Source organism: Phyllobates terribilis, unplaced genomic scaffold, assembly GCF_046119375.1.
Source record: "Phyllobates terribilis strain yellow unplaced genomic scaffold, ASM4611937v1 Scaffold_15__1_contigs__length_34870131, whole genome shotgun sequence".
In the NCBI taxonomy this organism is placed as follows: Eukaryota; Metazoa; Chordata; class Amphibia; order Anura; family Dendrobatidae; genus Phyllobates; species Phyllobates terribilis.
In genome coordinates, this window is record NW_027362775.1 from 24,861,399 (window position 1) to 25,005,577 (window position 144,179).

Genomic DNA, 144,179 nt, shown 5'->3' on the forward strand with positions numbered 1-144,179 from the left:
TGAGTTGGACAGAAAAGTGAAGATAAGGCAACCAACAAGTGTTCAGCACCTCTGAGAACTCCTTCAAGACTATTGGAAGCCGTTCCATGTGAATGCCTAAAGAAGGTCTTGAGAGAATGCCAAGGATGTGTATAGTGGCCATTAAAGTAAGGCCAGGGACAGACGAATGTATCAAAAATCCAGAAAACTTGGGCGATTTTTTTGTGTGTTCAAACTTTTGACCCAGTACTGTAGATAGCTGCTACCGGTAGAAGTAGACTTCATAGCATTGTACGAGCCAGAATTATGTAAACTGGACACACGCCTACCATCATTAATATCTAGCATTGCTATTACTTTAGGTGGTGTTAGCCAGTGTTATGGAAACTGGACTGACAACTTCTATCAATACCCTTTTGCCACTCATTGGCTCACACCTACACCATAGCAGTAATTGCCTATTTCTCTGTTCCTTTGGTTTGGTGGAAACTTTGCACTTAATGTATTAAGAAAAAAGAGGTCAAAAGAAGTTGGAAGTGAAAACAAATTTATTTTAAAAACTATATACTAAATAGCAGAAAGTACATCATTTCCTGTGAACACGAGCAGCAGATAAAACAAAGCAGCATCTCATGGTTCTCCCTGATTGCAAATGTAAAGCCTAGAAAAAGTTAAAATCACATCTGCAACATCAAAAACTCACCAAAAACTCATTGTGGGAACGTAGACTTAAAAGGAAAAGCATATAAAAGCATGGGTTCTTGCATGGAACACAGCCATCGATTTTTAGCTAGCAAAACCTGGTAAGAATTCATATGTTTCATCGGTCCAGTCACCTGTCTGTCCTTCCAACACAGGTTTATCAGCTATATAAGAATGGACATGCTAAAAAGAAAACAGACTGCTTGAGGGAGAATAAGAAGGCAGCATTTAACAATGCAAGTAATGCACTTTAAAGAGTTTGTCCAAGAATGCACTAATATGTCCCTTGTCACATAATTCAAACGGCAGTTCGTCTTAGTCACGCGTCAAAATGGGCTGCAGTCTGAAGAAGAAACACTGTTCCAAAGACCTGTGTCTCAATGTCAGAGGAGCTGTATCGTAAGCACATGTACCTCTGTGAGCCGAGGAGAAGTATGTGAGAGAATTGCACGGCGAATAAGCCTCCTTACCTTGCCGTGCCAGAGCTGGTGTGTCACTCTCCATAAGGAGAAACGTTACCCCTTAGACCTCAGTCCAGAGCCTCTCACCTAGCCAAATCAGAACTCATACTTTGCACTGATGAGGGCCAACAGCCCGAAACACCGTGTCTGCAAATTGAGATTCTGATTTGGCTTTTATCCTAAGTCATATTGCACAACTCGTTAAAGGGTTGATTATGACTTGTAGGATTGCTGCTTCCAACAGGTGGCGCTATAGAGTACAAGTCCTCTTTTATTCTGAAGAGGCAATTTGCATATGAGAGAATAAATCAATTTTCTTGGCTGACTGGGCACGAGGGACTAAGGGTGGAGACTGTGCTCAGTCAGCCCAGAAGATTGATTTCTTCTTGTCACACCCTTTTCCTTGGATCACAGAGGTATTGTGTGCTTACAATATTGCTCCTGTCTGTTGGGACACAGGTCTCAGAAGTAGTGTTTCTTCAGAATGAAGCCCGTCCTGACACGTGTCTAGGACGGGCTGCGTTTGAATTATGTGATGGGGACAATTTTATTATATGCCTGGAGAACTCCTTTTAAGTGCAATTCTTCACGCACAGTATTTATTCATTACTAAAATCAGCAACTAACAGGACCTTCAAATGTCATCATCTCGGTCTACATATAACAGTACCCATGAAGCTTCACCTGCCATGGAAGGGTTTTCCTATGCAGGCTTTCCTTTGCTATTTTAAGAGTTTTCCACACATATTTATCAACTGCATGTGGCTTTTACTCTGGTTAGTTATGTACTCACACTACACCTTCCCCATCTCCATTTAGAGTCTTGCCAAACTAATTAAAGGGATAGTCTGCAATTTAGGGTATTTTTTGTTTTACTTAGATGCATGTATTTGAGGCTAAAAATCATTTTTGCAATTATGTTTACTAAAAAAATTGTACCATTTGCTTCTGAGTTGCACTGTCTGCTGCTGGCTGCAGAATGAGTTAACTGAGAATCATCAGTAAGCCCTTTCTAAAAGTCTTAATGGGAGAGTTTATAGAGCTTTATTAATCGGTCTTTTTCTGAACTCCTGTCAGCTCATTTATGACCACAGACCACATCAAAGTTGAATGTGCAGGGAAACAAACAGCCTGTAAAAGCCAAACGGTGAACAATGAAACCCAAAAATTATTTGTAATCTCAAATACACTGCATTTTAATAAAAAAAAATACTATGTATAGTATGTACCAAATTTTGTTATCTCCTTTGGTGTTATGTAGCTATATTGCATAAAGCAGCCGGGAAATAGCATTTGATAGACCAGAGTTAAATAATGAATGGCCCCAGTATGTTACAAAACTAGTAGCATTACTTTGTGTCATGGTAAAAGGGAACTGAGAAAAGTGACATATCCATAACATATGACATAAATATCTGGTTGTGCCTCTGTCAAGACATCCAGAAATTGGAAAAACATGGGATCCCATGTTACTGCTCTAACCTGGGGAATAAAGAAGCAGAGGTTATGATGTCACTTCAATGAAGTCTGGGTCTAATAGAGTCATTGGTCTGCTCCTCTATTTTTTTGCTGCAGGTTTATAGTGTACCTAGACTTGTGTGCTCCCTCATGTATGACCTTCTGATATGGAATAGGACCCATGCCCAAGTGTCTCCTGCCGTGGTACAGTAGCCACTAGAACTTGACCACCGAGCATACCGGAGTGTTGTATCACACCAAAAGATGAGACTGTGTGTGAGGACTAAAGAGTAAGTACGCATTATGGTTGTAGAAGAGCACAAAGGACCTTCTTCTGGCTGGTGGAAGCTGACCCAAACATTTATGATTTAGCCACTTAATAATAGTACTTATCAAAATGTTATTTTAAGCAATTAAAAAAATATATGTTGAAATTGCCCAACGAATCGTGTTACGGTGGAACCATGAGACTTGTACAGTAAGATAAACCTTCCAATGGCAATCCTAAGGAATAAATGAAAAAAGAGGAGCAGCTTGTTACATTAGGCTATTCGGAGTAATTGTCAAATTTTCACATGCTTTTCCCAAAAACCTCTGAAACATGTCCATCAACTCAGACATGGACTTGCTTTCTTGTAATTTCCTTCTGTGTTATTTTCCTAATAGGATTTAGCAGGTGGCGCCCAAACTACAAGTGAAGAACATAGGAAAAGTTAGAAACAGATATACATTCATATATACACTGGGAAAATCGTGAAGGATCAGTCAACGATTCAATTAGTTAAAACACTTCTACCCAATAAAGGTCTAGATTTTAGAGTATATGGGTTGCCTTAAAAGGGTTATATAGCATCTATAAGAACTATGTTTTTTTTACTATGTTGTTTCAACAGTGTAAAAACTTGGTTTCGATGACAAATGCTTCAGCAAAGGCACATGCTTGACAGCTGCTCCATTCATTCCCTAGGTGGCTGCTCGGCTTTTTTCGGTAGACTCCCAGCGGTCATGCATCTGACCTGCGGCACATATTTTGTAATAGGGATAAAAGTTCACCATTGGGGATAAAAAATTCCCCATTCTGCCAATTGGTGCATGTTACACCTATGTGGACTTAAAGATATATTTTGTGCATTTTGGTTTCATTAAATATATTGCACCATTTGGCTTTTAGAGACTATTTGTTTCCCTGCACATTCAACTTTGATGTGGTCAGTGGTCTTAAACCAGCTGAGATGAGGTCAGAAAAAGACATAAAAAAAGTTACTCTCCTTCTCTTGTTATAACAGTTCTCTCCTATTGAACTGTTATAATAAGCTCACTGATGGATTCTTAGACAGTGCAAGATAGAGACTACAAAAGGCAAACGGTGCAAAATTTTTAATCAAATCCAATTACAAAAAATTATTTTTAGCTAAAAATGCATGTATTTAAGTAATAAAAAAAAATTGTCTTTATTGATGGACAACCCCTATAGAGCAATTAGGGTCTATACCTGTAGCTAGTGCCCCCAACATTAGAAACCATATTTCAAATAAAAAAGTATAAAAGCACGGACAACCCCATTTATCACTGGTCAGTAATAGATCATGGTATACAGTCAAGGACCATGTTATACAGTCAAGGACCATGTTATACAGTAATAGACCATGTTATACAGTCAAGGACCATGTTATACAGTAATAGACCATATTATACAGTCAAGGACCATGTTATACAGTAATAGATCATATTATACAGTAATAGACCATGTTATACAGTAATAGACCATGTTATACAGTCAAGGACCATGTTATACAGTAATAGACCTTGTTATACAGTAATAGACCAGGTTACTCAGTTTACTTAGTCTTATGACCACGTCACACAATAGATAATTGCTGGCAAGTATATAATGTTAAAAGGGGTTATCTAGGACTATTTTTTTTTTTTTACTATTGACCTAAGAACTAACAGGTAGATAGTTGCTAACTGCCTGCCTGTTGTGCCTGGCACCAATCTCTGCTGACACAGAGCGGTCACAGCGATTCAGCGGCTTCTGCTGATATCATGTCTACAGAGCAGCGGCTTCTCTTCCGCTCTGGTCTCTTGATGGATCGTGACTGCCGATGTGGCACCCTGCTGCGCACAGGTACCACAGGATCCAGGGTGCATGGACGGACTTCTCCACAAGAGGCCCTCATTACATACAAACACCTCCACCCTTCCACCTCACACCACCAGAGGAAGCCTGTTAGGGATATATCTATGGAGGGTGGAGCCAGGCAGTTCAGTTAGTAAGGAGTCAGACTGAGACAGAGTCTGAGAGCGTGCTGACGCTGAGAGCAGCGAAGACGCAGCGTGTCTGCTGCAGAGTTCTGAGGGCCCCGAGTGTGGCCGAAGGCAAGAGGAGAATGGAGAGAGGAGTTGAGGGGGCAGAGGAGCATCATAAGACTCACCCCGAAGATACAAACCGGACACCGGGTCCGCGCCTACAGATACCCAGATTACATAGAATACTGATTAGAATAATGGTCAAAATTCACACTAGTGGTCACCACTGATTCAAATAGCTAATATAAATTGGAAAGGGTATGAAGAAAGGAAAGATGTGTGAATAAAATTTAGCTTTTATTAGTATAATTAAAAACTCTTGTTTAATAAAAAGTTATTTGTAAATGAATTATCATACATCTAAGGATGTATATAGGGCTACTACTATATAATTTTATGCAGTTATAGCCCAAAAGTTCCTATTTTAAATGTGAGGACACAGAGATAAATTGTCCACAGCCAATGTCCCTATAATTGTTGGCTGGGTATTATAAGTTGTATATCCCAAATATCCCAACCCTCTCTGTCAGATAATTTTGTTATTATTGATTCCATATACGGGATACCGTTGAAATGTGAGGAGTGATCATTTATTCTCCACTAGTGAGCCTCTTGTGGCTTCTTACATTCTCTAAGCTGTAAGTAAATTAGTAAGAGTATTGCATAGGGAGATATAAATGTTATGCTTGTTCAATCTCACTGCTACAGGTGGCATTAAAGCAACAGCTATTATGGCTGAGCTTACATCTAAGAGCCAAGCATTAATCTCATATGGGTAATGTAAGCGGTTAATACCGCTGGTCTACTAAATCATGCCCCTAGGGATAATAGTGCTCTGTCTCTCCCGCAGCGTGTTCGTTCTGGCTGTGTGCGGATGGTCTGCTTACAATCACTGTTGTTAATTACAGAGATTAAGGATGTGGTCAACCGCCAGTTTGTATCATTAGCTTAAGCACATGGAGGTCAGAGCACCCTATCTCCCCCACAGCATTCTCACTCAGGTGGCGTGCAGGTTATCTGCACGTGGTCAATGCCACTTTATATATTAAGCCGGCAGAGTGGAAATTGGAGTGAGATAGCGACGGCACACAGCATGACAGAGAGTGGTATATGGGCCCTTAGAAAAAGCCGGTAACCCCGGCAAAACGCGCGTCAGGGACGTTTATCTTAATACTTTAAATGTGGTGACATATTACAATACCCATATACCACTCTACAAGCCCCAGCATCACCACCCACCAAACTCCACACTGCCCCGGGGGTCTGCTCCACCTGTGGGGAGCAGAAACACCTCAGCTACCATCCCATCACCCCCCCGGAGGTCTGCAGCAGCGCTGGTAATCATTACCAGCTACCACAGGTGGCATCACGAACTATTTACTTTATTTTTATTTTTCCTATCCAAGTTACTATCCCCTTTTTGGTTGACCGCCCTGGGCCACGGACCGGGCCAGCCACTGTGACATATCCCCCACCAGCATCCATAGGCCCGGCTGCCGAGTACCCCATTGCCCCAGGGGCGCGTCACCGACGTCATGCTGATTGGCAGCCGACTCACAAGTTGCCTAACATCGGCAGTAATGCCCCGTCGACAGAGCAGCCTGGAAGAAGAAGAGCTGCTCTGTTGACTTGGAGCAGCTGAATCGCTGGTGACAGTGGTCGGTGACCTCTCCGAGCAGGCGCCGGATACAACAGGCAGGTAGTTGCCTCTGTTAGTAACAACCTGCCTGTCAGTTTTTAGGCTTATAGTAAAAAGATAAAATAGTCCTGGATAAACCCTTTAAAGATCCAGCAACAAACCTCCCATTCATGATCTTTCATAAGCCTGATTTTTGGTTGGTCAGTCATGTAAGATTTACAAACAGTACCATTGGGGCTGGAGAACGAAGACTCGTCATGAGATCTATTTTCTTTATTGACAGCGTCATCACCATTTCTGTGCGCAAACTTATGCTTCCAGGCTTTGGCTATAATGGCTGCAGGGTCTGTGGGATCATTAAGTGAACGTTTCTTCTTGTCTTTCCTGGTTGAGGGTTTCCCACCAGGGGATCTAAAGTGAAAAAGCGGTGAACATAAACATCACTGCCATTCTGTAACAGACGGGCTGACAGGCTATAACTTAGCTCTTCATACAAACCACTTTTCATTCATTGCTGCTATGTCTAATAAGATTTTTTTTACAGATTTTTTCTACAAAAATGCATCAATCACCTGCTATCCATTTTCGGAAAAGACTTGTCTAAGATCCTATTAGTGGGGCTAATACAGCATATTTATAATTAGGAACAGACTACTCTGAAATGTTAAATCTAACATCATTATTGAAATCATGCTTGCATTAGTTAATTTTAACTTTGCAAGTTATCACCTATCCACGGGTCACAGGAGGTCCGCATGGAAGACCCCCACCATGAATGGGGCTTGGAAGAGACACATTATTTTTGAGCCTTCTCAAGCATTCACACCATTGCTACATTATTATATGTGGGACTTCCAGAGAAGGGTACAGCCCTTTCGTTTTTTCTCCCCTTATTCCCAGAGCCATACGTTTTTTATTTTTTGTCAATGTACCTTTCTTTTTTGTGGGACGAGTTGTTCTTTTGATTAACACCATTTATTTTAGCATATCGTGTAGTGGAAAACGGGAAAAAAATTCCAAGTGTGGTGAAATTGCAAAAAAAGTGCAATTCCACAATTGTATTTTGTTTTTGTTCTTTTTATTTACCATGCTCACTAAATGCTAAAACCGACCGGCCATTATGATTCTCCAGGTCAGTACGAGTTCATAGATACCAAACATGTATAGGTTCTTTTATATTTGAATGGTGAAAAAAAATCAGAAGTTTGTAAGAAAAAAGAAAAAAAAAATCGCTTATTTTGCCATTTTCCGAGACCCGAAGTGTCTCCATTTTTCGGGATCTGGGGCCAGGTTAGGACTTATTTTTTGCGCCCTGAGCTGACGTTTTTAGTTATATAATTTTGAGGTAGATACAATGTTTTGATCGCCTGTTATTTTATTTTATTGCAAAGCTGCAGAGGCAAAAAAAACGCACATAATTCTGGAGTTTAGATTTTTTTTCTCATTTCGGCGTTTACCGATCTGATTAATTTACTTTATATTTTGATAGATAGGACATTTCTGAACGCAGCAATACCAAATATGTGTATATTTTTTAATGATTTTATTTTCAATAGGGCAAAAGGGCGTGATTTAAACCTTTATTTTTTTTTTTACTTTTTTTATTTTACTTTTTACTGACTGCAATAGCCCCCTTAGGAGACTTGAAGCTGCAATAATCTTTTCACCTAAGCTACACATAGCAGGGCTTCAGCACTGCTATGTATAGCAGAAATCACAATTTCCTATGAATGCCGGCCACAGGGGATCTACAATGACAGCCACGGGGGTCTTCTGCAGACCCCCTGCTGTCATGACAACACGTTGGCACCCCGCAATCACATGACAGGGGCGCCTATGGGTGTGTCTTGTGACGAGCCTCTGGCAGGTGTGTGTTAAATGCCACTGCCAGTGATCGACTGTGATATTTAACTGGTTATCTCGGATCCGCCCACGGTTGTTAGGGGCACATGACAGCTCATGAGATTGTGGCGCCCTGCTATGCATTGGTGACAAAGATCCTAGAAGGGTGCATGGACGGATTCCTCCACAAGAGGCCCTCATAGCATTCACACACCTCCACCTTCCACCTCAGACTACCAGAGGGAGCTCGTTAGGGATATAAATAGGGAAGGTGGAGCTAGGCAGTTAGTCTAAGGCTGGAGTCCACAGAGAGTGAAGCCTGTGAGAAAGTCAGTCCAGCACAGACTCAGTGAGCTCAGGTTAGTGAGCCTACGACGTGCCGACGCCATAAGAGCGGTGAAGAGTAGCGAGGCCTACTGCCAGTGTGAAGCCTAGTGAGGGCCCCAAGCGCGGCCGAAAGCAAGTGGAGTAAGTGAGCAACATAGGGGGCAGAGGAGCTTAGCCAGCTCACCCCAAAACCATTTACTGGACACCGGGTCCGTGTCTGCAAGGATCTCTAGGACCAGCAGAAACAACCAGAACCCCTGGCCAACTATATGTCCCAGGAACACCAGAAGCTGACCGTTAGCCCAGGGTCAGGAATCACAGAGGCCCAAGAGACCAGGGAGTGTGATCTCTTTCAGAAGGACCTACCACCAGGTGAGGAGGTGCGAGACAGAGACCAAGTTAGTCCTAGCTTCAGGCAGGTCATAAACTTATCAGGAAAAGGCAAGAAACAGGAGGCCCCACACCCGCTCACTGGGGAGAGTCCTGAAATGCACCCTTCACCCTATAGAGCCCTGGATCGTGCCTGAAACACCACCAGTAAAGGTACTGAAGTGAACTGTTGTAAGTGTGCCTATTCTTCTCCTGACCCGGCTGGGTCCCCTCTGTCCTGCATCCCCTCTCCTACGCTGCCCTGAGGCCCTGCTCCACCTGTGGGGAGCCGCACCAACTAAGCTGCCTGATCACCGGCCTCAGAGGACTGTAGCAGCGCTGGTGATTCCCACCAGACACCATGGGTGGCGTCACGAACTTTCCCTTATCCCATATACCTTTTCCCCCATTCCTTTGCTTTTAAGAGTGACCCCAGGGTACGGGCTCGGGAGCCGGCCACCGCGACATCCCCCAAATCTAACAGCAAGGCCCGGGCGCCGAGTCGTCCCCCAACACCCTGGGCGCGTCATCTCTTCCTGGCATCACGAACAGGATCCCGTGCCCACTGCAACAACGGAGTGTTGTGCACGTTGCCACCGGGTACTGTGCGCCTTTAATAAAAACTGTGTATTTAACTGTGGTGAAAGATTGCCGCCATTGTTGTGCCGCCGAGCGGGAAGAAGGGCGTAACCGCGGGAAACTGAGAGGCGTACCTGCTGAAGCGCGCGAAGCCCTGGACACGCCCCACGCCTCGAAGTCATACCAGGAAGCGCCAGGTCCTGGAAGGAGCCTCAGTGAGCGCTCTGACGTAGGACGCAAGCGACGCAAGAGATGAATATCCCAGAGGATGGGGATGACTCGGCGCCCGGGCCTAGTTGTTCTGGTTTATGGGGGGATGTCGCGGTAGTCGGCTCCCGGGGCCGTACCCTGGGCCTCTCTTTTAAAAGGGGTTTATAATTATATAAAAGTTCGTGACGCCACCTGTGGTATCTGGTGAGAAGCACCAGCGCTGCGGCAGCCCACTGAGGCCGGTGATAAGGCAGCTTGATGGAACAGCTCCCCACAGGTGGAGCTAGGCCTCAGGGCAGCGTATGAAGGGGGAATGCAGGACATCGAGGCCCAGCCGGGCCTATGGAAAGACAGGCAAACATACAGTTCTCTTCAGTACCTTTTACTGATGGGAAATCAGGCACGTCTCGGAGCACTGTAGGGTGAAGGGTGCATTTCAGGATCCTCCCAAGAGAGCGGATATAGGGCCTCCTGTTTCTTGCCTTTGCGTAGTAGTTTCTGACCTGCCTGGAGCTAGGCCTAACTTTGTCTCTGTCCTGCACCGGCTGACTTTGTGGTAGGGCCTTCTCTTGAAGTACACGCTCCCAGCTTGCGGGGTCTATGCGTTTCCTGGCTCTGTTACGTATCAGCTCTTTGGTGTTCCTGGGACCTGTAGTTCTCCAGGGATTCCGGTTGTGCTTTACTGGGTCATAGAGATCCCTGTAAGCTCGGACCCGGTGTCCGGTATATGCTTCGGGGTCAGCTGCTTAAGCTCCTCTGCCCTCTATGTTACTCACTCTCCACTCGCCTTCGACCTCGCTCGAGGCCCTCACTAGGCTACACACACTAACGGCAGCTTGCCGCGCTTCACCGCTCTTATGGCGTCGGCACGCCTTGGGCTCACTAACCTGAGCTAGGCGAGTCTGGACTGCGCTGCACTGCAGGCTAACACCTGCAAGAGCTGGAACTGGCTCTGTCCCCTGAGGTAACTCTTCTCAGACAGCACTGAACTTCAGCTTCTCACAGGCTCGACTCCAGACCAGACTGCACTGCCTAGCTCCACCTTCCCTATTTATATCCCTGACGGGCTCCCTCTGGTGGTCTGAGGTGGAAGGTGGAGGTGTGTGTATGCTGTGCGGGCCCCTTGTGGAGGAATCCTTTCATGCACCCTTCTAGGATCTGTGGCACTCATGCATAGCAGGGCGCCACACAAGGTCCTGAAGAAGACCATCACCTGCGGAGCTGCGGCCTACCGGAAGAAAAGAAAAGAAGGTAGGCCACGGTTCGCTAGGGGGGCGCCAGAATGTCCGAAGAACAGCACAACGCCGGAGTACCGGTTAATTGGCCCTGATGTCCAACCCGTGCTCGGCGCCGAGCAGGCCGAAGCAGCCGCTCCACCAGCAGGGCCTGTAACCCCTGTCATACCGTACATCCCTGGAGCGAAGTGGCTCCCCCAGTACAGCGGCAAACCAGATACCCTGTCTGGATTCAAAAGGAAAATATGCGGTATACTGGACATGTACTCTATGACAGGCAAGCAAAGAGCTGATGTTGTATTGGGACAATTGACCGATGCTGCGGAGCGAGAAGTAGAAAGCTGGTCGGCCGCAGACCAGGAGTCAGTGTCCGCAATCTCTAAAAAGTTACAGACTGTCTTTGAGAATTGTACTGAGACAGACCTCCGGATGAGGTTCTACAACTGCTCTCAGCAACCGGAGGACAGTGTTCGGGACTATGCCTGGCATTTACAAGGGGCTCTGAAACAGGTTAGTCCAACCAGCTTCAATGATGAAAATAAAATGCTGAAGGAACAGTTTATCCAGGGACTGAGGTCCCAAGAGGAGAGCAGGACTGTGCGTTGGTGGTCCCTGGATCATCCAGATGGCACCTTTGACACCCTTAAGGAAATGGCTATAAAAGGACTGCAGCCCCTGGAAACAACTGCTATCCAATGTTACCAGGGTGGGGCCACCCCAGTGCCTGCAGCATCCACCTTTTCCCCGGTGGCTGCTGAAGCCAAGGTTCCAGCAACGTCCCCTAGTGAGCTGGACAGCCTGCGCTCTGAAGTGTGCCAGCTGAGCAAAACCCTGACCACTGTACTGAGTGTCCTGCAGCTGAGGACGGAGCCCGAGGCAGAAGGAAGGATCCTGCTAGCCGACAGCCCTGAGGATGTCCCCTGGATGAGAAGGATGAGGAGGACAATGCCACCCCCTGGGAGGACCAGCGACCAACGCCGCCCGCCGAGGGACCCTGTCTGCCACCGCTGTCACAAGACAGGTCACGCCATTCAGAGCTTTCCTTTAAACGAGAAAACCCTGGGGCCGAGGTTCCGACACCCAGGAGTAGACCCCGCAGGCCCATCAAACTGGTACCACAGGTTCGTGGGAGGAAGACCTTTCCTGTCCATCGTGCTGGACGGCATCGCGACACCCGCTCTGCTGGACACAGGATCTCAGGTAACCATCACGCCTGATGTCCTCTACAAAAGGTTCTGGTCTATAGACGAACTTCACCCACCAGATCCAAATCTTTCCGTCTATGCCTCAAACAGCCTCCCCCTTAACCTAGTCGGGGTTAAGGATGTGGCAGTAAAGGTGGGAAGAGTGGAACTGAAGGACCAGGGACTAATTGTAGTAGAGACTAATCCTGATGATACAAACTTGTATATGGTACTTGGTACTAATATTGTTAGTAACTGTTTGGGGGAAGTGTTGTTCTTGCTCCAACAGATAGCTGACACTGCCAGACCAGGGCACAGAAGGGCACTGCAGAAAGAAATCTGAGCCTTTATGTACCAGCAACAGGTAAAGCTAACAGGCGGTGAAATTGGTAACGTACGGGTGACAGACCCGGTACTCATTGTGATCCCCCCGATGAGTGAAATGCTGATTTGGTGTAGAGCAGCAAAAGGTCTCAAAGTACGGAGCTACCAGGCGGTAGTAGAGCCCCTTAGCTCGGAACATAGACCTACACTCTTGACTGCCAGAGGGGTAGTGAATGTACGCAATGGGAGGGTGCCCGTATGCCTCCTAAACTATGGGGAGGACGAGATTAGATTACCACACTACGCCACTGTTGCCAAACTGTACACAGTAAATAACAACTCCTTACACACGGCGGAGTCCTTAACCTCACCAGACGAAGTGGAGGATAATGACCCTGGAACCCAGGTGGAGGATTGGTGTCAACAGCTCCATGTTGGGACAGACACCACTCCTGCCCATCAGAAGCAGGGTGTACACCGGGTGGTTCAGGAATACGAGCAGGTATTCAGTAAGCACCCACTTGACTTTGGGAGGATTAAGGGGGTTCAACACCATATCCCCACAGGTGACCATCCACCCATCAAAGAATGTTACAGGCCTATACCACCAGCACACTACCAGAAGGAGATGTTGCACAACATGAAGAAGGCAGGGGTAGTAAGGGATAGATGTAGTCCCTGGGCAGCTCCCCTAGTTCTAGTCAGGAAAATGGACGGAAGCATGAGAATGTGTGTAGATTACAGACAAGTAAATCGCATTACACATAAAGATGCATACCCTTTACCTCATATAGAGGAATCCCTGGCTGCCTTAAAGTCTGCAAATTACTTCTCCACCCTTGACCTCACTAGTGGGTACTGGCAAGTAGCTGTTGCTGAGGAGGATCAGGAGAAGATGGCCTTCACAACCCCGATGGGACTCTGCAAGTTCAATAGTATGCCGTTTGGACTCTGCAATGCCCCCGGAACATTCCAGAGATTGATGGAGTGCTGCTTGGGACACCGCAACTTCGAGACTGTACTACTATACCTGGACGACGTGATAGTGTACTCCAAAACGTATGAGGACCACTTGAAGCACCTGGCGGAGGTATTTGAGTCGCTGTCCCGGTATGGGATGAAGCTGAAGCCCTCAAAGTGCTACCTGCTCAAGAGGAAGGTACAGTACCTGGGGCACATCGTTAGTCCAGAGGGAGTAGCACCAGACCCGGAGAAGGTCACTGCCATCCAGAAATGGCCGGAGCCGAAGAGCCTCAAGGAGGTACGTCAGTTCCTGGGACTAATCGGGTATTACCGGAGGTTTGTGAAGGACTATACCAAGAAAGCGGCACCTTTGCAAGATCTCCTGGTAGGACAGTCCGAGAGAGGCAGAAACCCCCCGTTCCAGTGGGGAAAGGAGCAAGTTGAATCCTTTGAGGTGATGAAGGAGATCCTGACCGGTGAAGAGATCCTAGCTTACCCTGACTAAAGCCAACCATTCCTGCTATACACTGATGCCAGCAATGAAGGATTAGGAGCTGTACTGAGTGAGAAGCAGAATGGCTGAGAGAAGGTGATCGCCTATGCAAGCAGGAAGCTCCGCCCGACCGTGAGGAACCCAGAGAACTATAGCAGCTTCAAGTTGGAATTCCTGGCCCTGGTCTGGGCCATCACCGAGCGGTTCAAGCACTACCTAGCCTCCAATAAGTTCACTGCCTTCACTGATAATAACCCCTTGACTCATCTAGAAACAGCCAAGCTAGGAGCCATGGAACAACGATGGATGGCTAGGCTGTCAAACTACCAATTCACTATTAAGTACCGGGCAGGCTGCAAGAACGCCAACGCCGATGCCCTGTCCAGGATGCCTCACCAGTCGGATACTGAAGAAGAAGTGGATGACCTGGAGGAGATTGAACTACCTGCCTTTCATCAGAACGGAGTGGTCCACGAGCAACAAGCTTCCAGGAGGCAACGTGGTAAGACATTAAACCCCCTGCATCACCACAGCTGGAAGGAGACCCAGGATAGCGACCCGGTTGTCAGCCGTATCAAAGAACTGATAACCAAGGAAGGTTCCTCCCTGGAGAAGGAAGCGTCTCTCCAAGCCAAGCAGCTGTGGAATGAGAAGAGCCGGCTGTTCATCTATAGGGTGAAGCTGTGCCGGAGGTACGTCAACCCCAAAACCCATGAGATGGTATGGCAGATAGTGATGCCCAAGACAGACATCCAGATGGTGTTGGAAGCCTACCACGATCAGGCGGGGCACTTTGGCTGGAAGAAGCTAGAAACCCTTCTGAAGTGTCGGTTTTATTGAGTAGGAATGCGCAGTTCCATTGAGAGGTGGTGCCGGAATTGTGGACCCTGTAGCCTCAGAAGAAAAGACTACAGCAGCCAGAAGGCACCCCTGCAACCCATGAAGATGACTCGTCCCTTAGAGATCGTAGCCCTGGATCATGTCAAGCTGTCACCCAGCAGGTCAGGATATTCCTATGCCCTGACCATGGTGGATCACTACTCCTGGTTCCTGGTGGTCGCCCCCGTCAAGGATCTGACGGCCGAAACCACGGCGAAGACGTTTCAGGCGTACTTCTGCAGGCCCCACGGACACCCGAAGCAGGTGCTGACAGATCAAGGCTCAGCCTTTGAGGCCGAATTGTTTAAAGAGTTCTGCCATCTGTACGGGTGTAAAAAGATCAGGACAACACCGTACCACCCCCAAACCAACGGTCTCTGTGAAAAGATGAATAACATCGTCATTGACCTGCTGAAGACCTTACCACTAGAGGAGAGAAATCAGTGGCCAGACCTACTACCTGACCTGGTAGATCTGTACAACCACATACCTGTGAGTTCCACCAATTGTACTCCAGCATATCTCATGCGAGCAAGACCCGGGAAGTTGCCCATGGACCTGGAGCTTGGTGTAGTAGAACCGGAAGCAGATAGGTCCACTGAGGACTGGGACACGACCAGACAGGAGCAGTACAGAAGAGTACAGGCCTGTGTCGAAGACAGTCTCACTCGGGTAAGAGACAAGCAGGAAGCCCACTACAATAAAAGTGCGCCCGCAGAACCCTTCACACCAGGAGAAGTGGTGTTAAAGAGGAAAAGGAGAAACCACAAACTTGATGACCAGTGGGAGAGAGAACCCTACACTGTGTTAAATTCAAGATTTGATAACAAGAAGACCTGCCTAATTAGTAGAGTCGGAGGAATGACGACTGCAACGGTATCTAGAGATCATCTGAAGTTGTGTCCAGACCTGCTAAAGCCGCAAGAAGAAGTGCCTCTCACCGTACCGGAGGAGCCTAAAGAAGCAGTACTCCATACTGACAGGAGATTTACCGGCAGATTGGCCTCAACTAGGAGGAGCAGTAATAATCCCTGTGATCCACTTCTTTCAACAGCCAGAAGACCCTCCACAGCAAGTAGAGCCCGTAAGTGCTTCAGAAGAGCCTGCTCAAGAAGAATCCCCGGAAGAAGGATCCCCGATTGGAGCAGAGCAAGAAGGCCCAGCCAATGGTATACTTGCCAGTCCTGTAGACAGGTTAAGGCAACCCTGCAGTTCCCCAACACTTAGAGCTGACAGAATGGGAGGTAGTGCAAATACTAGTGCCTCACGCATCCCAGTACCACGTAGGTTGACACGTAGCACACGAGGTCAGACCCCTGTCAGATACAGAGAGTAAAGAAGGAAACTCTGAATGTTAGAACTCTCCTGTTAGGTTTTTTCTATCTTGCTGGTCACATGACCTTTTTTGCCTATTTAGTCCTGCTCCGCCCTCCTAGCCTTGCTGGACTTCATTGTAATTTCTACTCTTGAACTAGCTTGGTGCTCTTTTGCCTTTCTCAGTCAGTTTTGCTGGGTCTTCGGACCTCTATGTTCTATGTTGTTTATGTGTCTTATTTCTGCTACAATTTCTGCTAGGAGGTGTCCATCTTTCTCCCAGTCCCTAGTTCTTATAGGGATCCCGCCCTCACATCTATAGGTCTTCGTTCAGACTAGCCCAGGACTTTAGCGGGTCTGATCGCAGGATCAGGTTCCCCGTTACATCGAAGGGATCCAGCTTAGTTATATTGTAGGGACAGATCTCCTGTCTTTCCTTAGTGCTTGTAGCAGATCATAACAGTAAGTCCAGCCCAAAAAATTTCTCTAAGGAAAGACCTCCAGTTTCCATCATGGTCTCGGTTCAGGATTTGGCTCAACGCTTGCAGGGACTCTCTCTGGAGGTGGCCAAGCTCCAACAACACGTGAGTAGCTGTTCTGGAGCACATTTTGTAGAGCCAAAGGTACGTTTGCCTGATTTATTTTTTGGTGAACAACAAGATTTTTTTTCCTTTAAAAATGCTTGTTTATTGTATTTTCGTTTAAGACCCAGATCCTCTGGTGATGAATCACAGCGCATAGGGTTCATAATGTCACTTTTGCGCAAGGAACCTCAGGGATGGGCCTTTTCTCTCCAACCTAGTGATCCGTGCTTTAGATCAGTGGATAGTTTTTTTTCTGCTTTGGGGTTGTTTTATGATGATCCTGATCGTGTCTCATCTGCTGAGTCTGAATTAAGACGTTTGAGGCAGGGATCAGGTAATGTGGAAAATTATTGTACTCACTTCCGTCGGTGGTCTGCACAGGTGGAGTGGAACGATTCAGCTTTGAAAAGTTTGTTTCTTGCGGGGCTAGGGGAAAGGGTTAAGGATCTGCTGATTGCTTATCCTTCACCTGGAAACTTGCAGGAGGCAATGCAATTAGCTATACGGGGGGACAGGAGACTGCGTGCAAGGGTTAATGAGAGTAAAACCTCTGCCATGTCAGCTCCGAGTCTTGAGAGGGTCTGTACTGACATTGGAGAGCCGATGGAGATTGGGGCGATGTCACTCCGCTCTCAGGAAAAAGACCGCAGATTTTCTGAAGGTTTGTGCTTTTATTGAGGTGGGTCTGACCATTTCATTAGGAACTGTGTGCTTTGTGTGAACAAAGAAAAAAAAAGGTCAGTTACGCCCGTATAGCCTGTTTAAATACTAAGGGTGTACTTCTTTCTCCTACTACCACTGCTCAGGAAGAATTAATTGAATTTCGGGTATTTGTGGATTGTGGTTGTACTCTGAATGTGATTGATGGGGGATTCTTGGAAAAACTTAAATTAAAACCCAAACCTTTGTCATCCCCTATTGCCGTGGTTTCTGTCGATGGCTCTCCTTTAAAGAGTGTTACTCACAAGGTCTGTGAATTTCCCCTCACTATTAATGGTATTCACCAAGAGAATTTGGATTTGGTAGTATTAAATAATTTGCCTTCTCCTGTAGTGTTGGGGTTACCCTGGTTAAAATTGCACAATCCTGTACTGGATTGGTCTACCAATGAAATTAAGTCTTGGAGCCCTAAGTGTTATGACAAGTGTTGTAACGGGTGCATTGCTGCAGTGGATAAAGGGGAATTACCTGTACCTATTCAGGATTTTTGGAAAGTTTTTTCTGAGAAAGAATCGCAAATTTTGCCTCCCCATAGAGACTATGATTGTACCATTGAATTTGTCCCTGGAGCGACTCTTCCTAAAAGTCGTTTATTTAATCTTACTATTCCTGAGAGAAAAGCTTTGGAGGAATACATACAGACAAGCTTGGCCGCCGGTCACATTAGGCCTTCCAAGTCTCCTGTGGCTGTTGGATTTTTTTTGTTAAAAAAAAGGACGGCGGTTTACGTCCTTGTCTGGACTTTCGTGAGATTAATAAAATTACTATACGCATTCCTTACCCACTGCCATTGATTCATGATTTGTTTAACCAGTTAGTGGGGGCCAAGTGGTTCTCTAAAATTGATCTCCGGAGGGCATACAATTTGTTGCGCATGAAGGAGGGTGATGAATGGAAGACTGCTTTTAACACTCATGTGGGTCATTTTGAGAATCTGGTTATGCCTTTTGGTCTTACCAATGCTCCAGCATTTTTTCAGAATCTTATTAATGACATCCTTAGACCTTTGATCGGCAAAAATGTGGTTGTGTATTTGGATGACATTTTGATTTATTCGCCGGATCTGGAGTCTCATTGGCGGAGCGTACGTGAGGTTTTACAGTTATTAATGGACAATTCGCTTTTTGCTAAGCTAGAGAAATGTGAGTTCGCTGTACAGAGAATTAGTTTTTAGGGTTACATTATCTCCAGTGAAGGTTTTGAGATGGATCCGGTTAAAGTTCAAGCTGTGCAGGAATGGCCTAGGCCTATTGGTTTGAAATCAATACAGAGGTTTTTGGGTTTCGCCAATTATTACAGAAAATTCATAAAAAAAAATTCTATTATTGTCAAACCACTGACCGATCTTACCAGGAAAGGTGCTAATGCAGTTCAGTGGACTTCTGAGGCCATTGAAGCTTTTGTGTTTCTAAAGGAGAGGTTCACCTCTGCTCCCATCCTTATGCAGCCTGATGTGACTAAGCCGTTTTTGGTTGAGGTTGATGCTTCTTCTGTGGGGGTCGGTGCGGTGTTGTCTCAGGAAAACTAGGATGGAGTACATCCCTGTGCCTTTTTTTCAAAAAAATTTTCTGAGACTGAACTTAATTACGATATTGGTAATCGGGAATTGCTGGCTATTAAACTCGCATTTGAACACTGGCGTCATCTCTTGGAAGGTGTTGAATTTCCCATTCAGGTTTTCACTGATCATAAAAATCTGATCTATCTTGATGCTGCCAAGCGCTTGAATGCCCGTCAGGCTAGGTGGGCACTTTTTTTCTCGCGGTTTAATTTTTCCGTTACTTACATCCCGGGTACCAAGAATGTTAAAGCTGATGCGTTGTCTCGCAGCTTTTCTCCCATGGTCGGTGCTGAGGAGGAGGAGGAGAGCATTTTACAAGAAGGTGTTGTTTTTGATGCTTTGGACTCCATTTTGGAGGATGAGATTCTTAAAGCTCAGGAGAATGCCCCATCTAACACTCCCCATGGGAGGTTGTTTGTGCCTAGGACCTTTAGGAGAGATTTGTTTGTTGAGTGTCATGAGTCTTGGTTGGCAGGTCATCCAGGAATTTCTGAGACCAACAGACTTGTGGGTCGCAGTTTTTGGTGGCCTGGATGGCAGAAGGAAGTCATTAAGTGGGTGCGTCAATGTACTGTGTGTGCTAGATCTAAGTCTTCGCATGCTCCTGCTGCGGGGTTGCTTTGCTCTCTAGAGGTTCCTAGTGCACCTTGGATACATCTGGCTATGGACTTTTTTACTGACCTTCCCCCCCTCTGAGGGTTTCACGGTCATCTGGGTGGTCGTGGACCATTTTAGCAAGATGTGTCACTTGGTTCCCTTCATCAAACTGCCTTGCGCTAAGACACTCGCTAAGGCTTTTGACAAGGAAATTGTCAGACTACATGGCGTTCCTACTGACATTGTTTCTGATAGGGGACCTCAGTTTGTGGCTCGTTTTTGGCGTGCCTTTTGTGACAGGTTGGGAGTTCATTTGTCGTTTTCATCCGGATATCATCCTGAGTCTAATGGCCAGACAGAAAGAAAGAACCAGGATGTTGAGCAGTTCTTGCGTTGCTTTGTGGCAGAGAATCAAGAGGGGTGGTCTGAGTTTTTGCCACTTGCTGAGTTTGCTCTTAACAACCATACATCCTCTTCTGCTGGGTGTTCGCCTTTTTTTTGTTGTTCTGAGAGACATCCGTCTTTTGGGTCATTCTCCAAATTGGTATCGACTGTGCCTGAGGAGGAGAGTTTTTCCGGTGATTTGGAGAGAGTTTGGACGGATGTGCGTGCTGATCTTCAGGAGGCTAACATAAAATCTAAGAGTTACTTTGATAGGAAACGGCAAGAGGTTTCGTTTGCTATTGGTGACATGGCTTGGGTCCCAAGTTTGTAGGGCCCTTTAAGGTGCTTCAGATAGTTAACCAATCTGCTGTTAAGTTGGAGGTTCCTACCTCCTGGAAGATTAATCCGGTGTTTCATGTTTCTCTGTTGAAAAGAGCTGATGTGTCGGATGGTGACGCTTCTGCCACTGTTCCTCCGGTGGTGGAGGACGGGGAATATGAAATTTCCCGCATCCTAAATTCTAGACGGTATAGGGGGAGTTTGCAGTATCTCGTCGCTTGGAAGGGTTTCGGACCCGAGGATAACTCATGGGTGAGGGCGGATGATGTTTCTGCTTCCAGACTTGTCAGAGCGTTTCACAGGAGGTTTCCTGATAAGCCTGGGCCTAGGGGATCCGGAGGATCCTCTTAGAAGAGGGGGTACTGTTAGAACTCTCCTGTTAGGTTTTTTCTATCTTGCTGGTCACATGACCTTTTTTGCCTATTTAGTCCTGCTCCGCCCTCCTAGCCTTGCTGGACTTCATTGTAATTTCTACTCTTGAACTAGCTTGGTGCTCTTTTGCCTTTCTCAGTTGGTTTTGCTGGGTCTTCGGACCTCTATGTTCTATGTTGTTTGTGTGTCTTATTTCTGCTACAATTTCTGCTAGGAGGTGTCCATCTTTCTCCCAGTCCCTAGTTCTTATAGGGATCCCTCCCTCACATCTATAGGACTTCGTTCAGACTAGCCGAGGACTTTAGCGGGTCTAATCGCAGGATCAGGTTCCCCGTTACATCGTAGGGATCCAGCTTAGTTCTATTGTAGGGACAGATCTCCTGTCTTTCCTTAGTGCTTGTAGCAGATCATAAAACTGACAGTGTAGATAGTTGCCCTTGGGGTATTATATTGTGTATTTTCATGTATATGTATCTATTCACTTGTGTTTTGCCTTTTAATGGACAATCTAAGTGAAATGGACACTTTTCTTGTTTGCCTCTAACTACCCGCCAGGGTACATAAAGAACTTTGTGGCTGAGGACTATGTACAGCCCAAAAACTGTTGCAGTAAATAATTGCACTCCCTGGAGTGCCCCTTTAGGTGACCTCAGAAGAAAAACCTGTCTGGGTGGCACAAGCGGAGGTCGAACTCAGGATCGCCATGCCCTGCAGCCACCCCAGGGCCTACGTGGAGGGTTTGCTTTGGACAGGTCCCTCAAGCTACCAAGTACTCTACCCTGTGAGATGGACATCCTGTCGGGGAACCTCACAGGAAGAGACTTGAATTTTGAGGTTGCTTATTGAATTGTACGTACCTATTTATTATTTATAATGTTTTATATGTAACGTTCAAGCAAAGTGCCTCCCATAAAGGGAAGAGTTATTGTTATTGTTGTTATAAAAAGTACTTCAGTCCGGGAGTACTGAGCTTTGCTAGGGGAGAATGTGGCGCCCTGCTGTGCATTGGTGCCACAGATCCTAGAGGTGTGCATGGACGGATTCCTCCACAAGAGGCCCTCATAGCATTCACACACCTCCACCTTCCACCTCAGACCACCAGAGGGAGCCCTTTAGGGATATAAATAGGGAAGGTGGAGCTAGGCAGTTAGTCTAATTCTGGAGTCCACAGAGAGTGAAGCCTGTGAGAAAGTCAGTCCAGCACAGACTCAGTGAGCTCAGGTTAGTGAGCCTACGGCGTGCCGACGCCATAAGAGCGGTGAAGAGTAGCGAGGCCTACTGCCAGTGTGAAGCCTAGTGAAGGCCCCGAGCGCGGCCGAAGGCAAGTGGAGTATGCGAGCTACATAGGGGGCAGAGGAGCTTAGCCAGCTCACCCCAAAACCATTTACCGGACACCGGGTCCGTGTCTGCAAGGATCTCTAAAACCAGCAGAAACAACCGGAACCCCTGGCGAACTACATGTCCCAGGAACACCAGAAGCTGACCGTTATCCCAGGGTCAGGAATCACAGAGGCCCAAGAGACCAGGGAGTGTGATCTCTATCAGAAGGCCCTACCACCAGGTCAGGAGGTGTGAGACAGAGACCAAGTTAGTCCTAGCTTCAGGCAGGTCATAAACTTATCAGGAAAAGGCAAGAAACAGGAGGCCCCACACTCGCTCACTGGGGAGAGTCCTGAAATGCACCCTTCACCCTATAGTGCCCTGGATCGTGCCTGAAACACCACCAGTAAAGGTACTGAAGTGAACTGTTGTGAGTGTGCCTATTCTTCTCCTGACCCGGCTGGGTCCCCTCTGTCCTGCATCCCTTCTCCTATGCTGCCCTGAGGCCCCACTCCACCTGTGGGGAGCCGCACCCAACTAAGCTGACTGATCACTGGCCTCAGAGGACTGTAGCAGCGCTGGTGATTCCCACCAGACCCAACGGGTGGCGTCACAAACTTTCCCTTATCCCATACACCTTTTCCCCCATTCCTTTGCTTTTAAGAGTGACCCCAGGGTACGGGCTCGGGAACTGGCCACCGCGACATCCCTCAAATCTAACAGCAAGGCCCGGGCGCCGAATCGTCCCCCAACACCATGGGCGCATCAAGATCAGCAGTCATGTGCGGGGAAAGATGCGGGCTCAGAGCCAGATTTTTTTTTTATATACAGTTTTCTCCTTCATTCTATTTCACGCATGTCTGTAATAAAAAATATATACTGTATTTAAAGAAAATCTATAAAATGATCTTACCTTTCGACCGCCCGAAGCTTGATGGAATTCATGCCTTTTAACACATCCATCATACTGGGGAGCTGATCCACACTGCCTTTCTCTGAAGCCTCGCTTTCCGTCGGGCTGCATTTGTGAAACCCTTTACATTCTCTTATAAGATCAAGTGCAGATTTTAGTTGAGTAGATGGGACTGGGGGTGGTGGAGGAGGAGGAGGAGGAGGAGGAAGGGGCAGCGGAGCTACTGGGGTTGTACATTGTAAGAACTGTGCGGAAAGTGGTGTAGAAGCTGAAGATGGGGGTGGGAGGGCATTACCTGGGCTGCCAAATGAGTACAGTGATTCTGTATCTGAGAAAAAAAGACAAGATCAAATCATACCAAATACATAGCAAAAGCTTGACCTGTTTAACCCATTAAGTGATTAATAAGGATTACAAAAACAATGGCTTACGAGACTGTGCGGCTTGTGACTGTTGTAGGGCAACAATGGCAGCAATCTGTGCTCTCAGCTGCAGCAGCTCATCTTCCAAAGCTGCGATTTTCTGAAAGGCATGATCGTCTGCAGGAAGGAGACTCTTTTCACACACTCTCTTGGCCGACATCATAGTCAGAAATCCTGAGTCTGAATTATTCGGGTCCATGGACTTGTTGGATTGAAGATCGTGTCTGATGAAAAAGGTCACTGTCACTAAAGAACCATTAAAAAGTAGTAGTTACTAAAGGGAATCTGTCACCAGGTTTATGCTACCTCATCTGAGAGCAGCATGATGTGAGGGCCGAGACCCCGAATCCAGTGATGTTACTGGGCTCTTTGCTGTAGTTTTGATAAATAATTGTGTTATCTTCTTCAGCTCTGCTAGTCCTCTCAATGATCAGCTCCTGCTATGCAGTCCTTAATATTCATGAGCTCCGGCTAACCATGTCCCTCTCCGCTGTCAGCGTTGTCTATGCACAGTGTAGACAGAAAGCTGTAAATCAATGGTGCAGGCAGGGCTGTGGAGTCGGTAAGCCAAAATTCCGACTCCTCAATTTCCATGACTCCGACTCCCTCATACACGACTCATGTTTAAGTGATAAATTTACTGTAGCACAGATTCATCTCAGCTAAAAGTCTAGACCCTTAGATCAGGAATAGGACAGACATTTATAGGACATTTCATAACTTTCCCAAATTCTTATGAAACAATATTCCCCACAAACTGCATTGAACTACTGTACCCAATTTATTATATATTTTAGGTTAGGAGTCGCAGTCGGTACATTTTATACAGATTCCGACTCCACGAAAATGGACTCCACAGCTCTGGGTGCAGGTTGGGTTAGACTGAGCTCATACAATATGGGAGAAGACAATCAGAGCTCACCAGAAGTAAGAAGTATCTTGGTATATTTATTTGTCTTATTAGTCACACCAAATGAAGCGCACAATAACAGGAAATGGTCGGCACCAGCGTGCACCCGCGCTCTCCTGTAACAGGTCAGCTGCTATTTTTTAGCCAATAAAGATACCAAGACCCTTATGGGGAGTGTCATCTTTCTTCTCCCATATTGTATTACTGGGCCATTTACTATCGTCACTGAGCATCATCTATGTAATTACCTAACAGAGGCCATAACGATAATTGATCAATGTCATATATATTCAAGCCGTTACAGTAGCAGCCTAACCAGTGTCTACACACACATATATGTATATATACAGTACAGACCAAAAGTTTGGACAACCTTCGTATTTAAAGATTTTTCTGTATTTTCATGACTATGAAAATTGTACATACACACTGAAGGTATCAAAACTATGAATTAACACATGTAGAATTATATACTTATCAAAAAAGTGTGAAACAACAGAAAATATGTCTTATATTCTAGGTTCTTCAAAGTAGCCACCTTTTGCTTTGATGACTGCTTTGCATACTCTTGGCATTCTCTTGATGAGCTTCAAGAGGTAGTCACCGGAAATGGTCTTCCAACAATCTTGAAGGAGTTCCCAGAGATGCTTAACACTTGTTGGCCCTTTTGCCTTCACTCTGTGGTCCAGCTCACCCCAAACCATCTCGATTGGGTTCAGGTCTGGTGACTGTGGAGGCCAGGTCATCTGGCATAGCACCCCATCACTCTCCTTCTTGGTCAAATAGCCCTTACACAGCCTGGAGGTGTGTTTGGGGTCATTGCCCTGTTGAAAAATAAATGATGGTGCAACTAAATGCAAAACGGATGGAATAGCATGCCGCTGCAAGATGCTGTGGTAGCCATGCTGGTTCAGTATGCCTTAAATTTTGAACAAAACCCCAACAGTGTCAGCAGCAAAGCACCCCCACACCATCACACCTCCTCCTCCATGCTTCACGGTGGGAACCAGGCATGTAGAGTCCATCCGTTCACCTTTTCTGCGTCACACAAAGACACGGTGGTTGGAACCAAATATCTCAAATTTCGACTCATCAGACCAAAGCACAGATTTCCACTCGTCTAATGTCCATTCCTTGTGTTCTTTAGCCCAAACAAGTCTCTTCTGCTTGTTGCCTGTCCTTAGCAGTGGTTTCCTAGCAGCTATTTTACCATGAAGGCCTGCTGCACAAAGTCTCCTCTTAACAGTTGTTGTAGAAATGTGTCTGCTTCTAGAACTCTGTGTGGCATTGACCTGGTCTCTAATCTGAGCTGCTGTTAACCTGCGATTTCTGAGGCTGGTAACTCGGATAAACTTATCCTCAGAAGCAGAGGTGACTATTGGTCTTCCTTTCCTGGGGCGGTCCTCATGTGAGCCAGTTTTTTTGTAGCGCTTGATGGTTTTTACAACTGCACTTGGGGACACTTTCAAAGTTTGCCCAATTTTTCACACTGACTGACCTTCATTTCTTAAAGTAATGATGGCCACTCGTTTTTCTTTACTTAGCTGCTTTTTTCTTGCCATAATACAAATTCTAACAGTCTAGTCAGTAGGACTATCAGCTGTGTATCTACCTGATTTCTGCACAACACAACTGATGGTCCCAACCCCATTTATAAGGCAAGAAATCCCACTTAATAGACCTGACAGGGCACGCCTGTGAAGTGAAAACCATTTCCGGTGACTACCTCTTGAAGCTCATCAAGAGAATGCCAAGAGTGTGTAAAGCAGTCATCAAAGCAAAAGGTGGCTACTTTGAAGAACCTAGAGTTTAAGACATATTTTCAGTTGTTTCACACTTTTTTTTAAGTATATAATTCCACATGTGTTAATTCATAGTTTTGATGCCTTCAGTGTGAATGTACAATTTTCATAGTCATGAAAATACAGAAAAATCTTTAAATGAGAAGGTGTGTCCAAACTTTTGGTCTGTACTGTACATATATTATATAGACACATACACATACATATGTGTGTGTGTATATATATATATATATATATATATATATATATATATATACAGTACAGACCAAAAGTTTGGACACACCTTTTCATTTAAAGATTTTTCTGTATTTTCATGACCATGAAAATTGTACATTCTCACTGAAGGCATCAAAACTATGAATTAACACATGTTGAATTATATACTTAACAAAAAAGTGTGAAACAACTGAAAATATGTCTTAAATTCTAGGTTTTTCAAAGTAGCCACCTTTTGCTTTGATGACAGCTTTGCACACTCTTGGCATTCTCTTGATGAGCTTCAAGAGGTACTCACCAGAAATGGTTTTCACTTCACAGGTGTGCCCTGTCAGGTTTAATAAGTGGGATTTCTTGCCTTATAAATGGGGTTGGGACCATCAGTTGTGTTGTGCAGAAGTCTGGTGGATACACAGCTGATAGTCCTACTGAATAGACTGTTAGAATTTGTATTATGGCAAGAAAAAAGCAGCTAAGTAAAGAAAAACGAGTGGCCATCATTACTTTAAGAAATGAAGGTCAGTCAGTGCGAAAAATTGGGAAAACGTTGAAAGTGTCCCCAAGTGCAGTTGCAAAAACCACCAAGCGCTACAAAGAAACTGGCTCACATGAAGACCGCCCCAGGAAAGGAAGACCAAGAGTCACCTCTGCTTCTGAGGATAAGTTTATCCGAGTCACCAGCCTCAGAAATCGCAGTTTAACAGCAGCTCAGACTAGAGACCAGGTCAATGCCACACAGAGTTCTAGCAGCAGACACATCTCTTCAACAACTGTTAAGAGGAGACTTTGTGCAGCAGGCCTTCATGGTAAAATAGCTGCTAGGAAACCACTGCTAAGGACAGGCAACAAGCAGAAGAGACTTGTTTGGGCTAAAGAACACAAGGAATGGACATTAGACCAGTGGAAATCTGTGCTTTGGTCTGATGAGTCCAAATTTGAGATCTTTGGTTCCAACCACTGTGTTTTTGTGTGACGCAGAAAAGGTGAACGGATGGACTCTACATGCCTGGTTCCCACCGTGAAGCATGGAGGAGGAGGTGTGATGGTGTGGGGGTGCTTTGCTGGTGACACTGTTGGGGATTTATTCAAAATTGAAGGCATACTGAACCAGCATGGCTACCACAGCATCTTGCAGCGGCATGCTATTCCATCCGGTTTGCGGTTAGTTGGACCATCATTTTTTCTTTCAACAGGACAAAGGGCTATTTGACCAAGAAGGAGAGTGATTGGGTGCTACGCCAGATGACCAGGCCTCCATAGTCACCAGACCTGAACCCAATCGAGATGGTTTGGGGTGAGCTGGACCGCAGAGTGAAGGCAAAAGGGCCAACAAGTGCTAAGCATCGCTGGGAACTCCTTCAAGATTGTTGGAAGACCATTTCCGGTGACTACCTCTTGAAGCTCATCAAGAGAATGCCAAGAGTGTGCAAAGCAGTCATCAAAGCAAAAGGTGGCTACTTTGAAGAACCTAGAATATTAGACATATTTTCAGTTGTTTCACACTTTTTTGTTAAGTATATAATTCCACTTGTGTTAATTCATAGTTTTGATGCCTTCGGTGTGAATGTACAATTTTCATAGTCATGAAAATACAGAAAAATCTTTAAATGAGAAGGTGTGTCCAAACTTTTGGTCTGTACTATATATATATATATATATGTGTGTGTGTGTGTGTATATATATATATATATACATATATATATATGTAGCGCCCCGAGGGTTCGGCCGCTACAGGGGTATTGCACCTCTGCCAGAGGTGTGATATTCCACTCCCGGGTAAGGATGGAGTGTGGACCAGGGCTCAGTTAGCTGCATACAGCACACACACCCCATTTCCGAGGGACAGCTCAACGGTGCTCCCACTAGACAGAAGTGCAGGCACGACCGACTATGTCCCTGTCTGGAGTGGGGAGGGGGGTGGAACACCCAGTGCTGTAGGGGCAGATAGGGGTTGGTTCCTGAGCGTAGGAAGGAGCCCATTGGTTGTTGGTCACCTGGGCTCATGGCTAGAGGGAGGTATAAAAGGTGGGCACCATCTTAGATCTGGGTGCAGTCTGTGAGGAGAGCTGACAGGGAGCAGCAGCTCAGGCTGAGTGCTGCTCCAGAGGCAGGCCTAGAGAAGAGGCCGGAGCCTGAGAGGAGAAGGAGAAGTGAGCCTGGAGAAGAGGCCAAGGGAAGGAGGAGAAGACAGAACAGGAGAGAAGGAGAAGAGAGAGAAACAGAAGGGCTCAGGAACAAGAAGGTGGAAGGGACACTAAGAACCCACGAGAATACAGGGTGAAGGGTCAGGCAGATTAAGGGTACCGGATCCCAAGTTGGTGGAGGAGAAACTACCCTCAGCCAAAGACCGGTCGTCGTGATCATTTATTGGTGCGACACCTCATCAAACCTGCTAGGAAGGCACCATATAGGACAGCGGAGGACGGGGCCCACGTTTAACCGCACAAGTCCGCGGCAGCTGGACAAAAGTGGGTCACTGGTGAGGCAGGCCAGAGAAAGGACAAAAGGGGGTCCTGAGCCATACTTCTGAACTGCCTGGGAGTTGACCGAGCCCCACACCTGGTGGACGCAGCACGGCTCGGGCGGTCACTACTGGTGCCGAAGTGACCCGGAGCACATGAACTGCGAGTAAAGACCCTGGACTGTAACTTGTTGTCTGTGTGTTCCTTCGCGCCTCCAGCACTATCAGCACTGGGACTCTCACTACCATCACTCCCACCATCCACTACACTGCCCTGGGGCCTCACTCTTCCCGTGGGGAGTCACATCATCCCAGCTGCATACATCATCAGCCCCAGCGGTCTGCCCTGCAGCGGCGGTTCCTAATAACCGCAATCCACGGGTGGCGTAGTCAGACATTATCTAAAGCACGTAGCAGACTAACATTGGTCTGACCACCTTGAGCCGCGGGACCGGGCCACCACTACTACTCCCAGCGTCTCCCTACTGCCCGGTTCCGCGTGCCCCACGGCCCAGGGGGCGAGTCATATATATATACACACATACACATATATGTGTGTATATAAATATATACACATATATGTGTATGTATGTATGTATGTATATATATAAACGTATATATGTGTGTGTGATTGAGCTCATTGTTTAGATAACCAGTAGAACGCTGGAATCAGGGTCTCCGTTGCTTTGAAGAGGATAAATCTAATGACAGATTAATTTTGAAAGTAATAAGATCAGATAATTACCGGAATCTGGTGTACATCAGGTCATTGTCATCTAACAGACATGGGGCATCTACCAAAGAAGCAATGTCAGGTCTCTTGACAGCTTCATACTCTTTAGTTTCTAATACTTCAGGTCCTATGAATTTCTGCAAGAGAGAAATAAAGGATATTATGTCAAAAAGCAAAGTTTTTGTATTAATGTTTTTGTATTAATCCCCATAGAGGAAATCTGTCACCAGGTTTTTGTTATGTAATCTGAGAGCATCATGGTGTAGGGACGTAGACCCTGATTACAGCAATGTGTCACTTACTGGGCTGATTATTGTTGTTTCAATAAAATTAGTGCATTATTAGCAAGATATTATCACTTTAGGACTAACTGTGCCATGTAGTCTTTCTTTTCTATGTAACCTCGCTCCCACCACTGATTAACAGCTTTCTGGTTATGCACGCAGAAAGTTGCCAATCAGTGGTTTGCGCAGGGTTATTGAGAGCTCAGCATTCAGAGAACTGTTAGATCAGCAACAGATAAAACAGTGATTGTATGAAAACTGCAGCAAGCAGCTCAGTAAGTGACACATCGCTAGAATAAGTCTTTGCCCCTACATCGTGCTGCATATCAAAAACGTGTCAAGAGGAATAACCCGTATAATGTACTAGCAGCACATTATCAGCCTCCTAATAATAAGGTTCTAAAAGAGGCACTGCCGTCAAAGTTTTTATCCTCTTAATATATTGCAGTCATCATACTATATAGCACTGTGTACTTACAATTGCTCATTTTGGCCTTATACAGCTAATTCTTCTCTTTTCTCGGCTCTATGTAGAAACAGGAAGTCTCTTTTTCCTGGATTTGTCATCCCCCTCTTCAACTTCTGACCCAGCTGCTTTCTCCTCCTCCTGCCAGGGACTTTTGCAGTGACTCATGACTAGAGCAGAGAAGGATTCAGCTAGTCAGTTTTTAATCACAATGTCATAGACCTAATGGAAAAGAGAAGAATTAGCTAGGTAAAGGGGCAAAATGAGCAATTGTAAGTACACATGACAGTTCTATTCTGCAGTCAAAATGGGGGGGGGTAATAATGGATCAGCTGTCAGGTTACCTTTAAAGGGGGTTTTCTCATAAAGATATATGGATAAAATTGCAAAGTGCTTTTAAAAACAAGCAACCTTGCAATCAATTTGCTTCTTTTTTTAAAAAAACTTTCTGCTCTCAAGAATGGAAGGATTTTTAATTCTATAGTTTACGCACATTGCCTAGTGTACCAGCCACCTCTGTACATACCCCTCAACCTTCCCAGACCCAGGGGACTGTCTCAAATTTAGGGAGCTGTCCCGCTATTCTGGGAGGTCGGGAATATGTCCCGACTTCAACTGTATTTGTGTCCTAATGTCACAGATACAGGTGGCTTTAAAAATGGCACAGGGAAGCATCAGCTCCTTCCTCCACCCATCAGTCTATAGACACACGTGGTCAAAATTGTTGGTACCCCTCGTTTAATGAAAGAAAAACCCACAATGGTCACAGAAATAACTTGAATCTGATAAAAGTAATAATAAATTAAAAATCTATGAAAATGAACAAATGAAAGTCAGTCATTGCTTTTCAACCCTGCTTCCACAGAATAAAAAAATTAAACTCATGACATAGGCCTGGACAGAAATGATGGTGCTCTTAACTTAATATTTTGCTGAACAACCTTTTGAGGCAATCACTGCAATCAAACCATTCCTGTAACTGTCAATGAGACTTCTGCGCCTCTCGACAGGTATTTTGGCCCACTCCTCATGAGCAAACTCCTCCAGTTGTCTCGTGTTTGAAGGTTGCCTTTTCCAGACGGCATGTTTCAGCTCTTTCCAAAGATGCTCAATAGGATTTAGGTCAGAGCTCATAGAAGGCCACTTCAGAATAGTCCAATGTTTTCCTCTTAGCCATTCTTGGGTGTTTTTAGTTGTGTGTTTTGGGTAATTATCCTGTTGCAAGACCTATGACCTGCGACTGAGACCAAGCTTTCTGACAGTGGGCAGCACATTTCTCTCTAGAGTCCCTTGATAGTCTTGAGATTTCATTGTACCCTGCACAGATCCAAGACACCCTGTGCCAGATGCAGCAAAGTAGCCCCAGAACAAAACAGAGCCTTCTTCATGTTTCACAGTAGGGACAGTGTTCTTTTCTTGATATGCTTCATTTTTCTGTCTGTGAATATAGAGCTGATGTGCCTTGCCAAAAACTTTCATTTTTGTCTCATCTGTCCATAGGACATTCTCCCAGAAGCTTTGTGGCTTGTCAACATGTAGTTTGGCAAATTCCAGTCTGGCTTTTTAACGATTTTGTTTCAACAATGGTGTTCTCCTTGGTCGTCTCCCATGAAGTCCACTTTGGATCAAACAACGACGGATGGTGCGATCTGACACTGATGTTCCTTGATCTTGAAGTTTACCTTTAATCTCTTTAGAAGTTATCCTGGGCTCTTTTGTTACCATTCGTATTATCCGTCTCTTTGATTTGTCATCAATTTTCCTCCTGCGGCCACTTCCAGGGAGGTTGGCTACAGTCCCATGGATCTTAAATTTCTGAATAATATGTGCAACTATAGTCACAGGAACATCAAGTTGCTTGGAGATGGTCTTATAACCTTTACCTTTAACATGCTTGTCAATAATTTTCTTTCTAATCTCCTGAGACAACTCTTTCCTTTTCTTCCTCTGGTCCATGTTGAGTGTGGTACACACCATGTCACCAAACAGCACAATCTGTAGCCCTATATACAGGCCCACTGACTGATTACAAGATTGTAAACACCCGTGATGCTAATTAGTGGACACAACTTGATTTAACATGTTCCTTTTGTCACATTATTTTCAGGGGTACCATCATTTCTGTTCAGGCCTATTTCATGAGTTTAATTTTTTTTCTAAATTATGTGGAAGCAGGGTTGAAAATGAAGATCTGACTTTCATTTGTTCATTTTCATATATTTTTAATTTATTATTACTTTTGTCAGATTCAAGTTATTTCTGTGACCAATGTGGGTTTTTCTTTCAATAAACGAGGAGTACCAACAATTTTGACCACTTGTGTAATCATAGAAAGCCCTGCCTGGACCTTCTGGTCACAAGACATTCTCGTGTCCCGTGACTAGGCAGCGGAGAAGAGGAGCAGGACACAGGCAAGGTGTGGCTGTTGTAGGAGAAGAGGAGCAGGACACATGCAAAGTGTGGCTGTTGTAGGAGAAAATGAGCAGGACACAGGCAATGTGTAGATGTTGTAGGACAAGAGGAGCAGGACACAGGCAATGTGTGCCTGTTTAGGACAAGAGGAGCAGGACACAGGCAATGTGTGCCTGTTGTAGGACAAGAAGAGCAGGACACAGGCAATGTGTGGCTGTTGTAGGAGAAGAGGAGCAGGAAACAGACAAGTTGTGAGTGTTGTAGAGGAAGAGGAGCAGGACACAGGCAATGTGTGGCTGTTGTAGAAGAAAATGAGCAGGACACAGGCAATGTGTGGCTGTTGTAGGAGAAGAGCAGGACACAGGCAATGTGTGAGTGTTGTAGGAGAAGAGGAGCAGAACACAGGCAACGTGTAAGTGTTGTAGGAGAAGAGGAGCAGGACACAGACAAGGTGTGGCTGTTGTAAAGGAAGAGGAGCAGGACACAGGCAATGTGTGGCTATTGTAGAAGAAGAGGAGCAGGATACAGTCAATGTGTGGCTGTTGTAGGAGAAGAGGAGCAGGACACAGACAAGGTGTGGCTGTTGTAGGAGAAGAGGAGCAGGACACAGGCAATGTATGGAAGTTGTAGGACAAGAGGAGCAGGACACAGGCAATGTGTGGAAGTTGTAGGACAAGAGGAACGTGACACAGGCAAAGTGTGCCTGTTGTAGGTCAAGAGGAGCAGGACACAGGCAATGTGTGCCTGTTGTAGGAGAAGAGGAGAAATACACAGGAAATGTGTGGATGTTGTAGGAGAGTTGAGTATTTGCGTGTTGATTTGACAGATTTGTGTGTGCTGATGTAGCATCAGACTGCATGTGTGGCAATGTACTATGGGGGCCTCTAACTGTGTGAAAAGCTGGGGGGCATCATACTGTGAGTGAAGGACATTTTTGGGGCAAGGAAAGTCTTACCAAGCTGTGTGGATACACTAAGGGCTTTACTAAGAGCAATATTTTGGTGTGGGCACATATAAATAACTGGGCAAGGTTAGGGTACTGGCTTGGTGGAAAGCAGAAATTAGCTTGGCACACTATGTGCACCATAGGGCGTGTCCCTCTTTCTTATTCAAAAGTTGGAAGGTATGTCTGTAGTCTATCAGAGGTGTCCGGTTTCATAGGTAAGGTTAGTGGGCTTGCAAGCATTGCTCTGTAGCCAGTCAGATTGCTGGATCTGCTTGCAGCATGGGAATTCACACAGGTTGTGTGAGTAACTCAGCCATGCTGCAGGATCAAATGTCAGGAGCTCAATTGCCCTTTGGCATGCAGGACATTGGGAGTGATAGGAATTGTGCGGGAATTATCTCCGAGACAAACCCGTTAATTAATTCTTGAAAAGTAACTCAACTTTGAATTCATTCTTTGTATGTATACTTTTGTAGGCACTTTCCATTTTTGCCGGCCCCGACCCACACCGATCTGTAGACATGGAAAGTGCCTACAAAAAGTTCCTCACTAGGAACGAAACGTTGCCACTGCAATGACTATGTGTCAATAAATCACCATTTTTCACTGAAGAGTGGAGTGCTGCCTGTGTCTTCATGAAATATACTGCTCAAAAAAATAAAGGGAACACTTAAACAACAGAATATAACTCCAAGTAAATCAAACTTGTATGAAATCAAACTGTCCATTTAGGAAGCAACACTGATTGACAATCAATTTCACATGCTGTTGTGTAAATGGAATAGACAATAGATGGAAATTATTGGCAATTATCAAGACACCCTCAATAAAGGAGTGGTTCTGCAGGTGGGGACCACAGACCACATCTCAGTACCAATGCTTTATGGCTGATGTTTTGGTCACTTTCGAATGTTGGTTGTGCTTTCACACTCGTGGTAGCATGAGATGGACTCTACAACCCACAGAAGTGGCTCAGGTAGTGCAGCTCATCCAGGACGGCACATCAATGCGAGCTGCGGCAAAAAGGTTTGCCGTGTCTGTCAGCGTAGTGTCCAGAGGCTGGAGGCGCTACCAGGAGACAGACCAGTACACTAGGAGACATGGAGGGGGCCGTAGGAGGGCAACAACCCAGCAGCAGGACTGCTACCTCCGCCTTTGTGCAAGGAGGAACAGGAGGAGCACTGCCAGAGCCCTGCAAAATGACCTCCAGAAGGCCACAAATGTGCATGTGTCTGCACAAACAGTTAGAAACCGACTCCATGAGGGTGGTATGAGGGCCCAACGTCCACAGATGGGGGTTGTGCTCACAGCCCAACACCGTGCAGGACGCTTGGCATTTGCCACAGAACACCAGGATTGGCAAAGTCGCCACTACCGCCCTGTGCTCTTCACAGATGAAAGCAGGTTCACACTGAGCACATGTGACAGACATGGAGACTCCATGGAGAGCGATATGCTGCCTGCAACATCCTTCAGCATGGCCGGTTTGGCAGTGGGTCAGTAATGGTGTGGGGTGGCATTTCTTTGGAGGGCCACACAGCCCTCCATGTGCTCGCCAGAGGTAGCTTGACTGCCATTAGGTACCAAGATGAGATCCTCAGACTCATTGTGAGACCATATGCTGGTGCGGTTGGCCCTGGGTTCCTCCTAATGCAGGACAATACCAGACCTCATGTGGCTGGAGTGTGTCAGCAGTTCCAGCAAGATGAAGGCATTGAAGCTATGGACTGGCCCACCCGTTCCCCAGACCTGAATCTGATTGAGCACATCTGGGACATCATGTCTCGCTCCATCCACCAACGTCACGTTGCACCACAGACTGTCCAGGAGTTGGCAGATGCTTTAGTCCAGGTCTGGGAGGAGATCCCACAGGAGACCATCCGCAACCTCATCAAGAGCATGCCCAGGCGTTGCAGGGAGGTCATACACTCACGTGGAGGCCACACACAATACTGAGCCTCATTTTGACTTGTTTTAATGACATTACATCAAAGTTGGATCAGCCTGTAGTGTGTTTTTCCACTTTCATTTTGAGGGTGACTCCAAATGCAGGCCTCCATTGGTTAACAAATTTGATTTCCATTGATGATTTTTGTGTGATTTTGTTGTCAGCACATTCAGCTTTGTAGAGAACAAAGTTTTCAATGAGAATATGTCATTCATTCAGATCTAGGATGTGTTATTTGAGTGTTCCCTTTATTTTTTTGAGCAGTGTACATACAGGGTGGGCCATTTATATGGATACACCTAAATTAAATGGGAATGGTTGGTGATATCAACTTCCTGTTTGTGGCACATTAGTATATGAGAGGGGGAAAACTTTTCCAGATGGGTGATGACCATGGTGGCCATTTTGAAATCAGCCATTTTGGATCCAACTTTATTTTTTTCAATGGGAAGAGGGTCATGTGACACATCAGACTTATTGAGAATTTCATAAGAAAAACAATGGTGTGCTTGGTTTTATTTATTATTTCATGATTTTTTTACAAGTTTATGACCACTTATGAAATGTGTTCAAAGTGCTGCCCATTGTGTTGGATTATCAATGCAACCCTCTTCTTCCACTCTTGACACATTGATAGCAGCACCGCTGAAGAAATGCTAGCACGGGCTTCCAGTATCCGTTGTTTCAGATGTTGCACATCTCGTATCTTGATGGTATGGTGTTGTATATGGGGTACAAAGATAGTGGGGCCATTCTTCATCAATGGAAACCTGAATGCCACTGGATATTTGAAATTGCTACAAGATGATGTGTTGCCCTCTTTATGCACTGAAGGTGGCAAGTTCCCTGAGTTTTTCCAACAAGATGGTGCACCACCACATTATGGGTGTCAGGTCCGAGCATTTTTACATGAACAGTTCCCTGGAAAGTGGATTGGTCATCGTGGGCCAGTTGAATGGCCACCAAGGTCTCCTGATCTGACCCCCTTAGACTTTTATCTTTGGGGTCATCTGAAGGCAACTGTCTATGCTGGGAAGATACGAGATGTGCAGCATCTGAAACAACGGATACTGGAAGCCTGTGCTAGCATTTCTTCTGCGGTGCTGCTATCAATGTGTCAAGAGTGGAAGAAGAGGGTTGCATTGACAATCCAACACAATGGGCAGCACTTTGAACACATTTTATAAGTGGTCATAAACTTGTAAAAAACTTGTAAAAAACTCATGAAAGAATAAAGTTACGTTAAAACCAAGCACATCATTGTTTTTCTTATGAACTTATCAATAAGTTTGATGTGTCACATGACCCTCTTCCCATTGAAAAAAATAAAGTTGGATCCAAAATGGCCGACTTCGAAATGGCCGCCATGGTCACCACCAATCTGGAAAAGTTTTCCCCCTCCCATATACTAATGTGTCACAAACAGGAAGTTGATATCACCAACCATTCACATTTAATTTAGGTGTATCCATATAAATGGCTAAATGGCCCACCATGCATTATATTATATAATTTTTTTTTTCTAAATTATATATATACAGTACAGACCAAAAGTTTGGACACACCTTCTCCTTTAAAGATTTTTCTATATTTTCATAACTATGAAAATTGTACATTGTACATTCACACTGAAGGCATCGAAACTATGAATTAACACATGTGGAATTATATACTTAACAAAAAAGTGTGAAACAACTGAAAATATGTCTTATAATCGGTTCTTCAAAGTAGCCACCTTTTGCTTTGATGACTGCTTTACACACTTTTGGCATTCTCTTGATGAACTTCAAGAGGTAGTCTTCCAACAATCTTGAAGGAGTTCCCAGAGATGCTTAGCACTTGTTGGCCCTTTTGCCTTCACTCTGCCGTCCAGCTCACCCCAAACCATCTCGATTGGGTTCAGGTCTGGTAACTGTGGAGGCCAGTGAGGTGAGTTTGGGGTCATTGTCCTGTTGAAAACTAAATGATGGTCCAACTAAATGCATATCGGATGGAATAGCATGCCGCTGCAAGATGCTGTGGTAGCCATGCTGGTTCAGTATGCCTTCAATTTTGAATAAATCCCCAATAGTGTCACCAGCAAAGCACCCCGGCACCATCACACCTCCTCCTCCATGCTTCATGGTGGGAACCAGGCATGTAGAGTCCATCCGTTCACCTTTTCTGTGTCGCACAAATACACGGTGGTTGGAACCAAAGATCTCAAATTTGGACTCATCAGACCAAAGCACAGATTTCCACTAGTCTAATGTCCATTCTTTTTGTTCTTTTGCCCAAACAAGTCTCTTCTGCTTGTTGCCTGTCCTTAGCAGTGGTTTCCTAGCAGCTATTTTACCATGAAGTCCGGCTGCACAAAGTCTCCTCTTAACAGTTGTTGTAGAGATGTGTCTGCTGCTAGAACCCTGTGTGGCATTGACCTGGTCTCTAATCTGAGCTGCTGTTAACCTGCGATTTCTGAGGCTGGTGACTTGGATAAACTTATCCTCAGAAGCAGAGGTGACTCTTGGTCTTCCTTTGCTGGGGCGGTCCTCATGTGAGCCAGTTTCTTTGTGGCGCTTGATGGTTTTTGCAACTGCACTTGGGGACACTTTCAAAGTTTTCCCAATTTTTCGCACTGACTAACCTTCATTTCTTAAAGTAATGATGGCCACTCGTTTTTATTTACTTAGCTGCTTTTTTCTTGCCATAATACAAATTCTAACCGTTTATTCAGTAGGACTATCAGCTGTGTATCCATCAGACTTCTGCACAACACAACTGATGGTCCCAACCCCATTTATAAGGCAAGAAATCCCACTTATTATACCTGACAGGGCACACCTGTGAAGTGAAAACCATTTCCGGTGAGTACCTCTTGAAGCTCAACAAGAGAATGCCAAGAGTGTGCAAAGCAGTCATCAAAGCAAAAGGTGGCTACGTTGAAGAACCTAGAATATAAGACATATTTTCAGTTGTTTCACACTTTTTTGTTAAGTATATAATTCCACATGTGTTAATTCATAGTTTTGATGCCTTCAGTGTGAATGTACAATTTTCATAGTCATGAAAATACAGAGAAATCTTTAAGTGAAAAGGTGTGTCCAAACTTTTGGTCTGCACAGTGTATATATATATATATATAATCTAACTACACTTTATCACTGTACCATTTAAAGGGAATCTGTCAGTAGGATCAACCCTCCTAAGCCGTCTATATGGGCATGTACGTCATAGGAAGCTAACTAAATTGATACCTTGATATCTGCGATCTGATGGCTTATTCCAAAGAAATCTACATTTTTCTTAATATGTAAATGAGCTGTGAAAAAAAGTGGAAAATCCAGCAGCCACAAAATTCATTAAAACATCACATTTATTTGTAGATTAAAACATGAAAAAGTAAAATTTAAAACATGTTAGCACAACGGTCTACACGAGCTCTTAATCATGGCCCCAACATAGATCTCCTGGAGAATCTGACTCCAGAGTTCAATTTGAATGAAAGGTTCTGTTACCAGTGTGAGACATGTAATGACTGACAGTCTGCTCTCCTGATCTACATCTCTCACACTGGTAATGTGTCCTTTCATTTAAAATAAGCTCAATAAACTCTGGAGGCAGATTCTCAGGGAGATCCACGTCCGACCCACAGCTCATTTACATATTAAGAAAATGTGAATTTCTCTGGAATATGACATCAGATCGCAGACATGAAGGTATCATTGTATTCAACTTTCTATGACCTACACGCCACATAGACGGCTTAGGTTGGTTGATCCTTCCGACAGACTCCCTTTAAGGCTCCACAAACAGTGGTGATGCCACAAGTATAGGCATGAAATCATAAGGGATGGCAAACCTTTAGATTCATTTCTGGAACCTCTTGGACATTCGTGATGACAGATACTGAGAACAAGAGTGGTATATGCAAAAAAAGAGTGGTGTGTCCTCTTTACAGTGGATCTGTCAACGGATTCCACAATTCAAATCATATACATTGTTAGATAGATGGCTTAAACCTAGCGAAACAGGTCAGAATGGCTGTATGATACTGATATAATAGGATGTTCATTTTTATGAGTCCACCTACAGAGTTAGAGAGCTCAGAAGCTGTAGTGTTTTTAATCTCCACCCAACCTGACTTGCAGCTGCAGCTTGTACTGAGAAGTGTGAGATCTCAGCAGCAGGAGGAATAGATCCGCTTTAAGCCTCTACTGTGAATAATGATGCTACCTAATAATTCACAAGTGTTGACATCACTGCTTGATTTCACATTGGAGGCCACAGTCAGTGATTTGGCCAGATAAGTTCCATTTAAAAGGATTTTCCAAAAAAGTTATCCAAGATGGCCGCCTTTACATATTTCAAAATGCAACCCATCCTGGGCACGCATTGTTACAGTTTACACCCCTATGACTGAAAGCGGGAGGCTTCCGGGGGATAAAGTTAATTTCCTCCCGGCAGACAGGCTCCTAGTGCAGTGGCAACACATGGTCAGAATGCTATTTCCCTGCAGATTAAACCCATATCGGCAGGTTAATAGCGGTTTTTCACACAACCGGTTCATTTTAATACACTGTGGATTCACATTACTTAGAAGTGCACCAACCTGGAAATGAGGTCGAGGGCACGATTCCAATGGCAGTAATGTTCCAATAATTTGAACCACACTACGGGTCCAGCCATATGTCTTACGCTCCAAAATTTGGATACCCTACAGAGGAATAAGCCAGAAAAACATACAGTTAGGGAGAAGTCGGCACAGTCAAGTGACCACGCTGGCACAGTTCTGACCTTCTCAGTGGGCATGACATTTCGATCAGGACTGTGGGAATGAAGTTATGTTACAGGAGCCCCGGGAGAGCTAATGCCGACACCAAGAGGTGAGTATAGAGGTTATTAACCTCTTTATGACGTGGTACGTAATAGTACACACCACGTCATAACCCCCGGATCATCAACCTCATCCATACAGCTGACATGTGCCCGCAACAGCAGCGGGTGGAATCGCGATCCACCCGCGGCTGTTAACTAGCTAAATGCTGCTGTCAATCTCTGACAGCGCCATTTAACCACGCCGGAAGCGCGTCTTTTACATGATCATGGATCACCGATTGGTTCGCATGACCCCAGTGATGGTCATGGCCAGATTGCTATGAGCCCATAGCAAGTGAGCATTTGTGCTACACAGAGGCGATCTGCTCATTGCCTGTATGTAGCAGAGCCGATCAGGCAAGTGCTGTTTCTAGTTTCCCATGAAGACTATTGAAGCAAGCAAAAAGTAAAAAAAAAAAAAGTTTTAATAATGTTAAAAAAATATAAAAAAGTTTAAATCATCCCCCTTTCGCCCCATTTAAAATAAAACAATTAAAAAATAACAAAAAAACACATACACATATTTGGTATTGCCGCGTTCAGAATCTCCCGATCAATATGAAAAAAAATTAATCCGATCGGTAAACGGCGTAACAAGAAAAAAATTCTAAATGCCAGAATTACGTTTTTTTTTGGTCGCCGCAACATTGCAATAAAATGCAATAACAGGCGATCAAAACATTGGATCTACCCCAAAATGGCATCAGCTCGGCGCGCAAAAAATAAGCCCTCACCCGATCAAAGATCCCAAAAAATGGAGACACTAGGGGTCTTGGAAAATGGTGCCTTTTTTTTTTTTTTTTTTTTTTTTTAGCAAACTTTGAAATTTTTTTCATCACTTAAATAAAGAAGAACCTATACATGTTTGGTGTCTACGAACTCGTAATGACCTGGAGAATAATAATGGCAGGTCAGTTTTAGCATTCAGTAAAGCACCACTCCAGCAGGTTTTTATTATTGCAGTGCTAATCTAAGGTCCCTGACCCTAGTATAATACTTACCCGCCGTCGTCCTCACCTTTCATCGACGATGCTCTAGTCCCGCGGCGCCACCTTGTGACCGCAACTTCTGACTGATCGGAAGTCAAAAGGTAATAGTCATAAGATCTTGCATTGAAAATTGACCTCCGGATTGTCCAGCAAACACTGGAGCGATCCGGCAGGTCACAAACTGCAGAAGACGACTGGAGCGGCGCTGATAGAAGGTGAAGACGGCGGCTGGTAACAAAAAGATTGGGGGCAGGGACCTTAGATTAGAAGCACCACTCCAGCACTGTAATAAAAAAAAACACTGACGTGGTGATTTAAAGAAGAACAACAAAGCGGCTTTCTTCACCAAAGGTATCAATTTAATCAATATTACAGCACCATCTAAAGTATGTCTTTACTTTAAATTCCAATTTTGTGCTGACAGCTTCTCTTTTTGGCCCACTCTGTCATCCATGACAACTAGGGTCCCAGTTGGTTCACCTACCAATATGTTTTCATTCAATCATACAGAAATAAATATATACCAGAGCCATATATTATATATCAAAATACATATCAAATTGTATTCATTACAACAATGCAAAAACATTTTGACTTATTAAAACATGTTGAACATGGGAAACCACAAGATGGCGCCACAATCCCAGCAGTAGTATGAAACAACAGCCTTTTCCATGAAAATGATCTAGATTATCGCTCAATTCCACATATGTCTAACTTATCCATCTCCTGCTGGTATCATAGTTTTCTATGGTTTATAGGGATCTTATCTTGTGGTTTCCCATTTTTAACATGTTTTATATATTTTTTGTATTGTTGTAATTAATAATATTTGATTATGTTTTCTGATATATATGGTCTTGGTGTACATTTATTTCTGTATAATCGTGCTTCCATTTGTACTGAACCTGTTACTCCATCCATGCAGACAATATAGGCTGGTACATTCATTTCTGTTTTTGTGTATTTGTGCTGTGACTGTGGACACATTTGCTAACAATGTGTTTTCATGTCTACTGTGCTGGATATGTACATATGTGTGTTTTTTAAACTATATATAATAAAAGCTATATTTTATTCCTTTTATGATTGAACAGCATCATAGTGGGTTGAAAGTACATGTCCACAGAGTTGAACAAAATGAAACGTCAAGTTGAATGAGAAGAAAATTGGCACCAGAAATTGTGGCACCCTATATCTCCACAACAGAGCGCGGAAGAAGAAAAATTATAAAATGTAACTTTTTCATCTAAATTTCTGCCATTACATGCAGGAATCTAGAGTTTATCATGCTTAAAGCGAACCTGTCAGCAGAATTTTGCTAAGTACCGTATATACTCGAGTATAAGCCGACCCAAGTATAAGCCGTGGCACCTAATTTTACAAAAAAAAACCTGGGAAAACATAGACTCGAGTATAAGCCTTGGGTGGGAAATGTAGCAGCTACTGGTAAATTTCCCCATCCTGGTATGCATGGCCCCCTCATCCCCAGTCCTGGTATGCATGGCCCCCTCAACCCCAATCCTGGTATGCATGGCCCCCTCATTCCCCAATCCTAGTATGCATGGCCCCCTCATTCCCCAATCCTAGTATGCATGGCCCCCTCATCCCCCAATCCTGGTATGTATGGCCTCCTCACCCCCCAATCCTAGTATGCATGGCCCTTTCATCCCCCAATCCTGGTATGCATGGCCCCTTCATCCCCCAATCCTAGTATGCATGGTCCCCTCATCCCCCATCCTGGTATGCATGGCCTCCTCATCCCACAATCCTAGTATGTATGGTTTCCTCATCCGCCAATCCTAATATGCATGGCCCCATCACCGTACACATAAAAAAATAAACACTTATACTCACCTTCCTTCCTCACCTCTACTCCAGCACTGCGTCCTGTTCTGCAGCAGCTCATGTCAGCATCTGAGCAGCGCATGGTGTCACAGCCATGCGCCCTTAGACGCTGATGTGAGCTGCTGCTGCCGGCATGTTCACTCCTCTCCACACCGGGACTATGTGCGTTGTACTGCGGTGGTATTCACACTGTGCCGTAATGAGGCACTGACCCAGTAAAGTTTAACTTAAATGTCTTTATTCTTAACAAACTCACAAAGTAAAGGTAAACGGTATCCTCCTGATCACAGCTGGGTCGTAACACAGTCTTTCTCCAAACCCGTTACCGTGGGCGATGGCACCGACGTGTCACGCTGAGGAGTGCCAGGAGTTTTGCTTCTCTTGGCTCTGTGCTCAGCTTCACACAGGCCTGTATTGCAAAGCCAGCTGCACTGCAACTTGTAGACAAAACACTGACACATCCAAACCTTTGCTGCAGGTTTTTAAATAAGAACTGTGGACATGAGCCACATGCAAGACCCGGGCTGGAGGGAGTGGACCGCCCCACTGTCATCCTGTAGTCTACTCCAAGAATAAAAGCCCATGCTGGGTTTTCTTAAATCTAACTTAGCCAAAAGCTTGACCAAGTTCAAACTTTACTTTTTTCCTGCACTGCAACCACAGCTATGTCTGTGATTGCCATGCACTCCAGCGGGTTCAAAATGCTTCTATGCACATCCTAGGAGACACATATCGTCCCTCGCATATGATCCCTCTCACTGCCTCGCAGTGTGGAGAAGAAGAGTGAATATTCATTCTCTTTAGTACCGTGCCCACTACTAAAGAGAATGAAAATGCTGAAAAATTCGTATTATACTCGAGTATATACGGTAAACTACAGGCGTTATCATGTTGGTGCCGTTACACTAATTAATATGATACCTGAGGTGAAGAAATCCGTCTTGTGGTTCTTGTGTAATTAGTGTTTGCAGTTTTTAGTTAATGATATGCCCGTGCTCTGGGGCAGGACTGTAGGCAGGGTCTTATCCTGGTGCTCTAGGCCAGATCAGCAAGATAAAACCCTGTCTACAGGCCGCCCCTATCTGTCTCTCTTTCTGGCTGTCTCTATGATACAGAACATACTTGTCCTTTGGGGCGGCCTGTGGGCAGATCTGTTCTTGCTAATCTGGCCCAGAGTATCAGGATAAGACCCGGCCTACAGTCCCGCCCCAGAGCACAAGAATCTCATTAACTCAAAACTGCAAACAATGATTACACAAGAACCACAAGACGGATTTCTTCACCTCAGGTATCATTTTAATCAGTGCAGCAGCCCCAACATGACACTGCCTGAAGTTTACTTAGCAAAATCCTGCGGACAGGTTTGTTTTCAATTTGTGAAAGGTCCTATTTAAAAGGAATGTGACACAATTTTTATTTTTGTATTAATGATTATATAATTCATAATAATAATTTACTTTTAAAAACAAAATAAAATGTCGTATTTTAAAGGGAACCTGTCACGTCCTAGTTGCTATGTACACTGCCCCCATTGCTTTGTTAGTGATGCAATGTGCATCACTAACAAGCTTTTTGCTTTAAAATCGATGGTAGCATAATGATGAACTTTATATACACTTTGTCTTAGCAGCTCGTATTCAGTCATAGGGGTGTGATCCTGCTATTCAGTCATGGGCAGCACCTCATTCACTCACTGCTGGCGCTGCCCATGTATTTGAATACTGCTCCCGGCAAGGTTGTGTCTAGATTGGAGGTGATTTTTTTGTGAGAGGGAGAAAGCTCGGCCACTTTGTGAATTTTTTTTTTTTAAATAAAGTGAGTTTTTTTTATTATCGCTTTCTGTAATATAAAAAATTACACACAGCTCTGATTGTTCAGTTTTGTTAGAATTCAAATTTTCCTGTATGTCCACAAGTCTCAGCCAGCGACGGAGCAGCCGACAGAATCATCAGAATGCACAGCACAAAAGTGGCATAAATTATAACAGTTCTCCAGTGACCTTAGACATTCCTGTAATAATTTGTCACTTCCATGTTGTACATTATGGTGACTGTCGGGGGCGCTCTTTTACGCCTCTCCCCGTGGAGCTCCCTCCACTCTTCACAATGTCGGTGCTGCGGACAGGACTGTGGACAAATGGGAGAAGTCACATTCTGGCAAAACTGAACAATCAGCGATAAGGGGAATTTTTATATTACATAAAGCAACAATAAAAATATAAGTTTCATTAATCAGGAAAAAAAAGAATTTTGCCCAAATCCATAAAATATATAACAGTGTAAAAATACATAAATTATATAACAGTGTAAAAAATCATTTTTGATTTGTTTTTAATGGAGCAAACATCACATGAGCAAATGCATAAAAAAGCATAAGAAAAACATTAAAAAGCCAGTAGAGGCGACTAGACAGCAGTGAGTATAAGGATCCTTGAATCAACTCCGATCTAGTGGTGTCAGTGCTGAACTGTCTACATCGGTCTAGTGGTGACAGTGCTGAACTGTCTACATCAGAGGGGATTTTTTGAGGACCTCACTCCAGCAACTCCGATCTAGTCTCCTCAGCAGTGAAGCGTCTAGAGCGGCGTGGCTAAAGTGAGGAGCACAAAAAATCACCTCCGATCTATACACAACCTTGCAATATTCAAATACATGGGTGGCTTCAGCAGTGACTGAATGCGGTGCTGCCCATGACTGAATGTGAGAATCACACCCCTATGACTGAATACGAGCAGGTAGGACAAAGTGTAGCATCGGCATCTCTGCCTCCTACTGGGCAGAGACTTCGTTCCCATCAGCGCCGCGGTCCCGGTCCGGTGTCTTCCTGCACCCCTGCTGCTGTGGTGCGCACCGTGCGCAGTTTCCCAGGCACTGTGCTTAGGGCGCGCGCCCTCCTTCCCTTTTTAAGGGGCCGCGCACGCGCCGTCCTAAAGAGTCCCCGGCCAATGGCTGGACGACTTCCCCTATTTAAAGCACCTCCTCCAAAATGGAGGTGCCTGTGCAAGGTTGTTGTTTGTGTGCCAATGTGGCGCCCCTGAGGGTTTGACCACCACAAGGATGCTGCATTTCTTTAATGGAGTGTAATGTTTCTCCTCTCAGGTAAGAACAGTGCGATGGTCAGGAACCTTCCTTCACATCCAACACCACACTTCTCCCACCAGAGGGGACTAGATTGCACCAGGTGCTGCCCTCCTGGTTACAGGGAGACTGGGGAACCAAGAGATAGGGGAACCATTTAATGGGTGAGGATGGAGGACTCACATTTTGGTGACACTGTAAATTTCATATTTAATAAAAAAAAAACCATTTTGGTTCTGGGTCTTTGTATTGTGATCTCCCTCCCTGAGCGTGGATCCTGTGTGAGCCTGCAGAGGACGGAGACACAGCCCTCGTACCTTAGCCTTGGGTCGAGGGGCAGGTTGCAGATAATGGATGTCTCAACCCGGTCAAGGACCATGACCAAGAAGGCCCGGAGCTTAAGAGTGTAGCTCCACAGCAAATGGATCCCAGGGAGGATGCAGACGGAGCAGAGTACGCCACCTGTCCTCGCCTACCTGTTGTATTCAGTGGGATTCCGGCTGCAAGAGGGGAACCGGTCCCCGACACCTCACCTTGCTACTCCACGTCCTGGTCGGGAAAGCCCGGTAGGCCCTGAGGATCCCACCGGGTAACGGAAGGAATGGCGCTGCCACCCGTACCCTTTTTCTGAGAGGAGTTCAGAGGGAGACAAGGCCTATCTACACACAGACAGGAAAGGACCCGGTCTGAAGTCTAGGAACACTCTGGTGCAGGGTCCTGATTTGACACTGGACTTACTCGGAGGTTGTCGGACCCTCTTTGTCTCTGTGACCGCAGGACTCCGCAAGGAGTTGGGAGTCGCCTTCCTACTGCCATCTCTTTAGTGAGTAAAGCCTTGGAAGTTCACCCCTATGGCCTCCGGACTCTTTGTTCTGCACTACACCACACTACGCAGCACTAGACTCCCCTGGACTACTACCCCTGTCGTCCTGTCCCTCTGCCCTGAGGCCCTGCTCCGCCTGTGGGGAGTAGTAACAACCATGGCTGCAATAACACCATGCCTCAGCGGACTGCAGCAGAGCTGGTGGCCTTCACCAGGTGCCACAGGTGGCGTAGTCGAGATCAGCCACTCAACCCGGATAAGCCCATCTCTTTGTTTTAGTGTGACGGCCCTGGGCACGGGTCGGGTCCGGGCCACGGCTGCACCCCATCTCTACATCACAGGACCCGACTCCGAGTCCCCCATCTCCCAGGGTAAGGCCTTATTGGAGACCACGCTGAGTCACACACCAACACTCTCCTCAGCCCTCAGGTTCCAGTGCCCGCAAGCCTGCCTACCCGGAGCACCTGCCAGGTTACCTGCCGTGTCCGCCTGCTTGCTTACCCGGAGCACCTGTCTGACTATTTGCCATACCCACCTGCTTGTCTACCCGGATCACCCACCGGCCTACCTGCCGTGCTTATCCGCTGTACCTGTCAGCTTCTGTCACCTGACCCATGGGAGTCACCTGCTCTCACACAAGGTTGGTCACAGAGTGGAACCTGGTTCACCTGCCCGGTCCCTCCTTGGTTCACGGAGTCAACTAAGCCTCCGTGTGACCTGGGTCGGTCCGAGTAGGCACTTAGTTACGCCCCTCTGGTCCCTCCTTGCATCGAAGCACAGAGGTTCCACCACCCGAATCCGTAACAGTTTGCACAGGCCATGTAATCCGGTGGCCCCCAGGCTCCTTCGCTCCCAGACCTGTACCTGGAGGTCTCTTGTCAGAGATCCCAACAGGAAACTATCCTGTTCTATCTGCGGACAGTCAACTCCCGCCTGGACACGCTGTCGCTTCGGCACTCCATACATGAATATATAAGAAATATTGTATCTAGACTAATGTCACTTTGAAAACTGAAGGTTTTTTGCGCATAATTTGGCCAATTTATGTGTGCCCATCAACCACGACAAGGTCACCTTCGTATGATGGGAAACTACGCTACGCTACCACTGGATATGCCACTCTTGGGCTGTAAGCCTGTATGGACAATATGTCTCTGCTTGGGCTTTTAACCTACAATGTATGGGCTGGTAGAGCTAGTTAAAACCACCTGTGACTGAATGGGAGGGACACATGGTCAGAAAAAAGGCTGTCAAACTTCTAATAGTGTGAACACGTACCTGCTGCAATGCTCCAGGAGCGGGATCCCAAAAATGATTAATAGAAAAAAGAGAGGGGTCGCTCACTGGTCTATTCGGGTGCTCTGAAGAAAAGAGTAATCTCAATTGCAAAAAGAACTTCGGCACTCCATACATGAATATATAAGAAATATTGTATCTAGACTAATGTCACTTTGAAAAATGAAGGTTTTTTGCGCATAATTTGGCCAATTTATGTGTGCCCATCAACCACGACAAGGTCACCTTCGTATGATGGGAAACTACGCTACGCTACCACTGGATATGCCACTCTTGGGCTGTAAGCCTGTATGGACAATATGTCTCTGCTTGGGCTTTTCACCTACAATGTATGGGCTGGTAGAGCTAGTTAAAACCACCTGTGACTGAATGGGAGGGACACATGGTCAGAAAAAAGGCTGTCAAACTTCTAATAGTGTGAACACGTACCTGCTGCAATGCTCCAGGAGCGGGATCCCAAAAATGATTAATAGAAAAAAGAGAGGGGTCGCTCACTGGTCTATTCGGGTGCTCTGAAGAAAAGAGTAATCTCAATTGCAAAAAGAACTTCGGCACTCCATACATGAATATATAAGAAATATTGTATCTAGACTAATGTCACTTTGAAAAATGAAGGTTTTTTGCGCATAATTTGGCCAATTTATGTGTGCCCATCAACCACGACAAGGTCACCTTCGTATGATGGGAAACTATGCTACGCTACCACTGGATATGCCACTCTTGGGCTGTAAGCCTGTATGGACAATATGTCTCTGCTTGGGCTTTTAACCTACAATGTATGTGCTGGTAGAGCTAGTTAAAACCACCTGTGACTGAATGGGAGGGACACATGGTCAGAAAAAAGGCTGTCAAACTTCTAATAGTGTGAACACGTACCTGCTGCAATGCTCCAGGAGCGGAATCCCAAAAATGATTAATAGAAAAAAGAGAGGGGTCGCTCACTGGTCTATTCGGGTGCTCTGAAGAAAAGAGTAATCTCAATTGCAAAAAGAACTTCGGCACTCCATACATGAATATATAAGAAATATTGTATCTAGACTAATGTCACTTTGAAACATGAAGGTTTTTTGCGCATAATTTGGCCAATTTATGTGTGCCCATCAACCACGACAAGGTCACCTTCGTATGATGGGAAACTACGCTACGCTACCACTGGATATGCCACTCTTGGGCTGTAAGCCTGTATGGACAATATGTCTCTGCTTGGGCTCTTAACCTACAATGTATGGGCTGGTAGAGCTAGTTAAAACCACCTGTGACTGAATGGGAGGGACACATGGTCAGAAAAAAGGCTGTCAAACTTCTAATAGTGTGAACACGTACCTGCTGCAATGCTCCAGGAGCGGGATCCCAAAAATGATTAATAGAAAAAAGAGAGGGGTCGCTCACTGGTCTATTCGGGTGCTCTGAAGAAAAGAGTAATCTCAATTGCAAAAAGAACTTCGGCACTCCATACATGAATATATAAGAAATATTGTATCTAGACTAATGTCACTTTGAAAAATGAAGGTTTTTTGCGCATAATTTGGCCAATTTATGTGTGCCCATCAACCACGACAAGGTCACCTTCGTATGATGGGAAGCTACGCTACCACTGGATATGCCACTCTTGGGCTGTAAGCCTGTATGGACAATATGTCTCTGCTTGGGCTTTTAACCTACAATGTATGGGCTGGTAGAGCTAGTTAAAACCACCTGTGACTGAATGGGAGGGACACATGGTCAGAAAAAAGGCTGTCAAACTTCTAATAGTGTGAACACGTACCTGCTGCAATGCTCCAGGAGCGGGATCCCAAAAATGATTAATAGAAAAAAGAGAGGGGTCGCTCACTGGTCTATTCGGGTGCTCTGAAGAAAAGAGTAATCTCAATTGCAAAAAGAACTTCGGCACTCCATACATGAATATATAAGAAATATTGTATCTAGACTAATGTCACTTTGAAAAATGAAGGTTTTTTGCGCATAATTTGGCCAATTTATGTGTGCCCATCAACCATGACAAGGTCACCTTCGTATTTATGTGTGCCCATTCAGTCACAGGTGGTTTTAACTAGCTCTACCAGCCCATACATTGTAGGTTAAAAGCCCAAGCAGAGACATATTGTCCATACAGGCTTACAGCCCAAGAGTGGCATATCCAGTGGTAGCGTAGCGTAGTTTCCCATCATACGAAGGTGACCTTGTCGTGGTTGATGGGCACACATAAATTGGCCAAATTATGCGCAAAAAACCTTCATTTTTCAAAGTGACATTAGTCTAGATACAATATTTCTTATATATTCATGTATGGAGTGCCGAAGTTCTTTTTGCAATTGAGATTACTCTTTTCTTCAGAGCACCCGAATAGACCAGTGAGCGACCCCTCTCTTTTTTCTATCTGGACACGCTGTCCACCCCGACTGTGTCCGTCTCTAACCGAGGGGCACCCACTCCGGCAGCACCTCAACCCAGTGGCGGTATGGCACCTGGCTTCGGATCCTGGCTTTCTGCGCCTCCATGTTTCGATGGTGACCCTGTCCTATGTAGGGGCTTCATAAATCAATGCACGCTGCACTTTGAACTTCTGGCACACCAGTTCGTGTCCGACCGGGCCAAGGTGGCATTCGTCATGTCTCACCTCACCAAAGAAGCGTTGGCATGGCTTAACCCTCTGTGGGAGAGAGGGGATCCTCTGGTGTCCAATCTCCAGGCCTTCCTCGCGGCTTTCCGGAAGGTGTTCGATGAACCTGGACGAAGATCTTTTACTGCTTCCTCACTTCTCCGACTCCGTCAAGGGAGTCTCTCTGTGGGACGGTATGCCGTGCGTTTCCGCACCCTCGCATCTGAACTGGCCTGAAATAATGAGGCACTGGTGTCCGCCTTTTGGGAAGGCCTTTCCGGACGGATCAAGGATGAGCTAGCGGGCCATGACATACCTCCCACCCTGGACGACCTGGTGTCATTAGCTACCCAGATTGACATCCGTTTTCTGGAGCGTGCTAAGGAGACGACCTGGGAGAGAAGACCTCCGCGTCTCGCTCCAACCTCCCAAAACCCAGTCTCTCAACCAGCCATCCCTGGGTGTCTTCTCCAGAGCCAATGCAAAGTGACCAAATCAAGATGGTCAAGTCTCGCCCGGAGACATGCCGCGCCGAGGGGCGTTGCTTCTACTGTGGCAGTATAGAGCATCTGATCCGTTCCTGCCCGGTGAGACAGGGAAACTCCAGTGTCTAGGACCGCTCGTCCTAGGCAAGAGTTCTTCCTCTCCGTCCTTGACTCTGTCCGTTTCTGTCACCAGTGGTGAGACCTGCTTCTTCTATACTGTCTATTTGGATTCCAGAGCCGCTGGGAATCTCATTCAACAGGCCGTTGTGGAGCATTATCAGATTCCTACCATACATCTGGCTGAACCTTTGGCGGTTTCCTCTGTGGATGGGAAGCTTATCCTGGAAACCATCTGGCTTGACACTGAGCCTGTAACTCTTCAGGTGGGAATGCTGCACTCGGAGAAGATCTCCTTTCATGTGCTGTCCGGTCTCTCTCATCTCCTCTTGCTTGGTCTGCCCTGGTTACAGAGACATGAGCCCGTCCTGAATTGGAGATCTGGTGAAGTGATCCGTTTGGGTCAGGAATGCCGGAACCAGACAGGACTCATGGTTCATCCTGCTTGACCCCCGTCTAATCCAGCTAACCTACCTGGCCTGCCGGCTCCCTACTGGTCCTATGCGGGCGTCTTTGACAAAAAGGAAGCGGAGACACTACCACCTCATAGACCGTATAATTGCCCCATCGACCTAGTACCTGGTGCTTCACCTCCCCGCGAGCGAATCTACCCCTTGTCGCTGGCCGAGACCCGTGCTATGTCTGAGTACATAGAGGAGAATCTTGCTAGGGGATTTATCCAGAAATCCACCTCTCCAGCTGGAGCAGGATTCTTCTTTGTCGAGAAGAAAGACGGCTCTCTGCGTCCTTGTATCGACTACAGGGGTCTAAACCAGATTACCATCAAAATAAGTACTCCCTGCCTCTCATCTCGGAGCTGTCTGATCGCCTAAAAGGCGCAAAGATTTTCACCAAGCTCGATCTGGTCCGGATTCGCCAGGGAGACGAGTGGAAGACGGCATTCAACTCCCGGGACGGTCACTACGAATACCGTGTGATGCCCTTCGGTCTCTGTAATGCTCCAGCCGTCTTCCAGGAGCTAGTTAACTAGTGTTGAGCCACCCCCGTAGTGTTCGAGTTCGGTTCGGTTCGTCGAACACCCGTGTGTTCGCCGAACTGTTCGTCGAACACCTTCGAACACCGTTAAAACCAATGGCAGGCAAACAAAAACACATAGAAACACATAGAAAACACCTTCAAAGGTGTCCAAAAGCTAACAAACTGCTCAGAAGACATAACTAACACATGGAAAAGTGACAAGTACATATAGTCATGCGAAAATAAAAGAAGTGGAGGAGTAAAAGGAGGGGGAGACACAGATATAGGCATGTCATGCCCTTCTAAAATCCAAAAAGTGAGAAGCCGACACGGCCAGTCCGCTCATGCCCGTGCCACCTCCGTGTCGCCGGGTTTGTGCCAGAGCCGCGGTGAACCCTGATGGCCAGCCCCCCTCTCCCAATACTGGTGCCTGTCCACTGGTGGGTCGAGCGAGCCCCCCTGTGGTGGAGGCAGCTCTAAGCTTTTTAATTTAAATTGTCTCTCTAATTTGAATGAATACACTTTAAATCCATTTACAAGGATCTATTGGAGGGCAAGTCTCATGCCAGCAGCCGCGTAATTCCAGCTCCAGTAGCGTCCACTAAAGCTGCTGCAGTTAAAAAGCTTTTATAAGGATCGAGCTCGGCTGTCCACCGCAAGGCATCCTACTGCCAGTCCCAGCCCCTATGCCTTGGGGTGCCTCCTGATGCTCTTCACTGAATATCCCGTGGTCCCGAAGCATTTCCTTTGAAAAAATTAAGTGTCCAAACTACAGGTGGTGTAGCTTGCTTAACAGCCGGGATAATCCGCTGACTAGCAGACACTGCTACTAGGCACAAAGTATTTCCTGGGCTAGATGCAGTTAAAAATTTGTAATTAGATACTCTCGTTGGATGCTGAGAAAGCATTCCATAGAGTCTCCTGGCACGCCATATATGATTCTCTTAAAAAGCTTGGGGTAGGGGTCTAGGGGACCCTTTTATAGCCAAAATCATGGCCCTGTATCACAATACGTCACCTAGGCTGAAGATAAATGGAACTGTAGCACCCTGAGGGCTCGGTTGCTACAGACGTATTGCACCTCACCCAGAGGTGTGATATCTCACTCTCAGGTAAGGATGGAGTGTGGATCAGGACCCGACACCTGCATGCATTACACCACATTGCCGTGGGGCAGGGCGACCAATATGCCCCTGAGATGGGCACGACAGTCCCTGTCCCTGGCTGGAGTGGGGGGAGGGAACACTGAGGAAGGGGAACCCTGTAGTGCAGGAGCAGGGAGGAAGCAGTTCCTGGGTGCATTGAGAAGGGAGTATAAAAGGTGGGCACCATCTTAGTTCAGTGCAGAGAAGTCTGAGCAGAAGTGGCAGGGAGCAGGGGCTCTGCATGAGCTCTGCTCCGGAGGCGGGCCTAGTAACAGAGGCCCAGGCCTGGAAGAGGGAGAAGGAAGGAAGAGGAGCGGAGAAGGCTCCAGGAACGAGGAATGAAGGGATCCCAGGGGTGCGGACGGGCGAGTCGCCACCGCATGCCCGAATCCACCTGCGTGGAGGGGTCAGGCCAAAGGGGGAGACCGGTCCCCGAACTAGTGGAGGCAGGAAACGACCCTCAGCTAGAAACCGGAGGCTCTGACATTTTATGTGGCGCAGCCCCTCGCTACACCCGCTAGGAAGGCACCACATAGGGTCAGGGAAACTGGCGCCAAGTTTACCAAGAGGAGGCCCGAGGCAGCCGGACAGAAGTGTTGGTAAGAAAGGCCAGACAAAGGACACACAAAGGGGGTCCTGTGAAGTGCTCCAAAGTTATCTGGGAGTTGTCTGAGCCCCTCACCTGGTGAGCACAGTATGACGTGGGCAGCCGTTACCTGCAGACGTGGTCTGGATAATAAGAACTGTGAGTAAAGGCCCTGAACTGCATCACTGACTCCGTGTCGTTACTGCTGCTGCCCTGCACCATCACCCCCATCCTCCGCATACACTGCCCTGAGGCTATACTCCTCCCGTGGGGAGTTATGCTACGCTCTGCTGCACCCACAACACCAGCCTCAGCGGTCTGCCCTGTAGCGGCGGTTCACTCTGACCGCAATCCACGGGTGGCGTAGTCGGACATGTAAACATCAAAACCACATAAATAGTTCCGCCACTGGTTTGACCACCCTGAGCCACGGAACCGGGTCGCCGCCACGAAGACTACAACCACCAGCATCCACCAAAAAGGGTCCGGCTCCGGGTGTCCCAAGGCCCAGGGGGTGCGTCAGAACATTTTCATCACCTTTCACAATCACCAATGGGACAAGGCAGGGATGTCCTCTGTCCCCTCTCTTATACATCCTAGTGATGGAGCACCTGCTCTCATCAATTCGCCATAACCCCAATATTAGGTGGATTGAGGTGGGAGGCACCGAGTACAAGTGCTCTCTATTTGCTGATGATGTCCTAGTATATATCACTCAATCACATATATCCATCCATGCTGTTATGGCTGAAATAGATCACTTTGTTACATGGTAAAATTTTAAAATCAATGCAGCGAAGTCTGAGGCCCTCGATGTCTCCCTCCCCAAATCCATATAGGATTCCATCCAGTCCAACTTTCCCTTTGCCTGGCCCTCACAGGGTATCAAATACTTAGGAATTCCTATTCATAGAGACCTCTCCCATCTATGTTATCTTAATTTTGGGCCCTTTATTGAACAACTCCATACAGACCACGGTTGGCAAGTTAGAACTGTAAGATTCACTACGTGAACCACTGGTGTTTTGTGGAAAAGCACATGTACACTGTGTTCCAAATTATTATGCAAAAAGTGTTTAGGAGTGATAAGGGAAGAATTTGTTTGTTTGTCAGTTAAACTCATTGATGGTGATGTGTGTCAGGGCTCTTTATATCACTGTAAGCAATTGCAGACACCTGTGCTAATTAGTTTGGCAGGTGTGTCCAATGAAAGGCAAGACTACTTAAGAAGGCTCTCTCACATTATTAAGCAGCCTACATTTTCTGCCAAAATGGGAAAGAAAAAGGATGTGTCGGCTGCTGAGAAGCAACAAATTGTGGAGTGTTTAGGTCAAGGCATGACTACAATCAACATTGTGCGATGATCAGGATGAAGTGTCTTGGCAATCAAGAAGTATGTAGCTGATTCACAGTACACACGTGTGCGTGCTGATAAGGGCAAATTGAGGACTCTTTCCTACAGGCAATTACGTCAGGTTGAAAGAGCAGCGGCAAAAAAGCCTTGTCATAGCAGCAGACAAGTTTTTGAAGCTGCTTATGCCTCCAACGTCCCCCGAACAACAAGATGCAGGGTCCTTCAGAGGTTTGCAGCTGTGCATACGCCATCCTGTCGACCTCCTCTATCCACTTCACACAAGCAGAAACGGCTCCAGTGGGCCAAACATTACATGAAGACTGATTTCAAAACAGTTTTGTTCACGGATGAGTGCCGTGCAGCGCTCGATGGTCCAGATGGATGGAGTGGAGGATGGCTGGTTGATGGACACCCCACGCAAACACGGCTACAGCGCCAACAAGGAGGAGGTGGAGTAATGTTTTGGGCTGGAATCATGGGGAGAGAGATTGTCGGCCCTTTTAGGATCCTTGAAGGCGCTAAAGATGAACTCCATAATGTATGTGGATTTTCTCAAACAGCACTTCCTGCCATGGTTCAAGAAGAAGAACCGTGTATTTCACAGCAAGATCATTTTTCTGCATGATAATGCACCATCTCATGCTGCACATAAAACATCTGCATCTCTGGCTGATATGGGCATAAAAGGGGACAAACTTATGGTGTGACCCCCATGCTCCCCTGACCTCTACCCCATTCAGAACCTTTGGAGCATCATTAAAAGGAGTGTCTATGATGGCGGGAGGCAGTTCATATCTAAGCAACAGCTCTGGGAGGGTATTCTGTCCTCATGCAAAACAATTGAAGCAGAAACCATCCAAAACCTGACAAATTCAATGGACGAGAGAGTTCAGAAGCTCCTTTCGAACAAGAGGTCCTATGTGAAAATGTAACATCACCTAGAATAAAGTTTTGAGTTGAAAACTGTTTGATTTCAGTTTCTAACAACCTGCTAATGCTTATAATTTCAAAAATGACCATTTTTTTGGTCTTTATTAAAATGAAAAGGTTGATCGAAAAGTTTGGGGGATCTAAGAGTGTGGCAACCCAGTAGTCATGATTACTTCGAATTCTGACAATATGAGGGTCATGCTGCAGGTAGTGCAGCAAGAAGGCACTTATGTGTCTTGCGCATCTCGGAGCCCCAAAATTATTTTCCGGGCTAGATGCAGCTAAAAATTATTTTTAATTTTAAATCTGGTGAAGCTTTAGTATAGATGGCCTAATAGGATCAGTGCTGCACACTGCTACAAAGCCCAAATTATTTTCCAGTCAAGATACAGATAAACATGATTAGTAATTTGAAAGCTTAAAACGGTTGGTAGGGTGATTTTAACCAATCATCAAGCTTTTACTCTCCCCAGGATGACACAGGGGTAGAAAAGTCATTTCGGATCCATGATTTGTTCATCTTTATGAACGTGAGTCTGTCTACATTATCAGTGGAGAGCCGCGTGCGCTTATCTGTCAGCAGACCACCAGCAGCGCTGAACACACGTTCAGACAGAACGCTGGCTGCGGGGCATGACAAGATCTCCAAGGCGTAAGTGGCTAGCTCCGGCCATTTATCCAGATTGGAAGCCCAAAAAGAGCAAGGGTCCAGTGACACAGTCGTGGCTTCAATATTTACTTGGAGATACTCCTGTACCATCGTCTCTAGGCGTTGACTATGTGTCAGACTTCTTGTCTCCTGTGGCCTTGCAAAGGATGGGCTAAAAAAGTGGTGAAATGATTCCGCAAAATTGATGTTACCAGCAGATACTGTGGTTCTGTTACGGTTTGAGTGCTGAACACTTGACGGTCCCACGGTTGGCAAGTTGGAACTGTGAGATTCACTACGTGCACCACTGGTATTTTGTGGAAAAGCACATGTAAGATTCTGCAACAGTCTCTGCTGATACTCCTGCATGCGTGCATCCCTTTCTATGGCAGGAATAATTTCTGCAAATTTACTTTTGTACCGGGGATCAAAAAGTGTGGCAACCCAGTAGTCAGGATTATTTCTAATTCTCACAATTCGAGGGTCATGTTGCAGGTAGTGCAGCAAGAAGGCACTCATGTGTGTTGCGCATCCAGGAGCACCAAGTCCCTGTTGTGTTGGTGGCAAGGTAACAATCATGCTTCCTTCCTCTGTCCTCTCCCCCCAACCTCGCACAACAGAAATGTGATCAAGGTCTCCCTCATCTGATGAGTCTTCCATCAGTTCGTCCTCCACTTCTTCCTGGGCTCCTGCACCTTCCTCACTAGTTTGGCTGCTACCATGCGCCCTGGTAAAACCATCTCCCCCACCCTCACATGCCTGCCGCCTTGGTGCTGCCGACCGTCAGGACCTTGCAGATGTTAGCCCTTCCGCATACAACTCCTCCTCCTCTACTTCCTCCACCTCCTCTTGTGCCACCACCTGACTCCGAATTCTGTTTAACATGTGCTCCAGCATGTAAATCACCGGAATAGTCATGCTGATAATGGCATCGTCAGCACTAAACATCTTCGTCGCCATTTCAAAACTGTGCAGAAGGGTGCATAGGTCCCTGATCTGAGACCACTCCTCCAGCGTGATTTGCCCCACCTCTGAATCTCGTTGGCCCAGGCTATACGTCAGAACGTATTGCACCAGGGCTTGTCGATGCTGCCACAGTCGCTGCAACATGTGCAGAGTTGAATTCCACCGGGTAGGCACATCGCATTTTAGCTGGTGAAGTGGCAGGCCCAACGACTTCTGTAGAGATGTAAGTCGCTGAGCTGCGGGATGCGAACGGCGGAAGTGAGCACACAGCGACCGTGCCCTCTGCAGAAGGCCATCTAGTCTGGGATAGTGGGCTAAAAATTGCTGGACAACCAGGTTCAACACGTGAGCCATACAAGGCACGTGTGTGACATTGCCCCGGCGAAGGGCCGCACCCAGGTTTGCAGCATTGTCGCACACGGCCTTCCCTGGTTTCAGGTCCAGTGGAGACAACCATTCATGAAATTGGTTCTCCAGAGCTGACCACAACTCCTCAGCTGTGTGACTCACATTTCCCAGACATTTCAATGTAAAAACCGCCTGATGACGTTGAGCCCTACTGCCAGCATAGTAAGGAGGTGTGTAGGATCCCTTCTGCGCAGTTAGAAAGCTTGTGGCATGACCAGACAGGCTTTGGGTGCAGGTGGAAGACCGAGAGGAGGTTGAGGAGGCAGAAGCAGTGGAGGAACTTTGAGATAAAGAGGATTGACGCACAACTCGTGGGGACGGCAAGACTTGGACAGCAGCCCCTTGTCCTGCTGTCACCATAGTTACCCAGTGCCCAGTCAGCGACATGTAACGCCCCTGTCCATGTGACGCGCCCCCTGGGACATATTCCTTTTGAGGGGAATACCCGGCACCGGATCAGATGGGGGTTGTAGTCTCCGAGTGGCTGTGACCCGGCCCGTGCCCAGGGTGTCAAACTCAGTGTTATGTGGCAGTCCTACAGATGTTATTTAAAGTTCTTTTGTGTCGACTACGCCACCCGTTGTGTTGCGGTCACTGTGGCCGCCGCTGCAGCAGGGTCCACTGAGGCTGATGGTGTTGTGCAGCTTGATGGGATAACCCCCAACGGGAGGGGTATTGCCTCAGGGGGACAGGTGCAGAGGATGGGGGTTGTGGTGGTGCGGTGCAGACGGCAATTAATGACAGAGTCGGGTTGTGCAGTTTAGGGTATTTACTTACTGCAGATGTTGTACGGGTCACTCCAGCTCCGAGTGACCACCCGAGCCGTGCTGCGTCCACCAGGTCCTGGATCCGGCCAACCCCCAAACAAGTCCGGAGCGTGGCCCTGAGCTCTCCCTCTGTCCGTTCTTCTGCCGTCCCCACCAGTGATCCACCTAGGTCCAGCTCCCTCGGGCCTTCTGTTGGGCAACCCTTTGGCCTTAGGTTCCCTGACCCTCCATGTGGTATGCCTTCAGGGTGGATGTAGTGGGTGGCCGTGGCAGATGCTGCCCACGGCCTCCGGTCTCTGGCTAGGGATGTTTTTGCCCCCACCAGCTTGGGTTCCGGTACCCTGGTGCTGACTCCTCACCCGGTGTTCTTATTTGGGTTCTTGGGTCCCTTCTTTGTCCCCCTCTGGGTCCTTCTGCTCCACTCTCTCTCTTCAGGGCCTCTCTTTCTCCTCAGTTCTTCCTTGCAGGCTTGCTTTCTGCTCTTCCTCTCCTGCTGACTTGTTCTCTGCACTGACTGACAGGCTCCTCTGCAACTGACCCTGATCTTAGTTGGTGCCCTCCTTTTATATCCCTCTATGTGTGAGCTCAGGTGACCAGCACCCAATGAGCTCCTAACACTACCCAGACTGCTCCCCCTATCTGCCCCTACACTACATGGGATGTTCCACCCCCCTCCCACTCCAGCCAGGAACAGGCTCGGTCGTACCTGCACATTTCTAAGTGGGAGTACCGTCGGCCTGCTCCTCTGAAATGGGATGTATGTAGTGCATGCAGTCTATCTGAGCTCAGTTCCACTCTCCATCCTTACCCGGGAGTGGAATATCACACCTCTGGGTTGAGGTGCAATACTCCTGTAGCAGCCGAATCCTCAGGGTGCTACATTCCCCCCTGGTAAATCACAGCACGTCCTCGGGCTGTAAGACACAAAACACCACAAAAACATACATTTTTTTTTTTCATAATAACCATATAAAACACTATATAAATATATATATATATAACATTCTCGTCGTCTCTTTCTTTCTTCCTCCTCTGGTCACCGTGCAACTCGTGACCAGGTAAAGTGCGACAGTCTTTTGAAAAGCAGTTTCTCATAAAACCAGTAGGGGGCGCCTTAGGAAGCGCAACTATGTACAGGGGAATTTGGCCGTTCTCAGTCCCCGGCCAGGTAAGGGAAAGGGATGGCTGCTCACAGTCCTCAGCCTGGTATGGGTAGGGGACACACTGGTTAAACTGTTCATTGGTCCCAACGGGGACTAAACTTTAAAGCAGCCACGGTTACTTGGGTACCCCGACGGGTAACTATATACAGTCCTTTGTACTATTTCAGTCATAGTACCTTCTAGCCTTGAACCCGTCCGGGTCTTCTGGCTCTTCCTCCCTACACCGCAACTCCTCCTCCGTCAGGCGGTGTACGTGGAGGGCGTACGGTCCCTTGGCACACTTGTGCCGGGTGAACGTGACCTCGTCACCGACGTAGAGGTCACGGCCTTTGTGACCCTCTGGCAGGTGGGACTCGACGTCCCGTCGGGTAACAAAGACGTCACCGAGGTGGTTACGGTCCTTTATGAAGCCCCACCCATGCTGCGCGTTGAACTTTATTACCGTCCCGATGGTACGGGGACGATCCGCTGCACGGGGGTCCCTCCTGGTCCGGCTCTTTTGCTCCGCGCTGCGGGTCTGGGCCCATTGCTCTCTGACCCGCCTCTCCTCCCGCTCCTTGGCGAATTGCGCAAGCTGCTGACGACAGATCTCACTGCGCTCTTCTGCGGCCGCCCGGCTCTTTTCGGTGAACCCCATCAAATCTTCTCCCGTGGGGTCCCACGCGAATTGAGCCTCTTCAAGAGGAGGCGAGACCCGAGTCACGGGCTTTGGAGCCGGGATCAGGGGCTCACACAAGGGACCTATTTTCTTTTGTCGCTCCAGCTCCAAAAACTCTTCGGGCCAGATGAAAGGCCGCCCGTCCGGCCATGTGTGCTGGCTGAAGGGGTCCTCTCCCAGACGTGGCACCCTTGGTTTCACGGGCGCGGGCGCGGTGGTGGCGGCGCCCGGGTTGCCCAGGCCTTGCGGCCAGGCCTGGGGCACCTGGAAGGTGAAGGGCACCGTTAGCACGGCGGCGCCCTGGGCTACCTGGCCTTGCGACCAGGCCGGAGGCTCCGCGGAGGTAGATGGCGCTGTTGGTGATGCGGCGCCTGGGAACGCTAGGCCTTGCGACCAGGCCGGAGGCTCTTCCTGTTTCGTCACGCTCCGGGTCACGACGCGTGACGTCACAGGGGTCGCGGCGGCGGCTTCCGGTCGGGGCCTAGTCGGTGGCGGTGTCTTGGCGGTTTCGGGTACTGCAGGGGGACTTTCGGGCTCTGCGACGGGGAGCTGGGGCAGGTTGGCGGTTTCCCGGTATGGGGTATAGGCGTCCCCTTTACCTGCCTCCTTGCGTCCGGCTCCCTTCTCTGCGCCGTCTCCGGCCTTGGGTCCTCCCGCGCCATCCTCGGAGGTGGTCTGCTTCTTCTTCCAGGGCAGCGTGCTCTGCGGACGGGTCTTCGTTTTCTGGGCCATTTCCCGGCTCCACTCCGCCAAGATCTCACGCTGCACCCGGGCCATCCTCCTTGCGAGGCCCTCCAGGGCATTTTGTGCGCACTCCCGGTCTCGGGGGAGCTGCGCCAGAACCTCCGCTAAGCCTAGCGGGGTGGTGGACTCCAGCAGGCTCCTGACCATCGGGTCGGTGCTGCGCTGCTCCTCTCCTGGCAGGCTCCTGGCCTGCGGGCCGGTGCTGCTCTGCCCTCCTTCTTCCTTTTGCAGGCTCCTGGCCATCGGGCCGGTGCTGCTCTGCTGCCGCTCCATTCCCGGGTCAACTCTTCCTCTCCTCGACTCCGGGTGCTCTCGCTCTAGACACCTTGTCTCCGGGTGCGCTCGTTCTAGACTGCTCCAAGCGACACCCATCGTTGCTCTTTTGTTTGGTCTCCTCCTACTTCGAGGGCGGTCCCGGGGCAACTTGGTGACTGTCAGCTCCAGGGGCAGTTCTTTCACGCTGACAGACACCTCTAGCATCACAGTCTCTGTTGGTGGGGGCGGTTTCCACCTTTGGCGCCATTTTCGGTCCCGGCCCACGATGGGAAGTGTCCTCCTGCCCTCCTTTAGCACGCCCATAATGGCGTCCGCTGCTCTTCCAAGGCGGGAAAAAGCTGGAATTGGCGGGAATCGCTTCCCAGTGGCGGGAAACTCGGCAGATGGCGGGAACAAGCTGGAAATGGCGGACAACCGGCGGGAAACGACTGGTGATGGAGTCCGATGGCGTGGACCCTCCGGAACCGGCAGGAGACTTCTTTTTGAGGTAACGGTGTTCTTTTCCTCAGGCACGCAGTACCCGGGTGTTGCGGGCACGTAATCCTGCCGACTACGCCAAAGTTGACGCGCCCCCTGGGACATATTCCTTTTGAGGGGAATACCCGGCACCGGATCAGATGGGGGTTGTAGTCTCCGAGTGGCTGTGACCCGGCCCGTGCCCAGGGTGTCAAACTCAGTGTTATGTGGCAGTCCTACAGATGTTATTTAAAGTTCTTTTGTGTCGACTACGCCACCCGTTGTGTTGCGGTCACTGTGGCCGCCGCTGCAGCAGGGTCCACTGAGGCTGATGGTGTTGTGCAGCTTGATGGGATAACCCCCAACGGGAGGGGTATTGCCTCAGGGGGACAGGTGCAGAGGATGGGGGTTGTGGTGGTGCGGTGCAGACGGCAATTAATGACAGAGTCGGGTTGTGCAGTTTAGGGTATTTACTTACTGCAGATGTTGTACGGGTCACTCCAGCTCCGAGTGACCACCCGAGCCGTGCTGCGTCCACCAGGTCCTGGATCCGGCCAACCCCCAAACAAGTCCGGAGCGTGGCCCTGAGCTCTCCCTCTGTCCGTTCTTCTGCCGTCCCCACCAGTGATCCACCTAGGTCCAGCTCCCTCGGGCCTTCTGTTGGGCAACCCTTTGGCCTTAGGTTCCCTGACCCTCCATGTGGTATGCCTTCAGGGTGGATGTAGTGGGTGGCCGTGGCAGATGCTGCCCACGGCCTCCGGTCTCTGGCTAGGGATGTTTTTGCCCCCACCAGCTTGGGTTCCGGTACCCTGGTGCTGACTCCTCACCCGGTGTTCTTATTTGGGTTCTTGGGTCCCTTCTTTGTCCCCCTCTGGGTCCTTCTGCTCCACTCTCTCTCTTCAGGGCCTCTCTTTCTCCTCAGTTCTTCCTTGCAGGCTTGCTTTCTGCTCTTCCTCTCCTGCTGACTTGTTCTCTGCACTGACTGACAGGCTCCTCTGCAACTGACCCTGATCTTAGTTGGTGCCCTCCTTTTATATCCCTCTATGTGTGAGCTCAGGTGACCAGCACCCAATGAGCTCCTAACACTACCCAGACTGCTCCCCCTATCTGCCCCTACACTACATGGGATGTTCCACCCCCCTCCCACTCCAGCCAGGAACAGGCTCGGTCGTACCTGCACATTTCTAAGTGGGAGTACCGTCGGCCTGCTCCTCTGAAATGGGATGTATGTAGTGCATGCAGTCTATCTGAGCTCAGTTCCACTCTCCATCCTTACCCGGGAGTGGAATATCACACCTCTGGGTTGAGGTGCAATACTCCTGTAGCAGCCGAATCCTCAGGGTGCTACACATGCCTACTCGTCCAAGTGTCTGTGGTGAAATGCACCCTGTCACACACAGAGTTTCTCAAAGAAGCGGTGATGTTGTGTGCGACATGCTGGTGGAGCGCAGGCACATCTTTCTTTGAGAAGTAGTGCCGACTGGGCATCTGGTACTGGGGCACTGCGACGGACATAAGGTCTCGAAAATCCTCTGTGTCCACCAGGCGGAAAGGCAGCATTTCTGTAGCCAAGAGCTTGCAGATGGTGAAATTCAACCTCTTAGCTTTCTCATGGCTAGGAGGAAATGGTCTTTTACTTGTCCACATCTGAGGGACCGAGGGCTGGCTATTGTGCTTAGACGGGGTTGATAAGGGTGTCCCCGGCAAACTGCCGGTCTGTGAGGAAGATGCAGGCGGACATGTTAGGTTGCCTTGATCCAAAGGAGGTGCTATCGATGTCGGACAGCGCTCAACACCAGCTGGTGTTACCACCTCCAAAGAAAATGATGACCTGCCAATCACGCTGGCTGTTGCGGGTAAAGAGGTGGCAGGTCTGCGCCCCAAAACAGGTGTGACTGCTGTCCCCCCAGTCACAGAGGATGAAGAGGCCGCGGATGCACAAGATATGGCAGACGGTGGTTGGCCCGGCCGGCTAGGCCGCATTGTAGCACACTGAGCTTCTCACTGCAACTTATGCTTCATGTCCATGTGTTCATGCATGAAGTACTCAAACTATGTATTTTTTGGCCTCTACTTAGCTTTTGCTGACAAATGTTACAGATAACACGAGTTGGGTCTTCTTTATCGATCTGAAAAAATGCCCAGGCTATGCAAGGCTTAGCACCCATGCGACCTGAAGAGCCACCACGACTTGTGGTGAGAGGCAGAGTTGTGTTTGAGGATGCAGTTGTTGACGTGCTTCCAGTACTACGTCTCTGTCCAGGAAGGCGCAACCTGACCTCGTCGTCACTAGCATCTTCCTCCACCTCCTCTGCTGACCTCATCTCTTGGCTGACTGTGGGTTGACAGTAAGTGGGATCTCCAACCTCATCATCATCACCCTGTGCGTTATCACACCCGTCGTCCTCAGAGCCAACCTGTTCCTGCCCTGACAAAAAACTAAAGTTGTCGCTCCAATCAGGTATTTGAGTCTTATCATCGTCTTCCTCATTGTCTCCACCAACAGGAGTTACAGTTTGGGAATGAGGGTCTACATTATGGTCAGAACCTTCTGCGTCTGGTCCTGGATCCGACTCATAAAGATTCTGGGCATCAGTGCAGATCATTTCCTCGTCTGGATTCACAGAAGCGCTGGAGTCGACCTCTGATTCCCAGGCTATAGTATGAGTAAACAGCTCTGCAGACTCAACCATCTGTTCTACCTCATACTCAGACGGGCAGCTGGAGATTTGGGAGCTGTGAGGAAGCAAGTGCGATTGGGGTGACACCTTTGAGGACTGGAGTATTTGTGATGTTGAAGTTGATGTGGAGGAGAGCCCACTTAAAGGAGCACTTGATATCCGTTGAAGCACCTGCTGTTTTTGTGCCTCATCTGGAATTTGTAGCGATTGGCGTGGCCGTAAGAAAGGGATCTTATCACATTGTCCGCTAAAAGAAGTAGACATTTTAGTTTGGCTGGAAGATGGTCTTTCTTCTGCAGATGTTACTGTTGCTTTAACACCTACCCCACGGACACAACCTTTTTTCCCCTTCCCAACACGCCTATTCCCCTTTCCACCAGCAGCAGGCCTTTTTCCACTCATTTTGGTGGTTAACTAATTCACAACTCTGGAGTTGTTTGCACAAAAAAACAATGGATGGGAACCGAGCAGAGCTGAGTGGCCAAACTGTGGTATTAGGCCAAAACTATTGGCTGGGTTAGATGCAGAAAAAAATTATATTCAATTTGCAACCTGATGGAGGTCAGTATAGATGGACTAGTAGAACAAGTCCCACACACAGCTAGAAGCCCAAATATTTTTTCAGAGCTAGATGCAGAAAAAAATTATATTCAATTTGCAACCTGATGGAGGTCAGTATAGATGGACTAATAGAACAAGTCCCACACACAGCTAGAAGCCCAAATATTTTTTCAGAGGTACTGTAGATGCAGATAAAAATTATTTTTAATTTGCAACCTGATGGAGGTCAGTATAGATGGACTAATAGAGAAAGTCCGACACACTGCTAGAAGGCCAAATATTTTTTCAGAGCTAGATGCAGAAAAAAATTATATTCAGTTTGCAACCTGATGGAGGTCAGTATAGATGGACTAACAGAGAAAGTCCCACACACTGCTAGAAGGCCACATATTTTTTCAGAGGTAGATGCAGAAAAAAATATATTCAGTTTGCAACCTGATGGAGGTCTGTATAGATGGATTAATAGAACAAGTCCCACACACAGCTAGAAGCCCAAATATTTTTTCAGAGGTAGATGCAGATAAAAATTATTTTTAATTTGCAACCTGATGGAGGTCAGTATAGATGGACTAATAGAGAAAGTCCCACACACTGCTAGAAGGCCAAATATTTTTTCAGAGCAAGATGCATACAAAAAATTATTTTGAATTTGCAACCTGATGGAGGTCAGTATAGGTGGACTAAAAGAACAAGTCCCACACACTGCTAGAAGGCCAAATATTTTTTCAGAGCTAGATGCAGAAAAAAATTATATTCAGTTTGCAACCTGATGGAGGTCTGTATAGATGGATTAATAGAACAAGTCCCACACACAGCTAGAAGCCCAAATATTTTTTCAGAGGTAGATGCAGATAAAAATTATTTTTAATTTGCAACCTGATGGAGGTCAGTATAGATGGACTAATAGAGAAAGTCCCACACACTGCTAGAAGGCCAAATATTTTTTCAGAGCTAGATGCATACAAAAAATTATTTTAAATTTGCAACCTGATGGAGGTCAGTATAGGTGGACTAATAGAACAAGTCCCACACACTGCTAGAAGGCCAAATATTTTTTCAGAGCTAGATGCAGAAAAAAATTATATTCAGTTTGCAACCTGATGGAGGTCTGTATAGATGGATTAATAGAACAAGACCCACACACAGCTAGAAGCCCAATATTTTTTCAGAGGTAGATGCAGAAAAAAATATATTCAGTTTGCAACCTGATGGAGGTCAGTATAGATGGACTAATACAACAAGTCCCACACACAGCTAGAAGCCCAATATTTTTTCAGAGGTAGATGCAGAAAAAATATATTCAGTTTGCAACCTGATGGAGGTCAGTATAGATGGACTAATACAACAAGTCCCACACACAGCTAGAAGCCCAATATTTTTTCAGAGGTAGATGCAGAAAAAAATATATTCAGTTTGCAATCTGATGGAGGTCAGTATAGATGGACTAATACAACAAGTCCCACACACAGCTAGAAGCCCAATATTTTTTCAGAGGTAGATGCAGAAAAAAATATATTCAGTTTGCAACCTGATGGAGGTCAGTATAGATGGACTAATACAACAAGTCCCACACACAGCTAGAAGCCCAATATTTTTTCAGAGGTAGATGCAGAAAAAAATATATTCAGTTTGCAACCTGATGGAGGTCAGTATAGATGGACTAATACAACAAGTCCCACACACAGCTAGAAGCCCAATATTTTTTCAGAGGTAGATGCAGAAAAAAATATATTCAGTTTGCAACCTGATGGAGGTCAGTATAGATGGACTAATACAACAAGTCCCACACACAGCTAGAAGCCCAATATTTTTTCAGAGGTAAATGCAGAAAAAAATATATTCAGTTTGCAACCTGATGGAGGTCTGTATAGATGGATTAATAGAACAAGTCCCACACACAGCTAGAAGCCCAATATTTTTTCAGAGCTAGATGCAGAAAAGAATTATATTCAATTTGCAACCTGATGGAGGTCAGTATAGATGGACTAATAGAACAAGTCCCACACACAGCTAGAAGCCCAAATATTTTTTCAGAGGTAGATGCAGAAAAAAATATATTCAGTTTGCAACCTGATGGAGGTCTGTATAGATGGATTAATAGAACAAGTCCCACACACAGCTAGAAGCCCAATATTTTTTCAGAGCTAGATGCAGAAAAAAATTATATTCAATTTGCAACCTGATGGAGGTCAGTATAGATGGACTAATAGAATGATGCTATGCTCAAAAGATTTTACTTCACTAGGTGCAGTAAAAAATTGGTATTCTATACACAGGTGGTATATCTTGCAACACAGATAGGCTACTCCACTGACTAACACACTCTGCAATAGGCCAAAAAGGATTAGCTTTGCTAGATTCAGCCAAATGCTGTGAAAAAAACTTGCACAGCACTGGCACAGACCTGCCTGGCAAAAACTGATAGGAACTGATGTAACCTAGTCCTGAAAAGGACTCCAATTACAATTAGTCTTTACTCCCACAATCTATCTATTTAAGAGCACAGACCTCCCTGATAAAAGTCGTAGGAAATGCTGTAACCTAGTCCTTAAAAGGACTGCAATCACAACTATTCCCTACTCCCAAGCTATCTGTAGATTTGTGCGAAAATTGGCTTGAAATTAACAAGGTATAGCGCACACAGCAACAGCGGTGCCGTCTAACACGCAGCTGCAGCAGTGAGAAAATGGTGGCGACGGGGAAAATGGCTTGGTCTTATAGGGCAAGGACATGTGACATACACTGCCAATGACACATGCCCTTGCTTGTGTGAAAAAAAGCACTTCGCTCCGTGTGTGCGCTGCTGATAGGCTGACAGATTGCACCTCCCCACTGCAAATGCGGGAAAGAGAAAAAAAAATGGAGATCTTCATTGTTCCTGCAGAGATCCATCCCCTGCCCCTCCCCCCACCCCGCTGTACACTCAAACTGCGTATTAACATTAATTTTCATTATTACTGAGAAAAAATCCAGTTATGATTTTGGTGCACGAACATGTATCAAACATAACCTCGAACAGCCGAATTTTTCTCAAATTGTTCGTGTTGACAGAACGGCTCGAACACCGCCCTAACAGCTCGAATTTGAGATTGGCGAACAGTTCGAGTAGAACAACGCTCATCTCTATAGTTAACGACATCTTCCGAGATCTCCTGTATTCCTGCGTGGTGGTGTACCTGGACGATATCTTGGTGTTCTCCACGGATCTGCCCTCACACCGGAGGGATGTTCGTCAGGTTCTGCTGAGGCTCCGGAAGAATCGCCTGTATGCTAAATACAAGAAATGCCTCTTTGAGCAGACCTTCCTGCCGTTTCTGGGTTATATCATCTCCGAGACCGGACTGCGGATGGATCCAGAGACAGTGTCTGCCGTCTTAAAGTGGCCCCGACCGGAGGGGTTGAAGGCGATTCAACGGTTCCTGGGTTTCGCAAACTATTACCACCTCTTCATTCCTCATTTCTCCTCCCGGACTGCTCGCATCTCTGCGCGCACTCGTAAAGGAGCAAATCCCAGGAAATGGACTTCCGAGGAGGAGAAGACCTTCGTCTCCCTTAAACAAGCTTTCTCCTCCGCTCCTGTGCTATACCGTCTGGATTGCAACAAGCAGTTCTTCCTGGAGATTGATGCCTCCTCCTCCGGGGCCGAAGCAGTGCTCACCCAGAAATCCTCGTCCGGGCGAATGGTGACCTGCGGCTTCTTCTCCAAGCTCTTCTCCTCGTCCGAACGCAACTACTCCATAGGAGATCGAGAACTGCTGGCCATCAAATTAGCGCTGGAGGAGTGGCGCTATTTGCTTGAGGGGGCTCTGCACCTGGTGGTCATCTACACTGACCACAGTAATTGTCCACTGAGTTGTGTACCTAATCCTATCATGTGTAGTACAGTCTGCTGGGCTGTGTACGTAATCATATCATGTCATACATTCCACAAAGGCATGTACCCAGGGCCGGCGTCAGCACCCGGCGTACCCGGGCAAGTGCCGGGGCCCTGGAAAATCAGAAGGGCCCACCGCCCACTCACTGTCGGGGCCCACCGCCCACTCACTGCCAGGGCCCTGGCCGCTTCCTCGGCACCTGTTCAGTGACGCAGGCGCTCATTGATGGTGATGTGTGTCAGGGCTCTTTATATCACTGTAAACAATTGCAGACACCTGTGCTATTTAGTTTGGCAGGTGTGTCCAATGAAAGGCAAGACTACTTAAGAAGGCTCTCTCACATTATTAAGCAGCCTACATTTTCTGCCAAAATGTGAAAGAAAAAGGATGTGTCGGCTGCTGAGAAGCAACAAATTGTGGAGTGTTTAGGTCAAGGCATGACTACAATCAACATTGTGCGATGATCAGGATGAAGTGTCTTGGCAATCAAGAAGTATGTAGCTGATTCACAGTACACACGTGTGCGTGCTGATAAGGGCAAATTGAGGACTCTTTCCTACAGGCAATTACGTCAGGTTGAAAGAGCAGCGGCAAAAAAGCCTTGTCATAGCAGCAGACAAGTTTTTGAAGCTGCTTGTGCCTCCAACGTCCCCCGAACAACAAGATGCAGGGTCCTTCAGAGGTTTGCAGCTGTGCATACGCCATCCTGTCGACCTCCTCTATCCACTTCACACAAGCAGAAACGGCTCCAGTGGGCCAAACATTACATGAAGACTGATTTCAAAACAGTTTTGTTCACGGATGAGTGCCGTGCAGCGCTCGATGGTCCAGATGGATGGAGTGGAGGATGGCTGGTTGATGGACACCCCACGCAAACACGGCTACAGCGCCAACAAGGAGGAGGTGGAGTAATGTTTTGGGCTGGAATCATGGGGAGAGAGATTGTCGGCCCCTTTAGGATCCTTGAAGGCGCTAAAGATGAACTCCATAATGTATGTGGATTTTCTCAAACAGCACTTCCTGCCATGGTTCAAGAAGAAGAACCGTGTATTTCACAGCAAGATCATTTTTCTGCATGATAATGCACCATCTCATGCTGCACATAAAACATCTGCATCTCTGGCTGATATGGGCATAAAAGGGGACAAACTTATGGTGTGACCCCCATGCTCCCCTGACCTCTACCCCATTCAGAACCTTTGGAGCATCATTAAAAGGAGTGTCTATGATGGCGGGAGGCAGTTCACATCTAAGCAACAGCTCTGGGAGGGTATTCTGTCCTCATGCAAAACAATTGAAGCAGAAACCATCCAAAACCTGACAAATTCAATGGACGAGAGAGTTCAGAAGCTCCTTTCGAACAAGAGGTCCTATGTGAAAATGTAACATCACCTAGAATAAAGTTTTGAGTTGAAAACTGTTTGATTTCAGTTTCTAACAACCTGCTAATGCTTATAATTTCAAAAATGACCATTTTTTTGGTCTTTATTAAAATGAAAAGGTTGATCGAAAAGTTTGGGGGATCTAAGAGTGTGGAAACCCAGTAGTCATGATTACTTCGAATTCTGACAATATGAGGGTCATGCTGCAGGTAGTGCAGCAAGAAGGCACTTATGTGTCTTGCGCATCTTGGAGCCCCAAAATTATTTTCCGGGCTAGATGCAGCTAAAAATTATTTTTAATTTTAAATCTGGTGAAGCTTTAGTATAGATGGCCTAATAGGATCAATGCTGCACACTGCTACAAAGCCCAAATTATTTTCCAGTCAAGATACAGATAAACATGATTAGTAATTTGAAAGCTTAAAACGGTTGGTAGGGTGATTTTAACCAATCATCAAGCTTTTACTCTCCCCAGGATGACACAGGGGTAGAAAAGTCATTTCGGATCCATGATTTGTTCATCTTTATGAACGTGAGTCTGTCTACATTATCAGTGGAGAGCCGCGTGCGCTTATCTGTCAGCAGACCACCAGCAGCGCTGAACACACGTTCAGACAGAACGCTGGCTGCGGGGCATGACAAGATCTCCAAGGCGTAAGTGGCTAGCTCCGGCCATTTATCCAGATTGGAAGCCCAAAAAGAGCAAGGGTCCAGTGACACAGTCGTGGCTTCAATGTTTACTTGGAGATACTCCTGTACCATCGTCTCTAGGCGTTGACTATGTGTCAGACTTCTTGTCTCCTGTGGCCTTGCAAAGGATGGGCTAAAAAAGTGGTGAAATGATTCCGCAAAATTGATGTTACCAGCAGATACTGTGGTTCTGTTACGGTTTGAGTGCTGAACACTTGACGGTCCCACGGTTGGCAAGTTGGAACTGTGAGATTCACTACGTGCACCACTGGTATTTTGTGGAAAAGCACATGTAAGATTCTGCAACAGTCTCTGCTGATACTCCTGCATGCGTGCATCCCTTTCTATGGCAGGAATAATTTCTGCAAATTTACTTTTGTACCGGGGATCTAACAGTGTGGCAACCCATTAGTCAGGATTATTTCTAATTCTCACAATTCGAGGGTCATGTTGCAGGTAGTGCAGCAAGAAGGCACTCATGTGTGTTGCGCATCCAGGAGCACCAAGTCCCTGTTGTGTTGGTGGCAAGGTAACAATCATGCTTCCTTCCTCTGTCCTCTCCCCCCAACCTCGCACAACAGAAATGTGATCAAGGTCTCCCTCATCTGATGAGTCTTCCATCAGTTCGTCCTCCACTTCTTCCTGGGCTCCTGCACCTTCCTCACTAGTTTGGCTGCTACCATGCGCCCTGGTAAAACCATCTCCCCCACCCTCACATGCCTGCCGCCTTGGTGCTGCCGACCGTCTGGACCTTGCAGATGTTAGCCCTTCCGCATACAACTCCTCCTCTTCTACTTCCTCCACCTCCTCTTGTGCCACCACCTGACTCCGAATTCTGTTTAACATGTGCTCCAGCATGTAAATCACCGGAATAGTCATGCTGATAATGGCATCGTCAGCACTAAACATCTTCGTCGCCATTTCAAAACTGTGCAGAAGGGTGCATAGGTCCCTGATCTGAGACCACTCCTCCAGCGTGATTTGCCCCACCTCTGAATCTCGTTGGCCCAGGCTATACGTCAGAACGTATTGCACCAGGGCTTGTCGGTGCTGCCACAGTCGCTGCAACATGTGCAGAGTTGAATTCCATCGGGTAGGCACATCGCATTTTAGCCGGTGAAGTGGCAGGCCCAACGACTTCTGTAGAGATGTAAGTCGCTGAGCTGCGGGATGCGAACGGCGGAAGTGAGCACACAGCGACCGTGCCCTCTGCAGAAGGCCATCTAGTCTGGGATAGTGGGCTAAAAATTGCTGGACAACCAGGTTCAACACGTGAGCCATACAAGGCACGTGTGTGACATTGCCCCGGCGAAGGGCCGCACCCAGGTTTGCAGCATTGTCGCACACGGCCTTCCCTGGTTTCAGGTCCAGTGGAGACAACCATTCATGAAATTGGTTCTCCAGAGCTGACCACAACTCCTCAGCTGTGTGACTCACATTTCCCAGACATTTCAATGTAAAAACCGCCTGATGACGTTGAGCCCTACTGCCAGCATAGTAAGGAGGTGTGCAGGATCCCTTCTGCGCAGTTAGAAAGCTTGTGGCATGACCAGACAGGCTTTGGGTGCAGGTGGAAGACCGAGAGGAGGTTGAGGAGGCAGAAGCAGTGGAGGAACTTTGAGATAAAGAGGATTGACGCACAACTCGTGGGGACGGCAAGACTTGGACAGCAGCCCCTTGTCCTGCTGTCACCATAGTTACCCAGTGCCCAGTCAGCGACATGTAACGCCCCTGTCCATGCCTACTCGTCCAAGTGTCTGTGGTGAAATGCACCCTGTCACACACAGAGTTTCTCAAAGAAGCGGTGATGTTGTGTGCGACATGCTGGTGGAGCGCAGGCACACCTTTCTTTGAGAAGTAGTGCCGACTGGGCATCTGGTACTGGGGCACTGCGACGGACATAAGGTCTCGAAAATCCTCTGTGTCCACCAGGCGGAAAGGCAGCATTTCTGTAGCCAAGAGCTTGCAGATGGTGAAATTCAACCTCTTAGCTTTCTCATGGCTAGGAGGAAATGGTCTTTTACTTGTCCACATCTGAGGGACCGAGGGCTGGCTATTGTGCTTAGACGAGGTTGATAAGGGTCTCCCCGGCAAACTGCCGGTCTGTGAGGAAGATGCAGGCGGACATGTTAGGTTGCCTTGATCCAAAGGTGGTGCTATCGATGTCGGACAGCGCTCAACACCAGCTGGTGTTACCACCTCCAAAGAAAATGATGACCTGCCAATCACGCTGGCTGTTGCGGGTAAAGAGGTGGCAGGTCTGCGCCCCAAAACAGGTGTGACTGCTGTCCCCCCAGTCACAGAGGATGAAGAGGCCGCGGATGCACAAGATATGGCAGACGGTGGTTGGCCCGGCCGGCTAGGCCGCATTGTAGCACACTGAGCTTCCCCCTGCAACTTATGCTTCATGTCCATGTGCCGGTTCATGCATGAAGTACTCAAACTATGTATTTTTTGGCCTCTACTTAGCTTTTGCTGACAAATGTTACAGATAACACAAGTTGGGTCATCTTTATCGATCTGAAAAAATGCCCAGGCTATGCAAGGCTTAGCACCCATGCGACCTGAAGAGCCACCACGACTTGTGGTGAGAGGCAGAGTTGTGTTTGAGGATGCAGTTGTTGACGTGCTTCCAGTACTACGTCTCTGTCCAGGAAGGCGCAACCTGACCTCGTCGTCACTAGCATCTTCCTCCACCTCCTCTGCTGACCTCATCTCTTGGCTGACTGTGGGTTGACAGTAAGTGGGATCTCCAACCTCATCATCATCACCCTGTGCGTTATCACACCCGTCGTCCTCAGAGCCAACCTGTTCCTGCCCTGACAAAAAACTAAAGTTGTCGCTCCAATCAGGTATTTGAGTCTTATCATCGTCTTCCTCATTGTCTCCACCAACAGGAGTTACAGTTTGGGAATGAGGGTCTACATTATGGTCAGAACCTTCTGCGTCTGGTCCTGGATCCGACTCATAAAGATTCTGGGCATCAGTGCAGATCATTTCCTCGTCTGGATTCACAGAAGCGCTGGAGTCGACCTCTGATTCCCAGGCTATAGTATGAGTAAACAGCTCTGCAGACTCAACCATCTGTTCTACCTCATACTCAGACGGGCAGCTGGAGATTTGGGAGCTGTGAGGAAGCAAGTGCGATTGGGGTGACACCTTTGAGGACTGGAGTATTTGTGATGTTGAAGTTGATGTGGAGGAGAGCCCACTTAAAGGAGCACTTGATATCCGTTGAAGCACCTGCTGTTTTTGTGCCTCATCTGGAATTTGTAGCGATTGGCGTGGCCGTAAGAAAGGGATCTTATCACATTGTCCGCTAAAAGAAGTAGACATTTTAGTTTGGCTGGAAGATGGTCTTTCTTCTGCAGATGTTACTGTTGCTTTAACACCTACCCCACGGACACAACCTTTTTTCCCCTTCCCAACACGCCTATTCCCCTTTCCACCAGCAGCAGGCCTTTTTCCACTCATTTTGGTGGTTAACTAATTCACAACTCTGGAGTTGTTTGCACAAAAAAACAATGGATGGGAACCGAGCAGAGCTGAGTGGCCAAACTGTGGTATTAGGCCAAAACTATTGGCTGGGTTAGATGCAGAAAAAAATTATATTCAATTTGCAACCTGATGGAGGTCAGTATAGATGGACTAGTAGAACAAGTCCCACACACAGCTAGAAGCCCAAATATTTTTTCAGAGCTAGATGCAGAAAAAAATTATATTCAATTTGCAACCTGATGGAGGTCAGTATAGATGGACTAATAGAACAAGTCCCACACACAGCTAGAAGCCCAAATATTTTTTCAGAGGTACTGTAGATGCAGATAAAAATTATTTTTAATTTGCAACCTGATGGAGGTCAGTATAGATGGACTAATAGAGAAAGTCCGACACACTGCTAGAAGGCCAAATATTTTTTCAGAGCTAGATGCAGAAAAAAATTATATTCAGTTTGCAACCTGATGGAGGTCAGTATAGATGGACTAACAGAGAAAGTCCCACACACTGCTAGAAGGCCACATATTTTTTCAGAGGTAGATGCAGAAAAAAATATATTCAGTTTGCAACCTGATGGAGGTCTGTATAGATGGATTAATAGAACAAGTCCCACACACAGCTAGAAGTCCAAATATTTTTTCAGAGGTAGATGCAGATAAAAATTATTTTTAATTTGCAACCTGATGGAGGTCAGTATAGATGGACTAATAGAGAAAGTCCCACACACTGCTAGAAGGCCAAATATTTTTTCAGAGCAAGATGCATACAAAAAATTATTTTGAATTTGCAACCTGATGGAGGTCAGTATAGGTGGAATAATAGAACAAGTCCCACACACTGCTAGAAGGCCAAATATTTTTTCAGAGCTAGATGCAGAAAAAAATTATATTCAGTTTGCAACCTGATGGAGGTCTGTATAGATGGATTAATAGAACAAGTCCCACACACAGCTAGAAGCCCAAATATTTTTTCAGAGGTAGATGCAGATAAAAATTATTTTTAATTTGCAACCTGATGGAGGTCAGTATAGATGGACTAATAGAGAAAGTCCCACACACTGCTAGAAGGCCAAATATTTTTTCAGAGCTTGATGCATACAAAAAATTATTTTAAATTTGCAACCTGATGGAGGTCAGTATAGGTGGACTAATAGAACAAGTCCCACACACTGCTAGAAGGCCAAATATTTTTTCAGAGCTAGATGCAGAAAAAAATTATATTCAGTTTGCAACCTGATGGAGGTCTGTATAGATGGATTAATAGAACAAGACCCACACACAGCTAGAAGCCCAATATTTTTTCAGAGGTAGATGCAGAAAAAAATATATTCAGTTTGCAACCTGATGGAGGTCAGTATAGATGGACTAATACAACAAGTCCCACACACAGCTAGAAGCCCAATATTTTTTCAGAGGTAGATGCAGAAAAAAATATATTCAGTTTGCAACCTGATGGAGGTCAGTATAGATGGACTAATACAACAAGTCCCACACACAGCTAGAAGCCCAATATTTTTTCAGAGGTAGATGCAGAAAAAAATATATTCAGTTTGCAATCTGATGGAGGTCAGTATAGATGGACTAATACAACAAGTCCCACACACAGCTAGAAGCCCAATATTTTTTCAGAGGTAGATGCAGAAAAAAATATATTCAGTTTGCAACCTGATGGAGGTCAGTATAGATGGACTAATACAACAAGTCCCACACACAGCTAGAAGCCCAATATTTTTTCAGAGGTAGATGCAGAAAAAAATATATTCAGTTTGCAACCTGATGGAGGTCAGTATAGATGGACTAATACAACAAGTCCCACACACAGCTAGAAGCCCAATATTTTTTCAGAGGTAGATGCAGAAAAAAATATATTCAGTTTGCAACCTGATGGAGGTCAGTATAGATGGACTAATACAACAAGTCCCACACACAGCTAGAAGCCCGATATTTTTTCAGAGGTAAATGCAGAAAAAAATATATTCAGTTTGCAACCTGATGGAGGTCTGTATAGATGGATTAATAGAACAAGTCCCACACACAGCTAGAAGCCCAATATTTTTTCAGAGCTAGATGCAGAAAAAAATTATATTCAATTTGCAACCTGATGGAGGTCAGTATAGATGGACTAATAGAACAAGTCCCACACACAGCTAGAAGCCCAAATATTTTTTCAGAGGTAGATGCAGAAAAAAATATATTCAGTTTGCAACCTGATGGAGGTCTGTATAGATGGATTAATAGAACAAGTCCCACACACAGCTAGAAGCCCAATATTTTTTCAGAGCTAGATGCAGAAAAAAATTATATTCAATTTGCAACCTGATGGAGGTCAGTATAGATGGACTAATAGAATGATGCTATGCTCAAAAGATTTTACTTCACTAGGTGCAGTAAAAAAATTGGTATTCTATACACAGGTGGTATATCTTGCAACACAGATAGGCTACTCCACTGACTAACACACTCTGCAATAGGCCAAAAAGGATTAGCTTTGCTAGATTCAGCCAAATGCTGTGAAAAAAACTTGCACAGCACTGGCACAGACCTGCCTGGCAAAAACTGATAGGAACTGATGTAACTTAGTCCTGAAAAGGACTCCAATTACAATTAGTCTTTACTCCCACAATCTATCTATTTAAGAGCACAGACCTCCCTGATAAAAGTCGTAGGAAATGCTGTAACCTAGTCCTTAAAAGGACTGCAATCACAACTATTCCCTACTCCCAAGCTATCTGTAGATTTGTGCGAAAATTGGCTTGAAATTAACAAGGTATAGCGCACACAGCAACAGCGGTGCCGTCTAACACGCACCTGCAGCAGTGAGAAAATGGTGGCGACGGGGAAAATGGCTTGGTCTTATAGGGCAAGGACATGTGACATACACTGCCAATGACACATGCCCTTGCTTGTGTGAAAAAAAGCACTTCGCTCAGTGTGTGCGCTGCTGATAGGCTGAAAGATTGCACCTCCCCACTGCAAATGCGGGAAAGAGAAAAAAAATGGAGATCTTCATTGTTCCTGCAGAGATCCATCCCCTGCCCCTCCCCCCACCCCGCTGTACACTCAAACTGCGTATTAACATTAATTTTCATTATTACTGAGAAAAAATCCAGTTATGATTTTGGTGCACGAACAGTTATCAAACATAACCTCGAACAGCCGAATTTTTCTCAAATTGTTCGTGTTCGCCGAACGGCTCGAACACCGCCCAAAACAGCTCGAATTTGAGATTGGCGAACAGTTCGAGTAGAACAACGCTCATCTCTATAGTTAACGACATCTTCCGAGATCTCCTGTATTCCTGCGTGGTGGTGTACCTGGACGATATCTTGGTGTTCTCCACGGATCTGCCCTCACACCGGAGGGATGTTCGTCAGGTTCTGCTGAGGCTCCGGAAGAATCGCCTGTATGCTAAATACAAGAAATGCCTCTTTGAGCAGACCTTCCTGCCGTTTCTGGGTTATATCATCTCCGAGACCGGACTGCGGATGGATCCAGAGACAGTGTCTGCCGTCTTAAAGTGGCCCCGACCGGAGGGGTTGAAGGCGATTCAACGGTTCCTGGGTTTCGCAAACTATTACCACCTCTTCATTCCTCATTTCTCCTCCCGGACTGCTCGCATCTCTGCGCGCACTCGTAAAGGAGCAAATCCCAGGAAATGGACTTCCGAGGAGGAGAAGACCTTCGTCTCCCTTAAACAAGCTTTCTCCTCCGCTCCTGTGCTATACCGTCTGGATTGCAACAAGCAGTTCTTCCTGGAGATTGATGCCTCCTCCTCCGGGGCCGAAGCAGTGCTCACCCAGAAATCCTCGTCCGGGCGAATGGTGACCTGCGGCTTCTTCTCCAAGCTCTTCTCCTCGTCCGAACGCAACTACTCCATAGGAGATCGAGAACTGCTGGCCATCAAATTAGCGCTGGAGGAGTGGCGCTATTTGCTTGAGGGGGCTCTGCACCTGGTGGTCATCTACACTGACCACAGTAATTGTCCACTGAGTTGTGTACCTAATCCTATCATGTGTAGTACAGTCTGCTGGGCTGTGTACGTAATCATATCATGTCATACATTCCACAAAGGCATGTACCCAGGGCCGGCGTCAGCACCCGGCGTACCCGGGCAAGTGCCGGGGCCCTGGAAAATCAGAAGGGCCCACCGCCCACTCACTGTCGGGGCCCACCGCCCACTCACTGCCAGGGCCCTGGCCGCTTCCTCGGCACCTGTTCAGTGACGCAGGCGCTGCTTGATTGCCGGCACTCCCCCAGTCCCAGACATGGCCGCGTGGTGTGCGGCTGTGTATGCTAGTAATGACACGGAAGGGTCGACGGCACTGCACCTTCAATTGTGCTTGTGTGTAGTTCCTGTCATTATTAGCAGACACTGCCGCACAGCGCGCGGCCATGTCTGGGGGAGTGCCGGCAATCAAGCACCGTCGGAGGTCCTGCACAGATGGGGGGGAGCGGCCCGGACCCGACCGCAAGTGGGCCCCTCTGATTGTCCAGGGCCATGATGTCTGTGACACGCCGGGGGCCCTGCACTGCCCCATACCTGAGGATCTGCTGGACAGGACACTGGACCGGGGACAGGTGAGTGAAGCTTCCCCAATCCCCATATTAAAAATATTTGTAATGGGTCTGTGTGAGTGCATGTATGTGAATGTCAGTGTGTATAACGGTGTATATATATTTGTCTGTTTTATATATGTTTTTAAGAATTTGTGTAAAAATGTGTGTATGTCTGTATGTGTACATATCTGTGTACCGTGTGTGCGTGCGTGTGTCTGCGTACCGTGTGTGCGTGCATATGTCTGCGTACCGTGTGTGCGTGCATATGTCTCCATACCGTGTCTGCGTGCATATGTCTCTGTACCGTGTGTGCGTGCATATGTCTGCGTACCGTGTGTGCGTGCATATGTCTGTGTACCGTGTGTGTGCGTGCATATGTCTGTGTACCGTGTGTGTGCGTGCATATGTCTGCGTACCGTGTGTGTGCGTGCATATGTCTGCGTACTGTGTGTGCGTGCATATGTCTGCGTACCGTGTGTGTGCGTGCATATGTCTGCGTACTGTGTGTGCGTGCATATGTCTGCGTACCGTGTGTGTGCGTGCATATGTCTGCGTACCGTGTGTGTGCGCGCATATGTCTCCGTACCGTGTGTGTGCGTGCATATGTCTCCGTACCGTGTGTGCGTGCATATGTCTGCGTACCGTGTGTGCGTGCATATGTCTCCGTACTGTGTGTGCGTGCATATGTCTGCGTACCGTGTGTGCGTGCATATGTCTGCGTACCGTGTGTGCGTGCATGTCTGCGTACGTGTGTGCGTGCATATGTCTCCGTACCGTGTGTGCGTGCATATGTCTGCGTACCGTGTGTGCGTGCATAGGTCTGTGTACCGTGTGTGCGTGCATATGTCTGCATACCGTGTGTGCGTGCATATGTCTGCGTACCGTGTGTGTGCGTGCATATGTCTGCGTACCGTGTGTGCGTGCATAGGTCTGTGTACCGTGTGTGCGTGCATATGTCTGCATACCGTGTGTGCGTGCATATGTCTGCGTACCGTGTGTGTGCGTGCATATGTCTGCGTACTGTGTGTGCGTGCATATGTCTGCGTACCGTGTGTGTGCGCGCATATGTCTGCGTACCGTGTGTGTGCGCATGTCTGCATATGTGAAGGATGAGGTGGCAGGCTGGGCCCTGTGTACTATATATATATTTCTCCCCCATATCTCTGCATCATGAATCGTGTATGTGTTAAAAGGGCCCACTGAGACTCTTTCGCCCGGGGCCCAGAAAAACCTGGAGCCGGCCCTGCATATACCTAATGTTATGTGTGATAAAGTTCATGTATCTAATCCTATCTTGTGAGATGCAGTCTGCAGAGCCATGTATCTAATCGTATCATCTGTGATATAACATTGTGGTCAAAAACTAAAGGACTCTGGACTGTGATCCTAAACTTCATCCTCCTTTATCCTTTTGCAAACACTCAGAAGGAAGGGGGGGGTGTCAGACACATGGAGCAGATCCCCCATATTTACTGCAGTCATAATGCCAGTTAACACTACATTAGTTTTTTTTGGCAAATATCAGCAACTCTATCCCTACTACTTAATGGTTGGGAATATCAGAACTTTATTTTAGTTATTTTATACTATTAAAACACAAATTAAATATTAAAAAAAAAAAGTAAAAAAAACTTTAATACTTTACATTTTTCCGTGCATTGCATTGTAAAATCTGTCTGCAGTCCCAGCTCTTGAAAGCTGGTACCTGCATGCAAACCTTCATGTGACATAACAATACCACACTGGCCAGGACCTACCTGCTGTGCCATCATGGATGTGACGCTAAAACATAGGGCCACATTTTTATGTTGGTTGTTGAAACATTTCTTCACTATGCGAAGCTGCATGTAGCCACCAATGGGTAAGTGTAGCATTATACTATGGCCATTTAAACCCCCTTCCCCGTGTAATGCATGTGCCAGCTCGGGTAACGTGGTTCTTTTGCTCAGACACAAAGGGGGTCCCTATTCTGCTAGCTATTGCAATTAATTCAGCTTATATAGTGACATTACGTATCTGGGGTACATTACAGTAAGTTATCCATGCCCCACTATTTAACAAAGTGCCAGAGCGGGCAAGATGTCACCACATTTTTTGCACAAATACACCCTGCTTCAAATTTATTTTTAATTTTTGGCACCAGAGAAACGGCATTGAAGGAACGATGAATTGCCCCCATAATTTTCTAGATGTTGGCATTAAAAGATAAAGCATTCATTACTATAGCTGCATATCAATTCCTTCAAATAGCACATGAGGAAGACGACTTGCAATAGCACGTACAAAACTCCGTCTGCGGGTAAACCGTTCCCATACTGGCACTAGCTGGGAAAAAGAGAATAGAATTTTTCTTTTTAAAGGGCAAAAACAAACAATATTGAGATCATCAGTAGTCACTAAGATCAGAAATACAACCATGGCGGCTGACAATTATCAGTGCAGGGATTGTCCTATAAAAGGAAATTTCACGCCTATACAGTGGTGGCCAAAAGTATTGGCACCCCTGCAATTCTGTCAGATAATACTCAGTTTCTTCCTGAAAATGATTGCAATCACAAATTCTTTGGTATTATTCTCTTCATTTAATTTGTCTTCAATGAAAAAACACAAAAAGAATTGTCCTAAAACCAAATTGGATATAATTCCACACCAAATCTAAAAAAGGGGGTGGACAAAAGTATTGGCACTGTTTGAAAAATCATGTGATGCTTCTCTAATTCGTGTAATTAACAGCACCTGTAACTTACCTGTGGCACCTAACAGGTGTTGGCAATAACTAAATCACACTTGCAGCCAGTTAACATGGATTAAAGTTGACTCAACCTCTGTCCTGTGTCCTTGTGTGTACCACATAGAGCATGGAGAAAAGAAAGAAGACCAAAGAACTGTCTGAGGACTTGAGAAACCAAATTGTGAGGAAGCATGAGCAATCTCAAGGCTACAAGTCCATCTCCAAAGACCTGAATGTTCCTGTGTCTTCCGTGCGCAGTGTCATCAAGAAGTTTAAAGCCCATGGCACTGTGGCTAACCTCCCTAGGTGTGGACGGAATAGAAAGATTGACGAGAGATTTCAACGCAAGATTGTGCGGATGGTGGATAAAGAACCTCGACTAACATCCAAACAAGTTCAAGCTGCCCTGCAGTCTGAGGGTACAACAGTGTCAACCCGTACTATCCGTCGGCGTCTGAATGAAAACGGACTGTACTCAGGAAGACCCCACTTCTTAACCCGAGACATAAAAAGCCAGGCTGGAGTTTGCCAAAACTTACCTGAGAAAGCCTAAAACGTTTTGGAAGAATGTTTTCTGGTCAGATGAGACAAAATTAGAGGTTTTTGGGAAAAAGCATCAACATAGAGTGTACAGGGAAAAAAAAGAGACATTCAAAGAAAAGAACACGTTCCCTACAGTCAAACATGGCGGAGGTTCCCTGATGTTTTGGGTTGCTTTGCTGCCTCTGGCACTGGACTGCTTGACCGTCTGCATGGCATTATTAAGTCTGAAGACTACCAACAAATTTTGCAGCATAATGTAGGGCCCAGTGTGAGAAAGCTGGGTCTCCCTCGGAGGTCATGGGTCTTCCAGCAGGACAATGACCCAAAACACACTTCCAAAAGCACTATAAAATGGTTTGAGGGAAAGCATTGGAGACTTCTAAGGTGGCCAGCAATGAGTCCAGACCTGAATCCCATAGAACACCTGTCTAGAGATCTCAAAATGGCAGTTTGGAGAAGGCACCCTTCAAATATCAGGGACCTGGAGCAGTTTGCCAAAGAAGAATGGTCTACAATTCCAGCAGAGCATTGTAAGAAACTCATTGATGGTTACCGGAAGCGGCAGTTATTTTGGCTAAAGGTTGTGCAACCAAGTATTAGGCTGAGGGTGCCAATACTTTTGTCTGGCCCATTTTTGGAGTTTTGTGTGAAATGATCAATGATTTCATTTTTGCTTCATTCTCTTTTGTGTTTTTTCCTTGCAAGCAAATTAAATGAAGATAATAATACCAAAGAATTTGTGATTGCAATCATTTCAGGAAGAAACTGAGTATTATCTGACAGAATTGCACTGGTGCCAATACTTTTGGCCACCACTGTACAAGAATTCCCACTCCAGAAATTGTAGTTGTTTTTTTTTTATTATTTCACCCTTTTTTTAGTTATCAGTAATGTGCATCTTAAATACTTATTGATTGCTGTCTTCTGCCGTTTCCAGCGCTGATCCAGTTCTCCCCTGTATCATGTGACTACAGTTCTCCCTTACTGGCTCACACCGCAGACCTTTAGTTCCTTTCTTAATGTAAGTCTATGAGAGCTTCACGCCGAACCTCAAACTTATATTGAGAAAGTGAGAGACAAAGAAACGCTGTGGTGATCCGGCTAGTGATATCTCCGTTCACATGAGACAGGAGAGTATCTGAGCGGTGCTGGAAACGGTAGAAGATGACAACCGGTAGGTAAATTAATGCGCACACTTTACTTATAACTAACAAGGGTGAAATATATGAAAAATAGAAAGCTGGAAATTAACTTTAAGAATGTCTGATTATTGGGGACCTACTGATCTTCAGAACAGGGGTCCAGTGACCCCTTCTCCTTCCATGGTGAGGAGGTTGAATAGAGTGGTGACTATGGAGATATTGCCCTGTACTCAGTCTCAAACACTGAAGGAAGTGGCTCTAATATGCTGGACAGTCTGAATGCATATGCCATCACTCATTAGTCCCTGTCTGAATGAGGCTCACAATCCAATTTCCCTGTCTCATACACACACTAGGGTGAATTCCATAGGATGACACTGTATCAGAATGGTTGTGGAGTGTGGGAGAAGAGCAGAGGAAGCTACAGACAGTCAGATATTTCCTGGGCAGCAGAGGACAATCAGGTGAACATCACACAAGTCACCAGCGCAGAGTCCTTCTTACGGATTGGCTCTTCACTTCGGCACATACAGGGTGCTTCCTGTCGCCTATAACATCTATATGCCAGAAAAGCCACATGGTTGGGGGTTGTCTTCATGAGACCCTCGCCACCCCATGATGTACACTTAGTGATGGCTGACAGGCCTTTACCTAAGTTTAGTTATACACTTCCTAGAAAGCAAGCAGCAGCACGGGTCTATGCGTGTCTCTAGTTCTTTCTCAGATCTTCCCTTTCCATAGACTTTAAAAGACAGCTGTAATCAGATCCCTCAGTGAGCTATCAGTCTGTCTTGTTTTCACTGAGACAGATTTAAAGGGTTTATCCAGGACTAAATTATTTTGTTGCTATCAGCAGGTAGTTGCTAACTATCTGCTTGTTGTATCCGGCGCCGGCTCAAAGCAGTCACCGACCGCTCCTGTCGGCGATTCAGCTGCTCCAGGTCAACACAGCACCTCTTTTTCCGGGCTGCTATGTTGACTGTTGACGTCATGCTGATTGACAGCTGGATTCCCGCAGTTAGGCAGTGAGGAGCCGGCTGTCAGCACAGTGTCAGTAGTCAACAGAGCAGAGCGGAAGAGAATCAGCTGCCGCAGAATTGGTCTGTGACCCCTTAGTAACTACCTGCCTGCTTGCTGTAAAAAAAAATAATATAGTCCTGGATAATGCCTTTAACAGTATGATAACTTTAGGAGGAAGGGGGAGGAGATGAAGTGGCTCATAAGTGGAGAAAGAAGCACTTTTCTCTCAAATACATTACAAAGTTTCTTACACAGCTTATTGCCAGGGCAGTGGACCTGGTAAAGGGTTTTTGCTGTATTTTACATACAGTACAGACCAAAAGTGTGGACACACCTTCTCATTAAAATATTTTTCTGTATTTTCTTGACTATGAAAATTGTACATTCACACTGAAGGCATCAAAACTATGAATTAACACAAGTGGAATTATATACTTAACAAAAAAGTGTGAAACAACAGAAAATATCTTATATTCTAGTTTCTTCAAAGTAGCCACCTTTTTCCTTTGATGATTGCTTTGCACATGTGGCGCCCCTGAGGGTTTGGTCGCCACAGAGGTGCTGCATCTCACCCAGAGGTGTGGTGTCTCACTCTCAGGTAAGGAAGGAGTACAGTTCGGGACCCTAACACCTGCATCCAACACTACACTACTCCAGTACAGAGGGCAGGGCGAGATTGCTCCTAAGGGAGAGTGACTCGCCCCCTGGGCCGTGGGGCACTCGGATCCGGGCAACAGGGGAACGATGGGGGTAGTAGTGGCTACCCGGTTCCGTGGCTCAGGGTGGTCAGGCCAGTGATAGTCTGCTATGCACTATCGATAATGTCCGACTACGCCACCCGTGGATTGCCGTTATTAGGAACCGCCGCTGCATGCAGACCGCTGGGGCTGATGAGGTGTGCAGCTGGGGTAGTGTGACTCCCCACGGGAAGAGTGCTTCCCCAGGGCAGTATAATGGATGGTGGGAGTGATGGTGGTGAGAGTCCCAGTACTGGTAGTGCTGGAGGCGCGAAGGAGCACACAGACAACAGGTTGCAGTCCAGGGTCTTTATTAGAACAGGTAAACTGACCCATAAACAGTCCCGGCTAGGAGGGGACCTGGATGTCTGAGAGCAATTGGGAAATTGGCCCTGATCAGGGTGAGGGTGTAGGCCTACCGTGCTTTCTGCGCTCCTTCTGGCTATCTCCTCCTTATAGGGTAACAGCCCACGTTTCCGAGCTTTCCGTGTATTCTCGCCTGTATGGCCTGCGACGTGGGTTCCTTTCTGCTCCCGGCCTGGTACGGCTTTTCTGGTCCCTTCTGTTGTGGCAGGGCCTTCAGGCTTCTTAGGCCAAGGAACATACAGTCCCCTGCGGACTGGTTATCTGCTGGAGAATGTGGAATCCTCACAGCCTCAGACACCAAAGTCTGGTAAATTGAGTTCTTTATCTGCCAAGACAGGCTCACTTCGCCTCTTGTCTCTGGCTTGTGGCTCTCCTACCGCCACACTTCCTCTTAGGGTGCAATACAACTGTCCCTCTCTGCTCTGGGACGCTTCACCGTCCTGAGACAGGTCGTCCAGTTCTCCCTAACCCTGCCCCCAGTTCCAGCTTTTATAGGGGCAGCCGGCTCCCCCTACTGGCCTGAGACAGGAGGTATTGCATGCTAATGTTCCCCTGACTAGAGAACCTCCCCCTTGCTCTCAGACACAGCTTTATTAGATTTTGTGGCATCCAGGCCAGGGTGACACATTCCCCCCTAGTAAAATTTAGTACTCCGGGACTAAACAATAAACAAAGATAATATACATGACTATAAAACATTAATAGACAAACGACGCACAGATTGAGTTCTTAAGGTCACAGTGTGGTCTGTGACCGGGTGTCCATATCACCAGCACAACGGGGAGCCTTAACCAGGTGGGGGGGTCTGTCCTACCCCAAATCCTTTACAGTCTTAGTTCATTCCTGAGTTAGGCTCCGAACGCAGTCCATACATGGTCCCGGTTATAAAAAAGTCCATAACCTTTGAGTCCGTACGGTAACTGCAAGAAACTGAAATACACTATTAACAATCATGCAGGTAACTTGGCAAACATTTCAACATTTGGCAACAAGGTTATTTACAGTTTTCTCCAGCGAGCGGGTATCTGCCCCTTTGTGCTCCTGGTTGACCTCCTTAACCCACTGTCTGGTGGTGGACTGACCTGACTTTCCCCACTAGCGTTAGGGGTACAGCTACCAGCTGGGTGTACAGGTAGGGCAGGCAGCTGTCTGCGGGTCCTTTGGCTTACCGCAGGCATGGCAGGCTCAATGTCAGCAGAGGGTGGTTGACTCTCCTGGGCTGCTAGTACAGGCTCTTCTGCCTCTGGAACCGCTTGCTCCTCTTCACCTTCCGGCTCTGGTGTTGGTTGTTGCTGTGCCGGTTGCAGGAAATGCAGGACGGGTACCACTATGGCATCATTTATGCGAGCCCAGGACTGAGGGAACTCTCCGAGAACGGTGCTGATCATTTCTTCCTTGTCCTCTGCGGGTTCAAGGTCACTCTGATCCTCTTCTGCACTACGGAGTTGCTCGGGGCATCTTTTGAGGTGGTCTCTGGAGACGGTGCTAGTGGTTTCACCTCCGTCCTTGGTGATCACGCACACCTTCGGATTGTCGTGATCAGACTGCAGTACGGTGTAGGGTTCCCTTTCCCACTGGTCGTCCAACTTATGTAGCCTTCTCTTCCGCTTCAGGACCTGCTCACCAGGTTCTAGGGGACCAGCAGGGGCGTGTTGGTTGAAGAGTCTTTCTTGCCGTTCTCTCACCTGGGCCAGGCTCCTCTCCACACTCTCCTGTACCTTCTTGTACTGCAGTTGCCTTTCCGTATCCCAGTCCGCATCCGGGGAGGTGTCCTCAGGCGTCAGGACTCCCATCTCCAGGTCTACGGGCAGCTTACCTGGTCTGGCTCGCATCAGGTAAGCCGGGGTACAGTTGGTAGCATTCACCGGGATATGATTGTATAAGTCTATCAGGTCCGGCAGTTTTTCTGGCCACAGGCTGCGTTCCTCCAGGGGCAACGTCTTCAGGAGATCAATGACTATATTGTTCATTTTCTCACACATCCCGTTCTTTTGTGGGTGGTAAGGCGTTGTACGAATCTTCTTACAGCCATAGAGGTTGCAGAACTCCTGGAAGATTTCAGCTTCGAACGCTGGACCCTGGTCTGTCAGGACCTGTTCCGGATACCCGTGTGGACGGCAGAAGTATTGGTGGAAGGCTCTGGCCGCCATTTGGGCTGTCAAGTCTTTCACCGGGACTACCACTAGAAAACGGGTATAGTGGTCCACGATTGTCAGGGCATAGATGTATCCTGACCGGCTTGGAGCCAATTTGACGTGGTCCAGAGCTACCAGCTCAAGAGGCTGCGTGGTGATGATGGGCCTCAAGGGTGTCTTCTGGCTGGCACGGTCCTTCCTCCTTAGGTGACAAGGGCCACAGTCTCTGCACCACTTCTCTACAGCCCCTCTCATGCCGACCCAAAAGAACCATCCTCTTAGCAGGAACTCCAGTTTCTTCCAACCGAAGTGCCCCGCTCTGTCATGGTAAGCCCCCAGGACCATAGCTGCAACCCGCCTTGGGACCACGACTTGCCAGGTCAGCTAGTGCGTCCGGTGGTTGACAATCCTTCTGCACAGCTTGCCTTCATAGAGGAACAGCTTGCTCTTCTCTTTCCATAGCTGCTTGGCTTCCTCTGGAGCATCCGGATCTATGCGGGCATCTTCCTGGGTCAGCAGATCTTTCACCAGGCGGATGGCAGGGTCACTATCTTGGGTCTCGGCCCAGATGTGGTGAGGTAGAGGATTGATCATCACGGTTGTTAGATCCTCCTCCTTCACGCGGTGGGAGTATTGAGCGGCTCCATACCGGTGAAACGCGGGGAGTTCTACCTCCTCCAGCTCTTCTGGGTCTTCGTCACCTTCAGGTAAGTGAGGCATTCTCGATAGGGCATCAGCGTTGGCATTGGTTTTGCCTGCCCGATACTTGATCACGAAGTCGTAATTGGAGAGACGGGCCATCCACCGCTGTTCTAGGGCACCCAGTCTTGCATTGTCCAGGTGTGTTAACGGGTTGTTGTCCGTGTACACGGTGAACTTTGCAGAGGCCAGGTAATGCTTGAAGCGTTCCGTCACGGCTCACACCACCGCCAAGAATTCTAGCTTGAAGGAGCTGTAATTCTCCGGGTTCCTCTCGGTGGGCCTCAGCTTCCGGCTGGCGTACGCGATCACCCTTTCTCTGCCCTGTTGGTTTTGGGACACTACGGCTCCCAGTCCCACATTACTGGCGTCTGTGTGGAGAAAGAAAGGCTGGCCATAATCAGGGTAAGCCGGGATCTCATCCCCTGTGAGGGCAATCTTTAGCTGGCGGAAGGACTCCTCTTCCGGTTTATCCCACTTGAAGGGTGGCTTTTGACTTCTGGACTTAGACTGTCCAATCAGGAGGTCCTGCATAGGAGCTGCCATCTTAGTGAACCCGGGGATGAACCTTCGGTAGTAGCCTACCAACCCGAGAAACTGTCTCACCTCTTTGATATTCGAGGGGCTTGGCCAGCTCTTGATTGCCGTGACCTTGTCAGGGTCGGGGGCTACTCCTTCCGCACTTACCATGTGCGCTAGGTACTGGACCTTCGGTTTCAACAGGTGACACTTCGATGGTTTCACCTTCAGGCCATAGCCTGCCAGGGCTTCGAACACCTCGGCCAGGTGCTTTAGATGGCCCTCGTAGGTCTTCGAATAGACGATCACGTCGTCCAGGTAAAGGAGGACCGTCTCGAAGTTTCGGTGCCCTAGACAGCATTCCATCAGCCGCTGGAAGGTCCCTGGTGCGTTGCAGAGCCCGAAAGGCATACAGTTGAATTCGCTCAGTCCCATCAGGGTGGTGAAGGCGGTCTTCTCCTTGTCAGCCTCTGCCACAGGAACCTGCCAGTACCCGCTAGTAAGGTCCAAAGTAGAAAAGAAGTTAGCTGATTTTAGTGCGGCTAAAGACTCCTCTATTCTAGGCAGCGGGTATGTGTCTTTATAGGTGATACGGTTGATTTGTCTATAGTCTACGCACATTCTCATGGTGCCGTCTTTCTTTTTCAGCAGAACCAAGGGGGCTGCCCAGGGGCTACAGCTATCTCTAATGACCCCAGTTTCTTTCATTTCTCTTAGCATACCCTTGGCATTCTGATAATGTGCAGAGGGTACAGGCCTGTGTCTCTCTTTTATTGGTGGGTGGCTCCCTGTGGGGATGTGGTGTTCTATCCCTTTTACTCTGCCGAAATCTAGCAGGTGCTTACTAAAGACTCTCTCGTACTCCTGTATCACCCGGTAGACTCCTTGTTTTTGGTGCAGGGGAGTGGAGTCAGCACCCACATGGAGTTTCTGGCACCAGTCCTCCTTTTGTTTCTGGGAGCCATTACCCTCCGCCTGTGGAGATGGAGGCAAGGGTTCCACGGCCCTGATAGCTTTGTGTTCGACAACAAACAGTTTGGCGAGTGTAGCGTACCTGGGTAAGTGTACTTCCCTCTCCCCAATGTTGAGGATGCGGATGGGCACCCTCCCATGATGGACATCAACCACCCCCCGGGCTGTCAAAATGGTGGGCCTGCTGTCCGAGTACACGGGTTCTACCATGGCTTGGTAGTCTCTACCTTTCAACCCGATTGCAGTCCGACACCAGATCATCATTTCACTTTTGGGAGGCATGGAAATGGGGAATGGGTCACTCATTCTTACGCTACCGATCTCACCACCAGATAGTTCTACCTGCTGCCGTCTCATCAGGGCTTTTAACTCCTTGTTGAGGACTCTCTGTTGGCTGGAACTAGCATTCACCGCCACCTGTTGTAGAATTACAATTACCTCTGAAAGACAATTTTCAATCACGTTAGTACCCACAGTTATTTTAGGGTGACTTTCACGACGGTCAATGTCCACAATAATCACTCCCTGTGCTGGTAGTTCAACTTTACCAATTTTAATGGTCATCTCCTTGAACCCCATCTGCGGCACAGGTAAGCCATTACTGGCGATGATGCTCAAGTTACTGTCTGGATACCGTGTGATATCAGCATCAGTCCAATACTGCTTAAAAAGTACATAAGGGATAGTGGTTACTTGCGACCCAGTATCCAGCAAGGCGCTCATAGGGATACCGTCCAGCACCACGGGTAAAACCGGGCGCCCCCCAAAGTACTTATCACGCCAATTATAAGGGCCTGGTGATCTTATGCCTGGGGGTCGGCCCTCTGCCCCAGGTTGGACTCGTTTAAATTACAGTACCTGGAAATGTGTCCGGGCTGGTTGCATCGACGGCAAATGGGCTGTCCATCCTCCGCGTAGCGGTCTGTGGGCCTCCCTCGGAACGACGGGATCCTCCTCTGTCGACACCACGGGACATCCTCCGGACTTGAAACCAACTCAATGGGTCTTGACGGGTCCAATTGTAATGCCTGGACGGTCCTGGTCAATGCAGCAACGCTCCTGGTCAGCTCCTGGACTTGGTGGTGTAGATCCTTCGACGGGGCTTGGCTCAGGGCCTGTGCTTCAGCCCCCACGGAGTCCACAGAGGACGGCGCCGCCTCCTGGTGGTAGGTGAGAGCAGGGCGCCGGGGGTTTATAGCGCCACTGGTTGCAGGTTCACGGAGCACCCTTATGGCCCTGTCCTTAAATTGGGCAAAGGTCAGATCAGGGTTCTGAAAGAACATGAGGCGCAGTTGGGCCCTGTGGGCGCTAGACAGCAGACCTTCTATGAATTGTTCTGTTAGTAGCTTATCCGTTTCCTGCACACTGCCAGGGTCAGTTTGTTGGATAGCCCTCAAGGCTTCCTGCAGATTTAGGGCATAGTCTCTGATGCTGTCCTGTGCCCGCTGCTTACATCCATAGAACCTCATTTTAATTTCAGCAGAGGTACGTGTGTCAAAGGTACCCCGCAGCCGGGCCAGAATACCCTTCACGGTCCTTTTCTCCTCAGTGGGTCATGATTTTACCTCCCTTTGGGCTGCGCCAGTTAACTGCCCTGTTAGTATGCTGACCTTCTGTTCCTCTGTCAGGGGGTAAACTTGGAACAAACTGTACAGCCTTTCCTTAAAGTCAGTTAGGGCATGGGGCTCCCCTGAATACTTAGGCAGCCAGGCCGCTCCAGGAATGTAGGGCAGGGAAAATGGCATCACCGCTGCTGCAGCTGCGCTGGTGGTAGTGGGCGCCTCCGTGTCCGACATCTTCCTCCCCCCTAGTCAAGCGTGGCCTACCTTCCGACGATCCTCTTCTGTAGGCCGCGGCTCCGCTGGTGCTGCTCCGGACGAGGACTTTGCGTCGCGTCCTGGTGACGTCAGCGTCGCTCTCTCTCCCTTCCAGGACCTTGCGCAGCGTCGGTGCGTGGGGCGGAGCTTCGGGTCTCGTGCGGTTTGGACGTCCACGCCCCTCTTCTTCCCGCGCGGCGTCCTGAAGATGGCGTCCGATGGCGGGAAAACGGCTGAAGATGGCGGGAACCGATGGAAGATGCCGGGAGACGGTGTGGAAAAGGCGGGAAACGGTTCCGGATGGCGGGAAACTTCACTCAGGTAAGTGCAAAGTCTTTTCTAGGCACGCAATACCCGTTTGTGGTGGGTTGGTTGCAATCCTGCCGACTACGCCAAAGCTGACTCGCCCCCTGGGCCGTGGGGCACTCGGTTCCGGACAACAGGGGAACGATGGGGGTAGTAGTGTCTACCCGGTTCCGTGGCTCAGGGTGGTCAGGCCAGTGATAGTCTGCTATGCACTATTGATAATGTCCGACTACGCCACCCGTGGATTGCCGTTATTAGGAACCGCCGCTGCATGCAGACCGCTGGGGCTGATGAGGTGTGCAGCTGGGGTAGTGTGACTCCCCACGGGAAGAGTGCGGCCCCAGGCAGTATAATGGATGGTGGGAGTGATGGTGGTGAGAGTCCCAGTACCGGTAGTGCTGGAGGCGCGAAGGAGCACACAGACAACAGGTTGCAGTCCAGGGTCTTTACTAGAACAGGTAAACTGACCCATAAACAGTCCCGGCTAGGAGGGGACCTGGATGTCTGAGAGCAATTGGGAAATTGGCCCTGGTCAGGGTGAGGGTGTAGGCCTACCGTGCTTTCTGTGCTCCTTCTGGCTATCTCCTCCTTATAGGGTAACAGCCCACGTTTCCGAGCTTTCCGTGTATTCTCGCCTGTATGGCCTGCGACGTGGGTTCCTTTCTGCTCCCGGCCTGGTACGGCTTTTCTGGTCCCTTCTGTTGTGGCAGGGCATTCAGGCTTCTTAGGCCAAGGAACCTACAGTCCCCTGCGGACTGGTTATCTGCTGGAGAATGTGGAATCCTCACAGCCTCAGACACCAAAGTCTGGTAAATTGAGTTCTTTATCTACCAAGACAGGCTCACTTCGCCTCTTGTCTCTGGCTTGTGGCTCTCCTACCGCCACACTTCCTCTTAGGGTGCAATACAACTGTCCCTCTCTGCTCTGGGACGCTTCTCAGTCCTGAGACAGGTCGTCCAGTTCTCCCTAACCCTGCCCCCAGTTCCAGCTTTTATAGGGGCAGCCGGCTCCCCCTACTGGCCTGAGACAGGAGGTATTGCATGCTAATGTTCCCCTGACTAGAGAACCTCCCCCTTGCTCTAAAGACACAGCTTTATTAGATTTTGTGGCATCCAGGCCAGGGTGACACAAGAGCACAGTCCCTGGTTCCTGGCTGGAGTGGGGGGGGACCACAGTAAGGGGGAACCATGTAGTGGGTGTGGGTGGAGGAAGCAGTTCAGGGGAGCACTGGAGAGATGATATAAGAACAGGAGCCATCTTGTGAAGCGAGGTTCAGTCAGAGGAGGAGAAGTGGAAGGAGCAGAGGCTCTGTAGGAGCTCTGCTCAGAAGGAGGGCCTGGTGAGAGGCCCAGGACTGAAAGGAAAGGAGAGGAGAGAGGAGCAGGAGAGAGGCTCCAGGAATAAGGAAAAGACCCCAGGGGTACGGCAGTGCTGGAGACCACCCGTACGCCCGAATCTATCAGGCGGTGGAGGGGTCAGGCCGTACAAAGGGAACCGATCCCTCAACTAGCGGAGGACTCTATGCCTAACTAGAACCCGGAGGCTACAGTATTTTATGTCCTGTAGCCACAAGTCCATACCAGTCTCACCGAGAAGGTAGCCATATATGGAGAGGCTACCTCCGGGTGTGGCCGACAGCAAGCAGCCATGGGACCGCCCCAGAAAGGGGAGAGGAGAGAAGAAAACTGGGAGACAGGGTGTGGTCTTGACCAGTCTAGACAGACCGCACCTGGCAGGCAACATGAAGGGAAGTGCACCAGGAGTCCCTGCCAGCGGCCTGCTATGACCTGAGGCACCCCTCACCCTGGAGGAGGTAGTTTCCAAGCTGTCCCGGGAGGATTCGGAGTTCCTCTATGCCGGGATGGAGGACCTGACCGGGAGAATGGAGAGGGCCCAGCAAGATGCCATCGCCAGCTGGAAAAAGGAGATAGTAGAGAGGATGGCGAACCGGCAGCAGCCAGCGCTGCAAAGCACAGGCAGCGCCCCAGCCTTGGCGGATCCGCACCAGCACCAGGAGGCAGAGTGCAGCGCAAGAGCGGCCGCGGGAGCAGGTAAGAGGAGCCTCCCTGTCCCGGGTGCTAGAGGCGCTGACCTGCTCCTGGCCCTCTGGTGGAACCGTCGACCCCGGGCGCTACTGACGCAGACCCGCTCCTGACACCCCAGCAAGGCCCTCCGCCCCCGGGCGCGGAACACGCGGACCCGTTCCGGGCCCTCCTTCCAGGTCATCGGTCCCCGGGCGCGCACGCCCTAGACGTCCTCTGGGGCTCGGAACCGTCACCTCCGGGCACCAGCAACACCGGCCCGCTCCTGGGTCCCTTACGGGAACCGCTTACCCCGACACCCGAGTGGGTGTACGGACGCCGACCCTGGGATTGGACCGCAGAGGTGGAAGACCAGCGGCTCCCACTATTACCAGCTCCCCCACCCCCCGCCGTCTCCCAAAGTGAGGAGGATCAATTTGAGTGGGATAACCCTGGGGTAGACCTCATGGGGTTTCCCCGAGAAACAAAAGCAGAGGCTGCCCGCAGAAGAGAGGACTGCAAGAGGGAAGTGGAGCAGCTCGAGAAGGAGTGCCACATCCGGCGGGTGCGTTAGGAAAGACTGTAGGCCCGGAACATGGAGGAGAAGGCCAGGGCCCGCAAGGACAGGAAGTCAGCATAAGGTCCCCGTGCCGAAGGGACCGTAGTGAAGTTCAACCAGCATGGAGGATGGGGTTTCATCCGGGATCCACAGGCCGAGACGGACCTTTTCGTGAATCAGAGGGACGTGGAGTCCCACCTTAAAGAAGGACATCCGGATCGGAACTTGTACCCGGATGATTACGTCACCTACACCAGGCATAGATGTGAGAGGAACTGGTATGCCCTGAATGTCTACAGGGTGGGGAAAGTGAGCAGTTCCTCATCCTACAGTGCTGATGACCTGGCTGGGCCAGCCTATAGTGGACAAGAGCTTCCCAGGAGGGAGCACCACTACTGAGCACAGTAGCTGGAACTTGAACACTATATAGTTACCCGTAGGGGTATGGCAGAGACACTGCAAGTTTGAGATGTGAGTGTGTTTATCCAGTTACCTGGAAAAGGTACAAAAACTGTCAGGTTATGGACGGTGAATAACCGAAGAACTTTCCAGTGTAAATAGTTGCACTTATTAAAGTGCCCCCTATTGGTTTTATGTAAAAAGACCATTGAACAAAAACCCGTTTGGCGTGGCCGAAGACGTGGTCCAACATCTGGATCATCTATGCCCTGCAGCCACGCCCAGGGCCTACGTTGAGGGTTTTCGGGCGGGTCCCTCATGTTCACTGAATAGCACCTTACTAAAGAAAATGGACACCCGGTTACAGATCGTGCTGTAACTTGTTGAAGAATGTTATTAAAAGTGTTTTATAATATTTTGACAACCAGTAACGTTCAAGAAATGTGCCTCCCATAAAGGGAAGAAATGTTATATTCATAATCTTCTATGTGACTGTGACTCGCCCCCAGGGCCGTGGGGTGCTCGGCAGCCGGGCCTTATGGCTGCTCTTGGGGGATATCACGGTGGCTGGCCCGATCCGTGGCCCAGGGCGGTCACTCAAAAGGGGGATATTTATAGGGGATATGTCGTGCCGCCACCTGTGGTGTCTGGTGAGGATCACCAGCGCTGCGACAGTCCTCTGAGGCAGGTGTTAGGGCAGCTTGAGATGGAACGGCTCCCCACAGGTGGAGCAGGCCTCAGGGCAGTGTAGAATAAATGCAGGTGCGCTGGGCGTTGTAGTGCAGGGAGGGAAATGGCGCTGGTGAAAGGAAGGGACGGAGGCAATTCGGTGCAGTCATCCAAGATTTACTCACAGTTCTTAGACAGTCCACAGGTGCACTGTACTGGTGCAAGCCTCCTGCGTCGCTCTGCGTTCACCGGGCAGGGGTTCAGTCCTTCCTCAGGCAGCTTGGGTGTACCTGGCAGAACCCCACTTTCTTATGTACCTTTCTAGACCGACTTCGCGCTGGGTCTTTCTCCCTCCTGCCATGCGCTTGCCACTGTGAATCCTGTTCGGGTGCTGCGAGGTCCCCCCTGTCCGTCGGAGTTGCACAGACCTGCTTGACCTTACTTTGGATTGAAGTGAGGGTTTGGCTTGTGGCTATAGAAGCCAGAAGCCTCCGGTTTTTCCAGCCGAGGCTTGAAGCTGCACGACTGGGCCAGGGGCCAGTCCCCTTCTTGCGGCCTAGATCCTCCTGACGCTTGGCAGGTTCGGGGTGTACGGGTGCCGCCTGCATTCGCCGTACCCCCTAGGATCCCTTCTATAGAACGGAGCTTACTCCCTGCTCCCCTCCTGGGCCTCAGTCCTAGGCCCTTTGTGGTGGAGCAGAGCTCCTAAAGAGACTCTGCTCCCGGACTGTTCCTACTCAACCACACACTGTTCTTCAACTCCCCAATGCTAAAATGTCTACCTTTTATATATCTACTGTATAAGTGCTCCCATGAGCTACCTCCTCCACCCACACCCACTACTGGTTCGCCCTAACTTTGGGTTCCCCCCACCCCAGCCAGGGTCAGGGCTCAGGAGAAAACTACATTGCGTCTTGCCCCTCCTGCTGGCCTGGGGTAGTGTAGTGTTGGATGTAGGTGTTGGGGTTCCGTGCAATACTCCCTCCTTACCTGATAGAAAGGGAGACACCACACCTCTGGGTGAGGTGCAGTACCTCTGTGGCGACCGAACCCTCAGGGGCGCCACAAATGCATTCCAAAATTTTGCATGTCTTTAAAAATACCCTGTTTTTTACTCTGTTCCAGCCCGCGGACGTGCTGTGTTTTACCAGGGGGGTATGTGGCGCCCCTGAGGGTTTCTGTCGCCACAGAGGTGCTGCATCTCACCCAGCTGATAGTCCTACTGAATAGACTGTTAGATGCTTTTTTCTTGCCATAATACAAATTCTAAGTAAAGAAAAACCAGTGGCCATCATTAGTTTAAGAAATGAAGGTCAGTCAGTCTGAAAAATTGGGAAAACATTGAAAGTGTCCCCAAGTGCAGTTGCAAAAACTATCAAGCGCTACAAAGAAACTGGCTCACACGATGACCGCCCCAGGAAAGGAAGACCAAGAGTCACCTCTGCTTCTGAGGATAAGTTTATCCGAGTCACCAGCCTCAGAAATCGCAGGTTAACAGCAGCTCAGATTAGAGACCAGGTCAATGCCACACATAGTTCTAGCAGCAGACACATCTCTTCAACAACTGTTAAGAGTAGACTTTGTGCATCAGGCCTTCATCGAAATATAGCTGCTAGGAAACCACTGCTAAGGACAGGCAACAAGCAGAAGAGACTTGTTTGGGCTAAAGAACACAAGCAATGGACATTAGACCAGTGGAAATCTGTGCTTTGGTCTGATGAGTCCAAATTTGAGATCTTTGGTACCAACCACTGTGTCTTTGTGCGACGCAGAAAAGGTGAATGGTTGTACTCTACATGCCTGGTTCCCACCGTGAAGCATGGAGGATGAGGTGTGATGGTGTGGGGATGTTTTGCTTTTGACACTGTTGGGAATTTATTCAAAATTGAAGGCATACTGAACCAGCATGGCTACCACAGCATCTTGCAGCGGCATGCTATTCAATCCGGTTTGCGTTTAGTTCGACCATCATTTATTTTTCAACAGGACAATGACCCCAAACACACCTCCAGGCTGTGTAAGGGCTATTTGACCAAGAGGGAGAGTGATGGGGTGCTACGCCAGATGACCTGGCCTCCACAGTCACCAGACCTGAACCCAATCGAGATGGTTTGGGGTGAGCTGGACCGCAGAATGAAGGCAAAAGGGCTAACAAGTGCTAAGCATCTCTGGGAACTCTTTCAAGATTGTTGGAAGATCATTTCCGGTGACTACCTCTTGAAGCTCATCAAGAGAATGCCAAGAGTGTACAAAGCAGTCATCAAAGCAAAAGATGGCTACTTTGAAGAACCTAGAATATAAGACATATTTTCAGTTGTTTCACACTTTTTTGTTAAGTATATAATTCCACATGTGTTAATTCATAGTTTTGATGCCTTCAGTGTAAATGTACAATTTTCATAGTCAAGAAAATACAGAAAAATCTTTAAATGAGAAGGTGTGTCCAAACTTTTGGTCTGTACTGTATGTCCTGAGTATACTCAGCTATGAATCCCCCATGCCCCTCTGTCCTGCTGGAGAGGTCACTTCTCCTTTTCTGCCATTGGTGCGTGGTCGCTACGGGTAGCGATATGAAGGAACATGGGGGTGTCAGTGAGCAATCACTGGTACCATATATAAAGTACAACATAAGGCTGGAGCCCCTATACATGTGCGCCAGTCCCAGGCCCGATCACCACTCACCTGCTCAGTGGGCACTCCCAGGTATTCCGACAGCTGGTGGATCAGCTCCAGCTGCAGAGGTGATGGCGGACACAGGATTCCTTCCTCCTGGAAAACAACAATGAAAGCTCACTGACCTGGCTGCAGCAATCTATGCCTGCTGGTGCTCTCTGGTATCAGTCACTTTACGTTCAAGCTATTGTTCTCTGTGATCAGCCTCTTTAGGCCGGAAACAGGCCCCGGTATGTACGGAGCACAGGACGTCACTCACCGTGTCCGCCCGGGGGTAGTGTCAGCTCTTGGTGTCTCCGCGCAGCTCCGGGACAGGACGAGGAGAACGGACGAGACTCATTCAAACCCAGCGCTGTGAGATTACGTCCAGCTGTGTGAAGACCTGTGACAGATTCCAGAGCCAATCAGCTGCAGGTGTCGCTGTGGGTGGGGTTAGGTAACGGTCGCCGTGTGCTTGAGGCTGGAGAGGTTGTTGTGTGACCCCGGTGTACGTGCTGCGTCCAGGAGAGCTGAGTGGCCGGTGAGGTGTAAGTGGCCGTGTATACATGGGGGGTGGCCGGGTGCTGGAGGGCTCACCGCCGCGTTCTCTACAAGCTCCAGCCTCTGGCTCCATGGAAGTGTTCCTGCGTCACAGGGCCAGCATATTTTGCATCCTGTGTGCTCCTATGATGGCTCCTGACTGTGGAGCCGGACTCTGCAGCCTTTCTCACCTGTGACGGAAAAAGGGCAAAACTTTAATTTCTACACCAGCCAAAAGTCTACCACCTGGCCCCTCATGTATGTCTCCCATAGTCATGTGACGCGGGTAGTGGGTCAGCGCTGTGCACATACATATAAAAGTCAGAGCGCTGCGCCAGTCACAGCGCTGTGCCAGTCAGAGCGCTGCGTCAATCAGAGCGCTGCGCCAGTCACAGCGATGCGTCAGTCAGAGCGCTGCGTCAATCAGAGCGCTGCGTCAGTCAGAGCGCTGCATCAGTCACGGGGCTGCGTCAGTCAGAGCGCTGCGCCAGTCAGAGCGCTGCGTCGGTCAGGGGGATGCGTCAGTCAGAGCGCTGCGCCAGTCAGAGCGCTGTGTCAGTCAGGGGGCTGCGTCAGTCAGAGCGCTGCGTCAGTCAGAGTGCTGCGTCAGTCACAGCGATACGTGAGTCAGAGCGTTGCCCCAGTCAGAGCACTGCGTCAGTCAGAGCGCTGCACCAGTCAGAGCGCTGCGTCAGTCAGAGCGCTGCGTCATTCAGAGCGCTGCATCAGTCTGAGCGCTGCGTCAGTCAGAGCGCTGCATTAGTCAGAGCGCTGCATCAGTCGGGGGCTGTGTCAGTCAGAGCACTGTGTCAGTCAGGGGGCTGCGTCAGTCAGAGTGCTGCATCAGTCAGGGGGCTGCGCCAGTCAGAGCGCTGTGTCAGTCAGAGTGCTGCGTCAGTCAGGGGGCTGTGTCAGTCACAGCGATACGTCAGTCAGAGCGTTGCCCCAGTCAGAGCACTGCGTCAGTCAGAGCGCTGCGCCAGTCAGAGCGCTGCGTCAGTCAGAGCGCTGCATCAGTCAGAGCGCTGCGTCAGTCAGAGCGCTGCATCAGTCAGGGGGCTGTGTCAGTCAGGGGGCTGCGTCAGTCAGGGGGCTGCGTCAGTCACAGCGATGCGTCAGTCAGAGCGCTACATCAGTCAGAGCGCTGCATCAGTCAGAGCGCTGCATCAGTCAGGGGGCTGTGTCAGTCAGGGGGCTGCGTCAGTCAGGGGGCTGCGTCAGTCAGAGCGCTGTGTAAGTCAGAGCGCTGCATCAGTCAGGGGGCTGCGTCAGTCACAGCGATGTGTCAGTCAGAGCGCTGCATCAGTCAGAGCGCTGCATCAGTCAGAGCGCTGCATCAGTCAAGGGGCTGTGTCAGTCAGGGGGCTGCGTCAGTCAGGGGGCTGCGTCAGTCAGAGCGCTGCATCAGTCAGAGCACTGCATCAGTCAGGGGGCTGTGTCAGTCAGGGGGCTGCATCAGTCAGGGGGCTGTGTCAGTCAGGGGGCTGCATCAGTCAGGGGGCTGCGTCAGTCACAGCGATGCGTCAGTCAGAGCGCTGCATCAGTCAGAGCGCTGCATCAGTCAGGGGGCTGTGTCAGTCAGGGGGCTGTGTCAGTCAGGGGGCTGCGTCAGTCAGGGGGCTGCGTCAGTCAGAGCGCTGTGTAAGTCAGAGCGCTGCATCAGTCAGGGGGCTGCGTCAGTCACAGCGATGTGTCAGTCAGAGCGCTGCATCAGTCAGAGCGCTGCATCAGTCAGAGCGCTGCATCAGTCAGGGGGCTGTGTCAGTCAGGGGGCTGCGTCAGTCAGGGGGCTGCGTCAGTCAGAGCGCTGCATCAGTCAGAGCGCTGCATCAGTCAGGGGGCTGTGTCAGTCAGGGGGCTGCGTCAGTCAGAGCGCTGTGTAAGTCAGAGCGCTGCATCAGTTAGGGGGCTGTGTCAGTCAGAGCGCTGCGTCAGTCAGAGATTTAACCTGGGGCAGATGTGGACATTACAGGAGACTTGCAAAATACACACACACACACACACACAGCCCCTCTGCAAAATATATACACACACACTGCTCCTGTGTAAAATACATACACACACAGGGCCGGCTCCAGATTTTTGAGTCTCAGTGGGCCCCTTTAATATATACAATGATTCATGATGCACAATGATTCATGATGTGTGTGTGTACACTACCGTTCAAAAGTTTGCGGTCACCCAGACAATTTTGTGTTTTCCATGAAAAATCATACTTTTATTTATCAAATGAATTGCCAAATGAATAGAAAATATAGTCCAGACATTGACAAGGTTAGAAATAATGATTTTTATTTGAAAGAATAATTTTCTCCTTCAAACTTTGCTTTTGTCAAAGAATGCTCCCTTTTGCCGCAATTACAGCATTGCAGACCTTTGGCATTCTAGCTGTTAATTTGCTGAGGTAATCTTGAGAAATTTCACCTCATGCTTCCTGAAGCCCCTCCCACAAGTTGGATTGGCTTGATGGGCACTTTTTGCGTACCATACGGTCAAGCTGCTCCCACAACAGCTAAATGGGTTTGAGATCTGGTGACTGCGCTGGCCACTCCATTACAGATAGAATACCAGCTGCCTGCTTCTTCCCTAAATAGTTCATGCATAATTTGCAGGTGTGCTTTGGGTCATTGTCCTGTTGTAGGATGAAATTGGCTCCAATCAAGCGCTGTCCACAGGGTATGGCATGGCGTTGCAAAATGGAGTGATAACCTTCCTTACTCAAAATCCCATTTACCTTGTCCAAATCTCCCACTTTACCAGCACCAAAGCAACTCCAGACCATCATGCTTGACAGATGGCGTCAGGCACTCTTCCAGCATCTTTTCAGTTGTTCTGCATCTCACAAATGTTGTTCTGTGTGATCCAAACACCTCAAACTTTGATTCGTCTGTCCATAAAACTTTTTTACAATCTTCTGTCCAATGTCTGTGTTCTTTTGCCCATATTAATCTTTTCCTTTTATTAGCCAGTCTCAAATATGGATTTTTCTTTGCCACTTTGCCCTGAAGGCCAGCATCCCGGAGTCTCCTCTTCGCTGTAGACGTTGACACTGGCGTTTTGCGTGTACTATTTAATGAAGCTGCCATTTGAGGAGCTTTGAGGCGTCAATTTCTCAAACTAGAGACTCTAATGTACTTGTCTTGTTGCTCAGTTGTGCAGCGGGGCCTCCCACTTCTCTTTTTACTCTGGTTAGAGCCTGTTTTTTCTCTCCTCTGAAGGGAGTAGTACACACCATTGTAGGAAATCTTCAGTTTCTTGGCAATTTCTCACATGGAATAGCCTTCATTTCTAAGAACAAGAATAGACTGTCGAGTTTCACATGAAAGTTCTCTTTTTCTGGCCATTTTGAGAGTTTCATAGAACAAACAAATGTAATGCTCCAGATTCTCAACTAGCTCAATGGAAGGTCAACTTTATAGCTTCTCAAATCAGCCAAACCATTTTCAGCTGGGCTAACATACTTGTGCAAGGGTTTTCTAGGGTTTTCTAAACATCCATTAGCCTTCTTACACAGTTAGCAAACACAATGTACCATTAAAACACTGGAGTGGTGGTTGTTAGAAATGGGCCTCTATTCACCTATGTAGATATTGCAATAAAAACAAGACTTTTGCAGCTAGAATAGTCATTTACCACATTAACAATGTAAAATAGCACAATTCATGGAAAAAGTAGTATGTACACCACAATTCTAATGTATATTTTAAATCACCATTACATATAATGTTATACTCAATACTACCATATTATGGACTATATAGGCTCCATCGTCAAATAGACATAGAGAGCACAGGGAAAAAAGACAAAGTTATAACAAATTTATTACAGATAATCAATTAGGCACACAACAGGGGTAAGTGCAGATAATATGTGAAGCTAAAAAATGACCCTCCCCACATAGCGACCCCCAAAATAGATCCTACATTACACATAATAAAATCATTGATTTTAAATATATATAGAAACAGAGGAACCATCACCATGGAGTAATAACAGCAGATAGCATCTCCATATACAGTACAGACCAAAAGTTTGGACACACCTTCTCATTTAAAGATTTTTCTGTATTTTCATGACTATGAAAATTGTACATTCACACTGAAGGCATCAAAACTATGAGTTAACACATGTGGAATTATATACTTAACAAAAAAGTGTGAAACAACTGAAAATATGTCTTATATTCTAGGTTCTTCAAAGCAGCCACCTTTTGCTTTGATGACTGCTTTGCACACTCTTGGCATTCTCTTGATGAGCTTCAAGAGGTAGTCACCGGAAATGGTTTTCACTTCACAGGCGTGCCCTGTCAGGTTTAATAAGTGGGATTTCTTGCCTTATAAATGGGGTTGGGACCATCAGTTGTGTTGTGCAGAAGTTAGGTGGATACACAGCTGATAGTCCTAGTGAATAGACTGTCAGAATTTGTATTATGGCAAGAAAAAAGCAGCTAAGTAAAGAAAAACAAGTGGCCATCATTACTTTAAGAAATGAAGGTCAGTCAGCGTGAAAAATTGGGCAAACTTTGAAAGTGTCCCCAAGTGCAGTTGCAAAAACCATCAAGCGCTACAAAGAAACTGGCTCACATGAGGATCGCCCCAGGAAAGGAAGACCAAGAGTCACCTAAAATATATAATAAATTGGGTACAGTAGTTCAATGTAGTTTGTGGGGAATATTTTTCATAAGAATTTGGGAAAGTTATGAAATGTCCTATAAATGTCTGTCCTATTCCTGATCAAAAGGTCTAGACTTTTAGCTGAGATGAATCTGTGCTACAGTAAATTTATCACTTAAACATGAGCCATGTATAAGGGAGTGAGTCGGAGTCGTGGAGTTGGAGGTTTGGCTTACCGACTCCACAGCCCTGTGCATGATTGCTGCAAAGTATGTTTTCCTCTTGACCCTCCCTTGTTTCCGAGAAAATATAATTTTAAATGACGTCCAGGAACCATAAGGAGAGAGATGTGATTAGTCTGATGTGATAAGGGACTCCCTCAGTCATCTGGAGTGGGGCGGAAAGAAGCCAGCTGAGTACATCATCAAATTAGCTGGGTCTCTCCCAATAGTCTCCGCCTGGTTTTTCAAACCTACCTGTCTGCAATCGCACAGACAGGCTCTGATTCATCCTGCCCGTGGTTCGAGCAACATGAATCGAATGACAGGCCCCCTTTACTATTGAAAAGCCTGCTCAGGATTCATTTGTGGTAACAAAGAATTGGCCATTCATTAGTTACATAAAATAGAACATAATTGGGGGAACACTATAACTTTCACCCTTGAAGCCAATTTTCTATATAACGGTATTACATCTTTTACAGGCAATTCACTAATTGTGTGAAAATCCTAATCACTGTAAAAGACCGAGGAGTGAGCTAGGTATGATGGTGAGCCTGGAGAACATTAAGAACAGGTAAACTCATTGCGTGTAATGCTGGGGCTGAGCTTGTGTACAGCTGTCATGAAGTATTAGCTGGTAGTAGTGGTGTCCGTACAAAGTGAGTGTACATCCAGCAGAAATGCTGTCACTGTAATGCCCTGGATGTCTGGGCACATGGGCCTGTGTTTTTGGGTAGTCCTCACTGCATTGTATGCCTTGGCATATGTATCCTTGTTTGGACAACTCTCTCTGTAGCCAGTCTTTTGATGATCTTCATATTTTTCATACAAATTGTCATGAATTAAATGTAGTCCACCATTAGCTCTAGTGTGTGCACTAGACAAGCGGGTGTTGTGTATCTAGAACAATTTTCCATTTTGTAATATTTAAAGGGGTCTTCCATTTTCAGGAAAGTTGTCCTTACACGCAATTTATTGTAATAAAAACGAACTGTATTATGCATCCTCGAAGGATCCAGTGCTGAGTGCTGCTTCTCCGGGTGTCTGTTATTGTCTGCAGTGCCGTCATCACGTCGGCAGTGCTGAAGCCAATCAGTGACCTCAGCGGCTTTGTCCTTGTAGACAGCATGAGCCGCTGACCTCACTGATTTCCTGCAGCATTGTCGTCGTGATGTCAGTGCTCCAAATAATAAAATAAGAGCCATGGTGAAGACTCAGCAGTAAGTAAAGCACAGTTTCTTTATTTCACAACAAATTGCACCTTGGGACACAACTTTCCTGAAAAAAAACAGCCAGACAAATAATAATAAACTCTTTAATGTTTATTAAAGGGGTTGTCTCAAATTTGCAAGTTAATATTGCAAAGTGCTTGTAAAATCAGGGCAACTTTGCAATTTACTTATACTTTCCTCTTTGTTAAGAACAGATGGATTTTTCCTTCTGGTTTACAGCTTATCGCCTAGGTTATTGTCCACTTCTGCAGTGGCCGATTTCCTAGGCTGCACTGATGGCGGCTTTTCCAATGCGGAAAGTGTGTTTTTTGGGTGAGCTGCTCAGTCATGCCGCTGGAAAGAACCGTCAGTCTTCAGAAGAGCACTGCTCCCTAGGAAGCTAGGAGGCCGAGAGGTGGCGCACTCCTGAAGAAAGAGGATGATACAACCCCTTTAATCAGTACCTTTTATAGTGACCTTTTCCAGAACAAGATGACAACAGAGCTCTCCTGTGATATATGGATAAATTCTATTTTTTTTCAGTGACATGAATAATCGTAGCAAAGTACTCGCCCATCAGATTCACGTGTCATTAGGTGTGCCAGGTCACTTGCTTACACCAGAAACCAAGAACAAGCAAAACAACCTACAGTTCTTCATTTCAAGTGCAAACAAAAGAGCCGAAACCATAACACTCCACATCCATGGACTTGATGATCTGGTAAGGGTCATCTGTTTGATATTGCCATACTGCACACAGAACTTATTATAGCTTCGATCCACTTTTTAAAGGGCGTCCAAGATTTTTTTTTTTTAAAGAATGGCTTAAAATATCTCTCTATTCAGGTAAATATTAAGCTGCAAAATTCTGCCTAATTTATTTTGTTTAATTTTTTTCTTTTTGTAGGAAGAAGTGACCACTATGGACTTTCAGGATAGGAAATACCTATGTTAAGAAACATTATTAAAGGTGAAAGGTGTCATCAGCTTTACATTTCAGACAGCAATCAGAAGGTGCACTGTGCGAGTGAAGCCAGACCTGGTCACAGAGGTAGGAGAAAATGAAAAAATATTTTAACTTGGGATTGCTGTTTTGTGGAGAAAAAAAATTACACTGCTGTCGCACCAATTTTCATAAAACAGAGTGTGGTGGGTTTTAGTGGGAGGGATTGATGTAAATTGTAGCGGAAATTTGAGTCAGTTCATAAATGTTGGAGTTTGTGTTGGCGCACCTGCAGCACAAGATGTGCCAAATTTATTATGAGGCATATACCATATTTTTCGGACTATAAGACGCACCCCAAATTTTGGGGTGGAATATAGAAAAAAATATATTTTTATAAGATGGGGGTCCGTTTTATAGTCTGAATAGGTACAGTATCTTATCTGGGGGGCAGTGGAGCGAAGGTCACAGGAGGCAGGGTCCTTCAGGAATCCGGTGCTCCAGCAGCGGGGAGTTGCGGTGGAGCTGGATTGCAGGGCCCTCTGTGGCGCCCCTGAGGGTTCAGTCGCCACAGAGTTACTGCGCCTCACCCAGAGGTGTGGTATCTCCTTCTCTCAGGTAAGGATGGAGTACTGCCCGGGACCCCAACACCTGCACTCAACACCACACTACTCCAGGCCGGCTGGAAGGGCCTTATGCACTTGTTTTGCTTCCACGTCCCTGGCTGGAGAAGGGGGAACCAAAGAGAGGGGGAACCATGTAGTGGATGTGGGTGGAGGACGTAGTTCAGGGGAGCACTTTAGGAAGATATAAAAAGGGAAGCCATCTTAGAAACAGCGTTCAGTTCAGTCGGAGAGGAAGCAAGAAAGAGGAGGGGAGCAGAGTCTCTTCAGGAGCTCTGCTCCATAGTGGGGTCTAGTAAGGAAGGCCCAGGAGGGGAGCAGAGGAGTAAGGCTCCAGTAAGGAAAGGGATTCCAGGGGTATGGAAGGAGCAGGAGGCCACCCGTACACCCGAATCTGCCAGGTGTCAGAGGGATATGGCCGCAAGAAGGGAACCGGTCCCTGGACTGGCCGAGTACTCCACGTCTCAGCCAGAAAACCGGAGGCTTCTGCACTTCCAAGGTGCAGTTGCCATACTCTCATCTAAGCCACCGAAAAGGGCACCAAGTAGGTCCGGGATCTCAGAGTACCCGTTCGGGACTTTGTTTGCGAGGCGCAGGGCAGGAGGGAGAAGACAAAGCACGGGAAGTCGGTCAAGAAAGGAACATACAAAAATGGGGTCCCGTTAAGCGCTTCTCATATACTAGAGAGAGTGCTGAACCCCTGTCTGGCAGTGCGACGCGGGAGGCTGACACCCGTACAGTGTACCTGAGGAACCTAAAAAGAACTGTGAGTAAACTCGGATGACTGCACTCCACTGCCTTTGTCAGTTATTTTCGCTGCGCCATCTCTCCTGCACTACAACCCCCAGCATTACCATCAACCCTGCACTGCCCTGCAGCAGAAGAGTTGGCTGGGGCCCGGTGGCTGGCTGGGGCCCGGTGGCTGGCTGGGGCCCGATCCATGTCTGGGGCCCGGTCCATAGCTGGGGGCCTGGCTGAGGCCCGGTCCATGGCTGGGGGCCTGGCTGAGACCCGGTCCATGGCTGGGGGCCTGGCTGAGGCCCGGGGCTTGGCGATCGGACGTGGCTGCGCGCCACTGAGGCCTGCCTGGGGACCGGTGGTGGTGGCAGCGGCAGCAAAGGAGGAGGAGGTGAGATGCTGCGAGTTTCTGTCTGGGAGAAGGTGCGGGATGGACTGGATGCAGGCAGTGTCTAGCTGCGGGCTTGGGCAGGTGAGCGGCGCAGGTTTCCGGTGTGTGCGGCCATCTTCCTGAAGCTGCTATCTACATGAAAATGGCTGCCCGAGCTTCAAGTCAGCGCATGCGCCGGCTCGGGTGGCCATTTTCCTGCGGATCACAGCTTCAGGAAGATGACCGTGCACACTGGAAACCTGTGCCGCTCACCGGCCCAAAGCCAGACACTTCCCGTATCAAGTCCAAACCGCGTCTGCCCCCAGCCAGACACCCGCAGCATCTCACCTCCTTTGCTGCCACCACCACCACCGGGTTCTTGAAGGAGGGAGGCCCCGCTATCTCGCTCCACCACCACCGCAGGTAAGCAGCGTTTGGAACATAAGTCGCACCCCCCATTTTCCTCCCAAATTTGGGGGGGAAAAGTGCGTCTTATGGTCTGAAAAATACGGTACATCTGAGTAAGCTTGATGCTTGTTAATCCAGTAAGCAAGCTTCTGTTTAAAGGGGTTCTCCTCCAAGAACGTAATAAAATGGCCCCGTCACATAATTTAAATGCAACCCTTTCTACTCGTCAGGACTGGCTGCACTCTGAAAAAAACACTGCTTCTGAGACCTGTGTGTCAACTGTCAGAAGCTGTATCGTACGCACACATACTTACATGATCTGAGGGGAAGCCTGTGACTGAAGAAGAAAATCTTCTCTTCAGCTGACTGAGCACAGATGACTGAGACTGCATACGAATATCCTTTGTATTCAGTCAGCCAAGAAGATTTCTTTTTTCTTTCTATTCTCTTCTCTCGATTTCTTCGCTCTTCCTGACATGTGACTAGGACATGCTGTGTTTGAATTGTGATTGCGATTTCATTACATTCCTGGAGCACCCCTTTAACAACCTAGTCTATGAAACTTCACTCAACTTTTTTTTTTTTTTTCTCCTCGCCAAAATTGGAAAAAAAAATAACCTGTCAAAACAGGATGCCTATCCTTTCGCTGTACCTTTTATTGTGAAAAGTAAATGATCCATCTGGAGCTTGCTCTTGTAGCCTTTATCATGTGTCCTGTTTCATCTGGTTTTAAAAGTAAATCTGACAAAAAGTACTTTTTAAAAGGGTGCAAGAAATGAACTGGATTTTCCTAGAAAGGGTTCACAGATAGAATAGTGTTAGTTACGGAAGCTGTCTTGTCCAGTGTTGCTATTAACCTGCAGCTATAGGGTTAATCTTCAAGTTAATATTGTTATGAAGGTTCCCTGCCATAGTGCTGAAAGTGCTTGCCTAGGAGAAAATGTAACTTTATTTCTCCCAGGAGCCTGGGACTTTCAGTCATGCAGGTGTATTAGTAGAAATGAGTCACTGCTCACAGCACTGAGCGGAGTGGCTGTGTCCAGGCCCCGGCACTGACTGACAACTAGCTTTGCACTGATGCATTGCTGAATACGGGGATATGCCATCTCTCTTAATGCTGTGAGTAGTGACTGTAATTGTTCCAGTAACGCCTGTGACGCGCCCCCTGGGCCGTGTGTGGAGGAATACCCGGAGCCGGGTCTCTGTGTGATGCTAGGGGTTGTAGTCTCCGTGGCGGAGACCCGGTCCCGTGGCTCAGGGTAGTCAAACCAGTGGCGGATCTGTTTACTTGGTTTTGTAATGTTTAAATGTCCGACTACGCCACCCGTGGATTGCGGTCACTGAAAACCGCCGCTGCGGGGCAGACCGCTGAGGCTGATGTTGTGTGCGCAGCAGATGGTAGTATAACTCCCCATGGGAGGAGTATAGCCTCAGGGCAGCGTGTGTAGATGGTGAGGGTTGTGGTACATGGGCGCAGCAGAAATAACTCCGTGCAGTGCAGTTCAGGGTCTTTACTGTTGGTAAGGAAGGAGGCCCTGCCGGGAGTACTGGCTAACATTAGAGGCCTGGTCAGTCTGTGAGCAAACAAGAGTCCCCCTGGCCAGGTGGAGGTGTAGGCCTTCCCATCTGATTGCACTCTTCCTGGCTACCCTGCTGTAGTCGTGTAGTAGCCCACGTCCCTGAGTGTACCGTGTGGTGCTCACCCGTAGGGCTGGTGACTTGGGTCTTTGGTGCCTTCCGCTCCGCGATGGCGGTGCCGGTCCCTTGCGCGTGACTTAGCCTCCGGGCTTTCTATGGCCAGAGGACCTGAAATCCCCTGCCAGGTGGTTTCTGCTGCTGGGTGTAGAATCCCCACAGCCTCGGACTCCGGTGTCCGGTTCTCTGCGTCTTCTGCCAGGACGAGCTCCGCGTCTCCAGTCCCTGGTCTTCAGCTACTGGCTCCTACAGAGCTCCTTGCTGCTGCTCTGTCCCTCTCTCTGGACTAGACTAGACTAACCCCGCCCTAGCTCCAGTTTATAAAGGGCAGGTTCCTTCCCTCCCTGGACTGGGGCAGGAGGTGTGGCATGCAATAATGCTCCTGACCAGGAAAACCCATGCTCGCTCTCAGACATGGTATTTCTACCACTGTGGCAACCAGACCCCTGGGGTGCCACATTCCCCCCTAGTAAATTTTAGTACTCCGAGACTAAACACATTTATAACAACATATATAAGCAATAACACAACAACATATGTACAAGGAGTTCAGTTTTTATAGGTCACGGCGCTTCCGTAACCAGGTGTCCATGTCACCAAAGATGCATTTTGAGGGACCCGTCCCAAACCCTCCACGTAGGCCCTGGGGTGGCTACAGGGCATAGATGATCCGGCGTTGGACCACGTCTTCAGCCACCTCCACGGGTTTTTGTTCTGTGGTCTGGCACAAAGGGGGCACTTAACAGGTGCAACTATTTACAAGGTACAGATCCGGTTATTCATTGTCTATAACCTGTCAGTCCATAAACCCTGTCAGGTAACTAGAGAAACATAATTAGTATTCGGGTAACAAACATAAAACATTTTAACATTTGCAAAATACAGGTATTTATCATTTCTTTTTCTAGATTCTCCAGCAAGCGGGCCTCTGACCCCTAGTGCTCCTGGTTGACCTACGTAACACACTATCTGGTGGTGTTCTTTCTGGGTCCCCTATTTCCACCCCTTGTGTAGTGGGCTCGCTAGTGTCTGCACTACAGGTGTTTGGGGATGTTACGGGTAGGCTGGGCAGCTTTCTGCATACTCTTTGGCATACCACGGGCACGGCAGGCTCACTACTAGCAGAGGGTTGATTCTCCTGGGCTGCTGGTATGGAATCTTCTGCCTCCGGGGCCGGTTGCTCTCCCAACACTACTTGCTCTTCTGTAGGCCCTTGAGGGGCTGGCTGGAGAAAGGTAAGGACGGGTACCACAATAGCGTTGTTAATCTGTGTCCAGGACCGGGGAAATTCTCCGAGTACTGTACTGACCATTTCTTCCCTTTCCTCTGCGGGTTGAGGGCTATCTTGGTCTTCATCAGTGCTTTGCAGCTGCTCGGGACACTTCTTCAGGTGGTCTCTGGAGACAGTGGCTGTGGTCTCTCCTCCATCCTTACTGGTAATGCACACTTTCGGATTTTCATGACTTGAGGGCAGTACTGTGTACAGGTCTTTCTCCCACTGGTCATCCAACTTATGGAGCCGCTTTTTCCTCTTCAAGACCTGCTCTCCAGGCACCAGGGGAGCAGCGGGAGGATGCTGGTTGTAAGTCCTCTCTTGCCTTTCTCTTGCTTGAGACAGACTTCTCTCAACACTCTCCTGCACTTTCCGGTACTGCTGCTGCCGTTCTGTATCCCAGTCTGCCTCTGGCGAGGTGTCCTCAGGTGTCAGGACTCCCATATCCAGGTCAATAGGCAGCTTACCAGGTCTTGCTCTCATTAGGTAAGCCGGGGTGCAGTTGGTGGAATTTACTGGGATGTGGTTATACAAGTCCACCAGATCAGGCAGTTTTTCAGGCCACAGACTGCGTTCTTCCAGGGGCAACGTTTTCAGCAAGTCTATCACCACCTGGTTCATCTTCTCACACAATCCATTGGTTTGGGGGTAATAGGGCATTGTCCTTATCTTCTTGCAGCCATAGAGGTTGCAGAACTCCTGGAAGACCTCCGCTTCGAAGGCTGGACCTTGGTCAGTCAACACTTGCTCCGGATACCCGTGTGGACGGCAGAAGTGCTGCTGGAAGGCTCTGGCTGCTGTTTGAGCTGTTAAGTCCTTGACAGGGACCACCACCAGGAACCGGGAATAGTGGTCTATGATGGTGAGGGCGTAGACGTACCCGGACCTACTTGGAGCCAGCTTCACATGGACCAGGGCTACCAGTTCTAGTGGCTGCTTGGTAATGATGGACTGCAGGGGAGTCTTCTGGCTGGCATGGTCCTTTCTTCTCAGGTTGCACGGGCCGCAGTCTCTGCACCATCTATCTTGCCCCTCTCATGCCTACCCAGAAGAACCGTTCACGCAACAGGAACTCCAGCTTCTTCCATCCAAAGTGCCCTGCTCCGTCGTGGTATGCCTCCAGGACCATAGCCGCGTCTCGTCTCCGGACCACTACCTGCCAGGTCAGCTCATGTGTCCGGGAGTTGACAATCCTCCGGCACAGCTTCCCCTTGTAGAGAAACAGTTTACTCTTCTCCTTCCACAGCTGTTTGGTTTCTTCCGGAGCGTCTGGGTCAAGGCGGGCACCAGCCTGTGTCAGCATCTCTTTTACCAGGTGGACGGCTGGGTCACTGTCTTGCGTCTCCTCCCAGCTGTAGTGGGGTAAGGGATTGAACGTGGCAGAGTGCCTGTCCCTTACACGGTGGGAATACTGGGTAATCCCTCGACGGTGGAACGCAGGGAGTTCAATCTCTTCCAGTTCTTCTGGATCTTCCACCCGTCCGGCAAGTTCAGCATCCTGGACAGGGCGTCTGCGTTCGCATTTGTGCGTCCCTCCCGGTATTTGATGGTGAACTCATAGTTGGGTAGGCGGGCCACCCATCTCTGCTCCAGGGCACCAAGTTTTGCAGGGTCCAGGTGTGTCAACGGGTTGTTGTCCATGTACACGGTGAACTTGGAAGAGGCAAGGTAATGTTTAAAGCGCTCTGTCACTGCCCATACCACCGCGAGGAACTCTAGCTTGAAGGAGCTGTAATTTTCAGGATTCCTTTCTGCTGGCATAAGCAATTAGCCGTTCTCTGCCCTGTTGCATCTGGGATAGTACGGCTCCCAGCCCCACGTTACTGGCGTCTGTGTGGAGGATGAAAGGCTGGCCGTAATCAGGGTAAGCCAGGACCTCATCCTCCGTGAGGGCCATCTTCAGCTGGCGGAAAGACTCCTCTTCCCGCTTGTCCCACCTGAAGGGCGGCTTCTGATTCTTGGTCTTTGACTGACTCAACAGGAGATCTTGCATAGGGGCTGCCATCTTGGTGAACCCGGAGATGAATCTTTGGTAGTAGCCTACCAACCCGAGGAACTGCCGCACTTCCTTTATGCTGGAGGGTTTTGGCCAGTCCTTAATCACTGTGATCTTATCAGGGTCTGGAGCTACTACGTCAGCACTCACCACATGTCCCAGGTACTGTACCTTTGGTTTCAGTAGATGACACTTGGAGGGTTTCACCTTTAGGCCGTAGCCTGCCAGGGCGTCAAACACCTCTGCCAGGTGTTTCAGATGGTCCTCATATGTTTTGGAACACACGATGACATCGTCTAGGTAGAGCAGGACCGTCTCAAAATTCCTGTGCCCTAGGCAGCACTCCATCAGCCGCTGGAAGGCTCCTGGTGCGCTGCAGAGCCCGAACGGCATACAGTTGAATTCGCTGAGACCCATCGGGGTGGTGAACGCGGTCTTCTCCTTGTCAGCCTCTGCTACAGGAACCTGCCAGTACACGCTAGTAAGATCCAAAGTGGAGAAGAAGTTAGCAGACTTTAATGCAGCTAAAGATTCCTCTATCCTAGGTAACGGGTACGCATCTTTGTGTGTGATACGGTTGACCTTTCTGTAATCGACACACATTCTCATAGTGCCATCTTTCTTTTTCACAAGAACTAGTGGAGCTGCCCAGGGGCTACAGCTGTCCCTGATTAAACCAGCCTCCTTCATTTCTCGCAACATTCTGATAGTGTGCAGGGGGTACAGGTCGGTATCTTCCCTTTATGGGTGGATGGTCTCCCGTGGGGATGTGATGTTCTACCCCCTTTACTTGCCCAAAGTCTAGCGAGTGTTTGCTAAAGACCCTTTCGTACTCCTGCACCACCCGGTAGACTCCCTGTTTTTGGTGTGAGGGAGTGGAGTTGGTGCCCACATGCAGCTTCTGACACCAGTCCTCCATTTGTTTCTTGGAGCCGTTACCCTCCTCTGGTTGAGATGGAGGCAAGGGTTCCACGGCCGTTTTGGTTAACAGTGAACAATTTGGCTAGTGTGGCATACCGGGGCAAGTATACTTCTCTTTCCCCAATGTTTAGGATGCGGACGGGTACCCCCCCATGGGGTACATCGACCACCCCCCATGCTGTCAAAATGGTGGGCCTACTGTCTGAGTAGACAGGTTCTACCATGGCTTGGTAGTCCCTTTCTCTTAACCCGATTGCAGTCCGGCACCAGATCACCATCTCACTCTTTGGGGGCATGGCGATAGGGAACGGGTCGCTCATCCTAACACTACAAATCTCACCACCAGACAGTTCTACCTGTTGCCTTTTCATCAGGGCTCTGATCTCTTTTTGTAAGACACGCTGCTGGCTGGAGCTGGCGTTCATCGCAACCTGCTGTAATATGACAGTTATCTCTACAAGACAATTTTCAATAACATTAGTACCCAAGGTTATCTTAGGGTGGCTTTCACGACAGTCAATGTCCACAATAATCAGTCCTTGCGCTGGCAGTCCAACTTTACCAATTTTTATGGTCACCTCCTTGAATCCCACCTACGGTACGGGCTGACCATTGCTGGCGATGATGCTCAAATCGTCATCTGGGTAGCGGGTAATATCCGAGTCATTCCAGTACCGCTTAAAGAGCACATAGGGGATGGTGGTTACTTGTGACCCGGTGTCCAGTAGTGCACTCATAGGGATGCCATCCAGCACCACGGGTAAAACCGGTCATCCCCCTACGTACTTATCACGTCAGCTCGATGGGCCTGAAGATCTTATGCCTGGGGATCGGCCCTCTGCCCCATGTTGGGCCCGTTTAAATGACAGTACCTTGCCATATGTCCTGGTTGGTTGCAGCGGCGGCAGATAGGTTGTCCGTCCTGGTCGTAGCGGTTGCTTGGCCTTCCTCTGGATGATGGGATCCTCCTCCATCGACTCCAAGGGACGTCCTCCGGACTGGAAGCCGGCTGGATCTTTCCTGGGGAAGACACCTGTAAAGACTGCACAGTTCTGGTTAGCGCGGCAACGCTTTTGGTCAGTTCTTGGACCTGATGGTGCAGGTCTGCAGCCGGGATTTTGTCCAAAGCCTGTGCATCAGCTCCCACAGGCTCTGCAGACAAGGGCGCCGCCTCCTGGTGGTAGGTGATAGCAGGGCGCCTGTGGGTTACAGAGCCACCTGGTGCCGGTTCTCGGAGCACCCAGATGGCCCTGTCTTTAAACTGCGCAAAGTCTAAATCAGGGTTCTGGAGGGAAATAACACGCAACTGGGTTCGGTGGGCGCTGGACAGTAGACCCTCAATGAACTGTTCAGTCAACAGCTTATCCTCATTCTGCACACTGTCAGGGTCTCCCTGCTTAATGGCTCTCAGGGCCTCCTGCAAATTGAAAGCATAGTCCCGTATACTGTCTTGTGCCCGCTGCTTGCATCCATAAAATTTTAACTTGATCTCTGCTGAGGTGCGGGTATCAAAAGTGTCCTTTAGACGGGCCAGTATTTCCTTTACAGTCCCCTTTCCCCTGGCTGACCAGGACTTTACTTCTCTTTGGGCTGCCCCGATTAACTGACCTGTCAGGATGCTCACTTTTTGTTCATCGGACAGGGGGTATACTTTGAATAGGCTATACAGTCTTTCTTTAAAGTCACTCAGGGTATGCGACTCCCCTGAGTACTGGGGTAACCATGCCGCTCCTGGGATATACGGCATCGTGAAAGGCATCACTGCGGCAGCAGCCGCGCTGGCGGTGGGAGCTCCCTCCATTCCTGGTGTCTTCCTCCCCCCTAGTTAACCGTGGCCTACCTTTCGTTGCTTTTTCTCTGTAGGCCGCGGCTCCGCAGTCGATCGTCGGGGGTCGAGGACCTTGCGTCGCGCGCTGGTGACGTCGGCGTCCGCGGGGCTCCTTCCAGGACCTTGCACAGCGTCAGTGCATAAGGTGGGGCTTCAGCTCTCGCGCGCTTTTGGTGTCCACGCCCCACTTCTTCCAGCGCGGAGTCCCGTAAATGGCGCCCAATGGCGGGAAAATGGCTGCGGATGGTGGGAAAATGGTTGCGGATGGCGGGAAACTTCACCACGGTAAGTATCACAGTCTTTCTTCAGGCACCCAGTACCCGGTGGTTGCGGGCACAAAATCCTGCTGACTACGCCAAAGTTGACGCACCCCCTGGGCCGTGTGTGGGGGAATACCCGGAGCCGGGTCTCTGTGTGATTCTAGGGGTTGTAGTCCCGTGGCTCAGGGTGGTCAAACCAGTGGCGGATCTGTTAACTTGGTTTTGTAATGTTTAAATGTCCGACTACGCCACCCATGGATTGCGGTCACTGAAAACCGCCGCTGCGGGGCAGACAGCTGAGGCTGATGTTGTGTGCGCAGCAAAGGGTAGTATAACTCCCCACGGGAGGAGTATAGCCTCAGGGCAGCGTGTGTAGATGGTGAGGGTTGTGGTACATGGGCGCAGCAGAAATGACTCAGAGTCCGTGCAGTGCAGTTCAGGGTCTTTACTGTTGGTAAGGAAGAAGGCCCTGCCGGGAGTACTGGCTAACATTAGAGGCTTGGTCACTCTGTGAGCGAACAAGAGTCCCCCTGGCCAGGTGGAGGTGTAGGCCTTCCCATCTGACTGCACTCTTCCTGGCTACCCTGCTGTAGTCGTGTAGTAGCCCACGTCCCTGAGTGTACCGTGTGGTGCTCACCCGTATGGCTGGTGACTTGGGGCCTTTGTTGACTTCCGCTCCTCGATGGCGGTGCCTGTCCCTTGCGTGTGACTTAGCGTCTGGCCTTTCTATGGCCAGAGGACCTGAAATCCCCTGCCAGGTGGTTTCTGCTGCTGGGTGTAGAATCCCCACAGCCTCGGACTCCGGTGTCCGGTTCTCTGCGTCTTCTGCCAGGACGAGCTCCGCGGCTCCAGTCCCTGGTCTTCAGCTCCTGGCTCCTACAGAGCTCCTTGCTGCTGCTCTGTCCCTCTCTCTGGACTAGACTAGACTAACCCCGCCCCAGCTCCAGTTTATAAAGGGCAGGTTCCTCCCCTCCCTGGACTGGGGCAGGAGGTGTGGCATGCAATAATGTTCCTGACCAGGAAAACCCATGCTCGCTCTCAGACAAGGTATTTCTACCACTGCGGCAACCAGACCCCTGGGGTGCCACACCTGCATGACTGAAAGTCGCCAGTATCGGGGAGAAATAAAGTTCATATTCTCCTGGGAGACTCGCCACCGCTGGGCACCTGCTAACCTGCAGGTTAATAGCATTATTCGACCTGACAGACAAAGAAAACCTGATCTTCCAATAGGTTTTTTTTTTTCTATCTAGATCTATTTTTTATTAAATAAACACTTCTAGAAATATGTATTAATAACTATGTAGAGAAAGAAAGTGGGGTTTAGGGGTGCTGGTGGATATAGTCAGTATTACTTGCAGCAAGAAGTGAGGGGCACCATATACCCCATAGGTAATGGATCATTGGTCCTCCCTGCTCTCCGTCTTCAACTTCGGTCACGTGACCAACTAAGACCTGACGCTACACAGGTCCTTATACACAGACGCCGCTCTACTTCCGGACGCTGCACGCTGATGCCGGAGTCTCCGGCCTGGACTCCGACATCCACCAGCTCCTGCCTTGCTCTGCCAGCAGTACACCTCTGCACTGCATCAGGAGGAAAGCCGCAACACCACGGATCAATAACTACTACTGCCTCACCAATGTTTTCAAGACAGCTGCCTATATAGGAACTTCCGCCTATGGTACACACTATAGAGCCAAAAGGCTCTCTGGACACTACAGGGAATTCTTATGCCTAATTCTAAAACTGAATAGTCAACCAATGTTTGTACCTCAGACTAACAGGAACAGGAATCCTGCAGCCAAAATACACCGGCCAACCAGCCCCCCTAGTATAATTAAATTTACCACCTAAACCAGCCAGTGGTAATTTTATTCTATATTTTATAAACTATATAACATCAGTACGAGGGATAAATATACCCTTACTAATTAACTCACTTCAAGTCCCTACAGGTTAACACAGTGAAATTGTGGACTAAACTGTGACCGAAGTAGTCATACTTACCATAGAACAAGCCGTTGGGTAGAACTGAACCAAATAGAGTTCACCTAATCAATCATCATTTCCTTACTGGTAACGTATTTTACCCTATCGCAATTTGTGTATTATATGTTTTGTCAGGTACATGTCTATTTGTCCAGATCATACCTAATGTTACCATTTAGTCCCCACAGTAAACTACCTCTCTAGCCATACAAACACAAGTGGCTCCCCGGAACACCAGGATCAATAATCAAAACCCACTCTTCAGCCAACTAAAACAGGTAATTATCTAGATTTACTGTGTGGCGCCCTGCTACGCATTGGTGCCACAGAACCCAGAAGGGTGCATGGATGGACTTCTCCACAAGAGGCCTTCACACATTCACACATCTCCACCCTACCACCTCACACCAGCAGAGGGAGCCCGTTAGGGATATATATATAGGGAGGGTGGAGCCAGGCAGCTCAGTTTGTGTTTTAGTCTGAAGTGAGTTCAGACAGGTCCTACTCAGACACAGAGAGGGACAGAGCTCAGAGTTGAGCTGAGAGCGTGCTGACGCTCAGAGAGTAGCGAAGAGGCAGCACGCTGGCTGCTGTGCTTAGGCAAGCCAAGGCCTACAGCACGTGTGAAGGCCTAGTGAGGGCCCTGAGTGGCCGAAGGCGAGAGGAGAAGGAAGAAGTAGTGAGGGGGCAGAGGAGCATACCAGGCTCACCCAGATATATATACCGGACACCGTCTCCACGCCTACAGGGACCCTTTACACCCAGTAGGAACCACCGGAACCCCTGGAGGACTACAGTTCCCAGGTTCACCAAACGCTGATTACAGTACCAGGGCTAGGAGTCACGGAGGCCCCAGCATCCAAGGAGAGTGATCTCCAAGAGAAGGCCCTACCACCGGATCAGCAGGTGCAAAGAGAGACAGTAACCAAGCTAGGCCTAGCTCCAGGCAGGTCAGAAGCTTAGCGAGTAAAGCCACGGATCAGGAGGCCCTATACCCGCTCACTGGGGAGAGTCCAAAAGTGCGCCCTTCGCCCGGAGTACCCTGGACCGTGCCTGCACCATCACCAGTAAAGGTACTAAAGCTTACCCCCGTGTGAGTGTCCGTCTTTCCTCCGGGACCGTCCTGCCGTCTGTCCCCTGCACCACTATCCATTACACCCAACGCTGCCCTGGAGCTATCTCTACTTGTGGAGAGCCACACCATCCCTGCTGCCATCACACCAGCTCCAGAGGACTGCTCCGCAGTGGCAGCACCCCTTAGCTGCATTCCACAGGTGGCATCACGAACACTTTCCCAAATCCCCTATAAACTATTCCCCCTTTTACTGACCGCCCTGGGTCACGGACCGGGCAAGCTACCGTGATATTCCCCCAGCAACCAGAGGCCCGGCTGCCGAGTACCCCACGGCCCAGGGGGCGCGTCAATTGTACTAAGATAAAAGAGGGGCCAAACAACGTCCCTTAATCCAGTTGTTTTTTCCCTTTCAGCTGGTCGCCCTGTATACAGCTGACCAGAGACGCCTACCTACTCTCAAATAGAACATACACACCACCTAATTGTGCTCCAGGTATATACGGTCCACTTCCTAAAAAGGTAACCTGATAACTCATCTGAAGCAGCATATTATAGCAATTGTATATACCCTTCACAAGTATCCACACGCCTTGGATCACTCAGAAAGACCCACTAAAGTGAACCTCAACCCTCAATAGAGTGGTACCTCATATTCTCAACAGCAAAAAATTCCCCAGCCAAGATTCCCCTTCCCTCCCCTCTGCCCATGCAATTTATCATCCCTATCTATGAATTTTAATTATTGCTTTCTATGAATTTTTACTTTTAAATTTAATAAACCGCTTTTATCAACCAATCCTCTTGTATCTTTCCTGAACTCAGTACACTAGCAAAGTAGTCCTTTAGCAAATGTATGAATAACTGGCTTGCGCACACTTGACTCTGCCCACTTACCAAGAGTCGTACACCATGTACAGTAGTCGGATTAATAGAAATATAGCACAATGCAGAGTTATGGGACTTGTTTTATGCAGCATGGAGATATGTCAGAAGAGCGGACAGCTAGCTGTAGACGACATGATACTGTCTTGTCGAATTCAGATTCTCATTGTTCTGCCATGTGGAAATAATGGTATCCTTCAAAAAGCAGGTGCGTTATGAATACAAAACACTTAAAGTGAACCTGTAAGAAAAAGAAAATGCAATGCGATCTGAGCGCACCAGGTTATAGAGAAGGAGGAGGTGAGCAGAATGATATGTGATTTTGTGAGAAAAGATTCAGTATAACCTGTGATTTATTCATTTATTTATAGCTCTGCTCTCTCTGGGACTTCCGGGACTTCCGGTCCAGTGGGCGGTCCTATCAGTGACTGACAGTTATTTCTCTATGCACACTTATACACAGATAGCTGTCAGTTATTGATAGCCCCGCCCACTGGACCAAACATGCCAGAAAGAGCAGAGTATTAAATGATGAAAACACAGGTTATACCTAGTCTTTTCTCACAGCACTATACATCAATCTGCTGAGCTCCTCCTGCTTTATAACATGATGCCTGCAGATTATACTGCTTTTTCAGGTGACAGGTTTACTTTAAGGTATGTGCACACAGAGTTTCATTTGTATAGTAAAACAACTTGCTGTTCATATGTTCAGTCTTTTGAACATGTTTTTCCTCTTCAGGTTTTAAAAAACACCTGGTGGGAAACAAAGTGCATCTCACTTCTTTGTAAACGTTTCCTGATGGAAATCACTCCAAACTAAGCGCTATCCAATCAAAAGACTGCAAAACTTAGGAAAATACCTCTGCCGAAATGATTCAAAGCTGCTACAAGAAAATAATCTACGCGTTGTTTGGCGAGTGTTTCAACACGTTACAAATACTCCATGTGCACATAGCCTTACTCTACCAATTGATCAGTTTAATTACAGAAATTAACATTGTGTTATTTGTGCACATTTTAGCAAGCAAGAAAAGGAAGCTCTGACAAGAGGCACAGTCGATCTGCTAGCTAGTTCTATGCATTCAGCAAACAAAGATGGAAAAGTCATGGAATTATGACAATCACAGGATGGATAGATATGTTACTAGCACATGTTGACAAAATGGAAGCAAATTTTTCAAAACCGCTCGATTTATTCAGCATGGAGTATGAGTGCCACATGCAGAAATACAATTACACACCTCAGCTGCTATCAGGGTAGTTATTAATGGTTGTCTAAGAAATGTTCTGTTACGCTGAATACACTTAGGCACTCAAATCATCAAGATCCGCTGCTGGCAGCTCCCTTTGTAATAGACAATGACATCCCAGATGTGATCGATGGAAGACATTTCCAGAGACCCTGCAGGCCATTGCAGCATGTTTAGGCCTCATAGGTTTCTCAAAATGGCATGAGCAGCATGGGTCCTGGTGATGTCCTGTCCATTGTTTAATTTGCATATCATTAACATATCTGTCAATCCTGTGATTTCCATAATTCTACGACTATTCCTTCTTAGTGTTGCAATTTCAGTGTTGGGGAGTGTATATTCTAGTGGGGTATGTCCTCTTACGTAATATTTCAGCTTCTACAGATCTGAAGTGTGTTAGGAAGTCGTCATGGTTACAGTAATCTTCTTACAACATTTGTCATTTTCTTTTTGCACCCTCTCCCCATGAATGTGACTCGCCCAGGGGGATATGGTACCCGGGCATTTACCTTCGTTGTAGGATGTCATGACAGTCGGCTCCCGGGCCCGTACTCTGGGGTCTCTCTTGAAAAGGGGCTTTGTCACTTGATAGAACGGTTAGCAGTTTTGTCTTGTGACGCCACCTGTGGTTTCTGGTAATAGGTAACCAGCGCTGCTGCAGACCTCTGGGGCGGTTGACAAGGCAGCTGGGTTGGAACGGCTCCCCACAGGTGGAGCGGGCCCCAGGGCAGTGTGGAGGAAGGGATGCAGGTGAGAGGGGGCCAGGTTGGATCAGGGGGAATGACGGACACGCACACAGGAGATTCACTTTTGTACCTTCCCTGCTGTAAATAACAGGTACGGTCCAGGGTACTCGGTAGGAAGGGTGCACTTCTGGACTCTCCCCAGTGAGCAGGTATAAGGCCTCCTGGTCTGTTTCTTCCTCTCTCTAAGCTCCTGGCCAGCCTGCAACTGGGCCTAGCTTCTATGCTGTTTCACTCTCTCACCTGTTGGCTTGGTAGTAGGACTTTCTTCTGGCTACCACGATCCCTGGACGCTGGGGCCTTCATGGTTCCTAGTCCTGTCAATGGATTTAGCTTCAGGTCGACCAGTACTTGTAGTCCTCCTGGTATGCCGGTAATCCCTACTGGGTGTAGAGGACCCTGTAGGCGCGGACCCGGTGTCCAGTTTGTATTCTGGGGTGAGCCTATGATGCTCCTCTGCCCCCTAGTCACTTCTCTCTGCTTTGCCTCCGGCCACACTCGGGGCCCCCTCAGGCTTCAGCACGTGCTGTAGGCCTTGGCTTGCCTCAGCACAGCAGCCAGCGTGCTGCTTCTTCGCTGATCTCCTAGCGTCAGCACACTCTCACTACCTAACTCCACCCTCCAGTATATATATCCCTAACAGGGCTCCCTCTGGTGGTATGAGGTGGAATGGTGGAGGTGTCTGTATGTATTGAGGGCCTCTTGAGGAGAAGTCCGTCCATGCGCCCTTTTGGGTCCTGTGGTACCTGTGAACAGCAGGGTGCCACAAATGTAGATGGATTACACAATTGTTCTTGTTCACAATGTTTAACCTCGGCAATCGCAGAAACAAAAGTTCTGAAGGCACAGCAGGTGATCAAGAATGACTATGGTAAAGAGGTACGCTCAAACACATTTTTAGCTGATGGTTTGGTATCTAAAACAGTTAGGCTTGGGCTAGACAGCAACTCTGCTCACATAGCCAAAAACATTTGTGCAACTTACTGTTGTGCTGTTTTAGAGATGTGGTTTGACTGACAAAAACCACAGGCAGGTTGCCATAAGATCGCATGTGACTTCTGCTTTAGTTCATTTGCTTGGTCTGGTACCTGGACACCGAAAGAACCTGTTGCTCTAGTAAAACCAGAGTGAGTGTTCCCATGTGTGATCACTGTCTTCTGTGCTCCATTTGCGTAGGTTTATGTACCGCTGCTATCTACGAACAATCAAGTGGAAAAGAGCCAGTGCTTGCCAGACTATTTGCTGGAAGAGTAAAGTCCTCAGAAAGATCTAGAAAAAGCTCTAGCTCATCCAGCAGCAAAGGATGAGATCCAAGGAAGCTGGTTATTATTTATTGGTGACGTACAGGAAACGTTCAACTGTGTTACTACCCGGAGAACTGTGTACATATCGTCCTATATGTATTTTATATGTGATCTCCTTACAGATGAACAGAACACTAGAAGTTTCCTTATCTTTCCATTCATTTTTAACAAGAGACTACCTGAATCTGAGATACACAGCAGGGTCCTCCTTAGTATTCTTATAGCTAGAAGATTCTTGGAAATTAGTGGTAGCATTCTGTAAGATTATTTTAAGAAAAAAAAAAGTATGTTATCCATGTAGTGAGACTTCAGTCTAAAGTCACGTTCTCTTCGTGCTGTTATTAAAGTCATTAGACCCACAGACCAGTATTGTGCAAAAAAAATGTGCCCCTATTAAACTAGTATAAAACCACTTTAAGGATCTATGTTCTTATTGTACATGATGCCATTGTCTCAGGTTAGCAATGTATTGCTCTTCTAGCACTTATTACTGTACTGTGCAGTCTGATGTCAGTTCTGTATGCATGTCTGTTCTCAGCATATTAATAAAATATTGGCATTGTTCATGTATGATTCATAATTTGGATTGGTGCATTTTGTTAGCGGCGGAACCCAAGTGTGTTACAGCTCATCAGAATAGAAATTTAATTGGAAGAACAGTGTTAAGACATTCAGCAGAAACCATTTCAACAGTAAATGGGGAAGAACTCTCAAAAATTCTTCATTAAATGTCACTTGCTGAACCCAGCAGGAAGTACGGCGGCGTCTAAAAACCACTAAAGTTGACAAATCCCCGGGCCCGGATGGGATACACCCGCGAGTACTGCAGGAATTAAGTAACGTCATAGATAGACCATTATTTTTAATCTTTAAAGATTCCATAATAACAGGGTCTGTAGCACAGGACTGGCGTATAGCAAATGTGGTGCCAATATTCAAAAAGGGGACAAAAACTGAACTTGGAAATTATAGGCCAGTAAGCTTAACCTCTACTGTGGGTAAAATCCTGGAGGGTTTCCTAAGAGATGCTTTAATAGAGTATCTGAAGAAGAATAACCTCATGACCCAATATCAACATGGGTTTACAAGGGACCGTTCCTGTCAAACTAATCTGATCAGTTTTTATGAGGAGGCAAGTTCTCGACTGGACCAAGGAAATGCAGTGGATGTTGTGTATATGGACTTTTCAAAAGCTTTTGATACGGTTCCACACAAAAGGTTGATACATAAAATGAGAACAACGGGGATAGGGGAAAATATATGTATGTGGGTTAAGAATTGGCTCAGTGATAGGAAACAAAGGGTGGTTATTAATGGAACACACTCAGACTGGGCCTCAGTTAATAGTGGGGTACCACAGGGGTCAGTATTGGGCCCCCTTCTTTTTAACATATTTATTAATGACCTTGTAGAGGGCATACAGAGTAATATTTCAATATTTGCAGATGACACTAAACTCTGCAGGGTAATCAATACAGAGGAGGACAATTTTATATTACAGGAGGATCTATCTAAACTAGAAGCTTGGGCTGATAAATGGCAAATGAGCTTTAATGGGGATAAATGTAAGGTAATGCACTTGGGCAGAGGAAATAAAATGTATAATTATATGCTTAATTGTAAAACACTGGGCAAAACTGTCACTGAAAAAGACCTGGGTGTATTGGTGGACGACAAGCTGACGTTTAGTGGCCAGTGTCAGGCAGCTGCTGCAAAGGCAAATAAAATAATGGGAGGCATTAAAAAAGGCATAGATGCTCATGAGGAGAACAGAATTTTACCTCTATACAAGTCATTAGTGCGACCACACTTAGAATACTGTGTACAGTTTTGGTCTCCGGTGTATAAGAAAGACATAGCTGAACTAGAGAGGGCGCAGAGAAGAGCGATCAAGGTTATTAGAGGACTGGGGGGTCTGCAATACCAAGACAGGTTATTACACTTGGGGTTATTTAGTGTGGAAAAAAGAAGGCTTACGGGTGATCTTATTACTATGTGCAAGTATATGAGGGGACAGTACAAAGACCTTTCTACTGATCTTTTTACTCTGAGGCCAGAGACTTGGACAAGGGGGCATCTTCTACGTCTGGAGGAAAGAAGGTTTAATCATAATCACAGATGGGGATTCTTTACTGTAAGAGCAGTGAGACTATGGAACTCTCTGCCACATGATGTTGTAATTAGTGATTCACTATTAAATTTAAGAAGGGCATGAATGCCTTTCTTGAAAAGTATAATATTACAGGTTATATATACTAGATTCCTTGATAGGGCGTTGATCCAGGGAACTAGTCTGATTGTCGTATGGAGTCGGGAAGGAATTTTTTTCCCCAATGCGGAGTTTAGTGTTTGCCACGTTTTTTTTTTGCCTTCCTCTGGATCAACATGTTAGGCTATGGGTTGAACTAGATGGACTTAGTCTTCCTTCAACCTTAAAAACTATGTTACCATGTTACTATGTATACTATGTAAAATTGGTGCAGAATAAAGGGAAACAATTTTGGAGGAGATGTAGATTCTTAAGAGCTGGTTATTTTCTAAACTGGTCAAGATAACAACTTAATATAGGTCCTAGAAGGATTTTATGAGCTACACCCATGCGGCAGCTGGAGTGGTGTAGAAGCATGACAGCTCAAACAGTGGAAACTTCCTCTGAAGAGATAAATCATGTTACTATAAGCCAGTCTGATGGACGAATCCTGGCGCACATCACATACTTAAACCTTTTACTGGCTACTGTCAAATTTGAGAGACTAGGTATAATATGATTTGGGTACTTTTCAGGGTTTGGGCTGGACTCCCTTTATTTCCAGTGAAAGGTACAGTTGCATTTTACAGAATTTTCAATATAAGTTTGAAGATGTCTGTAGCTTTGTGCCAAAACCAAGGTCCAAAATGACATAGATTGAGGTCAAGGCTTTGTGCAAACAACTCAAATTCCTGTACTCAAAACTTATCAATCAACTAAGTGAAGCATTGGCACAGCACCGACAAACCAAAACATCCCATCAGTCATCAGCGCCTGACCTCACAAATGGTGTATTGGCCACAAATTTCCATAGTCACTTTACCATCTTGTAGAAAGCCTTCACAGACAATGGAGGCTGTTATAGCTGCAAAAAAAGAAGCCAACTACAGGTGTATCTCAATCAATTTATAATCAAAGTATTGTCTGATCTCATCAGACAGTACTCACAAAGGTGAACACCACCAAAAGGGAAAAGAAAGGGAAAAGAAGGGAAAAGGGTGTGAGTAAAAGTGAAATTCTTTATTAAATAATAATATTAAAACCTAGTAAACCATACATCCCATTAGGGATGTATAATGGATCATGATTATATAAATGGAGTCATGATCCACTAAATTCCCTGATCAGTGCCCTGATAACCTCTGTACAAGGGCCCATTACACTTATATCTACTAGACCTGCCACACTTTAGATGTCACCTTATATAATATTGGGAGTGTATCCAATGGGCTAGGATAATTTTTTACTATTGAATTCACACTGGCCATATGAGCCTTTATTTAATAAAATCTCTCCTGGCTGAGGATACTAGTACAATTCAGCACACTTTTGATATAATCTATGGCATCTATTTTGTAAGCATAAACCCAGCCATCAATTATAAGGGACATTGGCTAGGGGCTTATTTTACTAATAATTTGATTTACTGTCTGACTCTATCAGGAATTTAGTGGATCATGACTCCATTTATATAATCATGATCCATTATACATCCCTAATGGGATGTATGATTTACTAGCTTTTAATATTAATATTTAATGAAGAATTTCACTTTTACTCACACCCTTTTCCCTTCTTTTCCCTTTCTTATTTGTTTATTTTTTTCTCAATAAATTTAGAATATCAACAAAAAGTTAATTTATTTCAGTTCTTCAATGAAAAAAAGTGAAACTCATATACCATATAAAGCAGGGGTGGGCAATTCATTTTCCCGAGGGGCCACATAAGACTGATGGTTGTGGAGGGCCGAACCAATAGGCTGAAATTAATTTTGCTCCATATTGATATCAATATATTGATTATAATTATTAGATTAATATTAATTGCATGACTTAATACTGAGCAGAAGTACGCTGACATCCCATTATATACCGTTTGAACACGAATACAACCCCTTCTATATACCGTATGAGCCCCATAGCCTCCCCACGTCCAGCAACAGACCCTCATAGCCTGCCCATGTCCTGCAGCAGACCCCCCATAGCCTGCCCATGTCCTGCCAAACATCCCATACACATTAAGAAAACACATATTCACCTTGCTCCCATTCCCCCGGTGCTGTGCCTCTCCTCCTGCAATGATGTCATCGCGTCAGCTGCTTCACATGCTGATTGGCGGGGGAAGGGGCTGGAGGCCCCTCCTATACCATTGCACTCAGCGGTGCGCACATGAAGACACGGTCAGGCGGCGGTGACAGCAGGGGGCAGGTATGGTGCGGTCCATGGGCCACTGCTTTAGTCCTTCAGCTCTCTCAGTCTGCGGGCCGGACTGAACAGCCAGATGTGGCCCGTGGGCTGCACTTTGCCCAGGTCTGATATAGAGTCATTACAAACAGTGATCTATTTCAAGTGTTTTTCTGTTAATGTTGATTATGGCTTACAGCCAATGAAAACACAAGTCATCTCAATAAATTAAAATAATTAACAAAAACACCTGCAAAGGCTTCCTAAGCATCTAAAAAGGTCCCTTAGTCTGTTTTAGTAGGCTTCACAATCATGGCGAAGACTGCTGACTTGACATGTCCAGAAGGCAGTCATTGACACACTCCATAAGGTCCCAGAGTTCCAATATTCATTTGGAAATCAAGGTCCCAGAGTCTGGAGGAAGAGTGGAGAGGTACACAATCCAAGCTGCTTGAGGTCTAGTGTGAAGTTTCCACAAACTCTTTAATCAAGACCAAAGTCAGCGCAGCCGTCTACGAAGAAATTTTAGAGCACTTCATGCTTCCCTCTGCCGACAAGCTTTTTGGAGATGGAAATTTCATTCTCCAGCAGGACTTGGCACCTGTCCAAACTGCCTAAAGTACCAATACCTGGTTTAAAAACAACAGTATCACAGTGCTTGATTGGCCTTCAAACTCGCCTGACCTTAACCCCATAGAGAATCTATGGGGTAATGTCAAGAGGAAGATGAGACACCAGACCCAAAAATGAAGACGAGCTGAAGGCTGCTATCAAAGCAACCTGGGCTTCCATAACACCTCAGCAGTACCACAGGCTGATCACCTCCATGCCACACTGCATTGATGCAAAAGGAGCCCCGACCAAGTATTGAGTGCATTTACTGAACATACATTTCAGTAGGCCAACATTTCGGATTTTAAAATCATTTTTCAAGCTCTTGTTATAAAGTATTCTAATTTACTGAGATAATGACCTTTGTGTTTTCATTGGCTGTAAGCCATAATCATCAACATTAACAGGAATAAACTCTTGAAATAGCTCACTCTGTTTGTAAAGACTCTATATAATGAGTTTCACTTTTTGCATTGAAGAACTGAAATAAATTAACTTTTTGATATTCTAATTTAGTGAGATGCACCTGTGTGTATTAACTTTTATTACCTTTTGACTATATGAAGTAGAAGATGATGGTGGTAGGTCCTTCAGAGTGGGTGGGGGGCTGATTTTTCTCGCACCTTTAATCCATTAAAAAGCAGTGCTATTAACCCCTTAAATGTCATTGTCATGTTAAGACATTTTTTGAGTTTTGGAAAACCTTTTGTCCAGTGTCTGCAGTCTGTTAAAAAGCCTGTTCTTTACTCGAATTTCTCTGACTCCCCGCATTGAAGCTCCACTGTTGATCTCGGTCAACTCTAGGCGGATTCGCTGTGCTCAGTTGACTGCTGTGCTGTTGGCGTGATCAGGGCCGGCTCCAGGTTTTTCTGGGCCCCGGGCGAAAGAGTCTCAGTGGGCCCCTTTAACACATACCATGATTCATGATGCAGAGATACGGCGGAGAAATATATATGTAGCACCCCGAGGACTCGGCTGCTACAGGGGTATTGCACCTCGAACCAGAGGTGTGATATTCCACTCCCGGGTAAGGATGGAGTGTGGACCGGGGCTCAGTAGGCTGCATGCACCACACACACCCCATTTCCGAGGAACAGACCAACGGTGCTCCCACTAGACAGAGTGCAGGCACGACAGCTTCTGTTCCTGGCTGGAGGAGGGAGGGGGAGGAAAACCCAGTGGTGTAGGACCAGATAGGGGTGGGTTTCTGGGCATAGGTAGGAGCCCATTGGTTGCTAGTCACCTGGGCTCGGGTGTCAGAAGGAGGTATATAAGGTGGGCACTATCTTAGGTCAGTGGTCAGTTCAGAGAGGAGCTCAGCCAGAGAGAGCTGACAGGGAGCTGTGGCTCAGTCTGGGCCCAGCTCCAGAGGCAGGCCTGGAGTGGAGGCCAGAAACAACAGAAAGAGAAAGGAGAAGGAACAGGAAGGAAAGTAAGAAAGGAACTGAAACGGAGGAGAAAGGAGGCAAGGAACACAAAGAAAGGCCCAGAGACACGAAGGCAGAAAGAACCCCATATTCCCAGAGGAGATACTGGGTGAAGGGTTGGCAGAGCAGGGTACCGGAACCCGAATTGGTGGAGGCGACTAATCCTCAGCCATAACCGGAGGTTGTGACCACATCTTGGTGCGACCCCTCACTACATCCACCAGAAAGGCATACCGCATAGGGTCAGGGAGACCGGAGAGAGGTTTCACCAACAGAAGGCCCGAGGAAGCTGGACAAAGGTGGGTCACTGGTGGGGACGGCCAGTAGAAAGGAAGAGAGGGGAGCTTTCAGCCACACTCTGGAATTGCTTGGGAGTTGACCGAGTCCCTCACCTGGTGGACGCAGCACGGCTCGGGCGGTCACTGCTGGCCGAAGTGACCAGAGCAACAACTGTGAGTAAAGCTTTGGAAACTGCACCACACGTCTCTGTGATTCCTTGCCGTTCCAGCACCACTAGCACTGGGACACTCACACCATCACTCCCATCGTCTTCCACATTAGCTGCCCTGAGGCAATAATCCTCCCGTGGGGAGTCATCCCATACTCAGCTGCGCAAACAACATCAGCCTCAGCGGTCGGCAGCGCAGCGGCGGTCCCCACTGACCGCAATCCACGCGTGGCGTAGTCGGACACTTATTACAACATTTAGACTGCCACTGGTTTGACCACCCTGGGCACGGACAGGGTCACCGCCACGGAGAACTACAACCCCCAGCGATCCGGCTCCGGGTATTCCCCCTGCACAGCAGCAGCAGCACAGGCCCAGGGGGCGCGTCAACTATATATAGTACAATGCAAAGATTTCACTTCTTACATTACATGAGTGATATCTATTGTAAATTCCACAATAGCTCAGAAACCGGTGAATCGCTCCACACAGAATACTGTCCCCCATATAACGCTCCATACAGAATACTGGCCCCCATATAAGGCCCCATACGGAATACTGGCCCCCATATAAGGCCCCATACGGAATACTGGCCCCCATATAAGGCCCCATACGGAATACTGTCCCCCATATAAGGCCCCATAAGGAATACTGGCCCCCATATAAGGCTCCATGCGGAATACTGGCCCCCATATAAGGCTCCATGTGGAATACTGGCCCCCATATAAGGCTCCATGCAGAATACTGGCCCCCATATAAGGCTCCATGCGGAATACTGGCCCCCATATAAGGCTCCATACGGAATACTGGCCCCCATATAAGGCTCCGTACAGAATACTGGCCCCCATATAACGCTCCATACAGGATACTGGTCCCCTTGTAAAGCTCCATACAGGATACTGGCCCCCATATAACGCTCCATACAGGATACTGGTCCCCTTATAAAACTCCATACAGGATACTGGCCCCCATATAACGCTCCATACAGGATACCGGTCCCCATATAATGCTCCATACAGGATACTGGTCCCCTTATAAAACTCCATACAGGATACTGGCCCCCATATAACGCTCCATACAGGATACCGGTCCCCTTATAACGCTCCATACAGGATACCGGTCCCCATATAACGCTCCATACAGGATACTGGTCCCCTTATAAAACTCCATACAGGATACTGGCCCCCATATAACGCTCCATACAGGATACCGGTCCCCTTATAACGCTCCATACAGGATACCGGTCCCCTTTTAACGCTTCATACAGGATACTGGCCCCCATATAATGCTGCATGCAGGCTGTTACCCCCCACATAATGCCCCATACAGGCTGTCCCCCCCTTATAATGCTCCATGCAGGCTGTTACCCCCCACATAATGCCCCATACAGGCTGCCCCCCCCTTATAATGCACTATGCAGGCTGTTCCCCACCTTATAATGCCCCATACAGGCTGTCCCCCCCCCTCTTTATAATGCCCCATGCAGGATGTCACCCCCCCTCTTTATAATGCCTCATGCAGGATGCCTCTCCCCTCTCTTTATAATGCTCCATGGAGGATGCCACCCCCTCCCCCCCCTTCTCTTTATACTGCCCCATGCCTCCATACATTAAAAAAAAAAAAATCAAATACTCACCTCCCTTCTCCTCACCTGCTACTTGCTGCCCGCTGCTCGGGTCCGAACTCCAGCGTTGTCAGCGTCTTCCCGCTCAGCGCTCCCTGTGACGGCTCAGGGGAGGGCGCGGTGTAAAGACGTCACCGCGCCCTCTGACCTGAGACGTCACAGGGAGCGCAGAGCAGGAAGACAGCGGATCTGACGAGGCACGGGGAGAGGTAAGTATCCAGCTGCCGGGGCCCTGAGCAAGCGGCGGAGAAGGGCGGGCGCTGACACCGCTCTCCTCCGCCCATAGCCCAGCAGGGTGCGCGACCGCCAGTGGGCCCCTCTGCCTGCTCAGGGCCCCGGCATTTGCCCGGGTGCGCCGGGTGCTGACGCCGGCCCTGGGCGTGATGTCAGCATTGTAGACAATAACAAACACCGAGAGCAGTGTCAGAGATTCATTTAGTACTTTTTAAACTGCAGCTGTGGAGTAGGTTTTTAAGAAGCAAAAACGTCTTTTTTTAAAGTGACTCTGTCAACACAGCATGCTGTACCCTTGGCGTGGCCTATCAGTTCAGTGCACCTTTTCACCTGCTCCTCTATCTTCATCCTTCTCTGGATCTACGATGCCAGAGTTGTGAATCAAAGAACATGAGGCTGGATATTGAGAGAAAACAAGCAGGTGGGAAGGTGTATTTAAATGTTTGGCTCCGCCGTGTAGCACTGAGCTGCAGGATTTAGTTTGGACAGTCATTCTGTGCTGACAGTCTGTTTAAAGAGATCCTGGCTTTGTAATACTGATGAAAATTGTTACGGATCCGGGTGGTGGAACCTCTGTGCTGCGGTGCAAGGAGGGACCAGAGGGGCGTAACTAAGTATCAACTCGGACTGACCAAGGTCGCACGGCGGCTCAATCGACTCCGTGACCAGGGAGGGACCGAGCAGAGGGACCAGGTGCCACTCTGGGCCAGACCTTGTATGAGAGCAGGTGACTCCCACGGTCAGATGGCAGGGACTGACAGGTACAGCAGATGAGTACGGCAGGCAGGCTGACAGGTGGTCCGGGTAGACGGACTGGCGGACACCACGGGTAACTGGCAGGAGCTGCCAGGTAGACAGGCTGGTAGGCATGGTAGGTAACAGGCAGGAGCCTCCAGGTAGGCAGGCTCGTGGGCACGACAGGTAACAGGCAGGCGCCTCCAGGTAGGCAGGCTGGTAGGCACGACAGGTAACAGGCAGGAGCCTCCAGGGAGCCAGGCTGGTGGGCACGACATTTAACAGGCAGGAGCCTCCAGGTAGGGTGGCTGACAGGCACCACAGGTTACTGGTAAGTCCTCCGGGTAAGCAGACTGGCCAAGCCCATAGACAGACTGGCGGGTTGGACCATAGGCAGACTGTCGGGCTGGAGTGTGTACTGGCTGGCAGAGACAGGTAGCAGGTAAAGGCTCCGGGTAAGCGGACTGGCCAAGCTCATAGACAGACTGGCGGACTGGGCTTTAAGCAGACTGTCGGGCTGGACTGGTAGTCAGGCTGGCAGACTGGACTGGTAGTCAGACTGGCAGCGGGACTTGAGGGCTGAAGCAGAGTTTAGTACACAGAGCAACAACCTTGCACGGGCACCTCCATTTTGGAGGAGGTGCCTTATATATGAGAGGTCCTTCGGTCATTGGCCGGGGACTCTTTAGAGCGGCGCGCGTGGCCCCCTTAAGAGGGAGGAAGCGCGCACGTGCTCCCTAAGCACAGTGCCCGGAAAGATGCGCCCGCCAACAGCAGCAGCAGGGGAGCAGGAAGATGCCGGGCCAGGAGCGCGGCGGTAAGGTGGGACGGCGTCTCTATCTGTCTGGGGGCAGAGACACTGATGCTACAGCACTCTCCTCCTTTACGGCCCCTCTTTTTTAGGCCTGTAAGAAATTCTTTAAGAAGAAGAGGGGCGTGGATATTCTCCCTGGGGTCCCAAGTTCCTCTCCTCTGGGCCAAACCTCTTCCAATCCACCAGAAAAAAGGTTTTTCCTCTTACCCTTTTGGTGGCCAGAATGTTCTCTACCTCATAGACGTCCTCAGCGGAGACCGCAGCTGGGGTGGTACCTGGATCGTCTGAAAAAAAATTAAGAACAACTGCTTTGAGGAGAGATACGTGGAAGGAGTTGGGGATCCGTAAGGTGGCTGGGAGTTTTAACTTGCAGGCCACTGGATTGATTTGCTTGAGGACTTCAAACGGACCGATGAACCGCGGACCCATCTTATATGAGGGTATTTTGAGACTAACATGTTTGGATGAGAGCCAAACCTTGTCTCCTGGACGGAATTGAGGCGGATCCAGACGTTTCTTATCGGCATGTCTCTTCATCCGCTCGGAGTATTGAAGAATTGCGGATCTAGTGTCCTCCCAAATGGTAGAAAATTCGTTGACCAGAGACTCCGCGGCAGGATTGTCCACTGAAGCTGAGACGGGAAACTGAATCCGGGGTGTTGACCGTAGACCACAAAGAATGGGACTTAGAAGAAGATTCGCTCTCATGGTTGTTATAGGAGAACTTGGCCCATGGTAGAAGCTCTACCCAATCGGTATGGTGAGCGTTGACGAAGTGCCGGAGGAAGCTGGTAAGGATCTGGTTGATACGTTCCACTTGGCCATTGGACTGAGGATAATAAGCAGAGGAGAAATCCAGGGAGACATCCTGCAGCTTGCGCGTAGCTCTCCAGAAGCGCAAAGTGAACTGGACCCCGCGATCAGACACAATGTGGAGGGGTAGGCCGTGGAGACGAAAGATGTGATGGATGAAGTCCTTAGCCAGCACAGATGCAGATGGGAGACCAGGCAGAGGGATAAAGTGCGCCATTTTAGAAAAGCGGTCAGCGACCACCCAAATGATAGAACAACCGGCAGAAACAGGGAGATCCGTAATAAAGTCCATAGCATTGTGTTGCCACGGGGCAGCAGGTACGGGAAGAGGCAGTAGACGGCCGGCTGGAAGATGTCTTGGAACATTGTTGCGGGCACAGGATGAACAGGCCGTGATGAAGTCTACAACCTCCTTGCGCAGGAAAGGCCACCAGTAATGCTGGGTAATGAGCCGGAAGGTCTTCCTCTGGCCAGCGTGGCCGGCTAGTTTAGATGAATGGCCCCAGTGAAGAACCTTTTTACGATCCGGAACCGCTACAAATGTCTTACCGGATGGAAGACGAGACAGGTCCAACGGAGCCACATTCATCACTTTGGAAGGATCGATGATATACATAGGCTCCTCCTCTTGATCGGAGGACAGGAAAGATATGGATAAAGCATCGGCTTTAACGTTCTTGTCCGCAGGGTATTAATGTAGGGTAAAGCTGAAACAGGCAAAGAACAGAGACCACCGGGCCTGATGCGGATTGAGTCTTTGAGCGTTTTGTAAATAGGCCAGGTTTTTGTGATCAGTGTAGATGACCACCGGGTGCAGAGCCCCCTCTAGGTAATGCCTCCAGGTAGGCTGGCTGGCAGACACCACAGGTTACTGGTAAGTTCTCCGGGTAAACAGACTGACCAAGCCCATAGACAGACTGGCGGGTTGGACCATAGGCAGACTGTTGGGCTGGAGTGTATACTAGCTGGTGGAGACAGGTAGCAGGTAAAGGCTCCGTATAAGTGGACTGGCCAAGCCCATAGACAGACTGGCGGACTGGGCTGTAAGCAGACTGTCGGGCTGGACTGGTAGTCAGGCTAGCGGACTGGACTGGTAGTCAGACTGGCAACGGGACCTGAGGGTTGAAGCAGAGTTTAGTACACAGAGCAACAACCTTGCACTGGCACCTCCATTTTGGAGGAGGTGCCTTATATATGAGAGGTCCTTCGGTCATTGGCCGGGGACTCTTTAGAACGGCACTCGGCCCCTTTAAGAGGGAGGAAGCGCACGCGCCCTAAACACAGTGCCCAGGAAGCTGCGCGCACCGACAGCAGCAGCAGGGGAGCAGGAAGACGCCGGGCCAGGAGCGCAGTGGTAAGGGGGGCGGCGTCTCTGCCTATCAGGATGCAGAGACGCCGATGATACAAAAATGACGCCTGTGGGGACAAAATCAGATTTACGTTTTTTTAATTTATCAAAAATATTTTTATTGGGCAAACTTTTACATCTTACAAATTGGTTGATAAAATAATCATATTATATAATCCCAACAAATTGAGTACAATTTTGTATCAATCATTGTTTATGACAGGAATACAATGCCTGTCATAGGATTCCTCACACCCTTCCCTCTCACTTATCTGAACTCACATTTTAATATATCGAGTACAATAACTAGACAACAGTTTAAACATGAGGAACATACAGTAAGGTGTTTCAGATCTGAAATATTGGTTCGTTTTTAAAGGAGAAGTAAGTTAAATATGACATCTCTTGCTAATACTTCCAACACTACCGCTGGGCATTTAATCCAGTGTCCACACTATTTACCAAATTTCGCAATGGCCCCCCTTTTTATGTATATACTTTTTTTCCATCAGAATGGTGGTATTTAAACAACTCACAAACTCCTCGGAGATAGATATAATTTCTAGTATCTATCTCTACATATCTAGCTATTTACAGTGCTGGCCAAAAGTATTGGCACCCCTGAAATTCTGTCAGATAATACTCAGCTTCTTCCTGAAAATGATTGCAATCACAAATTCTTTGATATTATTCTCTTCATTTAATTTGTCTTCAATGAAAAAAACACAAAAAGGATTGTCCTAAAGCCAAATTGGATATAATTCCACACCAAACCTAAAAAAGGGGGTGGACAAAAGTATTGGCACCCTTTGAAAAATCATGTGATGCTTCTCTAATTCGTGTAATTAACAGCACCTGTAACTTACCTGTGGCACCTAACAGGTGTTGACAATAACTAAATCATATTTGCAGCCAGTTAACATGGATTAAAGTTGACTCAACATCTGTCCTGTGTCCTTGTGTGTACCACATTGAGCATGGAGAAAAGAAAGAAGACCAAAGAACTGTCTGAGGACTTGAGAAACCAAATTGTGAGGAAGCATGAGCAATCTCAAGGCTACAAGTCCATCTCCAAAGACCTGAATGTTCCTGTGTCTTCCGTACGCAGTGTCATCAAGAAGTTTAAAGCCCATGGCACTGTGGCTAACCTCCCTAGATGTGGACGGAAAAGAAAAATTTACGAGAGATTTCAACGCAAGATTGTGCGGATGGTGGATAAAGAGCCTCGACTAACATCCAAACAAGTTCAAGCTGCCCTGCAGTCCGAGGGTACAACAGTGTCAACCCATACTATCTGTCGACATCTGAATGAAAAGGGACTGTATGGTAGGATACCCAGGAAGACCCCACTTCTTACCCCGAGACATAAAAAAGCCAGGCTGGAGTATGTCAAAACTTACCTGACAAAGCCTAAAACGTTTTGGAAGAATGTTCTCTGGTCAGATGAGACAAAAGTAGAGCTTTTTGGGAAAAAGCATCAACATAGAGTGTGCAGGGAAAAAAAAGAGGCATTCAAAGAAAAGAACACAGTCCCTAAAGTCAAACATGGCGGAGGTTCCCTGATGTTTTGGGGTTGCTTTGCTGCCTCTGGCACTGGACTGTTTGACCGTGTGCATGGCACTATGAAGTCTGAAGACTACCAACAAATTTTTCAGCATAATGTAGGGCCCAGTGTGAGAAAGCTGGGTCTCCCTCAGAGGTCATGGGTCTTCCAGCAGGACAATGACCCAAAACACACTTCCAAAAGCACTATAAAATGGTTTTAGAGAAAGCACTGGAGACTTCTAAGGTGGCCAGCAATGAGTCCAGACCTAAATCCCATAGAACACCTGTGGAGAGATCTCAAAATGGCAGTTTGGAGAAGGCACCCTTCAAATATCAGGGACCTGGAGCAGTTTGCCAAAGAAGAATGGTCTACAATTCCAGCAGAGCATTGTAAGAGACTCGTTGATGGTTACCGGAAGCGGTTGTTCGCAGTTATTTTGGCTAAAGGTTGTGCAACCAAGTATTAGGCTGAGGGTGCCAATACTTTTGTCCGGCCCTTTTTTGGAGTTTTGTGTGAAATGATCAATGATTTGATTTTTGCTTCATTCTCTTTTGTGTTTTTTCCTTGCAAGCAAATTAAATGAAGAGAATAATACCAAAGAATTTGTGATTGCAATCATTTTCAGGAAGAGACTGAGTATTATCTGACAGAATTGCTGGGGTGCCAATACTTTTGGCCAGCACTGTATTATCTATATGTTAACTAAATGCATTTTCCATGTTATTTACTCCCTAAATCTTTCTATCTTCAATATCCGTATGCATATACATAGATCGGAAAGGGTGAGATAGGTAGTCTAACTAGGTAACCAGAGAAATTATATTCATTATACAGTCATGGCTGCAAGTGTTGTCAACCTTGACATTGTCCCAGAAAATCTAGTATTTTTCCCAGAAAATTATTGCAATTACACATGTTTTGTTATACACATGTGTACTTCATTTGTGTGGATTGGAACAACAAAAAAAAAAAAAAGTTAAATTGGACATCATTTCACATAAAACCCCCAAAAATGGGACGGACAAATTTGTTGGCACCTTTCCAAAACTGTGGGTAAACAAGTTTGTTTCAAGCATGTGACTCTCGTTCACACTCACATATGGCAAGTAACAGGTGTGGGTAATATGAAAATCACATCTGAAAACCGATAAAAAGGGAAGAAGTTGCCTCAGTCTTTGCATTGTGTGCCACACTAAGCATTGAGAGCAGAAAGAGAACTGTCTGAGGACTTGAGAACCAAAATTGTTTTGAAAATGATCTACAATCTCCAGATTGATGTTCCTTTGTCCATGGTGTGCAACATAATCAAGAGGTTTATAACCCATGGCACTATAGCTAATTTTCCGGGTCGTGGATCACAAAGAAAATTTGATGAAATGTTGCAATGCAGGGTAGTCTGTGTGAAGACCCGGGATCTTATGTGGGCGTAACGCTTCTCAGACAATGTAGGGTGAGGGTAAAAAGTGTGGCAATACATTATTGAACCACAAAGCGGACAATAAACACACAGAACAGTCCCAGCAAATACCCAAGATGGTACAACATTACACAGCCTCACGCTTCCTTCTCTGCCCCCCTGGGATAGAATAGCTGCGACTTTGGAGACTTCCAGGGCCGGCGACCTCAACCAGTGGCCCCCCGTTTCTGGCGGGCTCCCACTGAGAGAAAGTAGCGGCATGGTGCCTTAAAACCTTCTGGTTAAACCACTGTGAAATCCACAGCTCTTTCAAGGGGCATTGATATTGTCTTTTTATTCCACTGTAACCTCCACCACTCTTCCAAGGGGCATTGATATGGTCTTTTTATTTTACTGCGACCTCCACCACTCTTCCAAGGGGCATTAATATTGTCTTTCTATTCCACTGCGACCTCCACCAATCTTCCAAGGGTCATTGATATTGTCTTTTTATTCCACTGTAACCTCCACCACTCTTCCAAGGGGCATTAATATTGTCTTTTTATTAAACTGCGACCTCCACCTCTCTTCCAAGGGGTATTAAAACCATCTTGTTAAGCTACTGTGGCCTCCAAGTCTCTTCCATGAGGCATTGATATTGTCTTTTTATTCCACTGCGACATCCACCACTCTTCCAAGGGGAATTGATATTGTCTTTTTATTCCACTGCGACCTCTACCACTCTTCCAAGGGGCATTAAAACAGTCTTGATAAGCTATTGTGACTTCCACGTCTCTTCCAAGGGGCATTAAACCATCCGGTTAAACCACTCTGTACTCCACAGCTCTTCCAAGAGGCATTGATATTGTCTTTTTATTCGACTGTAACCTCCACCACTTTTCCAAGGGGAATTGATATTGTCTCTGTTTTCCACTGCGACCTCCACCACTCTTCCAATGGGCATTAAAACCGTCTTGTTATGCTACTGTGACCTCCACGTCCCTTGCACGGGGCATTGATATTGTCTTTTTAATCCATTGAGACTTACACCACTCTTCCAAGGGGCATGAAAACCGTCTTGTTAAGCTACTGTGACCTCCAAGTCTCTTCCAAGGGTCATTAAAACCGTCTGGTTAAACCGCTCTGAGCTCCACATCTCTTCCAAGGGGCATTGACAATGTCTTTTTATTCCATTGTAACCTTCTGCACTCTTCCAAGTGCATTGATATTGTCTTTTTATTCCTCTGCGACGTCCACGACTCTTCCAAGGGGCATTGAAACCGTCTTGTTAAGCTACTGTGACTTACAAGTTTCTTACACAGGGCATTGATATTGTCTTTTTATTCCACTGTAACCTCCACCACTCTTCCAAGGGGAATTGATATTGTTTTTTTATTCCACTGTAACCTCCACCAATCTTCCGAGGGGCATTGATATTGTCTTTTTATTCCACTGCGACCTCCAGCACTCTTCTAAGGGGCATTGATATTGTCATTTAAATCCACAACGATCTCCACCACTCTTCCAAGGGGCTTTAATACAGTCTTGTTAAGTTACTGTCTTGTTAAGTTACTGTGACCTCCTCGTCTCTTCTAAGGGGCGTTAAAATCATCTGGTTAAACACTGTGAACTCCACAGCTCTTACAAGAGTCATTGATATTGTCTTTTTATTCGACTGTAACATCCACCACTCTTCCAAGCGGCATTGATATTGTCTTTTTATTCCACTGCGACCTCCACCACTCTTCCAAGGGGCATTGATATTGTCTTTTTAATCAACTGCGACCTCCACCTCTCTTCCAAGGGGCATTAAAACTGTCTTGTGAAGCTACTGTGACCTCCATGTCCCTTCCACGGGGCATTGATATTGTCTTTTTATTCCACTGCGACCTCCACCACTCTTCCAAGGGCAATTGATATTGTCTTTTTAATCCACTGCGACCTCCACCACTCTTCCAAGGGGCATTGATATTGTCTTTTTAATCCACTGTGACCTCCACGTCTCTTCCAAGGGGCATTAAAACCGTCAATTTAAACCTCTCTGAACTCCACAGCTCTTCCAAGGAGTACTGGTATTGTCTTTTTATTCCACTCTAACCTCCACCACTCTTCCAATGGGCATTGACATTGTCTATTTATTCCACTGCGACCTCCACCACTCTTCCAAGGGGCATTAAGACAATCTTGTTAAGCTACAGTGACCTCCACAACTTTTCTATGGGGCATTGATATTGTCTTTTTATTCCACTGTAACCTCCACCACTCTTCCAAGGGGCATTGATTTTGTCTTTTTATTCCACTGCTACCTCAACCACTCTTCCAATGGGCATTGATATTGTCTTTGTAATCCACTGAAACCTGCACCACTCTTCCAAGGGGCATTAAAGCCGTCTTGTTAAGCTACTGTCACGTCCATGTCTATTCCACGGGGCATTGATATTGTCTTTTTATTCCACTGTAACCTCCACCACTCTTCCAAGTGGCAATAACATTGTCTTTTTATTCCACTGCGACTTCCACCTCTCTTCTAAGGGGCATTGATATTGTCTTTTTAATCCACTGCGACCTCCACCACTCTTCCAAGGGGCATTAAAACAGTCTTGTTAAGCTACTGTGACCTCCACGTCTCTTCCAAGTGGCAATTAAACCGTCTGGTTAAACCACTCTGAACTCCACAGCTCTTCCAAGGGGCATTGATATTGTCTTTTTATTCCACTGTAACCTCCACCACTCTTCCAAGGGGCATTGATTTTGTCTTTTTATTCCACTGCGACCTCCACCACTCTTCCAATGGGCATTGACATTGTCTATTTATTCCACTGCGACCTCCACCACACTTCCAAGGGGCAATAAGACAATCTTGTTAAGCTACAGTGACCTCTACAACTCTTCCATGGGGCATTGATATTGTCTTTTTATTCCACTGTAACCTCCACCACTCTTCCAAGGGGCATTGATTTTGTCTTTTTATTCCACTGCTACCTCAACCACTCTTCCAATGGGCATTGATATTGTCTTTTGTAATCCACTGCAACCTGCACCACTCTTCCAAGGGGCATTAAAGCCGTCTTGTTAAGCTACTGTCACGTCCATGTCTATTCCACGGGGCATTGATATTGTCTTTTTATTCCACTGCGACCTCCACCACTCTTCCAAGGGGTATTGATATTGTCTTTTTAATCCACTGCGACCTCCACCACTCTTTGAAGGGGCATTAAAACAGTCTTGTTAAGCTACTGTGACCTCCACATCTCTTCCAAGTGGCAATTAAACCGTCTGGTTAAACCACTCTGAACTCCACAGCTCTTCCAAGGGGCATTGATATTGTCTTTTTATTCCACTGTAACCTCCACCACTCTTCCAAGGGGCATTGATTTTGTTTTTTTATTCCACTGCGACCTCCACCACTCTTCCAATGGGCATTATTATTGTCTTTTTAATCCCCTGCAGCCTCCACCACTCTTCCAATGGGCATTAAAACCGTTTTGTTAAGCTACTGTGACCTCCACGTCCCTTCCACGAGGCATTGATATTGTCTTTTTATTCCACTGCGACCTCCACCACTCTTCCAAGGGGTATTGATATTGTCTTTTTAATCCACTGCGAACTCCACCACTCTTCCAAGGGGCATTAAAACCGTCTTGTTATGCTACTGTGACGTCGACTTCTCTTCCAAGGGGCATTAAAACCATCTGGTTAAACCAATCTGAACTCCACAGCTCTTCCTAGGGGAATTTGTATTGTCTTTTTATTCCACTCTAACCTCCACCACTCTTACAAGGGGCATTGACATTGTCTTTTTATTCCACTGCGACCTCCACCACACTTCCAAGGGGCATTAAGACCAAATTGTTAAGCTACAGTGACCTCCACATCTCTTCCACGGGGCATTGATATTGTCTTTTTATTCCACTGTAACCTCCACCAATCTTCCAAGTGGCATAGATATTGTTTTTTTATTCCACTGCGACCTCCACCACTCTTCCAAGGGGCATTAAAACCGTCAATTTAAACCACTCTCAACTCCACAGCTCTTGCAAGTGGCTTTGATATTGTTTTTTATTCCACTGTAACCTCCAGCACTTTTCCAAGGGGCATTGATATTGTCTTTTTATTCCACTGCGTCTTCCACCACTCTCCCAAGGGGCATTAAAACTGTCTTGTTAAGCTGCTGTAACCTCCATGTCTATTCCACGGGGCATTGATATTGTCTTTTTATTCCAATGTAACCTCCACCACTCTTCTAAGGGGCAGTGATATTGTCTTTTTAAACCACTGCGACCTCCACCACTCTTCCAAGAGGCATTAAAAACATCTTATTAAGCTACTATGACCTCCACGCTCTTCCAAGGGGCATTAAAACCATCTGGTTAAACCACTCTGAATTCCAAAGCTCATCAAAGGGGCATTGATATTGTATTTTTATTCCACTTGTAACCTCCACCACTTTTCCTATGGGAATTGATATTGTCTTTTTATTATTATTATTATTATTATTTATTATT

The 144,179-nt window shown here is 47.6% G+C and overlaps 2 protein-coding genes across 2 annotated transcripts; one reads left to right on the forward strand and one right to left on the reverse strand.

Moving 5' to 3' along the window:
* Window positions 1-2,619: 2,619 nt before the first annotated feature.
* On the reverse strand, window positions 2,620-99,990 carry LOC141175990 (mitochondrial fission regulator 2-like). Its single transcript, XM_073659965.1, has 10 exons — window positions 99,742-99,990; window positions 99,387-99,473; window positions 82,294-82,394; window positions 40,247-40,349; window positions 29,615-29,739; window positions 23,490-23,704; window positions 23,059-23,386; window positions 6,779-6,960; window positions 4,768-4,775; window positions 2,620-3,288 (listed from the first exon to the last, which is right to left on the reverse strand). Exons 1-10 carry the CDS (start codon window positions 99,988-99,990, stop codon window positions 3,214-3,216), a joined length of 1,473 nt encoding a protein of 490 aa, XP_073516066.1. The 3' UTR covers window positions 2,620-3,213.
* On the forward strand, window positions 99,806-106,986 carry LOC141175994 (armadillo repeat-containing protein 1-like). The gene is made up of 4 exons (XM_073659967.1): window positions 99,806-99,904; window positions 105,213-105,304; window positions 106,485-106,662; window positions 106,849-106,986. The coding sequence occupies exons 2-4, from the start codon at window positions 105,273-105,275 to the stop codon at window positions 106,894-106,896; spliced, it is 258 nt and encodes an 85-aa protein (XP_073516068.1). The 5' UTR covers window positions 99,806-99,904; window positions 105,213-105,272; the 3' UTR covers window positions 106,897-106,986.
* The last annotated feature ends 37,193 nt before the right edge of the window (window positions 106,987-144,179 follow it).

Excerpts from the sequence above, each read along its gene's own strand:
- LOC141175994 (XM_073659967.1), top strand. The coding sequence starts at position 105,273 with ATGATGGTGAGCCTGGAGAACATTAAGAACAG. Across the intron at positions 105,305-106,484 it reads CTGGAGAACATTAAGAACAG|TGACATGAATAATCGTAGCA; the intron begins GTAAACTCATTG and ends ATTTTTTTTCAG. Across the intron at positions 106,663-106,848 it reads TCCATGGACTTGATGATCTG|GAAGAAGTGACCACTATGGA; the intron begins GTAAGGGTCATC and ends TTCTTTTTGTAG.
- LOC141175990 (XM_073659965.1), bottom strand. The coding sequence starts at position 99,990 with ATGGAGCCAGAGGCTGGAGCTTGTAGAGAACGCGGCGGTGAGCCCTCC. Across the intron at positions 23,705-29,614 it reads CTGATGTACACCAGATTCCG|ACACGATCTTCAATCCAACA; the intron begins GTAATTATCTGA and ends CTTTTTCATCAG. Across the intron at positions 23,387-23,489 it reads GTCACAAGCCGCACAGTCTC|ATACAGAATCACTGTACTCA; the intron begins GTAAGCCATTGT and ends TTTTTTTCTCAG.